The sequence below is a fragment of the Echiichthys vipera genome (genome assembly GCF_963691815.1).
Source record: "Echiichthys vipera genome assembly, chromosome: 4".
Lineage (NCBI taxonomy): Eukaryota > Metazoa > Chordata > Actinopteri > Perciformes > Trachinidae > Echiichthys > Echiichthys vipera.
This window is the reverse complement of record NC_139829.1, coordinates 13,146,753-13,270,089: the sequence shown is the minus strand read 5'-3', so window position 1 is coordinate 13,270,089 and position 123,337 is coordinate 13,146,753. Positions and strand designations below refer to the sequence as shown.

At 40.2% G+C, this 123,337-nt stretch overlaps 4 protein-coding genes across 4 annotated transcripts in view; 1 reads left to right on the top strand and 3 right to left on the bottom strand.

Moving 5' to 3' along the window:
- LOC310946286 (ADP-ribosylation factor-like protein 15) overlaps positions 1–34,713 on the bottom strand; it is a 96,700-nt gene extending 61,987 nt beyond the window's left edge. Inside the window, exon 1 of the mRNA XM_083912725.1 lies at positions 34,432–34,713. Within this exon, the coding sequence (XP_083768851.1) occupies positions 34,432–34,443 (12 nt within the window). The 5' untranslated portion in view covers positions 34,444–34,713. The remainder of the gene's footprint in view (positions 1–34,431) is intronic.
- Positions 34,714–41,075: 6,362 nt separating this feature from the next.
- snx18a (sorting nexin 18a) lies at positions 41,076–54,758 on the top strand. Its single transcript, XM_083912917.1, has 2 exons — positions 41,076–42,915; positions 52,974–54,758. The coding sequence occupies exons 1-2, from the start codon at positions 41,379–41,381 to the stop codon at positions 53,225–53,227; spliced, it is 1,791 nt and encodes a 596-aa protein (XP_083769043.1). The 5' UTR covers positions 41,076–41,378; the 3' UTR covers positions 53,228–54,758.
- Positions 54,759–72,596: 17,838 nt separating this feature from the next.
- cspg4ba (chondroitin sulfate proteoglycan 4ba) lies at positions 72,597–99,856 on the bottom strand. The gene is made up of 10 exons (XM_083911666.1): positions 99,703–99,856; positions 95,080–95,243; positions 88,761–92,333; positions 87,634–88,107; positions 87,068–87,244; positions 82,384–82,582; positions 80,782–80,913; positions 77,590–77,762; positions 76,928–77,111; positions 72,597–76,378 (listed from the first exon to the last, which is right to left on the bottom strand). The coding sequence occupies exons 1-10, from the start codon at positions 99,788–99,790 to the stop codon at positions 74,319–74,321; spliced, it is 7,224 nt and encodes a 2,407-aa protein (XP_083767792.1). The 5' UTR covers positions 99,791–99,856; the 3' UTR covers positions 72,597–74,318.
- A 1,906-nt stretch (positions 99,857–101,762) lies between these two features.
- On the bottom strand, positions 101,763–105,272 carry LOC310946533 (uncharacterized protein). Its single transcript, XM_083913019.1, has 8 exons — positions 105,246–105,272; positions 105,004–105,153; positions 104,786–104,906; positions 104,380–104,592; positions 104,095–104,178; positions 102,855–102,996; positions 102,602–102,764; positions 101,763–102,496 (listed from the first exon to the last, which is right to left on the bottom strand). Coding segments are annotated over exons 1-8 (1,110 nt in total). The 5' UTR covers positions 105,248–105,272; the 3' UTR covers positions 101,763–102,261.
- Positions 105,273–123,337: the final 18,065 nt, after the last annotated feature.

Below are 123,337 nucleotides of genomic sequence, written 5' to 3'. Positions count from 1 at the left end.
ATAGCCAGGCTGCATTTTTGATGCATTTCAGATGAACGTCTCCTTAAAAAGATAGATGACAGAAAGAAGTAATAAAACAGCCCCCCAGACATTTAGTTTGAAAAAGACATCAAGACATTTAATGGGTGACATAACTGGACCTCCTGGCACCGGGCCAGCAGAACAGAAGTTTAAGGCACTACTGCTGGTCTACCAATAATTGTGTAAAGAGGATAGGTCAGGGCAGGTCCATACTTCTACAGATACTGAACTTAATAGCATTTAGCCTCATGTAAATGACAGGGAAGCCCATATTCAGAGTTCAAAAGGACAACAGGGAATGAAAGGAAAATAATTACCACAGTTCCTTTTTTCTAATGTTTTCCTTCAAACACTGCTCAAAGTCATACCACATGCAGCCTAACCAACACCACCATGGAGCCTGCTGACCTCTGTTGACCGTCTGTTGATTTGCATACTGTTAACACACACACACCATCTTTTTTGTACCAATCATTTTCCAATTACATTTTCAAAAACCAAATTCATACTTTCAAAAACCAAGAGTATAAAATGTGAACAATGTATTAGTTGGTGGTGAGGAGAGAGAGAGAGAGAGAGACAGAGAGTGACAGAGACAGAGACAGAGAGAGACAGAGAGAGAGAGAGAGACAGAGAGAGAGAGAGAGAGAGAGATGAGAGAGAGAGAGAGAGAGAGAGAGAGGAGAGAGAGAGAGAGAGAGAGAGAGAGAGAGAGAGAGAGAGAGAGAGAGAGAGAGAGAGAGAGAGGAGAGAGAGAGAGAGAGAGAGAGAGATTAGATTCAATTTCAGTTCCCAGGTTGCCATGATGTTAAATTCCTGTCACACTTTCATTACTTGTACATTTTGTCAAACTAAATGGAACAGAATACAAATTAAAAGGAGTTTTGATAGGGAACTGAAGAGCAACACTTACATTTACACCTCGCCCGCTAAATTATTCACATTAGTTGGATCGAAATTCTCTCCACATGTTTTCACAAAGTGATTGTTTTTTTTTTGTTTTCAGAGGTATATGGACAGTTATTTAACCCGCTAATGAACTTTGGTTTACTCATCTTGTTCCAAGAGAGTGAGATAACTCTTTTTGCAAGCGGTAAACAAAGATTTAGAGTAATTTCTTTCTTAGGTGCATGATATTTATTGATGTAGACCTGGAATGAATCGCATGACATATCAATGAATATCTGGCCAATACATAAATGAGAAAAAAAAGATGAAGGAAGGCACAGGGTTCAGCCAGTACAAACTGAGGGGTTCAGTTGGAGTTGAAAAATGTCAAGGAAAACAGTTTTGTCAATGAGTTGCAAATTCACCTGACGTAGTTGGACAGAACAGGAGCCAGGCTCTTTTTAGAAAACCACTTTGTATTTTTAGAGGTAATAAATGTGGGTTAGAGGGAAGCCTCTACCACCGCAGCAGACTAGTTCGTGTTTCACTCGTACTTTCTGGCTACTGGCGAGACACCACAGGATAGGAAAATGGGCAGTGACATGACAACATGTTCCAAATTGAGGTACCCAAACAAGCTTCCAGTTTCTATGGTGTGGTTTTCTCCCTGCTTCAGTTGTGAAATTGCTCCTAACATCGGGGTCGTCAAAGGATACTTTATAGGATATTTTTGATTTAACAGCCTTAACTGCAATCTGATGCATGTAGGTGCATTTTGATTTTCTACTTAGTAACATATAAATACTAATATTATTCAGGAATAGAACAAGTACTGTTTCTGCACCGTATTAAAACCTTAACAGATGTGCAGCATCAACTCTGTGCTCAATGCTTGAGCTCAAATACTAGGATCACTAGGATCATTACAAATTCAACAGATATAATCATAACGATTCTTGAGTCTTGAATCTTAACACTACATTACAAAGTATTAAGTAAAACATTATCCAAACTTAACCAACTGTTCACACTTATTAAACACAACTGCTTTGGAAGATGAGTTTAGATGCAACAGTGACATTTCCTTCATTTCATTACCTGGAACTAATTACACAACTGAAACTCTCACTGGATGATTGTAAAGATTTTTTAAATAACTTGGAGGCAGACACACCTGGCTGTAGATATTCTGCATGATATATTCATGATTATGCTCGATTTTGATGTATATTTGCTTTTTTTAACTTATTTGATATATTTGAATTGTATTATAGTCATGTATTTTATATTGACTGCTCATTATGTTTGTCAGAAACGTTGTCAGTCGTGCTGCTGTCTGTCTCAGGGCACTCTGAAAAAAGAGATGTTTAATGTCAGCGAGCTCTTTCTTTGAAATACATTAAAAAAAATCCTCAAGCCTCTCAAACGCAGTGTAATGGTTAAAGCTAATAATGCAGTAACATTAACGTTATGTGGTCAACAATAAACCTGTAACGTAAACTTGCCTTTAGTTGACATTAATAATTCACATGTATTTCTCCCAGTTTAACAACAGAAAACATTTTTTTAAAATATGTTGTAACATAATGGTTATTAATTATGTTGAATGAAGTTATTCAGTCGCTGAGGCTATACTGGGGGGGGGGGGTACACACACACATACATATATATACACACATATATATATATATATATATATATATATATATATACACATATATAAATATAGACATATATATATATACATATACACATATATACACATATATACACACACACACACACATATATATATATATTTCTTTCTATATATATATTTTATATATATATTATATGCAACGATTAGTCGACTAATCACTCTGAAGGACCAGTGGTCAACCAAGAAAATCCATGGTCGGGGGCAGCCCTAATGGTGTGGTAGGTCAAAAAGTACTGGAAATGATTGACCTACAAAGGTACTCTGAAAGAAACAGTTAATGGAAATATTAAGTACATGGTCAGTGATGATACATCAGTGATGATCAATGATTAACCTCTCTCATCAGTATCATTACTGCCAACGAAAAATGCCAATGGCACGGTAGATGATTCACTTGCAAACAAATAAATTAGGGATGTGTTCAGTGTGTGGAAATCAAGCATCAGATCATCATCTTATTGAAAGCAATCTAATCTGGGAGTTCAACAAAAATGCCCATGACTGTGTGAAAAAAATAATAATTATAGTGGTCTGGTTTATAGGGAGTAAGTGCGAGATTTCTGAGGCACGTGAACTGGGTTTATACAGGATACCCACAGCCAACTTAATTCTGAAGCACAGTTTGTCTAACATAAGCCCTAAACACAAGCAATGTGCACAAGTACAATAAAAAACAACAGAAAGGGTTGTGTCCTTGTTTGACATGCTGATGGCGCAGCACACTTCCTCAAGAAAGGTAGATTACACATCAACTGATATGCTTGAACTGAACTTGAATGGCTCAGTGATGGTGCTAATGAGTGTAATAATGCCTGTTAAAAACTGTAGTATCACATTTACCTCCTGGTATTTCCAATAGCTGGACGCACCAAAAAGCAAACCATGACTTCCTCCTAGGTTGCCAATTTACACAAGCTCTTCTTGACCAAAGGAAAGAAGAGAGGAGGTGGAAGAAAGGGAAAGGACATTCAAGACACTTGCCTCTGGGAGTCATTGTCACCGTAGACAGACATGGGACATGGACGGACAAGGAGGCCGTTTTTATTTTTCCAGACCAAGTGTCGGGACAACACTTGTGTGCAGGGCTCACTTCTGACCTTTGAAAATGACAGTCCTTTATATGGTCGTCCCGACGGAGGAGTGGCGCTAACAGATATGTGTGTAATACACACCGGCCACAGTCATAACACAGGCCTGCAAAACCAGGGGTAAGCAGAGGGTGGGAGCCAGGAAGGGCATGCAGGAAGGCAGTCAGGGATGGAAGGAAAGGTAGAGGGAAGCAGGGGAGGTGGAGGGGGTTTGCGGGCAAAGGGGGGGGGGGGGGGGTGGAAGGGGCACATTCATTCATCCTCATTCATCTTCTCCCCCCTTCAGTTGTTGTTGTTATTTGCCGCTTTGAAGCTGGATGGGGGGTGCACGGTGGGACACACTGTGGGACACACTGTGGTTCGGTACAGTGAGGGAAGGGGGTGTGTGGGGCGCACTGCATGCCATTCTCGTTAAGGGGTGAGAGAGACATGCTAGACACACAAGGCTGCTCGCTGGTCTCTTCCCATGCTTAGTTGTTACCGCGCCAACCACAGACAGCTTCAGGCCTGGGTCCCCGCCACACCTCACCAAACCACCCACCAGTCTTTAATCTGGCTCATAACACCACACATATTTCAGACCAAGACCTGTGGTTACTGAAATCCTCCTGATGTTTTGATAACACCTCCTCCGCTAGTCTTCTAACCACCACCGCTGCCACCACTCGCCTCTCCTGACAGTATTTTACTCCCCGAGGGTGCAGGCGAGATGATACCGGAGGCATGATGCTTGTCACTACAGGCATGATTAACTGGTTTCTTAAAACCTTAATTGCAAGATAAAGCAAACAAAATACGGATTTGGCAGTGAGTACCGTGACACGCTTTCAACTGTGGCCGCGGGTGATGAAATACAAGATTTACTGCACTTCAAAAATGATGGCCAACTAAGGACACTAAACAGGTGCCATTCATTACCCCCGCATCAGAAATAGATCCCTGTACAAACACAGACACCTACGCACACACGTGCAGACACACATGCACTGAAAGAGTACACTGAAACATTTGGGGGATACGCATCACTCCCATTCCGTACCTCGACAATGCACATCCAGTTGTGTGGAATGTTTTTGATGCTGTGAATGTTGAATATGTCTACTGGTTACTTAAACATCTTAAAACACGATATCACACATAACTACTGGACTGAAATGACAGACATACAGCAATAATAAGGTGACCCTGTCTGCACCAGCTCAACATCCCGCCTGGTGAAGTAGACCGCGTCTTACTTAAGTCGACAAAACAACCCACAACCCATTATGCCTGCGTGTCTGTACGGGGAGGCCCTGTTTCAAGCTGATTTGCTTGTCACAGTTTTGCAGGCATATCATCCCTTTATTCTGAACTCTCTCTCTGGCCCTCGTTTCAGAGCTCAAACATTATTGCCCTGACGCTAAGGTGTCTGGACAAGGAGACAAGCTGGAACGGACACACACACGGAGACACACACACACACACACACACACACAAACGGAGACACACGGAGACACACACACACACACACGGAGACAGGCACACACGGAGACACAGACACACACACAACAGACAGACAGACAGACAGACAGACGGACAGAGAAAGCCATAGAGTGAAGTTAGAGCGCCCCCGGCTTTCTGCTGGAACACACTGCATCTAATGCACTGCAAAGGAAGAAGCAATGCTTTGCGGTTACTTAGTTACTTCTGCGTTTACATCTCCTGATCTTCTAAAAAAATCTTAAAAGGATTATGAAAAGGAACAAAAAACAATAAAAAATGACCAAAAGACAATGAGCTTAATACCAGATAGCATATTATGCCTCTGGTATATCATTGCTATTTCTTTCATTTGAAACACAGGACAGAGGAAGGAGGACATTGAACACAGTGTTCCAAACCACCTGTAATTTAGGAACAGAGGTGCAAGGCAGAGTTTATACTGTCTGAGGTGGCGTGACCAGCAGACCGTCTGGAGCGTAAAGTCCACTTTTTAAGACACAACCAAGACAGGTCTAGACTAATGACAAGATTTTTGAGCAACAAACTGGAGCGACCCCCCTGCTTCCCCCGCTCCCCTTCTCTTCCCCTCTTCAGTAAGCAGCTCCAGTGTTGGCCTTCTCCTATTTGGCCTGACATGGTAGCTTGTGACCCTGCGTGGTTGAGGAGGAGGCCAGATCAAAGGCAGAGGAGCAGCCTTGGAAAACATTTGGGCTGAGAATGGACGGGATATCTGTCAGGAAGCCTTTCCCACTGGGCTCACTAGTGCTAGGGCCCAGGGATCGGGTTACCACCCAAAAAAACGCCGACATGAAAGAGGGGCGACGCTAATCCGCATACATGGGGCTCTCTGTCTGCCCTCCACTCGCACTCCACCACCAATAATGTATCCCTTCTTTCCCTCTATTCCTCACCCTCTAAACTCGACCACGCAGTATCTCCATGTCACCCCCAAACTAAACCAACCTAACACGCCCCTACCCCCCCAAGCTTCTATGCACCACCACCTCACTCTCATCCTCAACCCTTCACCCCAAAAACACTCAAGCTTCATCACAGAGGATTAACAGGAAACCCTGACACAACCCATTGTTAGGGAGGCAGAAGGGGCCTGGGTGGTTTTGCCACCCCGAGTGGGTCTTTTTTTCCACTGGGGTTGTGACGCATTTAGAGAAGGAGACTGGGGCACTTCATGGCCTCAGCCTTTTTACAAACCTCCCAGACATACAAACACAACCTCTTCCACAACTTCTCCTCCCGGTTGCAAAGACAAGGCCTGGTGGCAAGCAAGAGTTAATCAATATCAATGAGCAGTGGCTATGAAATGAAGGATGGAAAGAAAAAGAACATGGAGCAGGGGAGGGTGCATTTGCAGGAGTGGAGAAAAGGGAGTGTTCAGAATCAGGGTGGTGTATATGTGTGTATCTGTGAGGCAGGGGGTGGGGATGGAGTGTCAGTGCTGTAAATCTTGATGTCACTGACAGGAAGACTGTTGCGGACCATTACCATAAATCTGACAAACACTAATTTGATGGGAGGCTGTAGCTGTCTGGTCAGGGACCAGTCTAGACGGTCCTATTGAGGGGTCCTAGAGTGTAGCCCTGTTTGTTTCCAGCACCATCTGGATGTGGCAGTAAGGGCCCGCTGCTATGGTTCACATGCACACACACATACAGACACACAAACAAAGTGTACAAAGTGCACCATTCCTAAAGCTATTTAAAAGGCTTTGACCTTTATATGACTGAACAATAACATTAATTTATATTTTGTAATGTCCTGCAGTTATACAGGACACAAAAGCCCTGTATAGCTGCAGGCAGATCATAGAACAGGTTACCCATAATATATGTAGGTGCTGTGGTCAACGTTCCGTACAATGAAAACTTCTATTCTATTGGATTTTGCATCTTGTCAGACAAACAATCGTATCCCTGAACAGAGGTGTAACACTGAAATCTGCCCTTTTGAGTGGTTTACCGCATCAAGCTTGTATCAGAAATTATGTTTTGCTCAAATCCAAAAATGCTGTTTAAGTGTCATAGCTGAGCTTGTTTCAATAACAGTTGTACACAGTGTATATTTACAGTAGATGAACAGAAATAGATGTTCTTTTGAGTTACTTCCCTTTTATTGAAAAGAAAAAGGTCCCCTCTCTTGACAAGCTAGACCAGAGTTCACCTGAGGAGAACCTTGGACAGATACATGAGCTCTGGAGGGTTCAACCAATACTGAACATGCTCTATGTTTGTCCCATTCAGAGGGGCCAGGAGTGGGCCACAGTACAGACTGGGATTGAACAATGTTTTTCTATAGCTTACTGCTTACACTTTGTTTTCAACTTACAAATGTCCCCTCATCAACAAAGTTCATTAGCTCTGTGTCCCCACATAAACCATTCAAATTCACATTTTATTCTGAATGGAAGCAAAAATAGGGAAGGCTAAATGGATGTGTTTCCAAAGTATGAAATCAGTACACCGAGGGATCTCACTCACATGATGGGTAGGAGTTAAAACGGCTTCGATGGGTAAAATATTGATATAGAAATATAATCCAAGCAGTAGGTTCACTAGACAACCCCTCCCCCCCAAACACATTTATCTGTCTGGAGCCTACTTTGGAGCTCATGTGTGTTTCACGACATTTACTGGAAAAGTACATTAGGTGGAGAATGAGGGGGGACAGCATTATGGGGCCCACCCACAAGACTGTTTTCATGTTACCCTCTTTTTGTAGAAGAAAGCAAGAGGCTGAGGTGGTGGCAAGGCAGCTGCATTCACAGACAGAAGACACCTTTACTCCATGGGACATCCAGAGGGTTGATAAGGGGGCCACAGAATTGAGGGGTTGAGGGGGTACCACTGGGCGCCATTATGGTATATAAATCTTGCAACGGGGAAGGGTGATTAGCTTGGCTCCATTAGCATACGGCGGCTGCAAAACTTTGGTTTCCTGGGCACAGTGTAGGGCAAAAAGATGTTTTTCCGCACCCATGTAGAGGATCAAAGCTTGAGGGGCCCCCTTTTGAAGGCCCTGAAACCAGTGTGCAAGAACCAAGGGGGGTGGGGGGCGCCCCATCTCATAGACATAGAAAGGGTGGGTGGATGGGGAGGGCACTTGTCCCACTTACATCAGTTATGGCACATTTTCATAGAGCATCTATCTATCTATCGACGACTAACTCAATTTTTGATAAAAACAAATCATAGGGCCCCCGTACTCCGTGAAACAAGTGTGGGAAAGTTTCAAGCTTAAGGACATTGTCATTAAATGTGAAAGACCTCTCCCCATCAACTATTTCTAGGCCCCATTGAGACAAAAAAAACCTGATGGGGACCGACCGAACAATAAATCTGTTTTTATACATTGTGCGGTAGCTGAGAATTAGGTTGATAAGTGTGTGTGTGTGGGGGGGACCTTTTCAATGCAAATAGATTCTCAAAGGATATGGAAAATCCCTGATGCTTTAGTAGAGTGAACTATTGCTCACATCACATCATACAAACAAGGCCAGGCCACAGTAATCACTGATAAAAACCTCATTGACCTTGTTGAACACATCAAAGTGTGCAGATGAAGGGGAGAAAAAGGAAAAAAGCTTTTTTTTTTGGTTACACAAACTAAAGACATGGAGGGAGAATCCCTGTGTTCTATAAAACCTGAATGGTATGGTAGATAGGCCTCTTGAGGCTTTTAAGAGCAACAAAATGGAAAAAACATTAATAGGAAGTACAAACAATGATGCCAAAAAAAGACCCGAGGGACATTTGCAGGAAGCGAAGTGTCATGAACCTTGACTATTGTTACACATTAAGGGAGCATCAAGTGGTTTTAGCAGCTTAAGAAAGAAATTGTCATAACACATCAAAGACTGTGATTCTGGAGTGCTGTGACATTTGACAACTTTTTGTAATGGATGACTACATTTTTCACTTTGTGAATATCCTTTCCGTAATATTTCCCAAGTGCTACAGAGCCCTACAGCTTTACAGTGAGGTTAATTTCAAGATATGTGCAACGGCTACAGTATGTCTCTCAGGTCAGGAAAACCTTTTCAGTTTCTCGTATCCAGATGGATCATGACTGTGTTCAGTTGTGACAGGATGGCATGGATTACAAAGTAGAGGAAGAGAGAGAAAAGAATAGCGAGAGCCGATGAGGAGAGACCAGGCCAGAGAATAAAACAGAAAGTGACATTAAGAACGTAACGACACCTCTGTGACTTTCACTGGCTCTGCCTCCCTACAGCTGGGCAGCATATGCCGATTATACGGCACCCGCAGAATTCCACTCACCAAAAGTCCGACTTACATGCGGCACTTGTATATTGCTTGAATGTGGCACTTAAATGCAAAGTGGGTTTAGTTTTGACAATATAGTTGTATGCAATTTAAGCAATATATTTGTTGATTTTTTTCTCAAAAGGAAACCAAGAAGAGCCGTCTTATTTTCTCTTTTGCAAATGTACTATTATTCTTTTATTAAGCAAACGTATTTCTAATTGGTAAAATACTTGTTTATTAACATAAGTGATTGCTGCAGCACTGCACCATACTATGTAGTTACATGCATCCCTGACCACATCAGAACGTCTGTGTTCAGGGTATGCTTTGGTGTGAACAGGTGTGTGAGGTCTGAAACATTATGGGGACACATTTGACCTCATTTGTTAGGACTTTTTACATTTAACCACAAGTATTGAATAATATAAAACACAGATCAGTCCAACCCTTCCTTGTCTACCGACTTGAGCTAAATGGAGAAACGTACTAAACATTATATTGTTATCTTTACAGTGATTATTATTACCTGTATAACTATACATAAGAAGTTAATACTTACAGAAAACGTAATACTCGAACTTTCATGAAATAGTTTCATTTCAGTTTAAAAACATGAGAACAAATCAGTCAATCAATCTTCCATGAAATTCATGAAATGTAGTGTAAATGTAGATTTTACTACGTTTTTAACAGAATAATAAGCAGTGAATGAGCCTATTTACAAGGCTGTATAAAGGGATCACGGCCATATGCTAAGTGGTCTGTTGGTGTTAAAAGTGTGTTTTCCACAACAGACCACAGCCCTCTCCAAACCACACACACCTCTAGTTTACACACTGTTGGCTTTCACTTGATTTCTGGCATTTTAATGGCCAGAAAGTGACTGGTGCCACCCTTCTTTAATAACAGACTTCTACATGCAACCCAAACACAACATGCTCCCCACAAACGACACTATCTTTAATATAAAAATTCAAGTGTAATTGCAGAATTCCTGTTATTTAGTTACATGCTAAAATATGCGATAGACTTACATTTATAACATAGTGAGGGTCAAAAAAATATTCACAATGGTCAGGCATTGTCTTTAAATGTTACATGCTTTAAAAATGCTATAAATACTGCACCATGTCGCATGCGTTTAGTCTAAACAATAGCTACATAAAGAACAATGACACAATTAAGACTACTGTGGGACCTCTTACTGTACTGGAAACATTTTTCAACAAAAAAAACAGACTGACAGAAATCAAACTGACAATCTTTTGTGTAACCATGGCCATAAAATTGAAAACAATGTGTGCAATGTTCTTTGGAACGGAGAACTGGGCTTGAATTACAGACTTCGAATTTGCTTGCGTATTACAGAAAATTGGTGATTGAGCAAATTCTGTAGAGCATAAAAAATAATAAGGGTAAGACACCAATGCCAAACATCTGGTGGATTTCAGGTCTGGGAAATCCCATGTCAATCTGTGCCATAACCTCTTCCATGGTAAATGAATCTTTGAGGCTTTAGGGCGTTTCGGCGCGTTTGTCGGAAGTTAACCAGACACATTGTTTTAACCTTTGCTGGAGGAGCTTGTGTCTCATTCCCAGGGGCTGGCTGTGTAAAAGGGTCAATGACTTCAATAGGCCTTCATTAAGCACAGTTAGTGTCAACAGTTAATTATGCAAATTAGGAGACCCCTCATGTGGTTTGTGGGTCCCTGGCCTCCCCCTTTCATTGCAGCCTCACACACACAAAAAAGTACCACCCTGCAGACACACACACTCCATATAGCAAATGCATTCACTTACACACACTGTATGCCTTTCATACTTCATTCTTCCTCCTCACTCATTTCTTGTCAGGAATCAAAAATGGCGTTATGGTGCAGATACATAAATAGAGGCCCCAGAGGTCTCCAGTGGCTTTTCTTGCCATCAAAGAACCTCCGGAAGGTTCTTGCTGGGTATAGCTGAAAGCCCACCAAGTTCTCCTCATCAAGACTGGAGGGTGAGGGGCATCAGTGCCCCCTCAAAAACAAAATGTTGAAAAAAAAACCTGCATCAAAACAGTCAATTAGGCAAAAATGCATGACAGCCAAATTCGAGCATTGTTTCTGTGATGGTAATGACAGGCCTTTCGCTCCTCTGCCTCTTCCACACATCTGATGTCTGCGGCCCCCTGATTTTCAAAGGCTGGGAAGCCATCAGTAATTAATAATCACACGCTTTGGGCCCCTCAGTTGTGACTGGCGGATTCTTTGTAGGTCCATCCTCAAAAACTTCAAATCCACTTTCACCTACCTCTTCTCACCCTAACGTCGCTAGTTTGGGTCCATCTCCCTGGCAAATGCCTCCTTCACTGCCAGTGTTTGGTTCAGGTACATTGTTAATCCACTATTCGAGGGGGTCCTCTCCATTGTTGCTCCCCCTCAACCCTCCATCTAAACCCGTTCACCTCCCACTAATTGTAGAGAGATAGGGTTGTTGGGGGTTTGAGCGCTGGCTAGATAAAATGGCCTCCGTTGTGAGTGAAAACCAATCGTACAGCACCCCGAGAACTGTTTACACACCACGTTTGCTTTTGGAACCACTCTCTTGTTTGTTATTTTATTTTCCTAAGCCTTTTTTCCCTACAAAGCAAACCTTTCAAAAACAACAGTCTCAAAGTGCTTATATAATAGCAAATGAGAACCAGATTGTAGCCTCCTCTGATCCAAACCCACCCAAGTGAAGCTCTGGGAGCAGGGCTCTATTCCTTCACCATGTGATACAGGTGTCATATGTTCTTTTGATAGAAACAAGAACATCTTGCAGAACCTCTGTGACCATGCAGCAGTTTTTTCCTGAATCATATGGCATTTGCTCTAATGAGTGATGATGCCTGCTTACCGGTTATCACTGAGATCATCGAGTGATGTGCTTTTACAGCCAATTCCAAAATAAATGCTAAACATGTGCTTTTCTTAAATAGAGGTGTTTTACAGTATGGTGCATTTCCATATGCAACTACCGGGGTGAGGACTGAGCATTGGCCAGGAGGCAGAAAGGGTCAGTGTGGTTCAGCTGCACCTAACTGACCTGAATCTGCATAGTGCAGTGCAGTCAGAAAGCATGAGGACCGTGACATGTTTATCATCATTTTGGTAGAGGACTCCAGCATGTTCCATTTAAAATAAAACAATGAGGCTACAGTGCTGACTTTAGTTTTAATGGTTTGTAATGGGGTGAGTTTATACATATACTCCACCAAATTTAGGACAATGCATCGGAGGACTGAACATCAAGATTAGACATTATCACCAGAGAAGATACCGTCTATCTATATCTTGTTTTGTCCACAGCTCAAAGATGTTCAGTATACTTCCATAGAGAAGTTAATCAACCTCAATTATCAAATAGTGAATGAATTCATAGATTATAACGTATTGCTGAATTGTTGCAGCTCTGGTAATCAAATATTTGATGTTAAAATAAACCTAAATTTGTCACATGTCCAAATATTTTACATCCCTTAGAACTGGGGGAGTACATATGAAAAGGGCTATGATTGCTATATTGATGTGTCCGTTAACACACTCAAATTAAAGCTGAAAGTCAGCACTTTAACCTTTTAGACATTGTTTCATTTCAAATCCAATGTGCTGGAGTACAGAGGCAACACCACAAATCATGCATCATTGTCCTAAACTTTCTGGGTGCAGTGTGCATGTGTCTGAGAGATGGAAAAGGCTATGGGCTGAACCAGAGACACGTGTGTGGAGGCTACCACTATACAAACTGTACAACTGAATCCCACACAGGGAGCGTTTGACTAAAGCCAATGGGCTCCACATGTATTTACTACTTCAAAGGGGACAAAAAGTATCACATCATACAAGCCCATCCTCTGTCTTTAGAGAGACAGGCATGAGTCATTTATATGATACTATGATAGTCAGCTAACTTTTTAACTTCCTCACACAAAAGCTCTGCCTTAATTACATACAAAAACTACTTAATAGCAGTATTAACTGTGGTATTAAGAGCTAATATCGTCAATGCATGCTTGCTCTGCGTTATCCTGACACCTACTGGACGACCAGGTGGTAAAGCAGCATCATGAAATCACATTGCAGAGTAAAACCATCATTGACGATCTTCTGACTGTATTTACCTACATTTTGATTCTAGTAACATACAGTAGACAAATATAGTAGTGGCAAAACAACATGGAAGCTCTAACACAGATGACACTCAGATAAATGTAGAGATGACAGAGAGAGAGAGAGAGAGAGAGAGAGAGAGAGAGAGAGAGAGAGAGAGAGAGAGAGAGAGAGAGAGAGAGAGAGAGAGAGAGAGAGAGAGAGAGAGAGAGAGAGCCAAGGCTGATGGATAGATCTGCATATGGCAGTAATGCGGAAAGGAGCTTTCATAAATGACTGAGCACAGAGGGAAACGTTTATTTAGTCAAAGACAGGAAAGAACAGACGGAGGCCAACTGTGCCATGATCCATCACAGGCGTACCTATGACATTACACAGTGCAACCTGAGTCAGAGGTAGTCTTAGCCCTTCCTGAGAGAGAGAGAGAGAGAGAGAGAGAGAGAGAGAGAGAGAGAGAGAGAGAGAGAGAGAGAGAGAGAGAGAGAGAGAGAGAGAGAGAGAGAGAGAGAGAGAGAGAGAGAGAGAGAGTCCAGTCTACAGTCTAATTGAGGATGAATGTAGGGGACTGAGAACATAGCTTTATGTCAGAAAGTACTAGAGAAACCGCCTTGAAAGAAAACCCCTGATGTTATCCTGCTATGAAAAGAAGGGAGAATTATGAGTGCTGGAATTTATTTCAGACTGCAGATCTCAAATAATCTTAAGATGGTGTTGAGCATTGAAGATGACTAGATGCTTATCTACTCAGGGCCTCTCTCTAAAGTGCTAAAGTTAATCTGGCTAAGGAAATTGACTTTATGAAAATTGATCAAGAACAGAAAATGAGATGGATACCGTAAAAAACATCCCCAAGTTACTGGTTTTACCAGAGTCAAATACTTCCAGTGCGTACTCATCAATGAAACAGATAGGGGTTTCAAAACATTTTATATGTTTTTTTATGTATTTGGCCCCTTGCACTCTGGTTTTACAAGAGAGAAGACTATTGCAAACAATAAATGAGCTGAAACAAAAGACACAGATCTTTCATCAGTTGAAACCCTAGATGAAATTTTGAACTTCTTTGATGTGACTTTTGCAAGTTATTACATACTGCCTCATATACCAGAAAATCCCAGCACGTTCTGTTTGCCCTTAACTGCCCAGAGGTTTCACCATGGGTTTAACATATATTCTCTCATGCTTGTAATGTCTCTTAAAACAAACCACAGTTCAGCCATGTGATGTCAAGTTAATATGTATCCAAAGAAAAAATGGAATTTCCTTTACTCAGTAACCTCAGCTGAGGCGTTGGTTTTATTGGTATTACTTTGCTTATTTTTATAATAATACCAAAAATTCATCCAAAAGTCCATACTGACAAAGCTTAATGCATTGCTGTGTGTAGTGCCACTTACAGATGTAGAATGCAGTGTTTTAATGTAATGTATACACAATACTCACAGAAATAGTTTGTTTCAGGAGAAATTATTAGAACCGTCTGAAGTAAATCGGCAGCTGAGCTGATGAGCTGATCAGTGACTACATGGCTCCACCCAGAGGACACATGAGTGAATTTTACAGACTTAGTCTTGTGCCACAAGAGATATTCAACTGAATTTTGTTTACTAAAATCTCAATGTCATTTTTTGCATCATTTCTGGAAAACCCAGTGTTTCAGTGTCTTGTTTTGATACGGGCCTACTTGGAAAAAACAACAGTGAGGCTTCTTTTTAGACAAAACTGTAGAAGCAGGCAATTGTTTCTGATTAAAATTAAGCAAAATACGAAAATTGCCTCGGAGCTCATCAGAAAAGAATGCTCAGGATGTTGCCAGTATGTTCATCTCTAAAGCAATTCCTAGTGGTAACTAGAAGTGAAACATATTGTTTGAGTAATAGGTTGGTTGATCGACAAAAAATATTCCTGGCATTAGAAACTGGATAACTGGGAATTTTTCAACTGTTGATCCAAAAAACATATGCAGCGTTGAAGGCATCACTTTTTCTCTGACATCTAGTAATGGGTATTTGTGATTATTTTTTTCTTAATCAAAAAATAATTGATGTATAAATCAAGGATGAAAGCAATCATTAGTTGCAACCCTAACGGTAGCGACTGACTTTTTGGTAACAGTAGCACAAACTTTAACACATCAATAGAAAAAGGATCGCATGCTGGACAATATCGTAGAAACATCTTCCAATTAATTAAGTCTGTGATGGGATGCTGTCATTCAAGTGCTGTGTCTGTTGGGATATTAGGCTATTCTTCAAGAAAGAAAATGTCAAGCTCTTTGACAGATGAGGGGGATTTGGATGCCAAATGTACACTCTGTGCTTGACTATATCCCATAAGAGTTCTGTGAGTAGCAGATCCAGTGATTATGGTAGACATGGAAGACAAACTGTCTCATAAAAACAGAAACTGAATTTGCCTAGTCACATTGAAAAGGAACTGATCATTCTGGAAAACAGGACTACCATGAGAGAACAACTATTTGCACAGATGAGTCTGCAGAGTCTTGTCTCATATTTCTGGCACTACACAATTACATCCAGCAATTTAATAGATGGCTGCCAATACAACAGATGTTATGGAATTAGGATCTTTTGGCTTTTTCCAAACATGATCTCCAAGTAAAAAGGTAAAAACGTATTCATGTGGGCAGTCATTTTCATGTTACTGTCTGTGGTACAAGTGTTGTCCTCCGTCAGTTTATGCCATCAGCCTGTGATTGCACTGAGGAGTTAAAGCAACCTTAATGTTTAACCACCTCGATGCTCTTTTATTAGCGCTCTACCCAAGTCTTGAATTCCAGTTGCAAACACTTTTCCGCTTTGAAAAGCAGGATAGCATACCTTATAATAACTTCATGATAGACTGTTGTAAACTTGATTTAAGTAAATGTTTCCGTTGTTTAATGTTGTATTTTTGTATGTCCTGTGGCTTGTTTTAAGATCTTGCTGTAAAACGCTGCATTAACTTTGTATACCACCATCCAATATGAAACAACTTGGAAGCATTAGTCTGAAAAACTCAAGTGATTCTGGGATTTGGGATATTTTGACACATAAAATGTGATTGCTGTCGGATGAAACAAAATCTCAAGGCATTACATATGCCTTGTCACTGTTACTAACTATGAAAGACATGCTGGAGGTTTTTACTAGGACACACTAGGTCTTGAGAGTATGCAGTGTGCTGTAAAAACAATCTAGAGGGGTCTGGAGTAAAAGAAACACATCATATAATAGGTGACAATTTCCCTCGGGATAAATAAAGCTTCTTGAATCTTGAATCTTGTGACCTCAATAACTACATCACTTCCCATAATAATGGTAAACCAGTGACAACAATATCTGTTCAAGAACAACAGAGGGCGCCATTACCCTTTCCTCAAATCCGCAGCTCACTCAAACATACCAAGCATGTCCAGAATAAATCCTTTCCTTAGTTCCATGACACTGGTGTGAAGCATTTATAATGAATGCTCAGACATCAGTACTGATCGTGGATGGAACCAGTTTGGGAGGTTTAGATTTCAGTGTGGTCTTTGAACTACATCAGCAACCTTGCAATTGATGGTGTTATTTTACAAGCCCAAAACCATAGAAGATTATGGAAAAAGATTGATGATCTGAGGTCAGTTGACCCATCTTGTGACCCTTATATAGCTTCACAGTGGTACAAAAGACCCACCACTGCACCTCCATGTCTTGGCCAGCAGAGCTGATTTACTGCCTCCACTGTTCTAGAGTGTAAAACATGACTAAAATGATAAGTGAAAATTAGAAAATAAGTTGATTTCACTTGATCTGCATAGTTCAAATTGTGCTCAATTCTGCATTATATTATCAGGTTGTTGTTTTTCTATACTTAAATTGATATTTCTGTTGTTCTGAATGGGAAAAGGAGTTTAAAGGTTTGAGTAGTCGCCCCATGTAAAGAAGCTGAAGGTCCTCGAGGCAGACGCTGCGGGTTCGACTCCGACCTGCGTCACTCTGCTGCATGTCCCCCCCCCCCCCCCCTCTCTCTGTCCTATTATTTAAAAAAAAGGCTTGAAAACTGCCAAATAAATAATTTTTTTTTTTTAAAAAGGTGTGAAAAAATGTAGTTTTACATGTATATATCATCTTTCAAATTGCACTGACCTGTATATGTAATGGGGATGCTGGGAATGGAAATACCACCGATATGGCTGGATAGTGTGTGATACATGACTTTCAGTAATAATGTTACTTTATTCAATACCCAGCTTAAATATATAACTTGCCGAGCACAATTTCTCAATTTTGAGTTGATGTCTAAGCATCCTTACAAGAACTTTGTCTAAAAAAGAAAAAAATACAGTCTACAATTGACTTTTAATGCAAACTTTCTGTAGTTGACAGTTTTTGAAACTCAATGCTACAGACAAATTTGGGCATTGGCTCTAGGCACCAGGACCATAGTTGTCCACATAGGATTGAGTTTGCAGGATGTCTGTGCAGGGTTTATTTTTAACCCTGAGTTACATATAAACAAGAAAGGAAGCAAATGATTAAATGTGGGTGTATGCATTTTGGCATGTCCATACAAGAAACAACATGGCCACCCACATCACTTTTTGTCACACTTCCTCCCCATGAGGCCAAAAATATCTGCAGTCATTGAAAAAAATTGTAAGAGGAACCCCTTTTTTTATGGGATTGGGTCTCGCTCTCATCACTCCTATCAAAGAGGATTACATCTGGGGGCGGGAACAGGCTTCAGTGAGCACAACATTTATGTGGTCACGAAGTGTTGTATAATATTTTAATCAGACAGTTAGCAAATACAAAAGCTCAAAGATTGTGGGGTTCACTGTTGCATTTCTACCATTTATACAGTCTATGATTTCTACAAAATAAAAAAAAGGGTTTAAAAAGTTCATAAGACCTGATTTTGTTCTTGTGCAACAACAGTGACTGATTTCATTGCTTGTACTTATCAAGAAGGGATGTCTATTATATGCTGCTGCAAAATAGAGCTGTCAGAAATAGTAACTGGAGCATGATCTGTACCAGCACCACTGTCTTAATTAAGAGTCCCTCAGAGATTGCATCGACTGCAGTGACTGTCAAATATTAGGTGCAGAATTGTTTCTCTGTGACAGTAGCCGAAATCTCCATTACACTGATTGCTGTTAAAATATATTTCAAACAAACTGCTTCATGTAGCTTCATATTGCTGCAGAGTCTCGTGTTCGGAGTGCCCCAGTTTCCTGAACTACCTTAAGCACCAGGGTCATTTTTCTAGTAGCCAGGTAAGATTTTGTCACCCTAAACCCCATTTCGAATATGTGAAGCATCTTTCAAAAGCGTCTTAACTTAAGTGGGTGAACATGTGCAGAGGTTTGGAGATAATGCATGTGTGTTTTATCATGTCAAAATTTTGCCGTGGAGATACCTAATAGCAGGAACTACCACATAGGCAGTTTTGAGTATTTTGCTAGGTTGTTTAAATGTCTGTCTGTGGCCAGATTTTACTAATACAATATGATGCAAACAAAAAAATGTTACAGGTAGTTAAATTCAAGTGAAGGCTGAGTTTGAAAACCGGTGTGGTCTGACCAAGGGCGCCGGAAAAGGGGTGGACAGAATTTGTAAGACAGAACTGACTTTGGTCTCATGCATCCATTGTGACAGTCATAGCAAAATGCATTGGATATCAAATATATAGATGCGTTGCCTAAAAAAACAACCAAAAATTTGTGATCTTTTAACAGTGAACTGTAAGGTTTCATATGGAGGGAGTAGTTAGACATTAAATATAAAATATTTGTCATAAGAGCTGAAACAAGCTGAAATATTTAACTAGTTTTAATTTTAAAGAGTTGGCCAAGAAACAAATCATGCAACAGAACATTGTAACATTTCAAGGTTAAGTAACACAGCTGAGCCTTGAAAAACAAGTCTGACATATACATATATCTCACAAAATGTTGATGGAAACATCGCAAATCAAAGTAACATATTACATATTTTCCATGTACTGCTCTTGATGTTATCTCTATATAAAAACAAAAAAAATTGACAAGTACTTATCCTGTAGTAAATGTTATTAGAAACTGTCCCCAAGTTCTTGAAAGAAAAAAATCGCACTTTGATTAAATATCTGTTTCTGTAGAATGACTCCTAAGATTAAAATGTGTAGTCAATCAAAGACTCCCTTAAAAAAAGCTATGGCAACAGCAAGTGTGTATCATGTGCCAGTTGTAAGTTTAGATAAAATGACTAACAATAAATGAAAGACTTATTTTCAAGCGTGTAATCATATTCCATTGAAACCTGATGCTACCTTGAAGACTGATGAACACAAATATGGATACCAACATTTATAAAGGGAGAAAGTAAAATGATTATTTCTCTTCAAGACTTGTCAAGTAATATTATTGTTATAGTATATTTTGCATATTTTGTTGTACATATTATTATTGTTTATAGCACACTGTGCACTGTATATATACACTATGTATATATTGGATTCTATTTATGTTATGTACAAAGTGTTTATTTGCTGACCCACTACTGCTGTTACAAAATAATTTCCCAGTCTGGGATCATTAAAGTAATTCTATTCTATTCTATTCATGGCTGAGAAGTATCTATATATTAGGCAGGTTCATAGCAGGGATAATCACTCAATGTGTTTCTTCTTGAAAATTGTATTATTTCAAATACTGTGTTCAGGGATAAGGAAGAATATTTCGAAATGTGAAACTATTTCAAAACTGCCACAGAACAAGTTAAGCCCACAGAACAGTCTCATGTAACATACTGATAATCATTCAGAAAGTGTTAACATTTCATTTCTGTTGAATTCCAAAAGGGATAAGGATCACGAAAAGAAAGAAAGAAAGTAGTCATTAAGAAATGTCAGACATAATGTGATGGTTGCGTAATGATTGCTGTGAAGGTTAGGGCTGTCACTCCGATTCCTCGCAAATTTACTTAGTTTATGTTCTGTACACTCACTGAATAAAATATGAAATGAAAGCAAAAATTGTATATATTGCCTGAGCTAACAAGTTGTGGCTAAATAACACGGGAATTAAACAGTATTAAAATTAGGGCTGCAACTAAGAGATATTTCTTTAACAGTTCATTTGATACAGCTTGATTATTTTTCATGATTTATCCAGTTCATGCCACACTTCTCTAGCACCCAAGGTGACGTATTCAAATTGTTTTTTTGAAGATAATGAAAAGTGCTGATTTACAGAGAAGTTGGAACCGATTAATTTATAAACTTGCTGTCGAGTTTCTAATTATGATAACCAAACTCCTGTATAGGACCATATTTAGCATCTCTTATTACACAGTTACTTACTAAATAAATGAATAACTTCACACAAAATTTTGATTTAGACGATAGGCTGATGTTAAATTTAACTGCAGCAGTCTGTTATAGCAGCAGTGAGCTATTCATAAACAACAGACCATAAACCGTGATTGACCAATCAGAATAGAGTATTTGACAAAGCAGTGTAATAACATAATATATCACTGCTACCAACACAAACTCAATAAGTCATAACCCAAAGGTTGATCCTAATTGTTCCACACAACACAATTTTTAAAAAATTAATTAACTTGGTTTGGACACTAACAATGACTGGCAGTGAAAAGACTGATGGTGCAAAGAAAGAGGTCCTCTGGCTTGGACTGCTTAAGGAATCCGCAGCCCACTTATGTATACAATGTCTTGTGGATAAGCATATTACAATATGTTTTTCAGGCCCTGAGCTCAGTATGAGCTTAGGCCCTTGTCATGTCATGTGGACAAAGACTATTGTATAGCAGAAAGACGCTTTAAGACATCTCACAACGAAAGCCTACAGGCAGAGGTTTCAGATTTAAGGACATTGTAAGGGAAACCTCTGAAAATATGGGCCAGCAGATTTATGCAATGTAAAAAGACCAAATAATTATGTGCCATGCATTCAAGTTTAGCATTCAAACAGCGGGGGATGTTTTGTTGTGACAAAAATTTCAAATTTTCCCTCCACTCAGGATTTATCTGCAGTGTTTGAAAGTAGACTAGTTTAGAGTCAATCTTTGGACTCCAACTTACAGTGGGATGTGGAAACCCAGAACCTCCAGTGCACATACACTGCTGTGTCTCAATGTGTGCACTTCTGTGCTTATACTTGTTATTTTGAGTGCATTCACAGTGGCGAGATGGCAAAAATTCTGTGCACTTTAGTATCCAAAATATCAAAAAGTTGATTGTGGAACGCTGGATACTTCTCACGCTCAATGGTCTCCATCTTGGCTACGTAGATATAGGGAGCGAGTGACCACCAAAGTTGTTCAAATGAGGAAGCTGCAACACTTGTTTTTGTGCCGGGGAACACTGAACTATACGTTTGCAGCTTGATCTCCACCACATGTGAAACAGGGGGCACACACAAGCCAAAATCAGTGGGCTGGTATTTTGGCAGGTGACAACAAAGCGTTCAATTTTGCAATCGTCATTCACATTAAGTGTATAACAGACATGTGCAATTTGAGACAACACTACCCTGTTGTAATTCACACACTGCCTATGTAAATACATATGTACACACAGTATTCTACTTTGTGTACTGGTTTTACGACCTCAATTTTTCCGAATTTATAGTCCAGCCCTAATTATAAATCAAATCTGTTTGGCTCAAATCATCCCTATGGAGATCCCAACCCATACTCTGTCTGCACAGATATAGCTGCAGCTTCCCTGAATTAAACTACGCCTCTGAAAACAATCATTCATCAAGTGCACAAAATGTGCTACGACTTGATGGGCATGACTAGTGCAAAAAGGACGTGGTCCTGAAGAAAAAATCTGCTCCAAGTTCCTGGCATACATGGTGCACAAAATCCAAATGTGGCGTCGCCCTGCGCTGTATGCCAATACATCTCTAACAGGAAGTAATTCCTTGTCATTTCCCAAGCAACAAGAGCCAAATTCCTTCCCAAAATGTCTTTGACGCAAAAAAACAGTAAGGACTGGCTGACGCGTTTTAGGAAACAGTACTCGATAGTGGGTGGGTGACCCTTGCTGATTTCTCAACCATCATCCCACCAGGTCCTGTGGTTATTTTGAAGTGTGGGATATTCATCGACCAGGATGGGGCAATTGCTGCTCCCATCCTGCCTTTCAAAATGACGGAAGCAGGTTGGAAATGCATGCTACTCACACTGTGAGAAAAAAAGGTTCATTTACTGTGCAGTAACTTTTCTATGACATAATAGGCATTACAAAACAATAACTCTTCGGGATTATTTTTAAGTCCAAAGGGCTTAAAAATAACCTTAACTCATTATTGCTTTAGATTCTCAAGGTCCATCTGAGCTCGAGGAAGCTTTATGATTCAGTATGACACAAATACATTTTTTTTAAAGAAAGAAGAAAAACTATCCCAAGTAAATATTTTTGGCCTAAGTATTGTTGTACTAGACACTGTACTAAGTAAACAATATATATGGCTACACAATTCTAACAAAACAAACTCATATGGAACATTTAGAGTTCTAGGTTCATGTTATGTTATAACCAGTGAGATAAAGTCTTAACAAGATGAGTGGATTATACCCAATGTGCCTGGTATCTCAAGATAAGAGACCTAAAAATACTCTCTTCTTGAAAACAGGATGACCAACAATAACAATAACCCAGTTTCAAAGGTGGGTGTTGGGATTTCCTCTAAAAACTGCTACTGGGATTTCTTCATAAATGTGATCTAAAATTTTGAATGAAAATTGTGTTTAGAGCAATCGCTTAAAGAGTCACCACTTTACAAAAAATACAACTGTACTGGGAAAGCAGTGAACCACTGCATCGATTGATTGTTTTTTGGGAAAATGTTATTTATTGAGGTTATTTGTTTAAGAAATCAGCCTTTGGCTTCATATTGGTGCAAATTGATGTAAGATCACTTAGAAAAGGTTAATCTTTTCAACTATATTGGCCGCCATATTGGCTATTTTACCCCTCTAATTTGTATCAGCCTAGAATATCCCGTTTCAGTCAGGCCCTGCTTTTATAAAGCACAATTTTGCTTTTTTTGTTCCCAGAAATCATACATGTGTCTTTTCACTCTCCTCTGTCCCAGAGCGGACAAAGGATAGATTAATCACACTCACACAGTCCTTGCTGCTGGTAAAGACTGTGCCTTGTTCATCGACTTAGTGACATGGGCATCAACAGAGGTGCTTCAAAATGAAGCACCAACTCCCTAATCAATACGCCAACCTGCCACCCTGCTCTTTCTCTAGAAAGTGATAATGGCTGTCAGACATCGGAGCAACTTGGAGAAAGTTATTACCCTACTGTTATTACACAACACCCCTATTTGTAATGAGGTTGCACAGCAGAGTTCACAAAACTGTGTGCTAGGAAAATACTGCTTCACCATTTAAACAGAATGAAGCGTGCCTTGTTTTGGAAATATTGCATTACTAATTAAACTGTTGACAAGAAATCCAACATCACACACAGCTCAAAGAGCACCAGAGTCAATTATTTGTATTTTCCCACTTTTTACACTCACGACGGGGTCTTTTTGAACTTTGAAGCCATTTGGCATGGTCTAGCAGTTACCTATTCAAAGCCAAGCAGGCATGACAACATAGGTTAGAACAGGGTAAGAAAGCTATTCTGTTAAGTTGTGAGCTGGGTTGAACTTTTTATTTAGGCCCCAGGTCAAATAGATGAGTGTGATTTAAAACAAATGTGCTGAGGACAACACAACAGGAAACATTTATTTAACAAATCTTGTTGTCATGCCTTTGCTTGAATCAATGACACCAAAACACATGCCAACTACTACTATGCTGTAGCTGAAGCATGAATGATGTACTGGCTGTCCAAAAACATTAAATGATTGCTATATAGCAGTGTTCTTGTCTCAACCCTGAAAGCAAGCTAAAAAAAAGAAAAAGAAAAACAGAAAGGAGACTAAGAATTGTAAAAATCAAAACTCTCATCCAATATATTATGAGTGAAGCGGTAAAAGGAGGAGGAAAGTGGAGACAAACATTTATCAAGTCTGTGGTAATGGGGAAAAGGGTAAGCCCTGCCCTATGCAATGACGCCTCACAGAAGCCTGGAGACGAAGGTTCGAAATGAAGGAACAAAACATTCTCACTACTCGCTGCCTACTCAGGTGTCAAATACAGCCTTCAGCAAGACACTGATAAATGGATCAAGTAAAATTATACAGACACTGGTATTCTGCACCATTTCAAAATTCACAGTATTCACAACATTTACAGCGGTCTGTTATATTGTGGACAGCAATGCTCTAGTGCATAACAGTACACTGTACAGCTGCTACTTTTTGTAATTAAAAACCAATATTGTTCATTTTTATCTTCCACCGTCCATAACATGAGTTCTTTAAATAAAAAATAAAATAATTAAATCCAATGTCATGACAATTACTTCTGGGCGGTATACTAGATGAACCGGTACACCAGTATTACTTTTCCCATACATTATGAATTTTTCATATACCGCCACCCGATTGCTATAAAGCTAAAGTGACGATACTTCAATACTTTTCAATACCGGGTTTCAAAACAATACAATATCCACATTTGGTGATATCGAAGGAACTGTGACTTTTTCTGTACCAGCTCGGTGTATGATGTACTTAGTTTTTTGCTTTTTGTCGAGGTGTCTTAAGAAGTATCAAGTGTTGCTTTTTATACTAGTATCAAAGTTTAAAATTTGGTGTTTTGACAACCTTACGGTGCATAGCGACCAAAAATGCGACAGTGAAAACTTTAAGTGTATTGAGAGTGCACCCCAATTAACTTTGTACACTTCATTCATGGTTGTAACTTTATAACAACAATGTATAAACCACAACTAACTCTCTAACAGATTATAACACAAAAAAAACATTTGTAATATTTATAATTGTACATTTACAAATTTACACTATCTAAAGGCATGCTGGGTAGTGATAAAGTCTGTTCACAGCTGGGAGAGGTTCCATCACTTCTGCACACTGAAGAACAGAAAAGAGAGGATGAAGAAAGAGACCAAGGCTAATTATTGAAAGAAAACTCGAGAATTTCTTTGGAACAGAAGAGTCAATCTAGTCCGTCCTGCATGGTGGCTTCAGCGTCCGTGCTGTTACCGTTTTTTAAGTGGTATGCAATCGGGTTTCTTTCCAAATTAAGCTAAGCATGAACCGGCCTTGAGACTCTTGGTCTGAATGTTGTGGCCTGAGCCTGGGGGTCCGAGCCAACAAATCAGTGGAGCAGTGATTTTACACTCCATTAAAAACATAATGAGGTGACCACAAAATGTCTAATACGATCACTTAGACCCTTAATGGAGAATGCACCCTGCAAATACAGGCTTCAAAGAGCAGTAACTATGGTTCCCACAGCACACAGTCACTTATACTAATGTCCCATCATGGCACCTGCTGTTTCCACGAACTTACAAAACAAAATCTAACTGCAGTCTTGCATTAAAACATTTTTTTTTATTTAAGGCTATAGGTAGGGTATGGTATTGGATGGGACAAGCATTCACTATAATATACTATACTATACAGCAAGTTCTGCAGGTTTTTGGCATCATCGATGCTGCAACATCCTTTCTTACGGTTTTATAGACTTATTGAACATAGTGTGTAACACTGGCCAAAGTTAAACAGGCTGTCACTTCTGCTATTTTTAGTGTGCACAGCTTGGGTGGGTGACTTTACAGAGAACAATTAGTGGGAACATGGAAGAGTCCAAAGCGTCAAAAACAGAGAGTATATCCAGTCAGTACAAGTGTGGTGAAGTGTGAGACATTCAGAGCTAGAGACAATACACTAAAACTGCAAAGCATACTGTAAATCTGGTGTGAAATGACTGGAGTAAATTACTAGGCCAGTGTTAGGGTGTACAATATGATCTAAATCTTCTATCCCAATACATGTTATTAGATCAGATCTTGAAAACAATATCACAATATAGCATGTTTTCTGCTATTTCAATAATATTTGGAATAACCACATGGTAAGCCTTAAAAATCTTCGATTTCTTGAGAATTAAAGAAAAGTGTATATGATAAAGTGGGGTCTATTGGCAGAAATGGAATATAATATCATCATTAGTAAATCACCTGAAGCTAAGAATCCTAGTGAGTTGTTAGCTTAGAATAAGCCCTTCATATCTATGTAGAGAATGGCTCCTCTTCCATGGAGGTTCTCCTTGACGTTTGGAAAGGGCGAGGTGATGTACTATGTACCGCCATGTACTATAGCTGTGCACACACACTTATGGAGTGTCAAATACATCTGCCTTCATGATCTGCAAAAAGACTCCAAAAGAAAAGAGACACTAGCTTCTGTTACCTTCAGTTCCATTAAATAATACCCATCTTCTCATTTTATTCATATGCAGCTTAAAAGATGAGTTGTGGACAATTTACAATTTAAAGTGTGCATAACGAAATAGCTTTTACTGTTAAACATTTCCATTCAAAATAAGCCTTTCTGTTGATGTTCATTGAGAAAGCTTCACCAGCTAGTCAGCGAATAACAGGGGACCTGACAATACGCAACATGAGTCATCACCTGTGGTGGTTAATAAACAGCTATTTAAAAACATGGCTAGAAAATCATAAAGGAAGCGATTTGCCTTAAATCTAAATTCTTTCTTACTCAAAATGATTACAGTGCAGTAGCAGGCACACTGATCAACAAGTGTATATTTTAAAAGGTAATTACCCCAAATGCACCCTAAATACCACAATGTTATTAAACATTCATTTTTAACCACTCTCTCAAGTTTAACTGCAATAACAAAACAAAAATTACTTCAACAATATATCTAACATGGCCTCTGTGGCATAATATTCCAGGATCCATTCATAACTGCTTTGTATGTAAGAGTGCCTGAACCAAGCCAGTTGCTAGGAGCTGTAAAAGAGCCCTAATCTATTTTAGAGTAAAATACTTTCTCTGAGAATAGAAACAAAGACAACATATTCACTGGGGGTTTAATTCTTTCAGTACTGAAGTCCACCTGTTCCACCTTAATATAACGTTAACACCCACTCGAATGAAACGGAGCGCGCTCTCCATTCAGTGGCCGAGCAACGGTGAAGCCGCAGCCACTGTTCCTTGGCCAGTATCTGATTCGAAACACAACAAGTACAAATTAAACCACGGTGAAACTGACAGCATTCAATCCAGCACACACAAAATGCCACACTACTGCCGTTCTCTAACAAATAGATAGCAGCATGTATGCATTTTCTTACCGTGTAAAGCCCAATCCTGCACAAGGCAAGGGAGAGCTGCATGTGCTCCGACATTGTGCTCAGCAACAAGCGTAACCCACGGCAACAAACAAGCCAAGCCTCTGGAGTAAATGAATGGATGGAGGAGGATCAGGAGCTGAGCACAACATTGTCAGGTCAACAACATGAGTCTAGCCCTTAAATGTCTCACTGTCAGCAGCCTATATCCACAAGCCATTTTCTTTTAAATATGAGCTTTACAGAGGGGTTTTGTAAGCGTGTAGATGAGCATGATTGAAGGTTGTCTTGTGTTTACTCCCCGTATTCATTCATAGAAAAATAAAACACTTTTGCCACAAGGATCAGCACACAGACACAAGCTTGAGATTAGTTTGTGGGGATCTTTCTCTCCATACAGATTAAGGGCTCAGTGACAACTTGGGATCCAGAATGAGACTGCAAATTGGATTAGTCACCATTACCCACCCACACAGTATGCCCATACTGTACGCATGGATTCATGAAGTAAAACAATCGTTTTCTGTGCATTGAGGAGGATGAAAGGATCAACCACTGGAGCTTACAGCAGTCCGGGAGATTTCGATAACTGTTGTGGGACACTTTGTCGGAAGTTTGTCTATTCAGAGAGAACTGTGAGTCATTTTCAAGTCAATAGCTTGTTTTGGTCAGGTCAGCTGTCTAGTAATAGTTGCTGCAACCACCTGCTGACATACAGCAGTTACAAAAGAGTACTCAGCTGTCTGTAGCACAATAAGTCTATGTGACAACTAATTACACCAGCAACAGGTAGCCTTGAATTATTTTTGAAAGAAAACCACATCATAACACTGCATGCAACATAGAATTAAATTCCATCTGTGCCTATAAGCACACTATTTCATGTTTGGATCCACTCAATAGGATGTTTAAGTAATTCAAAGTTTGAAGCATCATGAGTGTTTGTAAGTCATCTGCTGAAGAATTCAAGATTTATGACAACATATTACACCATGTAGAATCCGTATCTGTACACACGACAACTATTGCATGTCTGTTTGTTCAGGGAGAGGGATCCCTCCTCAGGACCTACGGACAGAAGCTGACATATATTGTACAGATTTAAAAGTAGTGCTGCAACGATTAGCCAACACATCGATCAACAGAAACATACACATACAGACAACTGTTCTGCAAAATGATGTTTTCAGCCTTTCTTGATATTCTACAAAGTTTATATCATATTAAACTGAATATTTTTCGGTTTTGGACTGACAAAACAAGAAATTCAAAGACATTTCCTTAGACTTTGGCGTAATTGGGACGTAGGGCTAGGCTATATGGCCAAATGTTTTATTCCAACATAATAGCTTTGGGGTGGTATTAGAAATCCAGACAGTATGATTTACAATACAGTCAAAAATACAGACATTCCGCCCTTCCGGCTGTCCCTTACACACAATGAGATCAAGAGCTATACAATTATGAACGCATGATAAGATAACAGAAATCCTTTTATTCGTAATGGTGGCTACACCTCCTGTAGCAGTTTTTTGGGCCATGCAATTTAAGTTTCAGTTTGAATGACTTGCGCAGCCCCAGTCCGCAGTCTGAATAATAGCTTAATTAATAACGAATCTGAACACTTCATTCTCAGTAATATGGGGGTTTTCATTATGCGTTTCTATAAAAGGCAAACTGCAATTGTTTATAGCTTTTAGGAACTGTACACATCCCACAACTCTTCAAATAAAATAAGAGCAGAATAATAAACCAGTGGGAACGAGGCCTTATTCATGACCTTCATATTTGTTTTTACTATTAAGGAGAAACAATAACAGAAGTTATTGCCTGAGAGAAAGTAAAGGAAATGATATTTAAAAAAAAAAACATGACAACAGATCACCAATGCTTCTTTAGAGCAATGCTCCATCAACTAATATGGATGCAAATACAAAATGAACTCAAAGTGCCTGATCATAAATATTCCCTTATCTCCAACAGCAACATTGATGTTGCAGCCCAAGATGCTGACTCACTAGCACTCTCCATAGACACAACAAGGCAATCACTGCAATGAGCTAGCCAGCAGGCACAAAAACCTGGCTGACACGCTACTGGCTGGTTAAAATCAGAAATGAGGCTTCAGGAATGCTGTTGAGCTCACAAAAGGTATTTAACATTACAACTGGAGGCTATGCACTTTAAATAAAAAGGCAGGTTTGAGGAACCGTGGCCAGCTTGACCAAAACTTTAAATCATCAATTCACATCAATTAAAACTGAACCTGAGTATACCTGCTCTCATCGTAAATGATTAGCCTGATATCCATCCACAAAAAGAACAATTGTTTAAATATTTTTTTGAGACTGTTGCTGCTCTTATCTGCATACAATAGGTCATTTTTGTTTGCCTCTGAGAAAGGGCTTGGCTGAGAAAGCGCCAGCAAGGTGTGGGACACGGTCAGATAGGGGACAAAACTGAGCAGAAAAGTAACACCAGCCTTGTATCCCATAAGCTGCCAAAAACCTCACATCAGCTCTCGTTCCTCTGTGCCATGGTGGTGAGATGTCAGTCTGCTATAGCCTGCTGTGTGCCCTTGGACAGGGGATCTGCTCTGAAAATACAGTTGGTCAGCCAAAAACACATGCAGGCTTCTACTAAGATCATTTATTTTCATCGAGGTGTGATCTTAGTGCTGACTGGATAAACTAAATGGTTGAGGCGCATACCACATAAAGGCCCCAGGTCGGTTCTGATCCAGGGCCTTTGTTGCATCACACTCTCTCTTTTTCAGGAAACTGTCTGCTTCTGTGCTGCTTGCTATCAGATAAATAAAGCCAAAAAAGTCAGCATTTTAATGTTTTATTGCTTTTAAACGCAGGCTCAAGACTCATCTTTTTAATTCAGCTTTTAACTGAGTCCTCTTTGACTCTTTTAGTATTACTCATTTATCCTGTATTGTCATTTTTCCTTGTCTTTTAATTTTCTCTTAAAGGTTTTATTATTCATTTACTTATTTATTTTGGTTTTGCTCTCAGTCATTCATATTAACATTAATTTATGTTGTTTTAAGAGGCTTTCATTTCTTTTATTACCTATCTTATTTATTGTCTCTTAGTTTCCTGCTCCATTGTTCTCCTCATGGGGACCCTCCACGCCGAGAGCTCCATCTGGCCTGGCTGCGGGGGTGCCGTCCAGGCCTTGATCCAGGGCTTTATGGCCGTGGTATGGGTCCATATCTGTCTGGGTCGGGGTAGTCTCTGAGTCTGCGTCCCCTGTAGTCGTGGGCTTGGACGGCTCTCGGTGGGGATGACCCCTTACGATGGCGTCTCCTCATTCAGTTTATCAGTGCTCAGCCAGGTATGTGTTACACGATTGAAGGAGTTTGGATGTTAAGGTTTGTTTTATTTTATTTTAATGTAAAGCACTTTGGGCTGCATTTTTATATGTATGAAAGGTGCTATATAAATAAAGCTGATTTGATTTGATTAATGACAGCAATCGTCAGAGGAGATCTCACATTTAAAATTATGGTTCTTCAATAAAACTCATTTTATTCTTCACTGCAAAACTGCAAGTTACGGTTTTGAGGCCTGATGCTACGTACAAATTACAGATTTTTTTTTTTTTTAATGATTCAGCGTATACAGAAACATATAAATGCTCTAAATCAGCATCCAATCAGCCAAACCAGGTCACACTTAAAAGAAAAAGCTTTAATGCTGCTCCATTCTACATCACCTACACAAAATGAAAATAAGCGAAAGCAAACAAGTGACTGTAGTTAGTGTAAAACCAGCTGAGAACAGATGAATTACTGCCTTCTCAGTTGAGTCCTGTGGTATAACCCCGGTCTAAAATGTGTTCATTCCATATAGAGTTTGCCATCTTTACGTAATAATGAATTATTAGCCAGCTAGTAATGTTCAAACTCTGCTTTTTCCTAAGGGAACCGCAACTGAAATTGAATTGCCAGGTGTAGTCTTAGCATAATTTGGCTAAATTATATTATCCAGAAAAGAAAAAGCTTTAACTTTTAGCCTGTATTTCCCCCTGTCACTAGAAATAGTTAAACAAAAACTATTCATTCAATTGCATGTGTTCAAATCGCAGGATGGAATGCCAAATGTTTTAGTTTTTGACATATATTGTAATTTAAAGTATAATGCCAATACATGGTGAAATATGTCAAACGTTAAGCAACAAAACTGCACCCAAGGCCATCAAAATAAAATGCTCAGTGCAACTGTTGAATTAAAATGAAGAGAATAATACAAGTACAATTCTTACACCACTTTTTTGCTAAAAAACGACCCTCTCGCTCCTTTTCCTTAAATTTCCCTCCTGTTTAATATTTCTGAACATGAGCTTGATGAGTAGAGGTGTAGGCCGGCCTGTGAGCTCTGTTGAGTTAGCTGCCACACCCATCATTACCATATGGTTTAAGCTCGATGCCTGGGAGTTGCTGTCGCATAATATAAATTCCACAAAAAACATACTGGTTGCTCTTCATCAGACGAAATTAATGTTTTTATTTTTTTTAACTGAATTTGGTTTCATAGGATGGCTTTCTTTAGGACAGAGCGAGGGTTTAGTCGCTCATGTTCAGCTGGTAATCTCTTCAAAAAGGCAAATGGTGAAGCGGCCTACAGGCTGTAAATGCTGAGCACAAATAATGCAATGGATAGTTAAATATGACCATGCACATCTAACAGTTTGCAAAGTAATATCTCAGGTATTGTATGTGTTTTAGAAATGAACAGTACAGCCCATAGTTTCATTCTCACATACACAGTGCCCTCTCTTTGATGTCACAAGTCTCAACTGGTGGTGAAGTCTACATGCAACAAGTTAGGGTCCAAGAGTCAGCCACATGGTGCACTTGTAATTTGGTAAGGCTGTGCCATAGCAACAGCTAGCACCAAATTCCTCTGTCAGTGCTGCTGTTTTGTGTGACTTTTTTAACACTATGCTGACCATGCAGGAGTACCATCCTAACATGCTCCAGCTCTCCGTTGAAACAGAATCCACCATGATCCAGATCTCTGCCACAGTCATAACTCAAACCACCGTAATTACCCATCAATGTGCAATAATTGTGTGCTTCCACTCCTCTTTATCCCAAATACTCTTTTAGGTCTAACCTGATCCAAAAACCTTACCTAAAAGCATGAGCAGGACATAAGGCTAGCATAATTTATCAAGGGTTAAGTGACACGTTTCAATTTCGATTTATAGCTAAGAGAGAGACATAGTTTTGGCCTGGGTTTTGTGCCAGGTCTCCAGTGTTGCACAGCAGGAAAGGAGGCCCTGCGCCTATTGAGTGCCTGACCTCAGAGAACAGCCAAGCACTTGGTTACAACAGTCCACAGAGTTACAGCTGTGCTTTCCACAGAAAAGTGTTTATCGCAGAAAATATTTAAACCTCAAGCAAGTAAGCTAGAAAATGCATTTTTCATTTTCCTAGGCAATGATAGCAATTGTAGCTTATTCCACAGGGCTATGGGTGAAATCAATATAATTTCCTGTCACGAGTGTGATCCTCTTGACAGCAATGCCTCTTGTGTTTACCTTCGGTATCAACAACTTTCCATTAGCATGTAACTGACATTACAGAACAACTCATGTAAACTTTGAATTAGCCACTTTGGTTTGCTTTTATTCCTCACAAGATTTGTTACACCAAAGCCAGAACCCACAGAAACATTAGACATATCAGTCGGTATTAACTTTAGAATAACTGTTATGGTGCCATTTGTCTGGTAGGACTTTGTAATCCTAATTTAAGAAACGTCTCAATGAAGCAGAAGTTGAAAGTTTCTTTCCTGCCCCACATCTTGGGAGGCCCATTATAAACAAGCTGATAACACTGGGTGGGCAAGTTCCTCTCCATTTCACTGTCCTCTGTCCCCCTTGTGAGATGACAGCACAGTGACTGTATAGTCTTTTTTCCTTGATAAATACCCAGGGAAAGCCTTCAATTACAGCTTCCTCTCTATTGTTGCACTTGTTCAGCAGCAGCACCTTTCTCACCCCTACAGTGTGGGGGAAAGGCCCCCTAAACCATAATCTCACAGGCTAAAGATGTCACAGTGGCCTGGACTGTAACACTTATTTTGGTCACAGGTTTTACAAATATGCAAAGGGCTAATGTCTCAAAACTAGTGACGTTTATAGACAGTCTCAACTCCAATAACCTTCTGAAGTAGCCTTATCCAGCACACAGTGCAGCTTTGTCCTCACCAGCAACAGTGAGCATTGTGGAAAATAACAGCTTCATGCAACATAACGTTACAGACATACAGAACTTAAGTTACAGGACTTCAGGGGTGTTGCTGGTTAGCTAGGAATCGTGTTTCACATGTAAACAGAGTCTGGGTCGACCAGTTAGACCTTGTTCACACAAAACTGGTGGGCAAAAAGCTACAGGCTAGACCTGACACACTAGCATACATCAACAACTCGTGCTATACCTAAATGTTGAGGGGTCGCACACCTGAGGGACTCCTCTTTGTGATTATAGGGCAAGAAAACCAGACGTTAGAGACACTTTTTGATTGAAATACGCAATACCACAGCACGTAGATGAATTTACTTACCAGATAATCCATGTACTATCGCTGACCAGTCACAGCAGCACGAACTGGTTTTGTAGTAGTCCCGTTTTTGCTTCAATGAGTCCCAGAATGTTATGGATTTGACCACACGTCGCTTTGTATTCCCCGCCTTTCGACAGCCACAGCGAAATAAAAGCAGCCTTTGGTGGGTTTAAAGGCAAGTATTTCCGCCGTCTTCTTCGCTAATAAGTCACGTTTCAGCACAGAAACGACTGAGTGTGTTTACAATGACGAGGGCCGCCGGGTTCGTGTGCTTTTTCTGACTAAAACAGCCCCTCGTCCACAGGCTGACTTCCAGTTTTTATCACACACAATATCAGTTGAGGAAACTAGCGAAGCCTACAACGCGACGTCACGTCACGCACGTCGTTTTGCGCACGTAGCGTGGTCACATGACCAAAACACATGGTGGCTATTTTCATTCTGAGGAGGAACCGCTGCTAGAAGTGGCTTTGTTGAGATTCAGGTCAACTTTAATTCATCAAAAGAATGTATTTCAGAGCAGCGGACATTTTATTTGGATTTCAGGAGGCGGATGTGTGTCTAATTTGTTAATTGTGATTATTATTATTATTATTATTATTATTATTATTTATAGTAATAATAGCCTATATAATCTCTCTCACATTGCTCAGTAGAGGACACACCCCTTATCAGTGATGTAACACCAATGTACATGTCATAGACTGTACCATAGATTGTAGGTATAATATATTTACAGGGTTAAATCATAAAACATTGCAGAGGCAGACATTCTGGTAACCTGGCAACAATTCCCCCTGGGATTATTAAAGTATTTCTGATTCTGATCTCTAATACATATACTAAGGCCTATATATCAACGTATATATCTGAATATATACAATATAAGACGATCCTTTATTTGTCCCACGGTGGGGGGATTTGCAGTGGCAGCAAAGCAGATGCAAGGAGTGCCATACCCAGAGGCATCAGTAAAAAATGCAAGATATTATGAATAAGTAAACAGTTAAAAAAACAAAAAAAAAACAAGTAACCAGTAAAGAGCAAAATACATTGCCTATTATTTGACCTGCAGAACTTGAGCACCTTATATGTATAAAATATGGCATTATAAAAATAAACCTTTCACACTTGCTATGACATTAAAATTGCTATACATCAAATTGTATAAAACATTTAGTCACACTAAAAGGCAGCAAGTGAAAACATTAAAATACAGGCAATGATACTAAAGCAAGATTAAGTTTTGTCCTCAAGGGATTGACGCAAGTAATGTTATCACTAAAAAAAACATTATCCCAAAATGTATTGCACCACTAGGTGGCTCTGTATTGAATCACACTTTGAATTTCCATTTTGAAGTAAACCAACACCAAACTATAGACTGTGACCTTGTGCCTACACTTGCAGAGCAGTTTTCCACAGTAAAATGCAACCGCCTGTGACATAATACATTGCACAATACATAATGAATGAAAGGGGATGACACAGTAAGTACAATCACAGTTCAAAGTCAAACACTGGTTCTTCCGAAGCACGTAGGCCTGTGTTCAGATGTCACAGACAGAGGATGGTGGATAAAGGAGAGGATGTGTGTTTGTCAGATGATTGCAAAACCTTGTGATGCGTATCAAGTATCATAAGTGTCATCCTAGAGTTGCGTATTGTAAGCGTTTTTTCTCTCAAAAGAGCCTTGCCAAAGAAATCTAACTTAAACTGAAGAGGTGTGACAGTAGCCTAGCTCCCACTTAGAGACTGCACAGAAATCCATCTTTAAACTTGGAAAGCCATCACACCAGATAGGACCAAATTAACAGGGTACAAATTTGCATGAATTATCTAGTGGGAAGCAAACACAGAGCCCAGACAAAGCAATTATGTTCTATCATCCTGATTAGAGGAACAGTATAAATCACAAGTCTGCTAATGTGATGCAGGCTGCACATGAAGTAATTCCTGTTCCCTAGAGACCACACTCCTCTTCAATATTTCATGAGCCGTCCTATAAAGGAAATCTCCCTGAACAGAGTTAAGTGGAAGGTGACCATGGTGAACATCCTCGTCACAGGCAGATGTTGAGAAGACACAAGAAGAGAATACACAAAAACAATAATTGCATTTAACTTTAGTATGTTGTAAATTGAATATAGAAGTCTTCTTCAGGTTATCTGACACCGTTAAATGTGAGAGGAGAGACCTCTGGTGGCCTTCAGTAAAATGTAAAACAATGGTATACATTACATTCATTTTTGAAGAGGCTTTTCTGTGATTTTTTTCACATACCGGTACACACACATATGCAGCTATTCGAAGTTCAGTGTCAAAGACTGCTCCAGGACATTTTGTGAAATGAACAGAAGGAGATATAGGGACCCCCTTAATATTGATGGCCAATCTGATCCTAGGCTACAGGGGCCCCCAATGATTCCCCATGATTATAAGGCCATATACAGTCATATCATAGCATATTAGAGTTGAAATTGAATGCATTATAATTTATTACATTAGGTCAAAATGTGACTGCAATTAGGTATGATGCATCTTTGAAAGCATTGAGCACTTTAAGAAACATTACATTAGCATTTTCAATAATGATTTGAACCAAACTGTCTTAATTCTGATTTTAATTGTTATCAATAATATCATTTTTAACCCTAATGTTCAGAATTTAGTCTTTCTGAAGAAAAACAACACAACAACAACAAAACAGCCACAAGAGGGCAATATGTACCAGAGTAAAGGGTTTCCTTGTCATTAAAGGCCTTGATGTGTCGTCACAATACAGCTTTCCCAAAGGAAATGGTCTGTTCATGTAACAGAATGTCAACAAAACACATAATGGGTGGTTTAGGTTATGCATATCTTTCTCTGAGTAAATAAAAACGAGTCATAATATACAAGTGCGGATTCAGGTGATGTAACTTTCAGATTTTATTAACCTATAATAAAAGAAAACAACTTCCGTTTAGGTTTAGTTTCAGTTAAGTGCAAAAGCCCATGAAATGCATATGGGACATTAAAGTAATAGTATTAGTTAGGCGCTCCATAAGGCAGGTCTCACTGCAGGTTTTATAGACATCCAGCCCTGAAGCTCTTGAAGAAAGCTGTGTCCTTATCGCACTATTAGACCATTAAAATGAATGTCTAAACTAGTCAACCTAAATGATACAATTACACTTTATCAGTTTTAAAAGAAATGTGCTTTTATTGCTTTGAAAAGGATCCTGGCCAATGTCAGAGTCACCTTCACCCTGGAATCACCAGTTTATGTTCTTTGAAGCATCACAGATGAATTGATGGGATAACTTTAACATAATTATACAGTGGCCATCTCATCAATAAAGCATTCCACCCAAAAACAAACTCCCCCACCGGAAAAAGTGTTTAAATATTTAGATGGCTGGAAGACCTCTCTTGTCTTATTGTTTTTTTGATTGGGTTCGTGTTGTAAGTTGTTAATGTTTTTAAACTGAACTACATTCTTATAAAATAATCATTATTTGCTGGGTACAACAAACTCTATTATTGATTGAGTGTCCTTTGTAGCTTCACATATTTCTTTTGAGAGCTTTGTTGAGTCATTAAGGAATAGTGGTTGGAGACTGAGAGACGAAAACAGAATAGAGACATTTAGCTATTTGTGTCTAGGCTAGGACAGAATAATGGCCTACTTCCATGATCAATAGATGTATTTGTGTATTTTTAGAGTGGTGATTTATATATCATTGAATACATGACATTGGACTGGTAGAGAGAGATAGCCTATAGCAAGGGAGTGCTGCTTGAGCTAATAATGATGAGTGTTGAGCCATTGCCCTTGGAACCAGTCAATATGGTGACAATGTTTTTTCAGATGACATTCCTTTCAGTGATGGAAGATGATAAGGATTGGCAACCTGACAGCCTACCATCTGCATCAGTTGCATTATTATCCTTAATTGCTAAACTAGACGGGGCCTCTGGCTTCATGACAAGAAGGGCCTCAACTGTAAAATCCACGAGGAAAGGTTTTGCAAAATAAGTTATGATTGGTTTGATGAGTTTGTGATGAATACTATACAGCAGACATCTAAACAAGGACTTCAGAGCTGACTGCTTTTCCATACTTCAGTACAAATTAGAGCCACAACATTGGTCATGGATCGCAGATTCACAACAAGGCTAGCTACTGAAGACACTTGGGGTCATGTCTCTGTCTTTTCTGGGATTTTTTTTTGTTTATCAGCCTAATGAGCACTTACATTCTATAATTAGGGTTTTTTTGGACTGATTCCATCAAAATGATATTAAATAAACGTTTAAAAGATTTTCCCACTAGAGTTTTGTTTTGGAAAAGGCTTTGGCACAAAGCACTTAAACATTAAAGGTTGAATAGAAAATGAGCAGAACACCGCCATCAAGTGTCTCAAGATCGTAGTCGCAACAACAACAAATAATTCCAGCAGTCACGTTTCCAGGTTTGTCGCCAAGTGTGTCAAGCGATCAGCCTGCGCCATGTCAAGTGATGAATACAGGGTGACGACTAATTTCGACAAATCTATTAATTTTAGAACAGTATTTAACGTTAGTCAGTCTTCAACTGGAAGTCTTTCTTTGAGTGGTGTGTAATCGATTAAGCTAGCTCTCAACTCAAAATGCACCCTTGTTTCTGTAGCCTGATGGCCGTGAGCAGACCGGCAGCACACAGCAGTGACAGGGAGGCTGAAGGCAGATGGAGAGATGGAGAGACTGAGGTTTGCACAAAGATAGCTGTCAGGCAGTGGTGTAGTGAGAATGAATATAGAGATGGGTAAACTGACAAATACACAGTTGAACCACCTTGTTTCCCTACATTAGCTTACTGTAGCTAACTTAACAACAACCCTGGCAACCTGCAATGCCGGCTGCTATTGGCTGGAACAATGTAAACAGAACGTGACATAAAGTCATTTTAAAAGCCTTCAAAAAAAATTAATTCTGTACCCCTCATAACGCCCCCCTTAAATATAGCTTTAATAAGAATTCTACATATTCAACCTTTAATGTGTGGAAATAAAATATAGGTATAATTTACAGGAAATTTAATTAAATAATATATGAACTTGGACTCTTAAGCTCGCTTTTTTAAATGTAGAAACAGCCCTGTGTTACCACATGAGTTTTAAGGAGCTGAATTCTAGTATGTTCAGGGCTTTAGTTGCCATTGAGGACACTCAGGTCACAGTATTATGGGAAATGCACAGATCTGAGCAATGTTGCTATGTGCAACTTGCAGTTTTGTTGGAAATCAGATATGAAAATAGTCCCACTAATAAAAAAAAAACACCTTTTCATCACGTGGTGGAATGTAACTTAGTACATTTACTTAAGTACTGTATTTCAGTACAAATTTGAGGAACTGAACTCCACTTTTAATAATAATAAATAATAAACACATGCATGCATCAATAATTACAATGCAATAATACATACTATAATATGACTACATATTGTATATTATTCTGAAATGGGCCATTCTGGTAGTGGTAAATATATTTTGATGCTCACACTTTTGTACTAAGTAAAACTGTGTTTGCAGGCCTTTTATTTGTAGCAGAGAAGAGTCTTTCTGTGCTATTTTTGAACTACATTCTTATACAATAATTATTATTAGCTGGGTAAACAAGCTCTGTTATTGATTGCGTGTCCTTTGTAGCTACACATATTTCTTTGAAGAGCTTTGTTGAGTCATTAAGGGATGCTGATGAGCGGAGACTGAGAGACGAAAACAGGTAAAACAATAGGTAATTAACACACAAATGCATCAATTATAATCCAATAATACGTAGTATAATATGCCTATGTATTATATATTATTCTGAGATGGGCACGTCTGCATGAGTACTTTTAGTTTTGGTACTTTTCTTTTGGTAGTGGTAAGTATATTTTGATGCTCACATTTGTGTACACATATAGTAAAATTGTGAATGCAGGACTTTTATTTGTAGCAGAGAAGAGTCTGTCTGGGCTACTTTTAAAAAAAATGCATTCTTATAAAAGTATCATTCTTTGCTGGGTATAATAACTGTGTTGAGTCATTAAGGCATACTGGTGGAGACTAAACAGGTAAAACAATAGCTAATTAAAACATGAATGCATCAATTAATCCAATAATACGTATGCTATGCCTTTATATATATTAGCAATATTATTTTGAAATGGCCTATTCTACATAAGGAGTCCTTCTGGTAGTGATAAGTAGCCTATAGTATGTTGATACTATACTTTTACTTAAAGTAAAAATGTGATTATAGGACTTTTACTTGTAACTGAGTCTGAGCTGCACTTCAGTAAAAGATCTGAGCACTTGTTCCACCACTGTTTTTATTAAGGGCTCTTGTCCATAAAATCCACATACATGTGAGAAACCTTTCTCGCAGGCTGCTGAGGTTACACTGTGTACGTGTTTGGGGGTGTATCAGTCACTCACCGCGTCTGGAAAATCTTTGTTGTCGCACTCGCAGGCGGTTGATTTGTGTTGTCTGGGTGGATCATGGGGGATTGCAGCATCTTGTAGCTCCGCCCTCGATTATTCAGCCTGCTCGACGTGCGGCTGCTGCTGTGTGAAGGCAGAAGCACCCGAGTCGGATCGGAGGGAGACTGACTGACTGGGGGGAGCAGCTCATATTAATGTTGTTGTGGCGGAAAATACCTTCGCTGCACTTTCACACGCTGCAACCTCTGGATTTAAAAGACTACACCGCCGTTTCCTCTCAGGTTTGACCGAGAGGAAGTGCCGCGCAGACAGGGATATACACTGTTTTGTTCCGTCACAGTGCGAGAAGTTTGTCCGCGGAGTTTGGAGAGTGGTTTCGGTGTGGGCTGACTGAGCCGAGCCTGGCTGCCCGCTGCGCTCCCCTCCTGCCCCGGCCAGCGAGCCATTAGTTAGCCCGCTGTCCTGCTCTTCCTCCAGCTGTTTGGTGTGAATCATGGCGCTCAGAGCCAAGGCGCTGTACGACTTCAACTCTGAAAACCCCGGGGAGGTGTCGGTGAGGGAGAACGAGATCCTAACATTGTACAGTGAGCAGGACATCGATGGCTGGTTTGAGGGGGCGAACAGCAAAGGCGAGAGGGGACTGTTCCCCGCTTCCTACGTGGAGATCCTGAGGAACGACGCCGCCTCACCGCTCAACAACAACAGCTGCAGCAGCACCACATCTGGGGGCACTTACCCGGACTCCCGATACGCCAACATCCCACCCGGAGGTTTTGATGGCTCTTATAAGCCCCAGAATAAAGTTGAGAACTTTTCAAAAGCGTCTGCGCCTAGTTTCGGCTCTTTCTCAGCCCCCACACAACCACCACCACCGCAGCAGCAGCAGCAGCACACTTATCAGCAGGCCAGCCAAGGGAGCGATGATGACTGGGATGATGACTGGGATGACAGCTCTACTGTTGCAGACGAGCCAGGGACTGTGGGAGGAAGGTATCATGACTTTGAAGGCAACGGACCGTCCACTTACAGAGTGTCAACATCCTCAATGTCAAGAGGTAATGCACAGCAGGCAAAGAGCTCCGCCACAGTCAGCAGAAACCTCAACAGGTTTTCAACCTTTGTGAAGTCAGGAGGAGAGGCGTTTGTGCTCGGGGAGGCTTCGGGCTTCGTCAAGGATGGAGATAAGATCTGCGTGATCATGGGTCAGTATGGCCCCGAGTGGCAGGAGAACCCGTACCCGTTCGCGTGCACAATCGACGACCCAACTAAACAGACCAAGTTCAAGGGCATGAAAAGCTACATCTCCTATAAGCTGACCCCCACCCACACGCAGACCCAGGTGAACAGGAGGTATAAGCACTTTGACTGGCTGTACGCTCGGCTGGTGGAGAAGTTCCCTGTCATCTCGGTTCCGCACATCCCGGAGAAGCAGGCCACGGGGCGCTTTGAGGAGGACTTCATCTCTAAGCGGAGGAAAGGCCTCATATGGTGGATGAACCACATGACCAGCCACCCTGTCCTGGCCAGGTGTGATGTCTTCCAGCACTTCCTCACCTGCAACAGCACGGACGAGAAGGCCTGGAAGCAGGGTAAGAGGAAGGCGGAGAAGGACGAGATGGTCGGAGCCAACTTTTTCCTCACCATCAGCACCCCCGCAGCTCCGCTCGACTTCCAGGAGGTCGAGAGCAAAATAGACGGATTCAAGACTTTCACCAAAAGGATGGACGACAGCGCCTTGCAGCTCAACGCCACCGTCAATGAGTTTGCACGTAAGCAGATCACTGGCTTTAAGAAGGAGTATCAGAAAGTGGGGCTGTCGTTCAAGGTCCTCAGCCAAGCCTTTGAAATGGACCAGCAGGCGTACTCAGCTGGACTCAACCAGGCTATCTCCTTCACCGGGGAGGCCTATGAAGCCATCGGAGAGTATTTTGCAGAGCAGCCCAGCAGGGATCTGGACCCGATCATGGATTTGTTAGCTCTATACCAAGGACACCTGGCAAACTACCCAGACATCATCCATGTCCAGAAAGGTAAAATAACAACGCAGTCCATGCTCATTTTTGTACTTTCCTCACTGACTTTGCTTCCACAGGATTCATCCGGACACAGATTGTTTCATTTCATATCTCCTGGACTATGAAAAACTATATTAACTGAAAGATTAGACTAAAAACAAGTAAATTACAAATTAAAGCTAAGGTCAGAATAAACCCCCAAAACTAAACTCAACAACAAAGGTGAAAAAGGTAACAATTCAAATCCAAGAACAACACTACTGAAATATTTCATAATCTCTGCAAATCAAATTAAAATTCACCACATATATATATATAAAATAAAACATGGTACCTGTGGGATCATAAATCTGGTTTCCAAACGTTACTTTCTACCACAAGTTTGGCTGAGGTTCAATCAGCATGTTTTAAAGTAAAGAAATAAGTGTGATTGTGGCCCTATAGCCTTAAACAACGTCATATGTTTCAGGCAGTTTTAAATGTTAGATTTAGTAAACACAGGCAGCAGCCATGTTCCACTTTGCAAAACAAATAGGCAGTGTTTGCATATGGGAATCGGTATACGTGCTGCTGCTCCTATTTGTCCCACCCGCTGAATCAAATGGGCGGCATCCATTTGTGACTGATTTTCCATTACGGGGTGTAACATACATAGTAAAACACGTTAGCTCTCTGGAGACAGAGAATGTCCTACCTGGTTTTTCGATCACAAAACAGCAGAAAAATAACATTTGAAGCTTAATAAATGAATGTCCACATGCTTTGTTTTCTTTGCACAGAAAGTCAATGTTAGACTAGTCTAGGCCTCCCTCCTACATGACCCTAACCAGATGATTGTCCTCATTGTGTGGCAAAATGTCACTCTCGTGAGAGGCAGCACTGTTATGCAAGAGGCACAGCATTGTAACATTTGTGTTTAGAGGGAAGCTCTCGCTGCTGTTTATCATATGTGGGAGGTGGCACAATTGTTTCCTTCTGATGGGGACGATAACTCTAAAGAAACTTGCAGCTCAAATCAAACGGCTCCTTACCCATGTAGGTTATACCTGGTTGACTGCCAGCTCTCTGAACATTTGAATATGGGTCTTTTGTGCTTATATATAGTAGATAACTCTCTTTTAAATCACATGACACGTAAATGTGAGAACCCTACTTTAAACAGTGCCATGTAGGACGCAATGTGTAGAAGAGATGGGCCTATAGAGAGGATGATGTGAACTAATCCTTCTCGTTCCATGCATTATGTTCAGTCCCAGTGCTCTAACTTACTGAAATCACATGGCTCCCAAATCAGGGTAAGGAAATCATTTCATCCACCAGTCAGAGTCCCTGTGGTGTCCAGTATTTAATTTACCACATACATGGATCCTTGCCCGATGACATCTTGGTTTATCATTTGGGCCCCCCCCCCCAATACAAAAACTGGGCCCATTCAGTCCACAATAGACAACAGCATTGTAACAGGACAGATTGTGTTTAGGCTGCAGTGGGACACAAACTTCCCAGTCAGCTCAAATCAAGTTTGCAATGTAGGCCGCACACAGCCCAAATAAGGCAACACAGACGTTTAAACAGTCTGTTTTGACTGATAACCCCAGCCGATAATACCACAGATAAGGAACTACTGATTCGATACCACACGTGGAAGAGCTTGCTGCGAGAAGATGCCAGAGTGCAGTGAAACAGGGCCTCATCAAACACAGCTGACAGGGCATGCAGCAGATGAAAAGAGAAGCATATTGAATCCCAAATTACTTTGATCTCATCTTTAGTTCCTCTATTTATTTTGAGCCTGGTTGGTTTTTTTTAATGCATGCATGCCTTTCTACCTGACTCACTATGCAAGTGAAGGATACATTCCTAATTTATTTCTATTTATAGGAAAACTAAAAGACTAAAAGTGCAAGTGCAAGCCAAATCTTTGTGTAGCCACTCACGCTATGAGGCCTGTTGGTCTATATTGGGCCAGTATCTGCAAGGGGCTATAAACCTTTATTATGCCACATGGCAATGACGGCGTTCTATCAGAACAGTTAATGTGCATTATATTAAATACTTTTAAAAGCTCCCTCGTTCATAAGAGGTGAATGGCTGCTTGTTAATCAAATTGCCTACCTGTTTCCTGGGAGTGTTAAATGCAAAAACCGTTTGCAAGGTAACTGGATATTTACACTCTTAAAGTCTACTCCCCTCAAAGGTTTTGTAGAATCATCCAGTGCTTGACATACTGCAATGAATTGACTGTAATGAGTAAGAATAAGTGTTTTTAATGAAGCCAATAAACACTGAATTTCACTGGCATATCATTATGTGAAGACAGTGGGAGCTCAAACATATACCAGTCATGGACATGCTCTGAATCTTCTCCCTTTGTCTCTGTTTTTCTTTCTCTCAGTCTCTCAAATATTTAATAAATCACTTCCTTATTCCGTCCCCCTGTATGTCTGTCCCATCTGTCTCACGGTTTTAATACCCCTTTGCTGATGAACGTGTGCAGGAAATCCACAAGTGCCATTCTTCTGTTATGAAGTGAGGTTTACTGCAGTCCTCTCCCAGTTAGACACCTGTAGAGAGGCTAGGCCACATCCTCTGTTGTCTTAGACCAGAGTACACATTTCCGCAACAGAAGTGGTCGCACAGAAACTCAGTGGCCAAAGTAGGTCAGCTGGACTCAGTAATGCTGTATTCTTTCATGCATTGCTACCGATAATCAAGATTTGAGGTCAGTCAGCAAGTCAAATGATCACCGTAGCAGCTTTAAAGGGGTCATATTATGCTTATTTTTAAGTTCATACTTGGATTTCTACTAGAACATATTTACATGCTTTAATATTTAAAGGAAATTATTTTTCTCATACTGTCCATCTAAGTTTACCTGTATTCACCCTGTGTGTAAGCATTTTAGGTTCTTCCGCATCTGCACTCTCAGGGTCTCTTCACTATCATTGCAGCTGGGGAATTAATGTAACAGCACTGTGGCAGCACTTTCTACCTATAAATATACTATACTTTAGTTACGACATCTCAACCGTACAGAGGTCCTTTTACAGCTCGTTTAGAGGCACAGTTTCTAAATATTGTCCGTGTGAATTTCTTTGTGGATGAATGTCTTGATACTTTCAAGTTTTTATAGAACACCTCCTCAACCTTCTTTATAATCTAAAAAGACATGGAAATGTCACTTTTTATAATATGGGACTTTTAAAGGTGTAGGTATAGGGCTAATAAGCTTGGTCATTACCAATATTTAAGAGGTTATCTCTTCTAGTCATATCACTATTGATCTCTTTAGGAGAAACCTGTGAAAGCATTGCTTGTCAATCTTATCAACAACTCAGTTCCATTTATAGCTTCCTATATCTGTCTCATTAGGACTGCAGACACTAGGCAGGTTTTATTTGGCCCCTTGGAAGTGACCAGTGAAACATATGCTGTCCCACAGAGGGAGACTGAACATCAACGTATTGATCGCCACCTCTTCAGGGTCCGCATTGGCCATTAGTGTGGAGCTTCACTGGGACAATGTTAGCTCATGATATCAATGACATATCTGGTGTTGCTTTCAGAAACTTATTGAGCTTCACCTCCTTTATTTTTGTACCTTTTTATTTTTGTCCTAAAATAATACTATGGTCACACAATATTGCATTAGGACAGGGTTTTATGTTGGTTTTTTTTCTTATTTCAGGCTCTTGAGAAAACAGATGGGTTTCATAAATGCTCAGTGTTTACAATCCAAAGATAGGGTGGTTTGGCTGATTATCAAAGAAACTATTTGTTTTTATAAGTGAAGAATCAAGAGGAACAAAGTCAAGCGGAGGTGGTTATTGAATGTTAAAGGTCGCATTTTGTCGAAAGCGAGATTTCCATTTCTTTTTGATTATAAAGCAGGTTGAGGTGTAACTTAATTACTGTGAAAGTAACAAAATGTTCAATCCTAAGAGAAATATACTCAGCTTGTCAGAAACTGCCTTTAAATGAGTCGTCAGGATTTCTGTACCCTTGTGATGTCACAACTATACTATATATAGGTACAAAGTGCTGCTACAGTGCTGTTACAGTAATTCCCTGGCTGCATTTAGGTTCAGAGACGCCAAGAGCGTAGATACTGACCAATCAGAACAGACTGAAATTTTTCTGTAGGGGGTCTTACAGAGACAGGTGCTAAAACGGAGCGTTTCACACAGAGGGTGAATACAGGTATGTCCAGACAGACACTATGAGAAAAATAATGCAGTTTTAAGAAGAGGAAGAAGAAGAAGAATTCCTTTATTAATCCCGCAAGGGATTTATTATTTAGGTTACACACACACACAGGCCCAAAATACACACACATGCACAATCAGGACCAATATACATGCAATTAATGGAGAGATGTCAGAGCGGGGAGGCTGCCAAATGGATCGGCGCCCCGATTTTAAACATTAAAGCATGTAAATATGTTCTAGTAGAAAACAAAAATACAAGTATGATATATAATATAATAATGAGCATTAGTTGGACCTTTAAAACTTTTGACAGCATTCATTGTGGTCTAAAAAATGGTCTGTCATCTTCTGTAGAGGTGAAATCTCATGTGCCTTTTTGTTATTACAGTGCAGACAGTCTGTTTGTCAAGGTGAATATTGAAATGCAAACAACTATGCTGCTGTAAGTTCTTGTTCAAACATTTACTCAGTGTCGTAGTGATCTTGCCTGCAGTGTTTCTATGAGGAAAATATGTATTTGACCAGGTCATATCAGTTTAGATAGAATAATAGAGCACTTGCTAATAACGTTTTTATTCCGTAACTAAAAACACCCAGATATCAAGTCTTCATCAGGCTAACAAAATAGACTATTTTCAAGGAAGAGCCCTGACAAACTTTATTGCAAAGAGAAATGTTTACACACTGTAGTTCACACTTGACTATTTCTGTAATTAAATAAGTTTGCTACAAAGTATAGACTGCATTGAGACTACAAAGGAAAGTAAGCAGAATCCTGTCTGTGATGAATTGAGATTAAGTTAATAATTGAGTTAGTGAAAAGCTTTTTGGCTTGGCCTATTTTTACCCTTTTTACTGTATTTATGTGTTCTCTTTCCCTCGTTAATTTTATCTATTGAGCACATCAGTAAGAACTACATTGTTTCTGATGTAATCACAGTTGTATCACCTCATGAGGTAATAAAACAATGGCAGGCAGGGAAGGGAAAGCACCGATTAACATGTCATGTTGAGTCAGCCTTTCAGCTGACATTCCTGCTCTGTTCAAACGCTGCAGCTCTGTCTGATATATTGTTACAGGCTATTTAAATGTCCTCTGATGCACGGATGCATGACCGAGGTGGCGGAGTGATGGGGTGGGGTTTTGCCGCTGGTTGTTCAGGTCACAGGCTCGCAGTAGCTCAGTGTTGTGTAACCAGGGATTACATAAGAGCTGAAGCGGCTGCCTCCAGTGAGTCCAGGAGGGCTCGATGCCACCTCCGTACACCCAGGGAGCATTTCTTCACTCATCACTGTGTTTTCTTATTCATAGTGTGACACTGCAGTGTGCTACATAGTGTCTCATCAATCATAGTAGGGGATGGTGGAGTTGGTCAGTAATCAGTAGCTCGATACTGTATCTCCATATATTAACACAGCAGCATTATGTATCTAAAAAACTGGCGGTGTCCAGTATTTTTCTCTCACTCAGTTGCATTAAAAAGAGAAGATAGCAGAAGCAGAGGGTTGTGCAACAAGACATCAGATGCAACATCGCATGACTCAATAACCTAAAAGGTAGAGCTGGTCCGATATGAGAATTAAGATTATGAGATCAATACAGATTTTAGAGGGGGGAGAATTCACAGATTACTGATGTGGCCGCCGATAGAGTGAATTAATTCAATTTAATTTTATTTTATTTATAGTGCCAAATCATAACAAAAGTTATCTCAGGACACTTTACAAACTAGGTAAAGACCACACTCTATGACTTATTTATGATACACAACATACAACATAGACCCAACAATTCCCCCGTAGAGTACGGTGGCAACGAAAACCTTCCCTATCACAGGCAGGAACGTCGGACAGACCCAGCTCTGTGGAGGACGGACATCTGTCTTGACTGGTTGGGGAGGTAGAAAAGGAGAGAGAAAGAGAGAAGAGACGGACAGATGGACAGAGAGAGACAAAGACAGACACAAAGACAGACACACTTCCAGTAACTATAATAATATCTATAGTAATGTAAATATGACTTATATGTTATGGCAGTTAATACAGCAGAATTGCAGAAACAAGCACAGCTAAGGTTATAGATTATAATAGTAGCAGGGAGCGTCATGCAGGACCACGGCAGCAGGCACCACCAGGATCAGCAGAGACCTGCCAGACGACAAAGCACAAACAACTCCGGGGAAGAAGTTGAATTAGTAATTATTGAGCTGGAATTAAAACTCAACCTTTCCTATGTGGATTGTGCACCGATATGACTCTGCAAACATACAACAAATAACTTTATTAAAGAAAATTAATACAATTATACATTATACATAAAATGTTTTACATTGTCAACCAACGCTGAAAGAAAATAGAGTAAAAAAGAACAAGTAAAATAAATGGCTGTGTGACACATTTCTGCATCATGTTATGCATGCCATTACATATAATCAATATTAGCTGATATTGTGATAAAATGTGGTTTTCTCATAATTTATTACGACGTATTTGTAAACACTTAAACTTAAAAAAAACTAGAAAGATCCTGCACTCCTGAAAGTTGCACAGAAAATTGTGTAGGATCATACAGTAGACTGTGACTGTAAAAGAACACTCCCACACACAGTCGATTACTTCTGACAGTAAAGTAAATATATTTAGTTTTTAGCTTTAAAACAAGCAATTTGAAGAGTTCACCTTGGTCTGTGGGAAAACTGAGATGCACATCTTCCACTATCTTGGACATTTCATAGGCTAAACAACTGATTAAGTGAGAAAATACTCATGAGATTAATCTATGATGGAAATCATCTGTATTTGCAGCCCAGCTTGACAGACCCAGTATATTATTAGCGGGCCTGCAAAAATGACTTGTAGCAGCTGTGAAAATGATGTGGCACCCTGTATGTTACACTTTGCTGACACCATCGTCCGTGACTGAACTCTTGCCTTTCTCATAAAGTCTCCATGGTAACAATTATTCCTCCTTAGTCCATTAGTTGACCTTTAAAACGCAGGAAGCCAGAGACCTTTAAGATACAGTAAACACCTTTGGGATTTTCATGTAAGTCTTTGGACAGCTGTGTTTGTTCCTGTCTCTCTCTTTTCCACCCCCGTGTCTCTGCTCCTTGTGTTATCTTTGCCTCTCTGGTTGTCTGTCATGTCCAATCTGTTGTGCATTAAAGGAATTTCAAAGATTTGGGTTAAACTGCAGCAGAGGGAGCTACAGCTAGAAGGCAAAGTGGGCAGGCTTTGTAGGGAAGGAAGGGCAACATTTATTTTCTCTGTGTGCTATAATATATAGCCTTAGAGAGAGAGAATGAATGTAGGGGACTGGAAACCTATCTGTATGTCAGAGACCGCCTTGAAAGAAAACACCTGATGTTATCCTGCTATGAAAAGAAGGGGCATTTCTGTGTACGTTAAGGGTAGACAGAAGAGTCGTCTGTGGTCTCACATTTCAGGAAACAACCTGAATCAGACTTTCAACAACCACTGAGTGCCGGTGACTAAGCTCACATAGTGACTAGAATATCCCATGATAGGTCCATACAGGAAGTTTTACTGCATGTCTAAGGGCTTCTTCACTCACCGTCCTAAAGCTAATGCTCGGAGATGACGTTGTCTGTCAGCTGGTTATTCCATGCGTGGAGTTGCACTTGTCTCTCTGCATGTTGTCTGTGGCGTTTTGAAAGATGACAACATGTCATTGTGAACAGTCTATAAGGTCACACCTGCATCAGCGTTTCTGTGTGTCAGAGTGTTGAGTCAACTAACGTGTCTGCCACATTAACAAGGAACAAGGATGGATGAAGGGCTACAGCTATGATTATTTTCATCGGTTCATCTGCTAATTATTTTCTCACTTAACTGTTTGGTCTGTCAGAGGCTTCTGGCTTTACCACAAGTTTCTACGTAGAACATCACAAGGGCTGCAAAGTTAATTTAAAAAGAATCATCAGCAAAATAAAAACAAATCACAAATCTTAAAATCTTTTTGGACAAGCACAAATTCAAGAAAAACACAAATAAATAATGATTGTAAGCACACATGCATTAGGATTCATGTCACAGCCCGAGGAAACGTTTCTCTCTTGGACTCCAGCTGTGACATGTAAACATTTTTATGTAGTTAGATCAGACAGAATGTCATGTCCTGTCACTTTCACTTGCATTTCAATTCACTACTTATTGTTCACGACATTTCTTCCTTTACTCGATCAGAAAATGTCAGCGGTTTGATAGGTCATCGGCTCCTGGTGTTATGACCCTGCCTTCTGCTCCCATCCAACCATCTGTCAGGAAAATTGAAGGCTAATTTCTTGTTTTGGGACCAGTATGGCTGAAGGCTTATTCTCGGGTTGTTTTTTTTTGGTTTTTTTTAAAAAGAGGGGAGCGGCAGTGGCAGTTGACATATGTGTGAAAATGGGAAGTTCGTAAACCATCATGTCTCGATCATCTTATGACACTTATGACCACAGTGACGACAGCTGGCAGCTCTTCCTGTCACAGTGGAAACTCTCAGTATAAGCGAAGGTATAGGAAGGTATAGTTTCCTTTCAGATGCATAGTATCTAAACTTGTCATGGTTTAATCAAATTAGTGATCAAATCCATGTCCAACAGCTGAACCCAAATGTAATTGAAACTCAGGAACCACCAAATGACAGTGATGGGAAATAACAAGTAAATGGAGTTTTGAAATCTAACTTCCTTAAAGAGTGTAAACTTTTTAGTTGGGTTTGTGATGAAATAGTTAGCATGAGAAAATTTGAAAATGTCAAACTACAATTTAATAATTGCCAAGTTCCCTAGTTACTGTTACTAAGCGAGTTTAAACATATGTTCTAGCACTGATGCACTGATGATGTCCGATTAACCACTCAAAACTACACTTTTAAACAATAAAGCCCTGATTTCTGACACAATTTTACATAGGCTTTCATTTCTAGAAATAACAGTACACATAATGCTAACGCTTACACATAATGTCAGCCGTAGCCAGCTAGCTAAAGTCAAGTTAACTTCATCTTCAGGAAAATACTGTCCAGTAGTCCACACTTACACAGGTATTTTTGATTCAATCTAAAAAAAAGTTTTGTCCACAAATCTGCACTCCACTGACTTATTTTAAACTGAGAATCCCTGAAGAGAGGTCTTAAATATGCTCTTGATGGCTGTCTTCATGATATTGTGCTAAACAACTGAAGCTAAAGCTGAAGAAAGTCAGCATCCACACTAGTTCAAGATCCATGGAGAAGACATGGAAATAAAGAAACTAATGTCAGATCAGACTCATATTTCATTCCTAGCAAACAGTGAATTGCTCAACTGTGACATCAGCACTAACGAATAGTTAAGTCTTACAAATTTGACGCGTTTACATTTGGTTGTTTTCATATTACGTCCATCACATTGCCAACAGTCATTGGTAGAGGGTATCAAACTGCCCTTAAATGGTTGTTTAGAAAAGGCCTTTGAAGTGACATAATGTTATAGATATTTTTTGAGCTGGGCCCCCTCACATTCCCTAACTACACACACTGATGTGGCTCTGGTTCCCAGGGAGTTTGGAACAAACTATTTTTGGCCAGTTTGTTGAAGGTCTACATTTACTGTCAAGCTGTTCTCCTGAGTCTTAGTAGCAAATAATGTTGAGATCACTAATTAACTTTCCTATGAAAGAATCTAAGGGTCTGACAAATTGATAAATGTGTAAGGAAATTATTACTTACGTTACTTTCCCACACTGGTTAAAATAGTATCCAGATGATGGAAAATCAATAAATGCCGTGGGTGCAGAACATGCACTCTCATTAAGCACTTATAATGTGATCATGTCACAAAAAATAAACAATTTTTGCTCTCTCGTCCCCCCAAACAGGAGCCCTGACGAAGGTGAAAGAGAGCCAGAAGCATGTGGAGGAGGGCAAGATGGACCGGGCGCAGGCGGAGGGCATCGACGAACGCTGCAACATCATCTCCGTCGCAACGCTGGCTGAGATCCAGCACTTCCACCAGATCCGCGTGCGTGACTTCAAGGCACAGATGCAGCACTACCTACAGCAGCAGATCGCCTTCTTCCAAAAAATCACTGGCAAGCTAGAAGAGGCGCTGCAGAAATATGACAACGCGTAATGGATCGCTTGTCTGAGCCCATTGGTTTAGACCTTGGTGATCAATGACACGTGCACCTCCTTCGTCCAGTCAGTGGAGTTTTGGCAAACGGCAGCCAGCACCACATACTGGTGAATGCTGTTAAACCAGCAGGAAGGGGCATTCAAGGAGATGAGGCTCCAGTAAGAGTGACATTTCAATCAAATCGAGGTTTCTGTGTGTGTTGGCCACATTTTTTCGGGACTGAATGTTCTTGTTTAAGAGAGGATGTAACATTTAATGAAGTTAGGCCAACTCGTACTTGTAGATTTAATGAGGATCAATGATGACGTGCACCACTTGGTCTGGTGGGTGGGTGAATTAAATCAAATCAATGTTATGACCCGCAGAAAGAGAACCTTGTATCTGCTGCTGTTGCTGCTGCTGCTGCTGTTGCTGCTGCTGCTGCTGCTGCTGCTGTTGCTGTTGCTGCTGTTGCTGCTGCTGCGTACACAACCGGTTCAAGATTTCATATATCAAGTCTTCGCCTTACAACACTGTTTTAAACGGACTGTTTACCAGTGACTGTCACTCCCGGAGCAGCAATGCTCCAGTGGCTAACACACTGCCTTCTGGAAACACTTGAGCCCATGCTGGTAGCTCTCTCCTTGGACAAACAGGACAAAATGTTTACAGTCTTCTCGCTGAGCAGCCACTGTCACCACTATCTCGCTGTGCCTTCTGATAATGTTTCTTTGATCATTTTTTTTTAGTAACTAAAAATCTTTATATTCTGTATATGTAGAAATATATTCTATTTGTTTTTACAAAGCTGCAAAGTCTTTGGAGAAAAAAACAGATCACTGAGCTTTGACAGCCCATTCTCATTCCCAGGGCGTCAAATACTCGCCGTTTTGTCACGGCCCTCTGTGTTTGACGTGTCAAATGCACCGAGCGTTCAACTGTAAACCCCTCTGTGCTGATATTAGACACTATGTTACAAATGCACTTATTTTAACCTCATCCACGATCTTTTCCTAAACCTAACCAAGTGGTTTTGTTGCCTAAACCTCACCACCTAGTTTATGTGAGTTCACAACATAAACAGCGTGTTCCCCTTGTTTAAAACAGCGTCTGGAAGCGTCATGCAAGGCCACCCAGGGCATTGACAAGTGACACCAAAGGGTCCTGACAAAACGGCTGTATGTGACGAGTTGGGATGAGAATAGCTTGGCTTTGAACGAGGACAGTGTCTTTCACGGGATATGATATTGTTGGATTGTGCTGGGTTTATTCCCCCAGTACTCCCAGGATTGATTTTCTAAACAAACACAGCGCGACAAAATCAGGATCAAGAGAGGATTACCTGCTTTGACAATAGGAACCAATGCCTTACACAGGGGCACAGCCAGAATATAAGGGATGAGTAGGATGGGCACTTGCTATGCCAGATACCTGAATTTGTGTCAGCAAAAACGTTGGTTTTCTGGCATAGTGTTGGGGTAGTGTTGGGAGGCAGGCTGTTAGAAGGTAGAGGGTTCCTCACCTGTTTTAATAATACTGTCTTTTTTAATAGCACACTTCTAGACAGTTCAACTGTACTGCTGTTTTTAACCTTCCTGATGTTGCTTGCATCATGAAGAGATTAATATAGAAGCAGAGACGCAAAATAAATTCCTCCTTCACAGAACGCTCTTGGTCGGTCCTGTGTGTTTTGTCAAGTACTTGATGGATATGTCTATCTCTATGTATAGATCTAAATAAAATGAACAACTGGGTAAGACAATAAAAAACGGGATATGTGCTGACAGGTTAATTTGCATTTTAACAGTCCTTCAAAGTGCCTCAGAAACTTACACTATAGTATACGACCCATGTAATGTAGCCACCTTCCCATTTTATAATGACAGAAAGTCAAAGAAAGCAAACTGTGCAGCTCTGCAGGTTTCCTTGGCTGCATCCCCGGAGGACTGGTGTGCCATGTCAGGGTTTCATGCTAAGCTCATGCTCGGTTTCGTAGATCTGCTGACAGAGAGGATCCCGGCCAGCCATCTGGGACATCTGGCCTCTGTTAAAAGTGCCGGAGCGTATGACAATGAACACGTAGTCAACAGGAAAAGGTCAAAAATAGTTTTTCATGATCTGTCATCTCCACCACCTATAACCAAGACAACCAATTTGCAGAGCATGGCTTATTGGAGATAACATGTTTTTATTGCACAGATGGTCTGGTTCTCCCGGTGCATGTCAACAGTTTTTCCCTATGCTGGCTCTTTGTTTACTGTCTTGAGGGCGAACATACTGTGCAGCAGTACGGTGCCTTTTTCTTTTTGCCAAATAGGAATCCAGTTTGACGGATGTGAGACGGATGTGATGGTGAGCAGAAGAAAACAGATAACATTTGCTTTCATCGCCACTGGGTATTAAGAAGCAACCATCCAGCTCTGTAAATATGTTTATATGTTAATATGTTCCCACCAGCAGACTATCTATCAAGACCTGTGCTCTGTCCTCTCCTGCTACTGCTTGAAACCAGAATCCAGAAATACTGACAGAAAAGGTTGCCAAGTGCATATTCTCCTGCCAAGGTATCTAACTGATGGCACATTTAAAAATGTATTAATGAGATGTACTCTGATACTATTCAGTGCTCTCAGACATCTCTCAAACGTTATGTGTAATTAATGAAGCCATTTCCTCAGAGATGAGCAGATGTCTTTTAATTCCAACATGACCCTGCTTCTAAAACCCATATTATCGTACCATTTAGTATGCCAGAAAAAGAATTATTATATCCTAATACATAGTATGTAGAATGCAGTATGCCAAAAATACCAGGATATACTCCTGCATTTGGTCAGATTTTGCAGTATGTAAGCCAGTATGCTTTTCTAGCTATTCTCACCCACAATCCTCAAAGTGCAAAGTGTATGAGGAAGTAGTATGTATGAATACTGCATGCAACAGTACGTACTTGGTAAGGGCAGCTGCAGTACATACTAAAATTGAAATGATCACAAAGTGATTTGTAACGTTGCTCAAGCCTATAGAAACATTTTCTTTAAACTACAAATGTCGCCCCCCACAACGTATTCTCATCAACGTGACAGTTCATACGCTATCTTACGGAATATGACGGGAATGGATTTGTATGCTATCTTACGAAATATGTAAATATTTAAAGGTTGAATATGTATAATCTTTATTAAAAGCTATATTTAAAAAAGAATAATACACCACCACCATAACCCACGGGGCATTTTTAAGAGTACAGAATGAAAGTATTGCTTTTCCATAAAAAAAACATATTAGTCTGAATTATTATTTTAACATTTTTTCTTGCTAGTTTGGTAATGAATTTCTGTCAAGTTCTGTTTACATTGTACCAGCCAATAGCGGCCGGCATTGCGGGTTGCCAGGGTTGTCTGTTGTTAGATGCAGCTACTGTAGGCTGGCACTGGGTGAAATGGAGTTTGCCAATCCTGCAGCTGCTTTGGAGCCTCAGTGAAGGGGGCGTTATTTGTCTCATGTGGACTGAGATAAAGGAGTTCAACGGCATTAAAACGCACGCCGACAGGGTTATGTTTCTCCTTGATCAGTAAGCTAACTTGTTATTGTACGCTAATGGCAACGGTCAGTCAAACTCCTCTGAAATACTTGTTTTTATGGTGCGATTTGCCGGAGGGGATGGGTTCAAACAGGCTCAAACTGACTCCGGTCTCCTGTAGGCTACTGGGCCGGGTCTGATGAACCTGACAACCTGAGTGCTGGAATTATTTTTTGTTGTAGCGACTAGGATCTTGAGACACTAGATGGCGATGTTCTGCTCATTCTCCATATTCAACCTTTAATGCTGTGAAATAGTGACCAGTACGTGACCGCAAGAGTTAAGTTTAGGCACCAAGATGACTTGTATGAGATAAGAAAACATGTTCTGGTTTAGCTTAGTACCTCCAATACACAAACAACAGTCCACCCGAATGAAAGTCCACCACCCTGACCGTCCTGCCCATGCAGATTCTGGCGCTCTTGTACTACGTCACTTGATTTCAAGCTTTGCTCAAGAGGTCATTTTGACATTAACAAATACATGGATAACATATGAACAGTACATTACCTTTCTTAGTTATATGTACGAACAGTGAATGAGGACAGCCTGACCCCTATGTTGGCGGTAGAGTGAGTCTTCAGGATACATAATCTGGGAACCATGAATATCTGCCAATTCATCAGAAACTAGTGTAAATAAGGGAAAACTTTGACCTACTGGTGGCACTATATAAGAAGTCAAAGGATCGCCAAAGCCATTCAGATTAATTCTCTGGACACCATGAATATCTGATACACATTGCATTGCGTTCCATCCAATAGTTGTCAAGACATGTCACTTAAACCAAAATTGCCAATGTGCTGGTGACGCTCAAGGAAAAGTCTGGGATTCACCATAGTCAGTCATTTCCCCCTCTGGGCATCATGAAAGCCTGTTTAAAATTCACAACAATCTCTGTAGTAGATGGTGTGATAATTCTGGGTTCAAGAGGCCGACCAGCCGGCAGACAGATAGGCAGAACGACATTGCCACCTGTACAGCTACACAGCTAGCATGGCTAATAATATATAGTCATGTAGGAACTAGGTCCACTTGGAAACTTCTCTTTCTTTTTGCTTGTAGTAATCCCATCCCTCAGGCCTCAGCACTGCCAATGCCTGGGGAAATGGGTGCTCCTGTTTTTACATTCTTGCACTTCTTGGCCATAAGCCTTGGTTGTTCTGAATTAGTAAAACTGATAAATGTTAGGCACATACAGCTCAGAAATTTTTTTTTTGGTTGAGGACATTTTGAAAGTAACGATATTAGACCTGCATATGATAAGGACAATTATTGTTTAAATGTTTATGTTAAATGTTGTGCAAAAACATGCCGACTGCAAATGTTTTGAGTGAGATCATTATCCATTCAGTGCAGTTATTCTAAGAAAAACAGGGGCTTCTTACTCACCACAGTCTAGCATGCAGGAAGCAACAGCTCTCAATTCAGACTTGGATTTTTCTCGAGACAGAACAATGTCAGAAGCTCACCACATTCCACAGACACATACGTCAAGTGGGTGAAGCTGATGACCGCAGGAGCAGAGCCGAACGTACCTTCCAGATGCTTCAGGGGAGCATGACAGAGCATGACACAAGCATCATCGCTGAAGGGTGAAAACATGGAGGATACAAGAGATTGAATGTAATTTTCTGGAGGGTTTGTTCAGGGAGAGTCTGTTTTTGAGGCAGTCGTAGCATTTCAGCCCTTAAAACCATCATCATATCCAAAATAAGTGGTCATCGCCGCTCTTGTGAGACTCCTGAGAGGCTCCTGAGAGGCTCTCTTCCTTTTGTCGTCAGCATGGTGTGACCCAAAAATGAGAAAATCTGGCTGAACCCCTTGCCAGCTCCTCATTTACTGCCCTCACACAGGAAACACATAATAATTTGACTGCATATTTTCACCTATATCATAGCTGAATAGCAGTTTTTCACTAGACTTGTTTAAACATTCCCCAGTCTAGATTTGGGTTTGTTTTCTATCAGCTTCAATAGCTGGCACTGAGAAGCAGAACAGTAGTTGAGAGAACAGGGTTTCCCCCCTCTAATGACCAGGGCACTGACGCCGCATTTTAACCACATTGCTTTCATAAGGACTAAATCAGTTTCTCGAGATGCTTGAGTAGATTACGCCCAATTCCTGTTGCACCCTCCCTGTGCAACACTCAAGTCTGATTCCTCAGTGAAAACCTCTAAAATTGGTGAATCTGCTTGTCAAACACATCCTCCAAATCACTCAACTGCTTCCATCCTACCATGACACGTGTGCATCAATTTACATCTGCTTACTAATACGTCCTCTGCTCCTCACCTCCCTCTTGATTGCTTTACATTCCCATGACATCATGTCACACCCGCACAGTTTGACCCTGACTTCCTCTCATTGCTTCAGCTGATTAAAGCCTTCCAAATGTTACATTATAATGCCAGGAAATGCCCTGAGGCAAACCACTAAGATTTAATCCTCATATTTCTTCTTGTAATATTACTATATTAATGACACAGGATTTTTGTTTCAAGGAAATGGGTTGTTTTAGATCACCATACCATAGTCCCCATCATGACAAGGATTGACAATGAAAAAACAGGATGTGTCTTTTCTGCATGGCGTGTTGCTGTCTGGTGCTCCCTGTTGCATCAGTACTGTAGTAAAGGACTCGTGCTGGTCAAATGGAGATTCAGGGTTTTACGTTTGTTGTTCTTCCTTCAGCTTTGACTCGTCAATTTGAGCTTTAATATATGATTTAATCACAGAAAAAGAAATACAGTATTCACATATTTGACTGGCTACCGCAGCGCCTTTCCAGATGACGCTGCATTGTGGTCTGGTAAAAGTTGTGTCAGCTTCAACTTGAAGAATGAAAGGGGAAAGTCTGAACGTGGCGCTTAAAACAATAGTTCAACATTTTGGAAACTGTGTTTATTTGCTTTCCTTGCCAAGAGTGAGATAAAAAGGCTGCTACCACTGTCATGTCTGTATGCTAATTGTGAAGCTAGAGCCAGTAGTCCATTAGCTTTGCTTAGCCTAGCATACAGATTGGAAGCAGGAAACAGCTAGTCCGACACTCAACATTTTAAAATTTGCCTACTAACAACTCTAAACAGCACAAATTAACACATAGTTTGTTTAACGGAAATGTAAAAATGTGGATTTCAGGGCGTCACATCTAGGCGCAGTGGCTTGTCTGCAATGTGCAATGGTACTACATGACCCATGGTGTAAAGCAGGTGGGGAGGGAGGTTGTGTGTGTGTGTGTGTGTGTGTGTGTGTGTGTGTGTGTGTGTGTGTGTGTGTGTGTGTGTGTGTGTGTGTGTGTGTGTGTGTGTGCGTGCGTGCGTGCGTGCGTGTGTGCGTGCGTGCGTGCGTTCGTGTGCGTGTGTGTGTGTGTTTGTGTGTGTGAATTGCACTGTTTCCTGTATGCTGTTTAATATACTGTATGTGGCCTGTGGCCTATATGCATAGTCTGTATTTGTATTGTTATTTATTTTATGTAAAGCAGCTTTATGTGACACCACTGGAGTCCAAGACAAATTTCTCTCCAAGGGAATTAAAGTCTATCTTATCTTATTTACATTATATTATATTAAATTGTCCTGGTGAACTTGTGAGTTGCCTTCTCAAGCCTCCAGCAGATACAGAGCATCACTAGTATTAGCATTTATAGCATTAAACTGTGATTTAAAGGAGTGTTCAACATATTGCGCAGCTGTGGTTAAGACAAATGGACATGAACCAGAAGCGAGAATCAATGTGTCAAACTGTGTAAACCTGTTAAACCCCATATTCATTACTTCAAGTGTGCGTCTTGAAAAAACACCTGCGCATTTAAAAATTGACTAGAGCAGCACCTCATGGCGTGTTGCTTCAGGCCTAATTCTTGCTCTTGGGTGTCATGCAGTTCCTTTTTCTCACATGGAAGACCAAAAAGGGCAAAGACTATGATCGCATTTCAGGAATTTTAATGATCTATTCTTTAGTTTTTACAATGCTGGCACTGAACAATAAGATGCAGGCTGATTGTGTGCAGTTGTTGAGACAGATAAAATCATGCAACCCCCCACCCCCCCTGGTCTGCACATGTAAGGCAGAAGCAGACTTTAACTGCTGTTTCTGTTCTATCTCTCTCTCTCTCTTTTTTTTTTTTTGCAGAGTTCATGCTTTTGGAATGTGAGGCGTTTGCCTGTACTCAGCATATTCCTGCTGGAGGAGCACTCTGGCTGGACCTGTTTTCAATTACAGCCAGGTCTGCACAGGTCTTTGATCAGAGTCTGGGCCGACTGAGGCAGAGGGGAGACCCTGTCCTAACAGCTGCCAGGACTGTTAGGAGCACCACACTCAGGAGCAGGGGGAAGCTGAGCACTGAGGCTCTGAGCTGAAAAGATTCTTGTTCTCTGGGGAAGAAACAAAGAACCACTCCCTCCAATCGCCTGCTTCATGTGATAATCCCAATGGTACAATCCCTTCATTAAAAACAGTGTGTAGTTTATGCGCGTGTGTGTGTGTGTGTGTGTGTGTGTGTGTGTCTGTCTGCCTGTGTGTGTGGGTAGGTAGGTGAGAGGAAGCATGTGTAAAGACCCCCTGAGACTTGTTTATAGTCGGTCCCTGTGAATTTTTCATCATAGTTTCACTTCTTCTTAATCTTCTTAACATTATTAAACATTTGAGCTGATAATCTTCACTTCAACGTGTGTGATGATTTACTAAAAAAAATCACTTTTGACATTTTGATTCATATACTGTCTGAGGACATTATTCCCTTTCACACGAGACCTGTGTTCACGTGACTGTTTAACTGGAAAGTTTGGTCGGTGTGGTTATCTGCGGAAAAAGATGATCTGATGGTGGCTGGTTCTATTGTTAAGCCAAGCCCGCAACATGCCTAAAGAGATGCAACCATCATTTGTTTTAAAAGCAGTGTGGAAGGTGCAGTTTGTGCTGAAATTTAATTAAGTCAAATAAATGACTTGTGTCACTCTCAAGGGGTTACACTGCTCAGCCAGTTAACTACACTCTAACCTCTGTGGATATCAGTCAGTGGGTTAAAGTCCAAAATATTTTGTTGATTTTGATTTCCGTAACCTAAACAACAGAAAACCTGAATTTATACCTGAGTCAGCGGTAGAAAATGATTTTCTTACTTGATTTTCCGGTTAATTCTTGTTAAATATAGAAAAATAAACTGTACTGTATGATGCGATAGATATGATTTTTCTGTTACACATTGGCATAACATGTACTTCTTGGTTTTGCTGATGCGTGATGAGACAAACACGTGGGCCTGGTCAGCCGCCCCCATGAGATCATCCAATGACCTCAGCACCGCAGTACCCTGCCCACTCGGGGACGAGTCTCTTATTGCTGGAAACATCTCAGACCTGCTACACCCTCCTATTAAAACATTATTTTAGGCTAAAATCACATTTGCCGTGTCTAAAATTTTTATACTGGGCTTAAATTTAACTGCCAAAGATGTTGCCTTTGTGTTTGTATGGTACTGACCTGATAAAATCAACATCCTGCCACAGCCACAGCCCTTGTCAGTGTTACTGGAAACGGCAGAATAAGAGTATAAATGCTTAATCTCTTTTTTTTATTGCCTGCTATAAACAGTTTTTATTGCCTCATTTCTTTACTTCATTGCTGAATGACTTTCTTGTAAAAAGAGCAGCTACTAATAATGTTTTCTTTTAATAATAGACAAAAACAGATTTCCAATTAATTTGATATTCATATTCATATAGATTTTTGATGACATACCAGACCTGAAGGAAAGGGAAAATTCCTGACCAATGGCGAGTGGCAGAAGGGGTCTGGATCCCAAAGGAGGAAAATTCCACCCAGCTAGACCAGTTCCGCATCATCTCTTTGTCGTGCATCCAGGCAAAGATCTTCTTCAGTGCCATTTCCAGACGACTGTGCACCTACCTGACAATGAACACCTACATTGACACATCGGCCCAGAAGGGCGGCAGTTCTGGATCGTCGGGCTGTCTGGAACATACAGGTGTGGTGACACAGTTAATCCGGGAGGCCAGAGAGAACAATGGCAACCTGGCAGTGCTCTGGCTTGACCTGGCCAACGCATTTGTCTCCATCCAACTAGTCCAGCTCACTCTGTTAAAACACCATGTCCACAGCAGATGTAGAGACCCCATCGCTGACAATTACAGCAACTTCAACCTCTATGGGCGCAGCAACAAACTGCAGCTGCCCTTTAAATCCATGGCGGAGGAGTTCAAGGTATCGAGAGCTAGAGAGGTGGTGCAGTATAGGGACTCAAGTGACCCGATGGTGGCCCAAGCAGGGATCCAAGTTAGAACTCGCAGAAAGTGGAGGGCGATGGACGCTGTCCAAGAGGCAGAGGCAAGGGTGCAACACAGGAACCTTGTGGGAATGGTCACTCGAGGACGTGCAGGGCTGGGATCTTTTCCATCCCCACAGCTGAACACCAGTGGGAGAGCGAGAAGACAGAAGGTTCAAGAGGAGGTGAGAGCTGCAGTGGAGGAGACAAGAACCACTAAGGCTGTTTGGATGAAACAACAGGGGGCTTGGACAAGGTGGGAGAATGCCGCTGAGAGGAAGGTGACCTGGGCTGAGATCTGGAGAGCTGAGCCTCTGTGCATTAAATTCCTTATCCAAACAGTCTATGATGTGCTCCCAAGCCCACCTAATCTGCACACATGGGGCCTAGCAGAGTCACCAGCATGCCCAATGTGTTTGAAGTGAGGAACCCTTGAACACATCCTCAGCTGCTGCACTGTGGCACTTGGACAAGGACGGTACCGCTGGAGGCATGACCAGGTCCTTAAGGCCATTGCTGAAGCCATCAGCACTGGACTAGAGTGGGCCAAGCAGTTCCGTCCCTCCAGGGAAATGATTGCCTTTGTCAGAGGGGGGGAGCGAGTGACCCCAGCTAGAAGATCTCCCACAGGCATCCTGACTTCCGCAAGGGACTGGGAACTGCTCGTGGATCTTGAGCAGCAGCTGAAGTTTCCCAGCCACATCACTGCTACCACCCTACAGCCAGACTTGGTTCTGATGTCTGAGTCCACAAAGCAGGTCGTGCTGCTGGAGCTGACAGTCCTGTGGGAAGGCCGCCTGGAAGACGCCTTTGAGAGGAAGCTTTCCAAGTATGCAGGACTGGTCAGTGACTGCCAGCAGGCAGGATGGAAGACTAGGTGCCTCCCAATAGAGGTGGGGTGCAGAGGTTTTGCGGCCCGTTCTCTTACTAGAGCCTTCAGCATTCTAGGCATCGAAGGAGAGAGAAGGAAGAGAGCCATCCGCAGAGCAACCGAAGCGGCAGAGAGAGCCTCAAGATGGCTATGGCTTAAGAGAGGAGAACCATGGAGGCATGGTAGCTAGTTTGCCATCTGGACACAAGCCGGGGACTGATCAACCCCGGCTGGGTCACCTGGATGAGGGGCATGATGTTGAAAGACCCGAAACATCCAATGACTCGAGGAACATCAATGAGGATGTGACCAGAGGCATCAGTAGATGTATTTTAACACTTCCTCTATTGCCACTATCAGTCTGAAATTTCCTCTTGCATAAAATACATTTATAAATCTAATGAGCAGACATTTTGTGTGTATGATCATGCTCCCCAGATGATGGACCTTTTCAATTTTCAAAATTTGTCTCTTCCCTCTTGCAACCCCCGCATGTAAAAAGGAAACCCTTACACACGATGTATTGAACGATCTAATGAAATATATTGGAGCAATGAAGCATGCATGGTGTGACATTTGAAATAATAGTAAAAATTGAAAATGCAAAACATAAAATGGAAAATAATACTGCTAACACTACTATTAACAATACCACCGATATGCACATATACACCAATAAACACATCAGCAGCAGAATCAGAAGGTCCCCATTGTGTGCTACTTTTTTTCTGGAGATTTGAATGCATTTTGAAAGACTTTTGCCTGGAGTGCACTCTCTATCAATGGGATGTAATGAACAACCTACCAGGACCACCAGCAGGGCTCTAAACATTTAGTTTTAGATTAAAAAAAATGAAAAATACTTCACTAGAGCAGCTTCTATCTTTAGAGATGTCAATTGTTTTCAATTAATGACAATGCTTAATTTGTATTGTTGTATTTTTTTATGTATTCAAGGAAAGAGGAGGACATGCTTTGTGTCCTGTACCTGGCAGAATGTTCAGGAATGTGGGAGCACTCTGCATTCTTTAGCCCCGGTTTTGTTTTTATAGCCCTCACACAGGAAGCTCGCTCCGGTGGGGCCTCTGAAAAACGCTGACTGCCCTCCCACCCCCACCTCTCTGGCTGCTCTCCAAGATAGACACAGACACACACACACACACACACACACACACACACACACACACACACACACACACACACACACACACACACACACACACACACACACACACACACACACACACACTTTTTGTCTTTGTGGGCCAATGTGCATTCTCCCCTCCCCCTTCCCCATCAGAGAGTTTCATTTATAGCTCTAATTACAATAAACAAGCAAGAACAACTAGAGAAGAGGCCACTTCCCCGCACTCACACAGTTATTTTCTCACTCCGGAATCGAACCACTTGGATGTCTGTCAATCATATACACCAAGCTATGTATGTTCATTTAAAAAATAAACTGTGTTAGAATTCTTGCAGTAAAGGGCAGGTTACTTGTCAAAGCCAACAGATGAGGAGTCCTGCTGAAAATATCAGTTTTCCATTCTGTATGCGCTAAAATGAAATCATAATTGTGAGATATTTAATTGTGTTCTAAAGCCAGAATGAGTAGTTGAGTCATCTGCACCGGAAAGACTTGCTCAAGTCATGCAAAACATAAAAAACGTTAACATCAACGTTTCATCATCCTCAACTGGAAGAGCAAAGACTGACCAGAACCTCCGTCCACTTTGAGCACTTGTTTTGTGTCTTTAAAGCTACATTTTCAAAAGTAACCCAAAGCTACAGGATCGTTTCGGTGTGTTTTTGTCATAAAACCATGAATTCAAGGTGTCTGTGTTCTTTTGAAGTCACTTTTTAACCTCACCACCAGCCTGTTAGAGAAAGTGAGACCAGTGAAATGTCACTAATTTCAAAGGATTCCTTTCATTTTTCTTGTCCTCATGTGTATCCCAGACCCACACTGACTCGCTCATGCAACATGTAGTCAAGCACACTCTCATTCTTTCTCTTCAACACACACACACACACAAACACACACACACACACACACACACACACACACACACACACACACACACACACACGGCTGACCAGCTAACCGCCCTCTTTGTCCACTGCCCGCCACAAACCGCAGTCGATTTCAGTCATCAAATATACCAGCTGACATGGACGCTGCCGGTGGTCTGACCTCGCTTACAGTTTCACTTCCTACTGTACGAGTTCATTGTTCATAAGCTCCGTGCAGGGCTTCAGGAAGAGCAAAACATCAGGCTGAACGTCTGATGCATGACGTCTGTTAGTTTATGATCCCACTGTGAATGAATCTATTTACCGCCTTTGACAGGGAGACCAGATCAATGGACAGAGGGACACGTGGGAGTTGACTACACGTGTGTTCGTGTGTTGGTGCTTTGTGTGAACGAGTGTGTAAGGTAACTCAGATGTGTCTTTATGTTCCAGGTGTCATTTATTGGGAAACGTTAAAGGTTTCAAAATCAGGTTAAGTGAGACCAAATGATTAAAATATTGCCTTCAGTGTGCAGCTGGAAAAAACGATTTGGATTGTATCAAAAAATGTAGTTAGTTTATTTTAATTTTCCAGTCATTTATGCACAATAGAACTGACTGACATACAGCTACGAAAATGAAACAGTACTAAATCATTATGTCAAAAATAAAACAATAAAATCACACATGATGAAGCCAACGCTTACCCCTTAATACTTAACAGAGCCTTACCCTAACTACCCAAAATAACACTGCAACAGAACAACTTAATTAAAAACAATTCCAATCTTTTACTTAAAGGTTCGATATTATACTCAATTTCTGGTTCATACTTGTATATTCTGAATGTACCTGTATTCACCCTCTATCTGAAACACTTTATAAGCCCCTGTCCCAAAAAAGCCCTGTCTGCTCTGACTGGTCAGTGTTTCCGAGGTCTTCTACATCTGCTCTCTGTGCCCTGCACCGTCATTGCAGCCGGTTAATGACTGCAACGGCACTTGAGCGGCACTTTCTATCTATATATAGTATAGCCGTGACATCTCAACAAGAAGTCCTGATGCCTTGTTTAAAGGCACAGTTTCTGAATACAGGCTGTGTGTGTTTATACAGCACATTGATCTGCTTTATAATAATAAAACACCCTACAAAAACTCTCTCCAAACTAACAGATTCTGCAAAACCATCCTGAGACACAGTTAGATGATAGAATATGATAGTTTCCCAGCCATACATTACTCTCTATATGTGCATGATCGGTATCTCTTTGGTGCTTCTTCAGATCAGCCATGTGAAAAGCAGCAGCCAAGAATCAGAGAAAAGGCTGTCTATGAATCACGCAGCTAATCCTTTCCCCAGCAGATGCACAAAGACCCAGTTTAGTAGCAGATAAAACAGCACCTGATCCTGATGCCACCTGGGTAAAGAGCTCAGGGAGGAAAGGAAAATAACCTAGGTTGCAGCGTGGCTCTCACAACAGTGCAAATGCCGTGGCTTGCGACACCAGCACGCTACATTCGGAAAGCCTTTGCAGTATTTTACGTGCCTCGATTAGCTTTTATGAATAATCTAAATGACACATGCACAGACGTTATTCTTGCAATGGTTTATACGATAAAAGGAAGAAAATGGAGACTTTTTAGAAGTCTTTGTAAATTACAATTGGCGGTTGAAGTGATTCAATTAACCATCTGGGTTAGTCTCTGTGGAACCTTATTAAACTAAATGAGCCAAGAGTGCTTTGTCTCTCTTAGACTTGTCTTGCACGGTGCCATTGTTCTGTAACCCTCCATGTAACCTTCTGCCCCACAATTACCAACCCTTAAATTACAATGATCACTCTGAGATCCCATACCTACCTGGGGGCAAGAACTCATCTAGACTAATTATTATCTATCTCCACACACACACACACACACGCACACACACACACACACACACACACACACACACACACACACACACACACACACACACACACACACACACACACACACACACACACACACACACACACACACACACACACACACACACACACACACACACACAGGGGAAAATGCATCATTTGCATTGTAACAGTTTTAAAAAGCCCAGGGCTAATACTGGATGTGTGTAACATTGCAGACAGCTGTGGCGAAATGCTAATTTAAGCCCTGACTGCTCTGAGTGTCCAACATGTGACTGCTTCCTGCCAGACGTCCACACGTTTTGTAACTCCATCTACCATGATGTCAGCTTTTTCTATACTCTAGTTTCCTCTTTTTGAGACTATAATTTGACTTTTGTTCATGGAAGTAAAGATCACTCATTCTGCCAATGTGGAGTTGTAGTATAATTTATAGTATACTGTAGTTATAAATTGAAGACTTATTCTGTGAAAAAATTCAACATTAACTAGATGGATTAGCACACGATTACTGTATGTACAGGCATTCATGGTTCCCATAGGATAAATTCTAATGACTTTGGTGACCCTTCTCACCCTATCTCTAAGGTAGACTTCAGCCACCCTCCTGAGAAAACGAATTTCGGCCGTTTGTACCCGCGACCTCGTTGTTTGGGTCATGACCCAGCTTTCATGATCATAGGTGATCATGAGAACCGGCCAAACTCACGCTCCATCTCCCCTCACTCGTGAACATGATCACTTGTGAACATGATCCCGATGTACTTGAACTCCTTCACTTACTCCTACCTGGAGTAAGCAATCCACCGGTTTCCTGCCGAGAGCCGTGGCCTCAGATTTAGAGGTGCTGATCCTTACCCCAGCCATTTCACACTTGGCTGTGAATCCTGAAATTTTGACGTCATTATTTGACAATCTATTTGTTAGTAGCCTTAAAATCATGACGTTACATCAATAACACAAATCCATTTGATTCCTGTCAATGATCTAATTGTAAAGTCACCATTTAGCTTAATATTACAGTGAAAAGATCATTAAAGGCTGGATTAGTAGCTCATCTCTTTCACCTTCCCCTTTGGGTCTACCCTTTTTTATAGCCTGTTGTGTTCCGCCAAACAAAAGAATGTGAATCTGACATAACATGCAAAACAAACCATGCATCTCTGCAAAGGATTTCAGGCAATAAATAGTGTGAGCCGGCTTGTTGTAGTCTCTGGATAATCTCAGTCTTTCAGATCACCAGCATTGCTAAACACAAACAGGCAATCTCGCCATGTACAACAGTTGTAAGGACATGCATGTATAATTTCACTGCTGCTCTTCTGATGATGAAAGAACTCGAGAAAAATGTGGTTTTGCCACAAAATAACAACGTGGGTTTGACAGTTTGAGGATGAGGTTGGAGCTCAGTTTTTGGGGAAGTACAGGAGACCACAATGACAAGCCTGTCTGTATTTTTGTGTGTGTGTTTATGTGAAGGAGGGAGAGGGTGATCCTGCCTCACTTTGAGATAACACACCTCTCCCTTGTGTCAGATAAAAATCTGCTCCTTAACACCTCCTTCACATACTGTAGTTGAAGTTTGAGCCATATCAATATTGTGTTTTTTTTGAGAGCTTGTGATTGAGGAAAAACACCAGTTTGCTTATCAAACTGAATTTCTTTTTTGTTTTAACCCGGTGCCAACAAAGCTCTAATTGGCTTTGTTGTTTCTCTAACAAACAGGTGTCATTAAACACAACAGGGTCTGAAACTAGGATAGCAAGACGCCACACAAGCACTGCCTTAACTGTAAAAGTAGCAAAACCACAGTGTTACAAGTAAAAGTCCTGCAAATGTTAATTTAAAAGGATGAACATTAAACTATACTTAAAGTTCTAATGTAATATAAATAAATAATAATGTGCATTATAATACTGAGTTACAGGGCTTGACATGAACACCCGCCCACCCGCGAAATGCAGGTGAATTTCAGCCGTGGTGGGTAACACAGTTGCTCCTACTAGCCACTTTGGTTAGTTGAATTTAATTGTAGTCTATAAATAAACTTGTGAGGGACGACACATACGTGTTTGATGGACACCAAAAACAGTTTAGGAAACACAGCTTAAACTAAAGAAGTAGATCCAGACGTGATTATCAACCATCGATATGAAGTTGAAGGGAGGTAGAGAGTGTCTAACGTATGATGCCATTAAAAACACAAAGTACCGCCCAGATTGTATTTTTTTTTCGCCGTGGGGAAAAAGCAAAAGGGGTTTCGTTTGTGTTTTGCGATACAAACTTGATGATGTTTTGAGATGCACCTGTACGTGATTGCTGCTTAGATATCCTGTATATAATTACTAAGGCTTTCAATTAAAAATCTTAAAATGTTCTATGTTTTATGAATTGTATGTATTTGAATAGCATTAGACTTCAGTGTTTATGGTTATAGATAAATAACAATGTGTTTAATAAATGCTGTATTTAAACAGAAAGTATTCCTCTTGCCAGGTTTTTTTCAGTAGAGTTATCTCTCTAATCTTCTACATCCCTGCACCATTTTTTTCGATAGCGATAAGAAGCTGCCCTTTATATAGGGTATTTTTTATCTTAATATACTATATATACAAATTTGTGGCTAGTAACGTTTGAAAACCACTAGCCACAGTGGCTGGTGAGCAAAAAAAGTTAGTGTCAAGCCCTGTTGAGTTATGATTATTGAGTTAATTAATATGTACTTTACTTTAGTTTGGCAGCTGATAATAGTGAGGCCTTTTTAATTTTACTATAAATACTGCCAGGTAGCTGGAGAATTCCCCCCAGGATCAATAAAGTTTTGTCTCAACTGATAATAAAACATTATAATTTATTGATTGATCATATTATGTATTATTAATCTGAATCTGCAAACCAGCTAGTGGGGCAGCTTTGGATCAGAGGTAGAGCGGGTCATCTTCCAGTCGAGAGATCGGTGATTCGATCCCTGGCTCCTCTGGTCCGCATGTCGAAGTGTCCTTGGGCAAGACATTGAACGCCAAATTGCTCCCCGTGCTGCGCATGGGTGTGTGAATGTGGTGTGAATGTGACAAGTAGTGTGAAAACGCCTTGAGTAGTCAGAAGACTAGAACTGAGCTGTGTAAGTACAAGTCCATTTAACAAAAAAAATATATACAGTATACTTAATGTAGTGGGCTTCACTCTGAATTGTGGTGAAGTAGATGAAACTTTTAGCATCACATCATGAGTCTCATTCTGTCACAAGCAGTTAGTTTCAGTTGAACATTCTGTTGTAGTAGCAACCACCACTGGCAGCGTTCCAACTGTCATTGTTACATCCACCATTTTGTCAGATATGTGACTGAGCAAGTATTTACAGAGATCTTGGACTTTCTGGCCACAGACGGACCTAAATGTTGATGTTTGCTTGTCTTTGTTTAGCTGTGTGTCCGTGCGTACAATTGTTCTTAGCGCTGGCGGGGTAACAACTGGAGTCAAATTATTTTTTTGTGTCAATACTTGATTAGGATCGTGATTACGAATTGAGAAATTGGGACTAAACATAATATTTGTTTTTAGTGAAGATGGGAATGGTGCGGAAGTTCATTGTATCAATGGAGAGCTTCCATGCTCATGTTAAGAAGAACATTTTCTTTTTTGGTGTGTTTCACTTGATCTTTTCCGATGCGTCAGTGTGTCAGACTGAAAACTCCTGATTAATTTGATGCTGTTTGTGCTGGAATTTCCTCTTAATAAATGAGCATATGTTTAACAACAGTATCACAGAGCAGTTCCTGTTGGTGGACTCTGTGGCTTTACACCATTGTGCTAAGTTTACAACTCACATGTGATGCCATTGCTCACCGCTCCCATTAGCTCATTTACTGTCAACAAGACCATTTAGCCCATCAGCACTGATTGTGTACGAATCCTGAGTGTGGTGCATTTTTGGTGAAACATTTTGCATTCTTTGTGAGCCCGCTGTAATCTTTAATTAACACCTGTGCACATGTGACAGACATATTGTACCCAATAAACCCTAGGCATTTAGTATATTTGGGGTCAGAAAAAACAAGAAATTGCTTTCTTGGCATGATACTATCAGTCATGTGGACTGACTCACAGCAGCTTCAGCTGCAGAAAAAGATCCTTGTGCTTTTCCAAATCACATTATATGTTTAACTTCTGGGTATCCACTGAGTTTCCTGGCAGACATTTCGAAAACACACAGCACCTTACTGCAGATCACGTGACAAAGTCCTGCTGACTTTAACACTCTCAGATGTGAGAAAACCACAATTAAAGTAATTGCGGAACACTGAGAGAAATAAATGATGATAATTAATCTTTTTCTTACTGGTCCTCTGGTGCAGTTTATCTTTTGTTGCAATGAGTGAAGTACAATTAAGTGGAGGGCAATGGGCTGAATGTACAGTTTAAATTATAGAGATAGAGGAAACTGTCAAAAAATAATATAAGTGGAAGAAATATGGCGACAATTTGAACACTAATGAATCTTGTTAGAGAAGAGATGGACACACCCACACACATGCACACAATTGCTATGCTACTGTTTGATAGCAGAAAGTGATTCCTTGCAAACCTTTCAAAATGGTTTATTAAAAATATGGTAAAAATAAATATGACACTTCTGATACCTAGTAGGTTACATCATTTAGATGAGACTGGAATACACAGGATAGACACTTCTCTTCAGTACAAAATGATTTCACAAAATATTACAGTGGTTTTCTGTGACAGCAATTTCTCATCTCCCATAGCTATCATAGCATCATGTGCAGTATGTTTCATTTACAGCAGATACATCATTACAGTGTCAAAACTACCAAGGCCTACTAGCTAAAGTCAGGAAACAGGCTCATATTATCTTAAAGCAATAATATAAATACCAGCACTGATTTCAGTCAAAGACATTTTCAGTTTCTGTTCATTTCTCTACAAAAGACCTGAGTCTGACAACTTTTCCCAATGACAGATATTCACTGCCTCACGCCAGAAGGTCTTTCCAAGTCTCAGACGAATGAGATTTTTTTAGGTTAATCTTCTTAAAAGTAGATATGCCTACTATTTGAACTTTAATATCTGATGCGAATGCGGGTAGAATACAGTGTAGATTCATGTCCTCTTTAAGATCAGTGCCTTGATTTTTCATATATGCATCTTGAAAATATATTAATAGTGTGAATAGTAAAATAATAACAAAAATTACATATAAAAACAGTGCTAACATTTCAATCAGTGAGATTTTATCAGGCCTATAAATAAATGTTTTAATACTGGTACAAAACCAGCCAGTCCCATTTCGATAGACAGCCATGCTGGAAAGTATTTGTGACAACTGTCAATTTTCGAATATTCAACCCTGTAATGTTAACCAAAGACCTCAATTATTGACAATACATGCAACCCTCATTAAAGGTAACGTGAAGTAAATGACTGTTAACAAAATACCTGAGTTACAAAAAGTAAATATACTATAATATATAATACATAATAGCAATATAAAATCTGCACAATCAATTGAAATGCTTAGACTATACATCTTTGTGCCAGTGTCAGTCTTAGTAATTCACAGTTTCAAGCTGTTATTAGCGTTACCTTCCCCTCTGATCATAACCCATAATGGAAAAGACTTCAACGTGCATGAGGACCAGATAACAACGTGAGTGATTAAACATACGTTAGGCACCAAACACAGGTTATAATTTACCACAATGATGATCTTTGTACTTGTAAATGCTCAAGTGAACAAAGTATGTCCCACCGACTCAATATACAGCAGTGGTTGTAAACCAGAGTTTCACTGGATTGTGTGATTCAAAGAAAACCTAAAGCTGTCCTGGCGCTGATTACTGTACGGCAAAGGACTTTTGCTATAGTGATTTCTATTTTTATCCATCCTTAAAGCTGCATCAATCAAGTTTTGGCCACTAGGAGGCAGAAGAACTCAAAAACAAACAAACACAGCCTTGACATACAGTATTATGACTTTTATAAAGTTATTCCAAAAGCTGCAAGCAAACAATGGTCTAATTATTCATACAGCAGCGACAGAGCAACAGTATCCAGTTGGAGCTGTCTCTCTGGCCATATGGTGATATAGGAACTATGGTTTTAGTTCTGGTTTAGCTTTTGCCAACTCTTGACAAGAAATTTTGGTGTTTAGTTGGCCAAATGTTTGTTGTTATACAGTAACACGCAGTAAAAAACAAAACAAAGAGCTAAAAAAGTTTTGATAAAGCACCATAAAGCTACAGGGTTGGGTCACTTCAAGAGGAAACTTAGAAACAAGATTGCAATTTGATTCAGTATTATTGCAAAAATATTGATTAATGCAGCTTTAAGCTAAGTTTGCAACCTCATTTAAGTACACAACCACATCGGTTATCAAAACCTGTAACAGCATTCTACAACACATGTAGCTACAAGTTGGTTTGTGGAAGATCATACCCAGTACTGATTGGTCTGCAGAGTAGGAGTGGCGGTTCTAATAATTTGGGAAGATGAAGCAGGGGAACCACTACTCCAAGAACTTACCAACATGTTTGAATCAATAGTGTTATAAACTGAGCCCTGATATGGTGTCAATAGTCGATCAAAAACAGGGCTGCCTGGGCAGCTGGGACTTAACGGAGTGACAGTCACTGTGGGAACTGTTGTGCACGTCTGTGGTTGGCCATGATAGGACTGATTGCTTGTAAGACCAGTGGAAGGTGGCTCCTTTGGTGCAGCAGCACTCTGCTTTCTTTGCCTGTGGTGTCGAAGAAAGACGACCAGGACCACAAAGATGATTATAAGTAGCAGCAGGGCGAGCAGTGGTAAGATAACCAGGAGCGGACTGGAGGTTTTTTGAGGGTAGGACTCAACACGTACTGGTGTGTTCCTAAAGGGAAAATCCTCTGTTCCCCGCGTTGGTTTGCCAAGAGTTGTACTGAAAATGCTAGTTCTGTTGGAGTTTCCCCAGCGGTTGCGTGCCTTAAACTTTTGCTGATTTTTGCTTGGTTGCTGGGTGGAAAGGAAAGTTGTAGACGGGACTGGTGAAGCAGTTTCATTTCTGGAAGTCTGGATTGGCATCTGAGGAACAGATGATGTGGTTGGGACAGGACTCTTTGTGGTTGGAAAAAGCGCTGGATCATACGGTACAACTGTAAAGTGGAACTCCCCTTTAGCAGGTTGCATGTCATCAGCTTTCAGCACAAACACCAGTGAGTCATCTAACTCTTGAACTCCAGTCATGTTGGCATTCAGCTCCAAGGCAACCTTCTCTTGCATTACTTCCTGAAAGGTGAAGGACTCAACTGGTACAGCTTTCCTGGACATTTTAGATTTTGTCCAAACCAGCTTCCCATACTTAGGATGGGAGATCATTTCAAATATAGGGTCACTGCCACTGATATTAGCTAATTCAGAGGCATTAAGAAAGCTAGCATTGAGTTTCACAGCAATCCCATTGGGAACCCTCAAGCCTTTCCCAAGCTGGATAAAAGGTCTGACTGTTATGTTGAACACTTGGCAAGTCAAATTTACCTCTGAAGTGAAGGCAGTGAACTCAAAGCTGTCTTCTGCTGAGGAAAGGGAGATCATGTGGTAGGACAACCTTCCAGCCTGCAGATCTTCCTGCTCAAACTGTGTAACCTCTTGGTTGTCCTTCAAGAGTTTGCCAAAGTTTGGAGGCCTTGTAATCTGGTAGTGAATGGTGATGTTTTTCCCATTGGTCTCAGCAGCAAGGTTGTCTTGGGTCAGTGATACTGACAACTTGCCTTGCTCCAGTGTCAATCCAGTGTAGTTGACCAGAGAAATGGTGATTTCTGTCACTTCTAGGTTAAAGAGTTTATATATTGGTTTATGATGGCCATCTGTGACACTGAAGTAAAACACCCCAGAGACAGAGCTTCCATCATGGATGAAATAGACGCTTCCGTTATTGATTTGGGCTTGAGTGAAGGCCACTATCGACTCATTCAAACTTCCTCCAAGAGCTAGGTAACCATTGTTTGGCTTGCTAATCACAGAGAACTTAATATCATCAGGAGGATTGTCCAAGTCTTCAACCTTGAGATTTTCAGGCCTGAGGGCTACTGTATCCCCTTGTACCACCCTGAGACTTGGAGCTTTGGTTTTTAGCAAAGGTGGTTGATCATTCACAGGTGTGACTGTAATGTTAAAACTCTCCTCAACAACATCAATGTCATCTTTGGGGCGTTGCGCAGTTTTGCCCTTAGGATTTAGCCATGCACTGAATGCAAAAGAATCACGAGTTGTCTCTGAGTTGTCGTGCTTGTAGGTAATACCGTATTTGTTAACAATGAACTGGGAGAAGTTGGGTTTCTCTTTGGTGAGGTTTCTCTCACCTACCACTATAACACCATGCTGAGGCAGTGATGTCACCTGGAACCAGACCTCATGGGAGCTCCTCTGAGGTGTCGGCAGCTTGGACATCAGGTTGGTGGCATCCAGCTTGGATTCATCAATGATGACAATCTCCCCTTCTGTTACCTCAGCACCTAGCACCAAGGAAAGGGTACGTTAATCACTAAGGACAACATTTTTAGAGAATTTTAAGTAATAAAACAAATACAAGATCAAAGTCTGGTTTTTAGCCATGCTTGTGGCATGACTCTAGGGATGGCAATGTAAATCCGTTGGTCGTTGGTCCACTTCTTTGGTCTAGACAGAAATATCCCAACAATTTATTGGATGGATTACCGTAAAGTTACAAATTTTATGGTCCCAGGAAAAAGCCTAATGACTTTGGGAATCTTATTACTTTACCTTTTAGCACCATCATAAGGGTGATTTGTAGTTTTGAGTGAGATGTCTCAACAACTATTGCCATGACACATTACCATGACACTTCATGCTCCCTAAGCATGAGTTATAATAACCATGAGCAACCTTTCATGTATCATAAAATCTAATTTTCCATATGATCAAATACTCCCATCAGCCTCATTTTTACTTTGTGTTTAGTGCTTGAAATATTAGAATGCAAACTTGCTAAACTTAGATGGTTAACATAGTAAAAATCATACAGTCTTTACTCATGGTCATACCTGTGTTTGCAAGAAGGACTGTGTTGTGTTTAGGTCCAGTATTCTCATAAGAAATATCAATTCTGAAGGTCTGGCTGTCCAGAGAAGCAGGCGGTGAAGCCACAGAGAAGGTCATAGAGTCCATGGCTTCCCAGCCCACTGACTCGATTGGGGTTTGAATATACACAACCTCTTTCCTGTCCACCTGAGGTAGAAAAACACCACAAAGCCTCAAGCAACCCATGATCCAAAATAAATTCACATCAACAAATTTGCACAAAATGCAGATCAGCGATCCCTAAAGTGGTTTAGTCAACTGTATAAACAGTTCAGTGGCCTAAATAATTCTTCACCGTTCTGACAGACATTACTGCGTATAAGACTTCATCATTAATTTAAATCAGCTTTGATCAGCAGTAAATAAAGTGCACAGGACAACACAGCTTTAACTGTGTCAAATCACAATCCATCAGAAATAATTGATTACATAAAAGCCTTACATGTTCCATGAAGCAACAGAAGAGCAAAGTCAATTTCCTGAGTGAGGATGCAGAATATCTATTATTCATACCGTGGATATCTGGCAACTTTCCACATTAATGGAGGGACACTGATGTTTAATCTTGAAAACCTTATGTGAAATGAGAGAAAAGTGCGGAAATGAGCTCCGGTTCATCACTCACCATGTCTTGTGTGAAAGTGGAGATGTCTACTGTTGAATTATCCTGCTGCCTCATCACCAGACGCCCCAGTTTAGGATGCCGAATCACACTGAATGTAATAATACGGTTTGTGGTGTTGCTGATGTCATTGGTCGCTGCTTGTAAATTCTCATTTGTGATCGGAGTAGAAGAGCCTGGAGGAAAGATGTGAAATTAAGAGAAGAATAAAGAGAATTACTGGTGAAGTGGCTTGGATAATTGATCATGAAACTATAACTGTCAAGGAACTGTTTTTCTTGTCTGGTGTTCAGTTTATCTGTCAACACACTGTTAAACCTCTTGTGTGACTGCATCAACTGCTTCAAGCTTTCCCCCAAGCATTTCACATCTTTTTGACACCAAATTATGCAAAACAAGCTCTGGAATAGACCAAGTCCTTTGATGTGTCAAATTAAAGCTGCACTGCAGACATCACAGGATTTTTACAGCACTGTCCAACTGCAGTGCGGGGTGTTACATAAAATCCAAACAAGAAATTAAAAGTGGATCAGCTCCTTGCAGGCGCAGAAATCTTGCACTTGGGGAAAATGGAAAGAGATCTCCTGTGCATGATGACAGAGACTGACTACTGAAAGCTTCTTTTCTTCTTAAGATGGATTACATGGACTTTCATAGCTCTGCCACCACTGTGAAGATAGTTAGAATCCTAAAAAAAGACTGCTGATAAATGATGAAAGGCAATGATAGAGGGGAAGAGGGGTCGAAGCACAGTGAAATTCATTCATCACTTGACAAGAGCACTCCCGTCATCCCTGGATGTCTCTCATGGGAAATTTCTGTCTTAGAGGAAGAGGGAGAGACAGCATTTCTTGTCTTCTCACAAAGAAAACCTAACTTGCTCCAAATCTACACAAGATGGGGTTTGCTATATTGTCAGATATTTGTGCAGCATAGGTAGTATATAGACAATGCTGTATCCCTGTGTTCTACAAAAAGCCGAACCCAGGAATATAATCAAAATACATAACACGATCAAAATACTTTCCAAAACTCCTGTGAGTTGTTTAGTCTATGCCTGTGAATTGACAAAGATGTGTGCCACTTTGGTAAATTGAGACTGATGTGTGAATAAACATTGAGTGAAACATGATAACCATTGCACAAACGCAGCAGAAACATGCACTCTGCGTATACAATAAATATACATATACGGTACAATGATAATGATGACAAGGAATTGAAAGAATACAGCGACAAGTAACTAAGAGAATCCATATTAGACTATCATTAAGGTGCTACTATACTGGAGATGGATGGAGATTACATGTCCTTATCATTTTTCAAAATCCTACCTTTACCCCTCTCACTTTTGATATTTCATTTTTCCTACTAAAATATCTCTGGACACTGTTTTCACACTGTTCAGCCACCACAGTCCAAGTGAGAGAAGATCTAAGTTGATAAAAATGGTGATATTTTCATCTGAGGTGCTTTTAGTTTAATAATGTGTGCTCAGAGAAGGAGCATTAGCACAGGGGCGAGTGCTTAGCAGACCTTTTTCTTTGCCTCTTGGCTACATACAGGCTGTCCACCTTATTGGGAAGGTTGTTGCAGACACATCTCTTCAGAGTGGCTTCAAAGTGGTCCTGCCCACTACATTTTTAGAGTTATAAAAGAAATCATATATACAGATGTATGAACATTGTGTCCACCACACTTCTGAAAACAAACCAACGTCCTTGGTTATCCCCATATTTAAATTATATCACATCTCCCCCGCCTCCATGATGGACAGCTTTTTACTCCACCTTCAAATGTGGCCATTCAGAATAAATAAATATATAACACTATATTACGACGTGGTTAGACAACTTGTTGTTCAAACTTCTTTTCAAGCATAATGCTGTCGTTATATTCCCACTGTGACCATGTAACAGTAAAAATACATTGTGTACTCAAAGGAGCCTGACCGAATTACAGTACAAGTAAATGTCTTCATATCGAAAAGTCCAAAGGTTTTTGTAGGCAACCCCACAATGACTTTCTGGCAGAATGCTTTCAGGTAAATGCTGTTTTCTTAATGAGGCATTTGCAACCATTTAGTGAGGAGTATTTGCACAGTGTTACAGAAAGCACCCAGACAATTGAGGGCTTTGCACGGAGGAAGAAGGCCCCACCTCCCCTCCCCTCCCTCTGCCCCGCCTGGCACCAAGCACAAACAGGGCTGCCTCAGACAGACAGTGGCACAGCCTTTCAAGTAGCCACTCACCCTGTGGCTGGGAAGCTCAGCAGACCGTGCCAGTTGGCAGTTTGCTGCCCTCACAATATCTTTTCCCTTCTAACTCACAAGCCAGACCACTGGAAGTCTCAGTGTTTGCAGACACAGATGACAGGCAGCATCGTAAAAGTAGCATACTGCATATCAAAACATTGAGCAATGTCAGCAGGTATTTGGGTAGTAATTACTGTTGGAAAGCTTTGGTATTTAACCAAAGGAATTGTGAGCAGAGACTGTAATAGGTTAAATCTTACAAAATACAGCAAATGAGAAGGCACAGGTGTCACAAACACACACACTCAAATCTTCGACTGAGCCCTAACAATAGAAAATAACAAAAAAGAGGAAATCAATACTTCGCTTATGGATATTAATAGCACAACTAAAAGCTTCTATGTGAGTGGATGACTGAAACGGACAAAAATATGTTGTTTCAGTTTCTGGCAGCAGCTTTGTGGTTTTAACATGACACAAAAGCCTATAAAAGAGAACTTGAAATTCTTGCGATCACATATTGAAGAGAGGACAAGAAAACAGCTAAAAAATGATAATAAGCACAGTTAGAAGGTGAAGGGCCACAGAGTAGGGAAGAGAAAAATCTAAAGAGACATTAACACATTATTGGCTTGGTTTCATACCGCTTGGAAATATAGATTAATTCTACTTGCTCTTGCTCACGCCGACGATGTTCTCCGTATCTAACCTGTCTCACGCCGACGATGTTCTCCGTATCTACATCACACTAACATCCTGACACTTATTCTTCTTTTACACTTTATTCTTGTTGTTAGGTTAAAATGTTTTTGTATAGTTGCACTGTCGTTATTTGCTGCTCTGTGTGCCCTTAATTGCCCCCCCCCGGGGACAAATAAAGTTTTTTGAATTGAATTGAATTGAATTATCATTTAATTATAAGCCTCTAGAGAGAGATTCACCTGGAAACACCTTGAGTGGAGGGTTTTGCTCTAAACTGAGAACTAAGGCCCTGGCAGTGATGCTGTAGATCTGCCTGGGAGTGAAGTTCACACCATCGTTGACCTGGAAGTTGAATCCTCCAGACATGGCACCTAGAAATGCAATGAAATAAAACAAAAATGAAAAACTTTCAAGAAGACTCTGAGCGGAAGTTGTTAGATTCTGTCTGCTGCAGCGGTTAAACTAAATCTTAGGTTTGTGAGTACATGTTTTCACTTTGTTCTTGGCAAATAAGCTGCATCTGGTTTCTGCAATTTACACAAAAAGAAAGTACTGAATTAGCATTATGGATGCTGGACTCAAGAAAAACTGCAAAGCAAGATAAAAGTCCTTATTCTCAGTCATTAAGGGAATACTCAATCAAAATCCACCATTATTCTTGTGTAGGTGTGTATAAAACAAACATACAGGGTGGGGCGAGTTCCTTGCACACTGTTATTACAACCTTTACTGGTACAAGTGCAGGCAAAGAAAAAAGTAGATAAGAATCAGAACAGTAAGCAGAAACCTGATCTGACACAATCTAATGATGATAGACCGTATCTACCATTTCACATCAGCGTTCCCAGACTACAAGTATTTTCACCTCCAACCAGTCTGTCTGTATCAGTGTTACAAGTAATTTAATGACCAATAAACAACGTATCACATTGTTCCTGGAGATTATTTCAATGTGAGTTGACCCAAGTATAAAGCCAAAGTCAAACCGTCAACAGCGTCTTCTAGTGGACGCAAAATTAACAACAACACTAAGTGATCTTAAACCTAAAAATTACAGATGATTTATTTGTGGCATTACTGCATTATGATCAAAGCATGCGGGTGAATAACAATATGCTGATCACATTTGGAGCGATTGATTTTCCAAATGTATTAAGGTCTGGGTAATATGATCAAAATCAATGTCACAATATTAGAAATAATCCTTTTTATTTATTAATATGTAATACAATACACCTGCTTTCAACTGTTAATCATTACATCAGGAAAAAACTGTTTGGTTTTTTCAATACTTCAAAAGTAAAATAAACCCATCAAATACCTCTTGTCGATCTGGCAATATATGGTGACGTGCTTCCTGTTGATACGCGTATAGATGCAGATACAACTGAATTGGTACAGCAGGAATATTTGATTTTACTTTTCAGATTCCTGTGAGTTGAGTATTCAAAATCAACGTGTATCGTGATGCATGTCGTATCGTTGTAGGCACAGATCCCGAATATGAGCCCTGTTGATATAGCAATAGTCTTCCTTTTCAAGACCCAACTCTGGAGAAAAAGAGGAATGTTTAAAAATAAATATTGTTTGAGTCACATTTCTGTTTTTCTGGGTTTTTGGGGGTCTGTTGTTGTTATTTACACTAATCACTAATCCTTTTACCAATAGTTTTTATAAAGGTTTTGTAGTCTGTTATGCGGGGGGAGATCCACTGAATGAGTCTACTGACCCTCCCCTGTTTTACTTCTGTTGTCTGTTTTTAAGCTGTTTGTATAAATGCAAAATGAATAGCCATATTGAGTGTTTACACCATAGCAGGCGATAGAAGAAAAACAACTTACCTTTGTGAACAAACAGCACCTGTCCCTGGTCTATGTGTTCCTGGGTGAAGTTGAGCACTGCCTTCATGGGGGCACTCTTCAGGGCCAGGTGTCCGTTGCTGGGTGGGGTCACCATGAAGTGCAGCTCCGCTGGGGGGGTGTCCAGGTCCTGCGCTCTAAGATCCTCCGGCCTGATCTCCGTCACTGAGGACACCCAAACCTGGACACAAGATGGACAGGGACACAACATCATCTGTAACTGCCAGAGAAATATAGAGCTCCAGGAACACGAGGTAACAGAAATGTTTTGTTTCACATTTACATGATTTGACAGCCAAATGACAATTTGACATTCATTTTTGATAGATGGAATGAAGTCCTGTCATATTTTGTAATACAATGGAGCAAAAATACCTGCTACACCTGCCATTTGTGGATGCCACTCTTTGAAGAAATCCCCCTAATTTAAAATATTACACAAGATTGTCTGTAGAGTAAAACACAGTTATGTCTAATAATAATATTAAGTTAAATGCACTAGTTGAGCAGCTATGTAACACCTACTTTCTGCTCAGATATAATCAAATTAAAAAGGAAGGAAGACACATTACACAGCAGTGGAAACAGCTGACGTGTCCTTGTCATTCATCACCTCATACAATGGACATGGGATGCTGTGGGTGTGAGTCCAGCTCCAAGGCTATTTCACATTTTTCTCTCTCCCCCTTTGTGTGTGCAGTATATAAGCAAGCAGAAAGGGGAATAATTTCGAACTGAGGCACCTAAAGATGGTAAGACAATAACAGCCCATGGAAAGATGTCACTCTGAGTAACAATCAAGTCCTGTTTAACAACCTAATTCAAATGAAGGACATCTCTAAGGACTAAATATATCCATGCAGGGTGTAACGCAGTTAGGAGTACTGCAGAGTGTCGGTGAGACACAGTTAAAGTCCTGCTTCTATGTAAATTTCGAAAGCCTCAAGCTAACACGAAGGAACAGAGGAACTCATTGACACACAGAGCAGAAAACTACTGAACCGCACAGATACTTGACAACAAAGGATGAAGCTCTTTACTCCAGGCTGGAAAAAACTATTGCATAACTCTGTCACTGTTCCCCACACAGGTTATGATTTCACAGTAATTACTGAGAGGAGAAAAATCCTGCGAGCATGCAGCTTCTGAAATCTGATCACTTGAATCGGCTTTTTTCACTGCAGACATTTTAACTTGTCATAGCAGGTACCGTCAACTCCAACCAGTCTGTCTGTATCAGTGTTAGAAGTCATTTAATGACCAATAAAGAACTTTTCACATTGCTCCTGCAGATTATTTCAATGTGAGTTGACCTAAGTAGAAAAGATAAACGGAATCCAGCCCTTGTTTTATTAATAAAACAAAGTTTAAGTGGTTATAACCAGTAAATATGCAAACAGTGACAAGGGGCCGCAAGTAGACATTGTTTTGATTTCCTATGTTTTCTGTGATTGTGATCTTTTCTTAGAATGTGAAGCTCTCTCTGTGTTTTTAAAAAGAAATTAAAGACTATCATTTTTTTAAATATTATTTTTTAACCCCTGGTGTTTTCTTAATTTTATTTTATTCTATTTTATTCGACTGTTGTATTCATTTATTGTCTTTTTTCTGTCATTTTTAGTCTTGCATAACTGTATCCATGTTGTGTTTGTTTTTTGTATGTTTGTATGAAAGGTGCTGCTATATAAATATAGTTGAGTTTTGTGAGGCCTGATAGTATCAATGCCCGCTGTTGAAAAATATATAGTAATGTAAAGAAATAAAGAGACAAGTTGCAAACACTAATGTATAAAGCTGATCGGAAATTTAGCAAAAACTTGGTTATTTAGACAATTAGCATGTACGTATGTCATGTTTCCACCCATCTTGCTAATTAAGTTCAGAATTCACTCAATATTTTGCTCTTTAGCTGCTAAATGCTCCACTATGTTCACCTGCTAGCTGCTAACTGTGTCTGTCTGACTGCTGCTGAGTTTTTAGAGCTGCCTGTTGCAGCTGGAAATGGCGCTGAATAGAGCCGTAAAAGTGAACCAAAACAGTAAAGTTGTAGGCGGGAAAACCCAACAAAATGAGCTGAAAGATGCTCTCTAGGGCTGAGGGGAACTGCAGGGCAGAAATTTGACCCATCTTCTCAATAAAAAATATTGATTATAGCGGGTTATGAAAAGTATTGTTAAGTTTGCTCACAAAATCAACTTTGAGTTGAGTTTCCTGTCAGGGCAAGTGCAATGCAGCCACAAGATATACATCGTTTTATATAAAGGGTGTGATCACAGTAACATCTACACCACATTTTCACTGGCAAGTTCCTATGGCTGTTCTATGACAGTTGGTTAATGTGAGAAAAGTCTGCAGAAGTGAGCATCACATGGTGGTATGAGTGTGAGAGTAGCTGTGGGAGGGTTTTACCTTTTAAAACAACTACATAAGCCTTAAATTACTCTAAAATTACTAACTTAAAGGCTTGGGTGCAACTGACAGTGAGCTGGCCTCTCACTTGGCTGCGTTATTTTTTGGAGCAGAAGCATGGGATACTTTTTCAATTAGCACCTGCAAACCCCACATCCACCCGAGACATGGGGGCACTGCACACACCACATCAGTCCCACATCATAACTTCTACACACATGAGACGATTTGTGTGAGTGTGTGTGTTCATCGAGCGGGACATGACTAACTCTAATAATCCCCCATTTGAGAGGAAGTCACAGCAGGATCCGTCTGCAGAACAACATCAGTGTGACTCACTAAATTCAAAGAGAAGACACATGAGATCAATTTGGACTAACAGGCCCTTGGAGTCGGCATCAATCCCTCAAACTTGATGGGGTGTCTGCTGTTCAACAGGACGCAGCTTTACTGGTGGAGATGGCAGGTTAAAACATGCACACCTTTGTTCTGCTTTCATTTATTTCTTGTTAGTCTCGACTGCCAAACCTCAACTGTTTTGATCTTTATTTGTTGAGGTGTTTTGATAGACATGTTTTTTTTTATCTCACTGGCACAAAATTAAAGAAAATCTCTGGTTAAAAATGATTTAAAAAACAGATTTCAATCACATGTCGCTTGGTCTGAAGCTTCACTGCTGTTGTCAGGAGGTCACAGGTCACATAAAATAAATACCAAGTTCGACCCTGACAGTTAAACAATCCTTAATTAAATCTCATAAATTCACAACAGACTGCTGACGTGTGTTATAATGATTGCATTATTTCTAGATGTCTGTACAGACTTTGAAACAGGTCAAATGTTTGTCATAAATGCAAGTACTGCCAAAACTACAATCAAGACATTTCTAGTGGGAAATAGTTAACTGGTTTGGGATTAAAACACGTCACTACATCTGACATGTAAATCTCTAAACCATTTTGCACATTGTGAATCGTTGATCTCTTTCAACTTATTGTTGTTCTCTTTCAACTTATTGTTTTTCTCATTTAACTTATTGTTAATATACTGCCACTTGATCATGTAATGCTGCTATGACGTGTGCTAACACTATGATTGTAAGAAGACATATCTCTCAAAACCTTCCACAGTATACATTTTATTAAGTGCAGTGGCAGAGAGCCCCCTTGTGGACAAAACCCAGACGTTCCATTTAACATCTAGAAAAGACCTATAATCGCGTTAGAATGAAACCAATCATCAATATGGGCAGACTTAATGTCAGTGACTATCCCCAAAAATCATACAGCTCCTTTTTTTAAAATACTCTCTGCATTTCTTATTAACTACTCTAATTCAACTGGCTTCCTGATCAGTGCAATGGATTGAAAAGTTGCTTTTCTCTCAGTCTGTCTGCAGGATCGCAAAGGAATTTGAGGCAATTGGTGGAGCAAAGCTGCACAGACAATAGAGACCTTTACTTCAGCCTCTCTTTCCAGCTGGACCTCCCCCAACTCTAGCAACTAAAAATGAGAGAGTACAAGTCAGCACTGCTCAGCACATGGACATACACGACGACTCCCATCTAATTGACATTTTTAAAATGTGTGTGAGAAGATGTGCTTCAAAGAAGGCCTTTAAATACCCAGCAGGGTTTCTTAAGATGAGCAGATAGTGAAGAGATATGTGAAGTAGAGGAACATGGACTAAACTGAGGACATGTGGTCACAGTGTTTGCCATCTCCGGGCAATGTCATCATGCCACTCAACACTAGGAGACCTGAAACTAAATTCAAGCAACATATTTTCAGCAGCCAGTCTCTATCCTGCCTGTGGGTTATTTCCTATCTGACTAAAACTGTTTTGTATTCATAAGAAGCCTTTGAAATGATTTGCAGCCAACCCAAAATATGTAAAAAGCAGCTCCCTCTTCAATTCACTAAAGCAGCCTCACTGGCAACAGACCCTCCAAAAAGCAGTGCTTTAATTTTAATACTAGAACAAAAGAGGCGGAACACCTTAGCACCATAACAGGCCTTCCTTCAAATCCCAGGCACTTTCAAATGTATGTCAATGTCTGTTCTATGCTGCCAGCCCCCCTGGACCCTCCTCCACATAGCACACATATTTTCCCTCATCCAGCCAGCCAGCCAGCCATGGCAACTTGAAACACTGCCCACATGAAAATTGTTTGACAGTAAGTTATGGTGCCAGACTGGCTAGTAAAAAAAAAAAAACATATCCAGATTTTAAATATAGAGCAGCAGTGCCGACTCACCCTGAGGACCCTGTTGGCTGTAATAACAGGAGGTTCATCGTTGACAGCTAAAACCTGGATGTGCACCGTCTGGGCTGCACTCTGCTTCCTCAGGCCTGTGTCATTGGCCACCACAGTGAAGTTGTCAGCTCGGGTTTCGCTGCTGTCATGGACGTAGTAAATGAATTCATGTTCCACCTAATTAAAGATAATGAAAATTATTAGAGAGAAAAAAGGGGGTCAACTGAGGGTAATGCTATTTTTTTCTCTACTTTCATGCTGTGATTTAATTAAGGAGCCTTAATATTGTATAAACAGGACACAAATCACTACACACTAATTTAAATGCATTTTTGGTTTCAAAATGTCTGTCAATTTGGGTCAAACTTGAGAAAACATATTTTTCTCAAAATTACTCTATGCCTGTAAAATGGCAATATGCATGACCTTTCTAAATTCTGTATAGGTCATGAGCACGAAAAATATTACCACTGCACTAAATCAAATTGTTTATCCATCAATCCAACTGCTGGTATGTAGCGGCTTTTCTGTGGCAACTATAAAGAGCGTCTGTCAGAATATCTCACCTGCCTCCTGGTGAAAGACGTTATGGCCACACCGGGATGTCGTGAGTGCTCAATGTGACCGTGCTGCGGGGGCTCAGTCAAACTATACAGGAAGTTGATTCCAGAAAAGTGTCGGTTGGTGACTTTGAGTACATCCTGGGTTAGTGCCTTGGAGGCACCCTCGTTCAGCGTGAAATTGTAGACCTGAAGTGGGATGAGGCGTGGGATGATGTCAACAGACATCCTAATGTCGCTGACGTCAGTCACACCGTTAGTGGTGTCGAGGATGAAAGTGTCGTTGACTTTGTTAGCCTCCACCTGCATGTACTGGATGTTCCCACTGTTAATGTCTTCTTGGGTAAACGTCTTGACAGGGGATTGTTTGGTTCCGATGTAGCGCTCCTCCGCCTCGACAAAACGCCGGAGAACGCCATGAGATGGGGCTACCTTGACATTGAATACAATCTCTGATGGCAGGTTGTCCTCGTGAGTGACCTGCAGCAATCACAAAACATATTCACTGGTTAAATTTGAAATGTTCCATCTGTCATTGTAGTTCAGTTTTCATTTTGCTCTCAATGTAACATGGCATCGTTGTAAAAACAAACACTGGTCAGCATACAGTTTTTACCTTTTCAAAAGCCTTAAAACCAAAGCAGTAAAAACTGCTCTTTCATTGTAGCATTGTGTGATGTTGTCCTTTTGTTAAAGATTTATATTATCTGACAAACGTTCCCTTCAGACAACATAACTACACAACATGCCGATTGTAAAAGAAGTATTTTTAGAATCAGATTTTAATCAGGTCTTAACATAACATATTGAGAACATTGTGCTCGGATTGCACAATTATGCATATTATTGTAATTAACTAACTATATTATTAACTATAATTCTTATCATTATTATTGTCTGTAAACGAGCGGTTTAGTGACCACTGATCAAATAATAAAGAAAAAAAGACACTCTGAAAATCAACTCTAAACAAAACTAACAATTTTGTAATCATGGCTTTATAATGATATTTAAAACATAAATTGCAATATGACAAAAAAGAATGGTATTGGCCTTCAAAAATGGCCATCGTATTTGAACCAAAATAAAAATTGCATAACCATTGGTTAAAGAGTCTCTTCTGAAACACTCACCTCTAGTTTAGTTTCGCTGATCTTCACTGGTTTCCCCTCTTCCACCAGTAAGATGTTGTGATGCAGCACAATGGGTGGCCTCTGATGACTTTCCAGGTAAACCTTCACATTGATCATCACAGCAAGTTGGAGACCTTTAGCTTTCACTGTTAAGTTAAAATGGTCTGCAAGATGATTGTTGTCATTGTGCCGATAGGAGATCATCCCTTTCTTAAGGTCAGACTGTGAGAAGGACTCCACCTTTGTATCATTATGATAAAGTCGTCCATACTTGGGAGCCTCATCCAACTTGAAAATGACCTCCTGGTCATCTCTGATGTCCAAATTTGATAAGACACTAAAATTACTTGTGGAAAAGGTTACTGACTGGCCCTTCTGAACCAGTAGGCCAGTGTTGTTGCCCACCTTCAAGAACGGGTCATTTGCATTGATGTCTAAAAGGCTTGATACAAAATGTTTTCCATCTGAGACAAAGAGCACAAACCTGCCATTGCTCACACCTTTGTGAATGAACAACACTCGCTTTTCTTCCAAATCCTTCTGTCGAAACTGGAACAGCCGACGAGTAGTATCATTAACCAGCACTAGGTCTCCCATTGGGATTCCACGTCGAGTGTAAATCAGCTGGCCATCATCAAAATCAGAGTCTTCATCGTGATAACGCAAATCCTCTATAGTGAGTAACTTCTGTCCATCCCTAACTACATGGAAAACTTTATCAATAACACGTACTGGCTTTTGGTCATTGGATAGCTGAATGGATATGTTGAACACTCCCTCTTTGGAGCCAATTTCATCTTCTACGATGGCGGATTTGAAACCTTGGCTTGTGGAGGCGATGAAAGTGAACTCGTCTTGAGTTGTTTCACTGTCATCATGGATGTACATGATCCGTTCCTCTAATATATCCTGATTGGTAAAGGTTAAGATGTTGACATAGCTAGCATTGGAATTTGACTGAGTAATACGGGCCAGCTTCCCATGTTTGGGGCTGCTTATGACTGTGTAGTACATATCCTTTGTACTCAAAGTCTCTGAAAACAGGGCATCTTTAGTGATAACTTTACTCTCTCCCTCCAGAAGTGAGACGCCGTCATTTATCATAAACACGCTGTTGACATCAGCTTTAATGGAAAACCGGAAATCATAGTTTTGTGACTGAGCATGTTTGGAAACCAGCTGAAATTTGAACCTGTCACTTGTATCTTCATAAGGCCTGTCGACTAGCTCGTAATGAACTTTTAAATCGGTTACATCTCTTTGGTTAAAGGTTGAGTTCTTTGTCAAGACTGCGGTGTCGAGCAGGAGTTTCCCTTTCTTTGGCGTGGTGAGAACCCGAAAATAAAGGTCTTCCTCGGAGAGGGCCACACCTTCAGCTGTGGCATAAAGATACTCAGAGTTCAGTGTCACTTTTCTAACTTTATCCATGTCTATCATAACATTCCTCACCAGGTGGTACTTCACCCACTTCACAGTGATTGGGAAGAGTATTTCAGTGGTTGCCCTTGCAGCTACATTAACTTTGCTCTTAAAGTAATCAGTGGCATTTGATGTCTGGATTTCTTGAAAAGTGCTAACATACCTCAGGCGCTCTTTTTCTAGAAGCCTTTGAGAAAATGAGTCAGTGGGCCTCCATTCACCGCTTGAGTGAAGTCGCTGGAGTTCTCCATACTGAGGGGCTTCAATGATATCGTACCGGATTTCTACAACTTGTTTTACAGCATTGGTTTGCAGTGCTAGCTGCTTTGAGCCAAGTATAGCTGACTCTCCTTGTATGATCTCAAGGCCTGTGTTGTTTGCAATCTTATACTCCAGTGCTACAGCCATGACCCTTAGAACCACAGTATTGCTGACCTTTTCCCCATCGCTAACTCTAAGAACTATCCTTGAGTTTCGAACCCCTGTGTGAACATAGTACACTCTCATTTCCTCCAAGTCTAAATATGAGAATGAGGTCACTGCCTTGCCAGGATTGTTTTCAATTTCTAAATATCCTGCATCCGCATTCAGGTTCCCAAGCACAGAAAAGACAAGGTCGCTGTCGCTGCTGTCAATGTCTGTGGCCTTCAGAACATCAGTGGTAAGGCGTTTTTTTGAGTTCTCCAACAGGACAAAGAGATTTCCTTCAGGGAGACTCAATTCAGGTGCATCGTTGGTGGGTGTCATAGTAATATTGTAGCGGTATAATTTGTTGCCCTTCAGATAATCAGGTACTTGCTTTCTACTGCTAGAATAAATTGAAAACATGAAGAAGTCATCTGGTTCCTCAGAGCCTCCATGGATATACATCACTCGTCCGTGCCAAAGGTCCAACATACTGAAGGTGTTTTCCACTTGGTCCTGATCAACATCGAGCCTTATCTGACCACGAATCGGTTGCTCTTGAATTCGGAACATGATCTGAGATTGTCGAATGCCAAGCTTCTTGAAGTCCAAGAGGACCTTGATGTGTTTTGCCTCGAGAGATGCTCGACCACCTTCTTGGACCACAAGGTTTTTGAGCTGCACAAAATTCGAGCCATATTTTCTGTCCAAGCCCCGCGCGAGGGTGGACATGTGAAGTGATGGTGTTGGTGTCACCAAGTGAAAGAGGGATCCTGGAGCACTTGTTGGACTCACAGTGGTCGAAGGTTCTGGTTCTTTCTCTGGCTCACAGCCAACTGAGATATCCTTGGTGACTACAGCATTGGTGAGACCTGTTTTCACTCCATTGACTTCAATGTTATTCAAACATCCTTTAAAGGAACCTCCTCTAACACGCTTTCCAGACACAGAGACAAGCCCCACCTTTCTGACTTCTGATCTGGTGCTGTCATCAATACCTCCAACAAAAAGATAACCTTTAAGCTGAAACCCCTTTGAACGAGAGCTAATGCTGCTCTTTACTGCCTCTCCATCAACAATTAATTCAAGACTTTTAGAACTGAAATGCAACTTGATAGAATGCCATTTCCTGTCATTGATGAATGTGAGGGATCGAAGCTCAGTTTTGGTTCCACCTTTCCCAACAATGGCCACTGGCAAACCTTCCTGAATCTCCACAGCCACAAAGTCCCCCTCTCTGGCAGAATTGTACAAGATAATTCCCTCTTTGGCTGAAGTGTGCACAACACACTTGAATATCGCTTCCTGCTGGAAGTTCCAGGTTGGAAGAGAAATGTAAGCCCTGGAACTGAAGAAGCTGATAGGGTCCTCCTCTGTGGCAAAGAATTGGGGACTACAGCCCAAAGACACCTCATGGACATTCTTGAATCCAGTAAATGGCCTCAGTGATGACAGCAAGTCGTGTTCATTGAAGACAACCTCATCCATGCAGCCTCTGAAGCCGATCGGGTCTCTGGGGAGGTAAATTGTGTCCAGGCCTCCTGAGCCTCCAACATAGAGACCATCCAATATATGGAGATTCTGGTGGGAGCCTGGCATCTTTATACCTGTATGAGAGTTCTTATCCACAGTCAGAGTGATGTTGTGCTGCACATGGCGGACCTCCACAGAATGCCAGGCCAGGTCGTTGAGCTGGTTGCCTGTCTCTGACTGTAACACTAGCTCACCCGATCCCAGGTCCAGTTTCAGCTAAGAGAAGAAAAAAAAATGGATTACGAAATATTTTATATAACAGGAATGCAAGGCAAATACATAACTGATCTAAGCAGACATTTAATTTAAATGTAGGTTCATCGGTTAAAAATATATCCTTTTTGAGATGTCCTTCGGTTATGCTATCGACAAGCCTCTAGGAATGGCAGTGTTGGTCCACCACTTTGGGTCACTCTGAAATACCTGAAGAACTATTGGACAATTGCCATGAAATCTTGCAACATGCATTCATTGTGCCAAGAGAGAGGCAGATGGGTTACCATTAAATTTGGATTTTAGAAGTTCATGAAACCCTCAGGTAAAATTGTGATGACTTGGGTGATCCTTTAACTTGTAATCTAGTGTCATTATCAGGTCCCACCAAACTAACATGGTTAACATTGTAAACATTATAACCACTAAACATTAGCATGTTAGCATTGTGTCTGTAAAAAATGTTAGGATATTGACATTAGGGCTTGAGCTCAAAACACAGTACAGCCTCACAATGCCACCACCACCGCTGAACTCTTGTTTAAACGTGCATATACAGGTACATACAGGTTACATACAGGTTGCAATCATTTGGTGTGTATCCGATTAAGTAAGATTTTCTATATTCTATGACAATATGACTTAACAATGACAACGAAATTATTAGCAGTAGACACTGACACCTGGAAAGGGAAACACAAGATTTAGACTGATTATATTCCATGATGTCACCGGTTGTTATAACAGTGAGCTTTGCCTGTGGTTTAAAGCAGGAAGAGAACTATTATCTCTTTGCCTTCAGCTATGTCCGCAGAGCATCATGTCACCATCTCAAAGTAATGCTGCATTTAGATGACGTGCTTGTCAAGGCTTGCTGATGAGTCCCTGCTATTCATGCATGGGTTTCCAGGGAGCCACACTCATGTCTGACTTGCATGGAATGAGACCCCAAGCCTGAGGATAACTTGTGCAAGGGAACAAAAAATTATTTTGTGCCAGTTTGAGGAACAGGGACGAGCAGTTCACTCCTCGTGCTCACTGAAGTATGACAATGCAACACAGTCGTCAGTGTGATTCATTCCCGGTAGCGCAGGTCTGACACAAATAGAAGCTTAGCCACAAGGATTTCTCGAGTTGGATGCACAAAAGCTATAATGCATATCTCAGGACTTCCTGTGTTTCTTATGAATGTGTCTACATATTAAAAAGGCTTCCTACAGTACGTCTATACATTCTGTATGCTGATTTAGCCTGGCAGAGCTGCTTACAGGATGCTTTAGAAGCAGTCTTGGGGTGACAAATGTATTTCACCCTTAAATCCTCCAAGCAAGGTTTGTGTTGTGGGATTAAAAAAAAGTGCACCAGACTTGAGGTTAAATCTCTTAACTGTGTCCAAAGTAAATATATTTTGTCATTAAATCAGTCATAAGTAAATTGCAAGAGGTGTGAAATACATATCATTATATTTAGAGCCAGATGAATAATTGTGGTAACATTAGTCATTACTGCTGGCACACAGTTTTAGCTAAATTTAATTAAAATAATAATTTTAATAAAGTTTTTTCTGACCTGGTAATTTAAGTTTATTCTACTAATTCAGTATCTTAAGATATAGTGAGACACTCTTTGTGGGATAATCATTATTAAATATTATCACATTATTTTCAAATATTTCAATTATCCAAATAAACTTTTTAAGTAACATTGTATAAAGAGAATAATACATTATATCAGATTTCTAAATTGTATACAGTTGGGGGCCTGGACTGTTGGTCAGACATAACAAGACATTTGAATACGTCACCTTTCACAATTTTTGACATTTCAAGGACTAATTAAATAGTAATAACAATTATTAATATAAAATGAATCATTAGTTGCAGCCCTATATTACATTATATTTTAAAAATGGATATTGTAGAGTGATTGGGTCATTGAGAATTGAATCCTGACAGGCTGTTGCAGGACCTGAATAAGCCTGAAGGGGTGTAATTGCATTAGTAACCCGCTTGCTTCGTCAGTTGTTCTCAAACTTAATCTTCTCTCTAAATGTAACATTCCAGATGTTTAGAATAAATCACATAATCTGTGCATTATTACAGTATAATTATTTTAGAAATAAGGCATGACTGATATCTTATTTAATTTAAAAAGATCTCAAGTACCCCCTGCTGTGCCCATAGCAGCGGTCTGCTATTCAGAAATCACAGACTGTAGAATGCCATAATTGACCAATCAGAATAGAGTACTCAACAAAGCTGTGAAGTAAAGAGTGACTGTAGTACCTGAAAGCAAGTACATGCAAGTAGTGCTGCTAAATCAAGAAAATGAATAAATGGTTGGGAGAGGCTGAATGAGGCACACATGTGATCAAGTCACAACTCATATTGCTAACATATAATCATCACAATGATCACTCAATTACTATTAACTACAGTAAACACAAAGATCTGCTGCTTTTAGTTCCCACTGTGACAAGTGACTGGTATGTGGTTAACACTCAGCATACACCACGCAGGCTTGTCTGCTTGTGTTACTGTGTTGAGCGGCTGACACTGTCAACTGCGATGGAGCCATAGCTTACGGTGATCAGTGTGCGTGTGTGTCATGTCTTTCTATACGCGTGCATTTGGTCAAGCACAAAGATCTGTGTGTATTGTATGCCTATACATATATGCACGTGTGCATGTGTGTGCTCATGTATGCTTGAACACATATGCTCCTGTGCTGAGGCCATGGATGTACCCACCTGCAGGCGACCAGCGAGGAGCTCTAGTAGAAAGTAGTCGGTCTGGCCGGCGGCAAGAAACAGCAGGCCGTTGGTGCTGGAGGTTCGGAAGCGAATACGGAGTGTGTTATGGTCGGACAACTCTGCTGCTTTGAGCTGTACAAAGCCGTCGCCAAAAAAGGAGGCTGGAGAAAGAGACATAAGAGATTAAAAAATAAATAAAAACCAGGACAAGAGGGAGAATTACAACAGAAAGTACAGTAGGAGCAAATATAGCACAGAGCAAGTCCAGTCAAGCTTTGTGGTCTTAATATAGCCAACATGTGACATTTAGATATAAAAGTCAGGCTAATTATCATCCTGGTTGTTCTTTACAAGTGGAGCAGAGTCTGGGAACGTGGGAACACACATAAACTCACATTAACACACACACACATACACAAGACAAATTATAGCTCACCTGATTTAAAAGAATGCTTGTAAGACTCTCTACTGAGTTTAGCCTTCTTGGTGGGCCTGTTGTATTTGTACTCAACCATAATTATTTACATGCATTCAAGTACGTCAAGAGTACAATTATGAAGCACTAAAGCTTTACATATAGAATAATAACCACCTTTAGGACGAAACAAACTCCAGCCTGTGTATTGCGACAGAATTGCAGGTTGATGTCTCTGCTCGTTACTAGTTTTAAGAGAAAGTTGTTCACAGACTGTCCAAAATCATAGGGATGACATAACTGAATTTTAAAGGTATTCGACTTTTATGCCACAACAGGAGTATACAAACTGAGGCAGAGGATGTGGAGGTGAGCTCAGAGGGAGTCAAACATGTTTGGGCCTGCCCTGCCCTGACAGGAACCTTCAACCTGAACATGAAAGGCTCTGACGTCCCCACATTGTCCGTGGCCTCATATTCTAGAAACAACGTGGTGGAAGGATCCAGCTGTTTCTTCTACCTCCCCTCCCAGCCATCTCACATCACCCTGTAATCTGGCCTAACATGCTCTGAAGCTTTCTCATCCAAGACTTCATGCCTGGGCACCACCAGTTCAGTTTTTAATGAGCTCCAGAGCTCCCACGCACTGTCAAAGGTTAACAACAGAGCACTGCTATTGGGCCAGAGTGACTCACTGGGGAAGCTAGATAAAGTCAATGTGAGTTAATGCAGTGTTGTTACTCCTAAAAAGGGTTAATGCACTAATGGGTAGTTTGCTTGACCAATTTCTATCTGTATGGACTGTGCGGTATAAATTAACACAATTAGACCAGTAAAGCATGCAAATTAGCCCTTCAGCCACATCAATATACAATCAGCATTCAGCCCCTGTTGTTTGCAGAGAGACAAAAAACAATATAAATCAACCTTAGTATTTCAAACATAACGTGCACCCTAATGTGACAAACATAAAGGAAACACGTCACTTACAACATACTTACAACATTCAATGTACTTATACTTATATATTAAAGTGAAAAACAAGAACAAACAAACATTGTAATGAAAAGCAGAACAAAGAAAATAAAAGCAACAGGCCAAAAGTTTTCTTCCTCCCAGGCTTTCCCAAAATGACTGGCTAATAAATGTTTCAAACTGTATGTCAACAGCAGATTCTTTTTTTCATTTTTGAGATGTCACGCTGAACAAATCTGTTTTTTCAAGACTGAAATGCGTTCTCAACACTGAATGGTAAATACCACATCTCAACTGGGAACATATACCTGTAGAACTTTGCCTCTGGGAAAAATTATACACAAGTTTTACTTTTGTCATAATTTGTTATCCCGCTGTTATTTATATCTGTTATAGTTTATCTTAAACAAGTATTTAACTTATGTAATACTGCAACTGACAATTACTTTCATCGATCAATATTCCGTTTGTTTTCTCGATTAATCATTTGGTCTATAAAATGCTAGAAAATAATGAAAAATTAAAATTTCTCACAATCATAAGTTCCTAAATCCCGGTTTTCAAATATCTTGTTTTGACCTACCAACAGTCCAAAACCCAAAGATATTCAGTTTCCTGTCACATACACACACAGCAGCGCAGCAGATTCTCACAACTGATTTTGCTTCAGAAGGGAATAGGTGATATATCTAATGAATTTTCCTTCAATCGACTAACTAATTACACCTATTGTAGGCAGTTCATGTGTGGTGTTGTTGGTCAAAAGATCCAAAATAATCTTTTCATCACATTGTTATTCAAGTGTTCTGAGAGAAATCTAGACTTCTTCAGCGGTTCTTGGCTCAGTTTTCAAGCTTTGGAAAATCTTGCCCGTGACAGAAGACTTTGGCCAATCACAGATCATTGGAGAGGGAGAGAGTGTTCCTATTGGCTCAGGACAGAAAGAGCTGCAGGAAGAGGTCTCACCTTTCTTTTTATCTACTGCAGCTTTAAGCGACTAATCCTTGCATCCTCTAAACCTGAATCCTCTAATCGTATTATTAAAAAAAACACAATACCAAAAACATAGCTGTGCGTTTCATTATTTCATTTATCACAGTTAAATATATTTTTTAGTCAGACAGCTTTCTTTCCCCTCAAGTAGCTGAATGTGTTTCCCAGTGAACTTCACATGGTTGTCTCCATCTCTGTCAAGTAAAGATCAGACACAAGCTTAAATTTATTTTTAAATATGTTTCAAAACTTACCCTTCAGGGTCTTAGCTTGACCAAAGATTCCTCTCAAAGCTCTACCTGCTGATATGCAAAGTCAGACCTAGGTGATTCTCTTTTTATATATTTATTTATTGAAAGAAATACTGCCGTTTTTGTAATAAGTCATTATCTAATTAGTCAGGTGCTATTTCCCTTTAGCAACTGCTAAACACAGATGGAAATTAAGTAATTGATTGGCCCAGAGGCACACAGCACCCAGCATTACTTATGGTTACTCTGACCTGGAGTCAGACTGGCTGAATGTAGTGTCCTTTCTCATTTGTCTGGCTCCGTGTACATAACAAAAATGTAGCCAAGAGGAATGCAATGACATTTTCCTCTTAAATTCACAAGGATGGACATGCATGCTCAACTGCATTGTGGCGTTGTCACTGTGACGTCAAAGTCAAATCATGTTTGGTTAAAGCAAAAGGGTCTTCCCCACAAATTGTTCTCTTGGAAAGCTGTAAAAAAAAAAAAAGGAAGGGGGGGGAGAGATTTTGTTGTTGTTTAAGCTTTTTTTACTCATGCTGGAACGTGGACATATTTTGGGGTGGGAGGGGTACGTAAATGAAAGAGCACAGTACACTACCAGAAAACAATACCCACACATAAACATACCTTTGTGCCTTAAGAAGCAAAAACAGGAGGCGTTTGGAGGTTGTTCTGTAATCTACATGTCTGTAGGGGCATTTGGTGTGCGTCAGGGACATTTTTTTGGGTGAGATTTCACAAACTGCTCTTTTAGCAACAAAGCCAGTGACCTTTCAGCAAACACCCGCTTACAGTTAGTAATTTGAGAGGTGAGACCAGTGCTTGTCATTGCCTGAGTGCTCAGTTTATACAAGAGATCAGAGATGCAACTTGACTGAAGTGCCTCTTTGGGTTTTTGTTGACTCTCATGCATGCCACTCTGTCCCTGATGCATTGTCAAAGCCCGGGACGTGGATGTTTTTAAGCAAAGGCTTGCTTCATAATACTGACACACATTCTGAAAGGCACTGAAGTAAAACAAATGTCTATACTGTAGTTATTTTCAATGAAGGATGTAGTGAGAGTGAGTCACGGTGAAATGATTCCTGATTATTCCTAGAGGCAAAAGCCTGCATGAACACTGACTGTAGATGACACATGCATGGGATCAAATCAACCACAGAGGCTAATGAATGCCCGCATGGATGTTAATAATGTACATGTGAAGCTGTGACTCACGAAAAAAAAAAACACATTTCCCTTTTTGGATTTCTCAACACAGCGATGACTGTTCATTTGATTGAGTTGGTTGTGCCAATGTCACAGTCAGATTGCTCTTTTAATGCAGTGGGCATCACGCTGCTGCATGGGCACCATTTCTGCTGCTTCCCATGCTAAGATAAGAGCAGTTTGTATCCTGTATGTGCACAGATCATTCAGAATGATTTATCTGATAAATACTGATGTTTGTAAGCCTCATTCATTTGAGAAAATCCTGTAATTATGCTTCTTAAAAAGCTAAAAAAAAATTACTTTCTGTTGTTGCTGGGAAAAAAAAATCATTGATGAATATTGTAGGCAAACACACACCAGCCAGACCTCATTCACAATGTATTCAATTGTGCTGAGATTTCTAAGACCACCACAGCAACTCAATATCACGCGCAGACAACATGTAATCCTCTGCAAGGTGATACTACAGTAAACCAGCTTTTGGAGGCACGCTCATCACGACACAAAAATAGTACTGTAGCCTAGATGTGGAGGAAATCACAGCCAGTACACAAAATAATAATAAATAAATCATTAGTTATGACTATTCAGTGGTAGTTATAACCTCAAGTGCCTCAGTAAACTACATACACATGAAAGAAACACGTCAAAGTTAGGCCACATAATGATATGGTCGCAGTATTAACAGTTGGACATTGAACGCACCATGAAATGAGTTTAAGTCTCGTTTGTTTTCATTGAAAAGAAAAAGAAGAAGTGTTAAAGTTGTTACCTCCCGACGCCACCTCGACCAGGAGCGACCACCAAAGCAGTCCGCGGAGCCACAACTTCTTCTGGGTGTTTTTCACAACAGAGTCCATGTTTTCTTCTCCCGGTTGGAAACACGAATGTTACCGGACATGTACGGTTACATATTTACAGACCTGTTCCTCACTTCTTTCACGCTTCGGTACCGTCAAACACAACAGTTTTGTGAGTGTGGAGCTGTGCAGCACACTGACTGGACTGAGGCACCGATGTAGGTCCTCGCGAAACTCCGCCTCGTGTGCGCGCGCGCGTGTGTGCGTGCGTGAGTGTGTGTGTGTGTCTGAGAGAGTGTGAGTGTGCGTGCGTCTGAGTTCGTGTGTGTGTGTGTGTGTGTGTGTGTGTGTGTGTGTGTGTGTGTGTGTGTGTGTGTGTGTTTGTTCTTCTGAAAGAAAAAAAAGCGTGTCAACTTTCAAAATAAAAGCCCGGAGATGAAGAAGAAGGGAATTACTTCAGTGCAATTCAACCAATAAAACCACGTGTGGGAAAAATAATATGTGAACAGACATTTCAAGAGTTTTTAATGCAATCTTTTTATTAAATGTCATAAGTGCCCACAAAGTACGTCAACTTGAAAGCACTGTTTGTTGATCCGATTACAGGTTAATTCAGTCACAATAACAATGTATTTAAAGGTTTTAATTGGTTTTCATCTCTTGTTGTTTTTTTTTTTTTTTAACGAATCCTGCCTTCCCTGTGGGTATTTAATGGAATATAACAGCTTAAGTGCTTTATAAAGGGCAACAATCCCTTAAAGGACCCATATAGTTATTATTATGAAGCAGGCCAAGGTGCTGTACTGTGAAAGTATCAAAACACAGAAAGTATGAGAAAATAATGTTTTTTTTTAACATTAAAGCATGTAAACATGTTGTAGAAATATTATTCTGCTTTTTGTCCAAAACATCTTTTAATAAGTTTAATATCATTAAGTGTTCCTCAGTGCGACAAGCAGCTGCTGACAGGTTAAAACTCCTCTGCAGCTCGGATACTTTTCATAATTGCCAAAGTGCATTTACTCTTTGTCCTAAAAGAAGCGAACATGTCAACTTTTGTCCAGTTCTGACTGGTTTCCTCCTACATTTTGATGAATTCAGGCTCCGATCAGCTCTGACTGTCCTTATAATTCTGGTCCAGTTAGTTAGCCTCATTCAATACGAGCCTTTCACAATAAGAGACACTTTTAAGAAACATCCCTCTGACGGTGGCTTGTTCCCTGTTCACTCATTTGGTGGCTGTAATAACATTTCTTTAGCACATTTTTAATTCTTTTGACTTTGCTATATTTCCAAGTCAAAAGAAAATATAAATAAAGTGGGGGAGTGTTTAGTTTTTGTGTTCTTATATACAAAATAAATAAATAAGTATAAGATTATGCCTCTCTCCCTACACCAATAAACTTCATACAAGCCATAAAAGGTGGCGCGGCACAAACATTTGAGACAAATACATTAATATGTGTTAAGGTATAGTACAAACGAGATGTAGTAGATTTAGCTCGGTATTACCTGGGCAAAAACACATTCTAATCGCTAAAGGAAAATTATGAATATTTAATTTAAATATATGCCCAGTCCCTGCAGTAAAGCGTAGTCATAGAAACATTTGTTGTAAAATGTATAATTAAATGCTCACATGCTCGGACTGCATATATATGAATGTTTTCTTATGCTCGACATTGCCTGCTTTAATAGGTTTTTATACATCGTAACTATGTGACTATATATGTGTTTTCTACCAGATCATTGCCCACCTGACACTATGTTTACTATATTACAGATATTTATATATTATGTACAACACATCCCATATAGAAGTCTTAGAGTTCAAGCACATGGTAAAAACAAACACTGTACTTTCATATGTAAAGTATAAAATTGTGAAATTCACCAAATACTTTTATAATTGTTTATATAAGTACCTGCTGTAAATGCTGCTGCTTGGCAGAAATACATATTGTGAGAGATCTGTAGTCAGTTAATGAAGAACAAAATAAACTATTCATCAGTTCCTTCATGTTGATTTAATGTGTCTGAGATCAATAAATAGTAAAGAAAAGAAACAAGTTGGATTTTAAAAAAAAACATGCAAGTTAATAAATAAAAATGTAATGTTAGTATGACATAGTTGGCCTAAAAACAGAGGTATAGACTGTAACATGGCTCCCGTTTCAGTACTATGCATTAGTGTGCTTTACTGTGTTTTGCCTTAACACCGTTATTTCCCTCTCGTTTACGTACTTCACTTTACTGCAAACTGTGAAAAATATCTCCTAGACCACAGAATGATGTTATCCTGCATTCAGTCCAACAATGTAGATCATAAATCAATCAGATGCAACTCCTGGAGTGATTCAGTTGTGATCTGTTAAAAAGATAATAATATTATGGAATAGAATCAAGTCAAAATCAAGGCTAAATAATGTTTGTTTTGAGGTATTAGAGCAGATACTGTAAACAAAGTGAGTGTATGGCACGATGAGTCAAATATTAGCGGTGGACAGATGTTTGGGTGATGTGACGGGTCGTCAGCAGCTTCCCAAAAGTTTTCTGTACTCCTGTTTGATGCAGCTGTAGATGGGATGGTAGAAGTGCCTGTCTGAAACCATGAGGTCGGTGACGATCTCAGTGTGGTCGACTCTGGGCAGCAGGTAGAGCGACACCTTTATGGACAGCGAGGTGAGGAGATCAGAAAACTTTGTGGAGGACTCGAAAGGAACGATGATGTCACTGGTCCCGTGGAGCAAAGCGAAGGGAGGCACTCTGGCAGAAATGAAAAGAAGAGACGATTGAATCGGGGGTGAAAAATGTTAAAATGAAGAACAGATGCAACCGATTTCATAAAGATCGTTTGGTTCTTGCTCTCACTTGTTCAGTTTGTCTCGGCTCAACTTCTTCAGTATGTGTGTCGGTGAGTAGTACGGGAAGTTCTCCACCCCATTCATGGCTTTATGCATCGTGGAGACATATTCGACTGCTCGCTTCTGCTCGTGCTCATAATGGTCCATGATGTTGTACACGCCACTCAGGCCTGTCCGGGAAATATGGCAGATTAACTAATAAATATCCTGGGAATGGGTTTTTGGAAAATATTAAAGAGGTAGATGTGACTAATCCGTACCAATAACTCCTCTTAGTGCCAGAGTGACGTCCCTCTGCTTGCTGGCCTCTATGAAAAGCTCCTCTCTTGCATCAATGAGAAACAGTGTGGTCAGTGCACACAGATGTGCACCCGCTGAGTGGCCGATTAATACTATGTTGTCCTATACGACAGAAAAACAAGACCACATGGGTAATGATGACATATCCACAGTAAACACTGGGTCAAAAACATTATCTTAGTTTCTTAACTGTTACATTTTTAAAAAAATGTATTTGTGATGTAAATTTATGAGCTTCAAAGGTCCCATGAAATTGATTTTTGGTCAACATCTTCAGCTTGGGCAACTTCTTTTTTTTCTTCATGAAAAGGGATTTTGGTCCATTTGAGAGGATGCAGGAAATGTTAAGCTACCCGCAGGTTTTATATCATTTCATGGACCCTTAAATGTTTTCGAACTTTGGGGGGTTTATAATAAATGGTCAATGGAACCATTATAATCTGAAATCTCAATGTGCAATACTTTTATTTTTCTTCTTTAAATTTAAAAATAATACATTGGCAAAAACTCTTAGATTATTTAGGCATTTCAGATTTACTCCCTTAGTTTAGCAGCAGACCCCATATGTTTTTATTTTTGTTATTCTTCATTCCTTATTCTACTTTTCAGCGTCTTTGTACATTTTAACTTATGTTATTTTTATTTCTACATTACATTTAGAAATACATTTTTGGTGTTGTATATAACTCTGGAACATGTAAGAAAAGTAATGTTTACACTGAATCTTTTCAATAAAAAAACAAAACAAAATCAAACTACTGTTGATACTAGGCACCATGTTGGATTGCAAAGTCGGCGCTCCACAGATAAATGTCACTCTGTTGATCTAAACTAAGGTTATTGTCTCATGTTACAGGAGTTCCCTTAAGACCTCCTTGCCGGCACTGGCACTGGAACATAAATATCAATATAAACGTAAACATAAACATATACCAATGAACACTTTTATTTTCTTCTGTGCCTTAGGGTGAATTTAAAAATATTGTATGTATTCTTCATGTTGTTCTTATTTTCTATATTTCCCTGTGTTTATATTGTTCATTATTTTTCTATATTTTCAACAATTCTCCTTCTTCAATGATTGCTATCCACTTGCTGCTGTATAGAGGAAATGTCCCCTTTGTGGGACGAATAAAGGAACAACTTATCTTATCTTAAAGTTCTACCTAAATTTCTAAAGAATACTTTCAGATTTCTTACTTTGTCAAAGTTGAACTTCTGTCCGCTCGCCTGGGCCCAAACCAAGCAGTCAGCAATGTCTTGGATCATCCCTAAAACGTTGCTCTGGCAATCAGGTGAAACCAGCAGTCAGTTCAGATACCACAGGAACATTTATAATTCAATTTCTTATCTGCCGTTTTACATTCTTACCTTTAGTTCACAGAGTTATGAGAGGTGCCGTTTTTTTATCCAGTCATTCATTCTCATTTGCTCTACAAACCTTGAGTCCAAAAAGACTACAGTGTGTCGTTCTAAGACTCTTACCTTTGGATAGGTGAAGTAATCAGGACAAATGACAGTTGCACTCAGTTCTTCTGCCATCTGCCTCGCCAGCAGACAGTAAATGGATCTATCTCCAGAGCCCCATGCACCCCCGTAGATGAAAACCACCAGCGGTGCAGGCACATCTTTAGACTTGCCCACGTTTGGAGGGTGGTACAAGTCCAGCTTGTTGCTTCGGCGGCCAAATGTGATCCCCTTTGAAGTATCCGGACACACAAAAGTATCAACTATGACACCATTTTTAGATATGAAATAGCAAAGTTTCCATTGAATCAACAGACGAATGCTGAGACAAATTTAGCAGTATGATTAAATCATTTTAGATATTTACTAAAACGTCCACCACGCAGAGACACAAACACTTCCTTCTTATGTATTGTCTACAAACCTTTTCGTAGTGCTTATGGTTTTCGGCATTCTTGTACCAAGACTTCCACTGAAAGTAAAGTCTCCCATACTGCAGATATTTGAGGGTTTCCAGGACAGCTCTGGTCAGACAGTATATTCGCCTGATGAAGAGGCCAAACGTGAAAAAGGGGATTAAAAACTGACTCTTTTAATGAGTAAGAAACAAAAACGAACAGATCTACAGCATTTCACATTTACCTTGGTTTTAAAGCTTCAATGTACTTCTTATATCCAGGCTTGTTGGGCCAGCCATAAAGCCACTGTGCAGCTAGAGAGATGGAGTACGGGAGGCCCACCAACATGACACCCACCGACACAGGCAGTGACACGTGATACTTTAACCCTGACCTTCAAAAGCAAAACATTAAATATATGAATATAATATATAAACTCTTTCAAAAGTAATAATACTCAATATTGTTACAAAAAATGGAGCTTACATTTTTTTGTTTCAGTCTGTCTTACCTACAAAGAAGAGAGAGAGTTATTTGTTATATTGTGTAAGTGTAAAATATTAAATAGAAAATATTCACTTGTACTGGCTTAATAAAGGTTTAGTAAATCTGTTCGCTAATACTTTAAAGATCAGATTTAAGTTATTAATTTAAAAAATTGTTTTAAAAACGCTCCAATAGACCGTTTAACCTCTGACCTTTGAGAAAAATGCTGCAAAAGCATCTGCACCATAAATAATTTCTTGTTTACTAATATTTATGTTTATGTACAATTATGGTTTCTTGTTGCCATATTAGAAAGTGAGACACCTCATTATAGACTTATCAACATGTGTAAATACTTGACCAGTGGCATATTGAGGTTTTTCACAACCTGGCAACCCAAAAGTTGTTTAGAAATCATCAATAACGCCATTATTTATAAAACCTAATAATGGGAGACTTAGAAAGTGGGACCCAATTGTATGTACAGGTGTACCAGGGGGTCCTCTAGTGGGACCCCCTGGTACACCTGTACACAGTGTGGACACAATGACACTGCTGCGGGTTAAAGGCAGCATCAGTGCTGCTTCTGCTCGGTTAAAGAACACAAGACCCCTCTGATAAGGTCTACAGACCTTTTCTACGGTATCCCATTGCTAGGCAACAGCCTTGGTCCTTGTTAACATCCTGTCAGTCGATACCATTCACATACATTGTAACAGGAAATAAACTAGGGCACATTTTGAATGTTTATGTGTAAATCTTTGATAAGGTCTATATTGGTTACATGATGATTTGATATTAGAGAGCTATGAGCCACAGCGAGGCTAGACATGTATCCATTTGTATCTTACTGTACCGCTAGCTTAAATTATTGTTTGCTTTGGTGAAACAAAGGATAGGTCAGGAAAACACCGGAAGCCAGTGTGAAATGTGCCAAAATATAACCACATGAAGCCGCAGACCATTTGCCGGGTTAATGGTAACTTGGTTTGGCATTAAATTGGTTGACTCGGACGCACCTGATTCCCTGGATGACCTCAGTGCACTAACGTTACCTGACTGTCCTCCAGAAAGGAGCCGGCCTCACCGTCACACTTACAAAGATGAACGCGACGGCGAGAGGGAGAGCCTCCTTAACTTCCGGTTTCGTTCACTGAAAACTAGAGAGCTTCCGGTGTGGCGCAGCGGTTGGACTGTACTGTGTGTGGTTACTTTAATAACACAAATGAGAATAATGTGTTGTCCTACAGCTATAACTCCTGCTGATGTAACTGTGAAGAATTGAGGGGGAGGCTATTGAACAGGTTTTTGTGGATTGTTTTCATGTTACCTCTTTTTGGGTTTGATTTACAGAAGACGCTTCAAAAATGTAATACTTACAAAGACGGAATTATTTCTAATTCTTAACAATCCTCAAATATTCGCTAAATGAAACTTACATAATTAATTTGATCATTATCTTAGCACAATACCATATCCATTAAAAGGACTTGGCTTAACAAACTGCCCTCTTTTTATATTTTTAAAGATTTTAAATCATAATTGACCACTGTGGAAAACAAAAATAAAAATAATAAATTGGCAGAAACTATTAGATTATTTAGGCATTTCAGATTTACTCCCTTAGTTTAGCAGCAGAACCCATATGTTTCTATTTTTGTTATTCTTCATTCCTTATTCTACTTTTCATCGTCTTTGTACATTTTAACTTATGTTATTTTCATTTCTACATTACATTTAGAAATACATTTTTGGTGTTATATATAACTCTGGAACATGTAAGAAAAGTAATGTTTACACTGAATCTTTTCAATAAAAAAACAAAACAAAAAACAAAATCAAACTACTGTTGATACTGGGCACCATGTTGGATTGCAAAGTCGGCGCTCCACAGATAAAAGTCACTCTGTTGATCTAAACTAAGGTTATTGTTTAATGTAACATTAGAGAGAGACCTCCTTGCTGGAACTGGCACTGGAACATAAATATCAATATAAACATAAACATAAACATAGACCAATGAACACGAATGGATCCCCTATTAAGATATGGTCATCATTAATCAGAATCAGTAACACTTTAATTACCCCAGGGGGAAATTATTTTTGCTACAAGACTCCAGATATACAAACAACAACTATTACACAGGCAACATATATTAGAAAAACTCAAATTTAAATTGACAGAAATGAATATTTACAGTAGCGAAATATATACAAGATCAAATATACCAGTCTGAATCACAGAGAGGAGCTGACACACTGTCCTAGGGATGCGTTTTATAATTGAATTGAATGACCACAGGCAGGAAAGATTTCCTGTGGCACCCTGTGGTGCACCTGGGTGCGAAGGGTCTTCTGCTGAAGGTGCTCCTCTGCTGGGCTGGTGTGTCCGTATGAAAGGACCCACCTTTTACGTCGACCTACGCTCATAGACAATAAAGATAATGTAATATTTTGGTGTACAGTACATATTCAAATGTGTTTTATGAAATAAATCCACAGTGAAAAGTTCTGTAAGTTTGTAAAAAGATACCTGAGGTCATCCAGAATGTACCTGAAGTGAAATTAGTCTTTGGAAACAGAGGGTTTAATTTTAATAATTTCTTAAGATAATGTAATATTTTACTGCACAGGAAATACTGATTCTGATATTGCACAGTGAAAAGTTATGCAATTAATCTTATTTCCGTGTTTATCCCGTATATGAGCCTGGTTGTGTCACACTTTATTCTGAAAACTGAAAACCGGAAGTCACTCTGAGCAGTTTCAATGAATTGACCATAAATATCACAATACAGGCGCACTACAAATATACGTGCGGCCGGCTTGACTTCGGAGAAACAAATGACGGCTCACTTGACCGCAGTGAATAATCGGACTGGTGAACGAGAAAGGAAACAGTAAGCAATTTATTACTACATACCGGAAGTGCATGACCAATCAGAGGGGAGTGGAGACGGGCCTCCCCGCAAGGCATACTGGGTAGGCGCGTTTCTCTCTCCCTGGTGTCTGTAACAGCAGGAAATCACGGATTTCTATCTTGTGTCACTCAACCTCTTTGTTCTGATACCCCGGAAATGGAGTGGGTAACGGCTGCGGCCTGCTGCAATACAATCGTCTGCAGCGGGGCTGGACCTCTGCAGACGATCAAGCAGGTCCCGCCTCAAGCAGGTCCCGCCTCCCGCCAGCAGCCCCGCCTCCCGCTAGAAGGTGAAGCCCCGCCTCCCGCTCGACAGCCAAGCCCCGCACCCGCAGCCGCTGCAGCCATTACACACTCTCTCTCTCTGCAGGTAGTCGATTAGAAGATTTCATCAAGGAGAAATTATGTCGGTGAGTGAAATTACGTTGCTACAATAAATGCATTAAATGAAAAACTTTATTCACATCTCTGGACTCGTGAACAACCTCTAATTTTTAATTTGAAACTTCTGACATGCAGTGAAATGTCTTTCGTTGGATGTTTTGCACTAGTTGGAATTATGTTAATTACAATGTATTGGACTGGGGGAGGTGCACCATTTTCTGTATTTGTTTTCTTTCTGGTCCCACTGCGCCTGCACAACAGGGGGCAAGTTTCCTTTAAAGGAAACATTCATGGTGTGTTTTCTTCATATTGCATTGCAATAGCCTGTTTAAAGTGATTATATATGCAACAAACAACTAATCAGTACTGATACTATATGCTAATAGATAAAGGAGTGACAATAACACAGTAAATGCCATGAATTGCTTAGATATAGCTGTGTAGTATTCTTAGGAAAAAAGTGCATATGAGAGAAGGCTCATTACAACTAGAAGAGACATATGACTTTTCTTTTTTAAAGACTTGAGACTTGAGCCAGTTTTTCCCTCAGGGGAATCTTATAACTGTCTTTGTTGTCCTTTTAAGACAAGCCAGCATGACAGTATAGTGCACCATATGAAAAAACATTTGGATGCAGCAGTCCGCCATGGAGGTATTGTCACTCTTTATGTGGTCTACAGAAGCAAATACTGTACTTGTGTTAGGCTGTCAATAACTCTAATGTAATAAATATTTTGTTTTGCAGAATACCGAATCTGCAAATGCAGCTTTAAATGCAGAGACGCTCACCATTTTCACTGCCTCACCTGTGACACAACTATTATAATAAGGAACCATTTCATTTCTCACTTAAAAGTCTGTGCTGTAAGATCTGTTCCCAAGAGCCAAAAAACAGCCACCGAGAGCCCCGAAGCAGCCACTGTCACCGAGAGCCCCGAAGCAGCCACTGTCACCGAGAGCCCCGAAGCAGCCACTGTCACCGAGAGCCCCGAAGCAGCCACTGTCACCGCTGCTCAACCACAAATGAATGTGCAGGTTAAGATCAAGTGTGTACACTGTGGTCTTCAACTATATATATATATATATATATATATACATATATATATTTTTGCTGCTAACATTCACTTCAAACAGCTGTGTAACTTTCTGTCTCTTAGATGCTATATTTTATTTTATTTTGTTGTAGATATGTCTAAATCTTGCCTCCTTTTATATTTTATATTTTATATTTTACCTTTTACTTTTTATCCATTTATATTTATATTGTATATTTTTTTTGGTGGTTCTGGAGCCTTGCAACGTAATTTCGTTCATGTATATGCAAATGTGCTTGAATGACAATAAAGTTTGTCTAAGTCTAAGAATAAGTCTTCTTACGATTCACATCGCTTCTCTCCACCCAACACCCACAAGCACCCTCTCGCCCCTTCTCACACCTTCTCACACACCCCAGCTGACCAACCCCCCACCCAAATTAAGCCCCCACATGCAGCCACACACACACACACACACTCACACCATCTACACACTACACGCACTAAGCTGCGCTTTCGTAGTTTTGTTATTTTGTATATTTATATCTCATTGCACACACCTTCTATTGCACATACTTTAGTGTCATATCTTGTTGTTAGTCTATAAGTTGTTGTTAGTCATTTATTTTGTTGTGTTTTACATTGTTGTGTCTGCTTCTAGTGTTTAGGTCTTTTGTTGTGTTTACATTTTGTTGTGTCCTTTTAAGTGTTAAGTCCTTCGTCTTACTTGTTATTTTTTCGTCATACGTTATTTTATTGTGTGCTTTATTTATCGTGTATTTTTAAGCCGGGAGTCGATGAAAAATGTCATTATGACAATAAAAATTCTTGATTCTTGATACATGATAATTTATGTAGCCTATAAAATAATCCCTCACTTTTCTGCATTTTGCTGTTCTCGGGTTTCCATTAATGACATAAACAATGACAAACCTATTTATTAATAGCGCAAAGACCGTTTTTATGACTAGCGTAGTAGTAGGAGAAAATCCTCCATCCAGGCGCTGTTTCTACCGAGTAGGCAGAGCTCATGGGCGGGGCTGTGTGTGTCATGGGCGGGGGCTGGACCTGCTGGACCTGCTGGACATCTGCAGCAGCAGGCCGCAGCCGGCTCTGCAGCAGGCCGCAGCCGTTAGTACTTGCGGAAATGCGCACTAATGAATGAGCCCATGTATAAGAACGAGCCCCTTTATGCTTTTACGTAAATGGCAGAAATCCAGAGTGTTTTCTGACATTGGAAACTGTAATTTGACAAACTCGGGGAAAAAAGAAGTTCTGCTCATCATCTTTTTTTTCTGCCTGGAGCTTTCAACTGCATCTCACATTCTCCCCCAGCAGAGGGACTTCTCATAATGTCAGCTTTGCAAACTCCTTCTGCTGAGGAAGTCCATGATATGTGTCTGAAAGCTTTAAAACAAACAAACAAACCACAGTAAGTGTACCTCAAATCGGGATTTTATTTGATTTTTTTGACAGTTTATTGAAGCCTTGAGTTGAAACTACAGCTGCTAAATTGCATTTATGCTAAATTAAAATTAGCAAGTGGACCTTAATTTTTTGTTGTCAGACTTTATTGTTTTATTTCTATATGGTTTTATTTAAGGCTCCTCATCTTATTACAAGCTGTCCATTTCTGTAGGTGTTAAAATCAAAAGCATTGTCACTGTAAACTGTCTTAATTGGAATAATGAATACATGGGAAATGATATTATTCTAAAGGACCACTAATATGTCTAACATGATCAACTAATTATGTTGGCATGCAGTAGCAACTTGACGCTGGAGCCCAGTTTGTTTTTTTCCACACACAACTGTGGTCAATTATTTACCCCTCCGACTTATTGCTTTACCAACGTCTGAAACAGTCAATTATCCTGGGATTTTCCACATAGCTCTCTGTCCCACTGCCGACGTCACAGTTGGTTTGGTTCATTTCCATACATGAATTCAGGTCAACATCTGACAAATGTTTATCTAAGAGAGTCCGAAAGGCCTTCATCACATTATGGCTCTATTTGATTGAATCTAATAAATGTATTTCAGTTTCTAGGTCCACTGATGAAACTAATAAAGATATATATATTTTTTTACAAGGTCAGCTATGTTATGTTGTTAGATCGTGGTTTACCTTCTCTTACCTTTAACACTTTTGTGGATTACAACAATATATTTAACCCATGATCAGGATGTTGTGCAACACACAAAGCCTAGTCTTAGACTGTAGACTTGTAACTGATCTATATGGTCTAACTATCACTATCGCTGGATTTGTTGTCTTTCATCCAATGCTGTTTTTATAATTACCTCCATTAAAAACACCAAAAAACACCTGATTTCAACCTTTTATTGAAAGTGTGTTTAGCTTGCTGCATATCAAAGTGATCAGACTAAATCGACTTTTGTAAATATTGAGATTACAAAAATGAGCGTAGAGAGGCTTGTACTATTATAACTTGACTGATCCATTACTGTATGTCATACTTAAATAATCACATTTAATTGGTGTAAGAGTTGAAGAGGTGATTACTTACTGCCACTGCCCCAAGGAAGGGTGCATCAGTAGGTGCATAAAAAGCAGCACTGCCGGCATATGGTCAGCAGAGGGAGGAAGAATGCTGTCTCTTGCTCCTTGAATCGCAGTTAAATCCACGTCATAGAGTCTTGCCTGCAATAATTCAGCCAGATGATATTTACCCTTTTTAACACAAGATAAACAGTCATTTAAGATGTAATATAAAACAGTTAATGTTTGTTTCAGACTGAAGCACACACTGGACTTGCAGAAATTGTTCTGAAATTGTTCTGTAAGTTAAGGCTTCAACACAGTTATGTCATATGTAAGCTCCTCATACTGTAATGACAGTGGCTGCTGTTTTATGATATTCTTGAAAAAATGCAGTTTTTGTGATGTGTAAAAAAATTGGAAAACCACTCCTGTTTATGGGATCATCATGGCAGTGAATCTGTACACAATTTAATTCAATAGAGGTACTGTGTTGTTCACTATTAGGTCTCTGTGCTCTATTAATGCCCACCTTAGACTAAATAATTATCTATAAGTTCACAGAGGGTAGTGTGTATTCTACAGACGTTTCATTGGCCATGACCATGGAAAATCTTGGATTCAACATTGTGCATTGATGGAAAGTAAAGCAGCGTACGTGCGCTGACCAGTCGAAGGGTTATTGTTATGTTTGGCCCCACAGAGCGAAGCCTCCAGTCCTGAGTGGGTGTGTGGTTGCTCCTCCATCTGCCACGATGTGGGGAGGCCCAGGTGCTTTTTCAGAAGCCACAGTGGAAACAGAGCCGTTGAGTGAGTGCAAAGTCAGGTATTCAGCCGGCGGTATGAGCGGAGTCAGCCTGTTTTGGACGCTGTGGTAAAAATTCACAGCATTTTCCTGTGCCTGTTTAATAATTATATTATCCTTAAGAGAAATATTGTATGCATAGTGGTATTAAGATAATAGCAATGTATTCTGTGTAGGCGTAGAGGAGTGTTAGGAACCTTTTCATCGTGAAAAACTGTGTGCTTTGTGGAAAAAGTTTTAAAAGTCATTTTTATTGTGTAGTCAAATGAAATAATGAGAATACACAGATCCAGCATCTGCCTTTAGGACCATGTTAAAGAAAAGTGCACAAATGCTGAAAATCAGTGACAACGTGTTAAAATAATCACATTTTTTGCTCTTTGAGCCGTTCAGATCAAATCAGAAGTCATTCCTCAGATGCTGCAGGGAAGCACGGTGACCCTTCACACTGCATGCCCTTCAACAGGGAAACCCAGCCTCGGGGTACCATGGCATCAAACAACTGTCCTTCTGACATCTCCTCTCCTGGAGCTGAGCTGAATCACTACCAGCTGCAGTGATGCTGCTCTGATCTCACTGTATAGAGGATACCATCTGTTCCTTATTCATTTGACTTCAAAAGATAAGTAAGTAAGATAAGATACTCCTTTATTAGTCCCACAGCGGAGAAACTTGGCTCTAATCTTAAAACATTTCTGGTTCAGATATTTCGTTTTTCTGGACTCCAATTTAAACACAGTAACAGACAAATAACAAATTCACCTCTGAATACTGTCAGTGGCACAGTGGCTCAAAGCCCAGTAGGTAACAGGGAGACAGCCTATGACACAGTTCTCAGAGGTGATTATATTCAGCGCTGATTGCTCGTAACTGAGTTAGCGAACCAAGACAGGAGGGTAAAGACAAAAAAAGATAACCACAACAGATTTCCTGCACGTCTATCAGTGCTACCACCATGTGCCTGAGGTTTGATTACATATTTTTTGAGTGAGTCACACATGATATTATGTAGTCTGTTATTTAAGCAGAACTTAACATAACCTAAAGTACACTTTTAACTAATATGCAAACACTTGCCTTAAGTCTTAGAAAAGGGAAAGTTGAATTTCAAGAATATCAAGAAACGTATTGTCCCTGACAAATTAGAAGGTGTGAGCAAATTACTGGTTTAACTAACAGGTGACAAAACCAGCGCTCAGTGAAAGGGTTTTGTGCACAATTCTAACTGGAAAGGCTGGTGCTACTGGTTGTCCCTTTGAAATCTTATTGTTCCCTTCTTTTCCTGTGACAATTGTGCCTTTGTAGACTGCTGCTATTCAAAACCAGGAATTAAAACCTGAAAAATCACATAACCTATTTCCTATTAGGTACCAGAGAACGGATGTCCAACATGCAGTCATTTTCTGATATCCTGTTTTGTAATTTTGTGAGAAAATAGTCCATGTTATGGTATCTATAATTTCTTTAGGGTGTGCTTATCCTTTAGTGACGTGAGTCATTGTGGGTGTTATACATCAAACAGAAGCTTCCTACTGTACACAGTCCTTCACCTGCAAGAAAACAGAGGGAGTGCCCAGAGCATTGCCAACAAATGAGTCATATGTAAACTACACTGCAAAAAATACACATCCTTCAATGAAAAATGAATTTAAAATATTTGTTTTGAAGTGTGAAATTACTGACATTTGAGATCATGTAAGAAGTTTGTTCAACTTCATTCAAAATTTGAATCATTGATGATAAATGGAACCTATAAATGGCCATATTGCATGCATGCATTTTTCAAAGTTTTTGGGCATACAGATGTCTTCTTGTGTCGGCCTGTGTCTTCGCAGTTGGACCGTGTTTGCTGATGTAAATGTGTATACACTGGCCTGTTTACTTCCCTCCCCTGTGACCCAGTCCCCCTGAGCCCCTAACTGATGCATGGCGCTGAGCCAGGACTCAAACATGTTGCTTCTGTGTTTCCCCCCCACCCACCATCACTTTCCCCTTCCATCCGCTGCGCTGCACAACCCCGACGCAGCCAGAGTCATAGGAGGAGTTCTGCTCCCGGTGGGCCCGGGTCCTCAGGACACAGAGCCATCTTTTCACGGGGACTTCACAAACACACCAGGCCCAGAGAGAAGCTCCCTTTGACAGGGAGGGGGAACCATGGAAACTGGCACTGACCACAAGGCCCAGTTTCTAGGTATCCCTGTGCCCGGAATCACACCCGAGTCCTGCAGACGCCAGAGGAGCAGCGAAGACAGAGGTGTTGGCGTTCAGAGGGCGATGCGGTTTTTCAGGGGGCCCTCTGAGTGATTGGAGGGAAACAGAGTGGCCATTCTTGTAAGATGCACCGGATGAATGCTAACAAGCCTGTGAGGATGCTCGAGAGTGCATTCTTAAAAAATAAGTGGAGAGGGTTTGGCAAGATAAGGTAGTTGATGGGGAAACTGCCTAAGCAAATAAATGATAAGAAGGTGTGCGCATGTGTATGAAGAGGTTAAGGGGGTTCAGAAGTACATTGCTGCAACAGTTTCTTCTTCTTTATATAGTCCAAGCTTTTTGCAGAGAGCAAGGGGTCAAGTTTCAGTGCATAGTGTGTCTTTCCAGGACAGACTGAGTCAACAGAAGGTAAGAGCTTCCCTTCAATGTACAGACCTAAAAAACCCTTGAATATTCAAAACCCAACACGACTGATCACCTTAAAGAGCAGTGAGAGTAAAAAAGCATACACGCCTGCAGGGAGAACGTTATAATATGCTCCCTAACAGCCATGTACCACAATCTGTCATTATAACAAGGGAACATCTCGTCTCAACATGAGCAATCACGTATAATGACGACATCTTGTTTTGAATAAGAGTTGACTGAGTCTGAGAAGGAAAAACACACTCAACTATTATTACAAGTACTGATTATTATCAGTGTGCGATGTGACAGATGGCTGGCCTTGAAATCTGTTTCATTTCTCTTTAGCTAGTTAAATCACTCGTGATCTCACAGCCTTCAAAGGCTCGAGCTGCTTCAACTCAAAAGGTGAAGGTACAGTAACTGCATATAAATAGACACTGACAGTTCAGCTGTGTGTGTGTTACGTGTTCACGGCTGTGCTTCTTTCTCAAACTGCAGCATGTTTCGCGGCTGCTTTACATTGTGTTCCACTGGAGTCCTCTGTACATGCAGAATATCCGCCTCTTCTACGAGTTTGACTTTGTATTCAGGGTCTGAGACCGAGATGTGATGTTCACTGCTGATCACATTTGTTAATATCAGACTTTATTTTAGCTGCACTACGTATATAAGTATATTATTGTGTGATCTACAAGAATTATGTAAAATACATCAACTGATGTTTAGTAACCACCTCTGAGCCAAAGCTGTGATCATCCAGTTGTCACTGCGCGCCCCAAAAGCTCCAAGAAGAACTGTGCGTCAACTGGCTTTTTTAATTTAAACTTTGCTTGGGAATCTGTAGCATAGCTGATATGATAAGGGCCTTAAATTAAGTTCTACTTTATTATCTTGTGGTCCTTAATCTCTAAAATCTAAATGTATGTGGCACATTCCTGAATTAGTGTATTTAAATTACCACAAAGCAACACAGAAGCTATAATAGTATTAAAGCAACATTATGCAGATTTGATTTTATTGCGATTTGGCCCGCCTACAGAGTTGCAGAGTGCAATTACCTTACACACTGCTGTCCTAAATATGGACAGCTGTGCAAGTGCATTTTTTTAGACTACATTACTCATGATCACAAACTAGCGAGTCAACAACTTTGCTAAAATGGGCAAGTGCAAGACACAACATCCTGGCAGCATGGCTAACTGAGCTAAGTAGCTGATGACAGCTAATGTTAGCAGTGCAGTTCATGTTAGCATTACTTTAGCAACAAGTAAGTCTTTCTGTCCATCAGGAAACTCCATAAATCACCAAGGGTAAAGGGAAAGCAGCCAGAGGACATCAGAGGGAAAACCAGAAAACATTTTCTCAAAATCTGTGGTAGTGCTGCCAAAGTTACATATATGACAGTCGTTCGGGCACTAAGTGGGAATGAAAGATGCACCTTTCTCCCTATAAGGCCTACAAGTCCGTGTAGTGTTCAGAGTTTTATTTTAGGGTAAAATATTTGCTCAAAATTGCTTCAAAGCATGCAAATAGTGTACAAATGTTGGAGTTAGTAAGTATTTAGCGTAGCATTTTTGCCCCAGGACCCTCTCTAGTAAGTTAATCTCTCTAGTTGGAGGCTGATAACCTCCTGAGGCATTTCTCTGTGGAGTTTACCACAGGTTAGCAGGTTAGGTGAGAGGCTTTGGAAAATCTTCTATTTGTTCTCCGTGTGAATGGGACTGAGACTACTTGTCTGTCTGCACGTGTTTGATTGGTGGCCTGTCCAGTGTGTCCTATCTCTTTTAGATTGGGCCCTGCTTCCTATGTTGAATCCAAGAAGAATCATTCGATCGCAGTCACATGGTTTTAATTCAGCCCCATTTTTTGTTTGCTTTTCAGATCTTTGCGTGCAGCGTCCACAGCTAGGATTTACAACATTCTTTCCACAGCCTGTACCAGTATCATATGCTGTGAAACTGGAATACAAAAACACTATTTTTTCAACTTTAGGTAAGGTATTTTATAGATTTATTTTACACAAAAAAGTCAGTGTATGATTCCAGAATAAACACTGGTGTTACTTTCACCAAACCATTCCGGCTTGGCCTTCAAACTGCCTCGTGCGTAATTACTTTCAAACTGGACATTGCTCTTAGATTGTCCAGCGACTAGATTCTTCACAAAACCCCATGGGAACAAAAACCTCAGCGGAGTGTACAGTGGGGGGTCGGTTAATGACTCCTACACTGTTCTCTTTGATCTGCATCGTCATGGAGCGCTCGCTGTAAAGGCTAACAATGAGAGACAGCGCCGACACTTCAGAAGCTGAGCTCTGCCTCAGGCATGCTGACATTTACGCGTGAAATCCCCCCGAAGCAAACGGAGAGGAGCCTCACTTTGTTTCAACATTTAATTAGCAAATTATGAACAGAATAGTCAATCAGAGACTATTAATGTCCCAATTAAAACTAATTACAACCAAATAACGAGCAAATAACTAAGTATGCTATGTTTCACACAGTTTATTAGTTGGGATCATTTGGCCACAAGAAATGGAAAGAAAAAGCAAAACCTGCTTGCAACACACTTTAATATGGAGCATACAGCATACAATACAATGTCAGGAGTTCAATGTAGCTCACAGCCTTTATTAAACGGTCTGTTTGCACTAAAAGGATGCAATTAATCAGAGTGATACAATTTCTCTTTGCCCCTTGGAGGCTGTTATGATGCATTACATCCTGTCACTTACACTAAACCAATATAGAGCCAAAACACAATACAAAACGTTTAAAAGTAAAGCAACATGAATGGCATTGAGCATGCACTTTAGTTTCAGGAAGTTTGGAGTTTGCTCAGATGTCAAGGAGATGTGTCTCAGTTCACATGACCTAATTATGAAATGTTAGTTAAGTAACAAGGCAAAGAGATACGTTTGTAAAGGGGAAAGAAGGGAGATTCCAACTTTAGATGGATTCTTCAATCAAAATGATTAAAAATGTATATTATAAAATACCAACACATGCAAAAACAGGATCTATGCACATGCATTGATGGAGGGATGTCAGAGCGAGGGGGTGCTCATGGATAGGCACCACAAACAGTTGGGGTTCGGTGCTTGGCTCAACGGCACCTCTGCAGTGCATTGTAAATATGGTGCAGGAAGAGAAAGGAACAAGGGGTTAATAGAGGCCAGACAGCTTATTTTTGCCTCAGGGATATTGTTTACCTTCTTCATGTTAGAGTGTTTGCAAAGCAACAACACGCAAAGTACAGCTGATGGAAATGTCATTCATTTTGCAGGCATTTTGACTTGATGATCATGCAAACGGCCCCACCATCTTTAAAAGCAAGACTTTGTGATGGTTTTTCGCCTTTTTTGCATCTCTTCATGGTCAGTGTGTATTTCTTTTTGTATAGTGGAAAAGTAAGGTGATCATCAAAGTCAGTCACATTCATCCTGTGGGAAACATGATTATCTACAAAGTTTCTTTGAAATGTATGGTACAAACAACAGACTAAAAACAGTATGTTAGTACAATAAACAATATGGCCATAGATAGTGTTTGTATATAACCTTGGTTGGGTTCACAAGAGACAAGCGTGGCTTGATATGGAAATGAGGAGGAAGAGTTTCAGTTGAAATGGACATCAAGTGGCTTTGGTAGATGTTTGGAGAATGGGAGGGACAGAGAGACAAAAGTACTGAGATAGAAGAAGCTTTGTGAACTTTTCCAGCAGGAGACAAGTGCTGCCTCCTGCACCTACGGCCACATTTGAATTGAAATGCCAGAACAGATTTATCGTGTGCACTGGCTCGATTCACTTAGTTTATCCAAAGAATTGTGTCCTTGTAATAGACACAGACTTACTTCTATGATCACAATCTGTTTTGCAAATGCTGGATTTCTCACTTGGACAGAGATTAACACCCAACCCAGTCCTGCATAAGAACATTGCAAAACCTTAAAGCACACCTAATTTAATCTGGAAATAAACCCATCGTGACCTTTTAAAGGTTTCTCATGCCTTTGGAATTTCATCTGAGCAAAGAAACACGTTTACACAAGGCCACACATTGTATCATTGTGCATATTCATAATCTCACTCTGACGTTGTACACAGAGTCCTTCTTCGAGTACTTCAAACTGTTACAGTCTGGACCACATTGCAGCTGTACTGAGACGACATGTTATAAAACCATTTGTTTTCCACAGTGTGTCCAAGTACGAGATGCTTTGTTATCCAATCACGCATGAACAAATCCTCCCTTTAACCGATCCTTAATACTTTTATTTGTTGATAACATCAGGAATGTGGATTCTCAGGTTTAACAAGTGAGCAGCTTTGTCATAAAATGATGAATAGTTATCATGTGTGTCATTCTAAGTAGTATAGGTGCTGTGAGTGAGAGTATCAGCATTTCCTCAGGTTCCAAAGACCCAGTGCTGAAATATCATATGTGTGCCAAGTTATCTTTTAACATCTTTCAGTCTGTCCAACAGCAGAGTTTCACTTTGTAGAACTCAATCTACTTTCCCCCCCAAAGTTACTGTGACTATCAACACTGGACTCAAATGATTCCAAAGAGATCGTTTCTTATATTCCTAAGGAGCAGAGCATGTCAAAGTTGATACTGAAACATAAATCTGCCTGTTGTTTCCTTGTATCTACCACAGAAACAGAAGCCACTGGTGTCTCATCACATGTTAGTGAGGTGAAGTGACCAAGTGGCCTCATTTCCTCAGAATTTGGACTTTTGATTTCTGTTCCCTGGAAAAAACTGAATGTTTCTTGCTGTAATGTATTCTCTTGTCATTTGTAGCATCTTATCATCATGTTCGTAGGATATCATACGAAAAGTTTTGCACAATAATTTGTATGATATCTTACGATGCTTTTGGTGTCAGTTGAGGCACCAAAAATAATGTTACACGACTGGTTTTGGCCAGGAAATCAAAACGATTTGGTTCGGATTAGAAGTAAGGTGGTGGTTTTGCTCTGTATGTCCAGGACATGACCGCCAGTGGAAATAAAACAAGTTCTCCTGGGTGAAAGTCCTGTGTTTCGGGAGATCGACTGTCTTATCTCCTGCTTTTAATACGGATAATACCCACAAATATATACATGGAATACACAAGCTTATAGTGTATTGATTTCTTCACTAATAAATACATGAAATACATACACAATATAAATATCTGCAAAACGTATGCACATATGTACAAAAAGTGCATGAGAACAGTCTGCTATATATTTAGTAAAGTAAATGTTTCTCTTGTTTCTCTCTTGAACCCTCATACCAAACAGGTTCAATGAGGGGTAATTCATCACCTTGATTTATGTGAAAAAATTAAGTCCAGAAGAAGTAAAATTATCAAGAAATTTACAAGAAAAGGCAAAAATTAGAGGGCAAGCTGAGAAAACACACTTTGTGTAACAAAAATAAAAATGTTTCTGCCTTCTTCTCCTGATAATGATGTGGCAAACCCCTAACTTTATCCTGCAACCTTCCAGGTATAGAATTACTGAATGAGGATGTTCTTTGTTTGAGGTAACTCCTTGTTATTTTATTTTTGCACATGCAAATGCAACACAATGTCGAGATGATGCATGCACACAATACAATTGCAGGTCCCATGAACCACATACTGCAAAATATACTACAATCAAATAGGAAATAGGGTCATATGCCACAGTGACCTTACATGCTTATTAAGTCATTAAGTTGTTCTGGATGTGTCAGCCAAAGGCCTAAAAAGTAAATGTAAAATGAGATGGACTGAATGACTCCATTAATAGCATCACGGTGAGGTGATGTCCTCATGCTGGCTGAGGTGTGTGGCAGAATACGGCCAAGGATGTTTCCTAAAATGTGGCTTGAGTATGTCAGCGCAGACAAATTGCAAAAATCAACAACAATGAGCTGCAGTTAATCTTCTTAGAAACACAGCAAATGCATATTTTAAGACCAAAACCTGTCAGATGAGAGATGGAAACTGAGAGCAGACATGCTGCGGGTGGTGTCACTGGTGTTAAATGTCAGTACAGTCAAGAAAAAAAGGATATCACATACCAAGAGAGTACTTGCAGGGACAGACAAGAGAGCTCGTGGCTCATTTGACATCTTTGAGAGATAAAGAAAGTTTCCATTTCTTTTCAAAAGCTCCGAAGAGGAAGAAGGTATTCAGGGAGATTTCACATCCTTATTGTAAAATGCCAACGGTTTACACATGAAAGGAGGACAATGGCAGCGGAGGCGATATACTGTAGATCGACAGACATGAGCTGTTAACATGTAGACAACATTACAGGCTGTATCCTTTTCCGATGACTGATCTGTTATGTCTCACTCTCTCCTTCCCCCTTCAACATCAGACCCTAAATCCAACTGCTGCCACAATACAATACACAGTGAGGTAGCTGAGCTAAACTCCTGCACGCCGATTGGAAAACTGCACAGGTGATCTTCTCAATATTGTAGCCGTGTTTATAAAAACATATTTTAATGCACATTTTGAAGATTTGCATCAGGAAAGTTTTATGGAAACCGCAAAATGCGATAAAACTTCCTCAAATGCACATAACAGTTTTGACGCTTGCTTACGGTTGTTTTTTGAAATAAGATTGATGTGCTATATGAGATGGAAACACCTCTGTGTGTAATCTGACGTAGCAAACATTTAACCCACATTGATGGACCAGCTGTTTCCAGTGCAGGCATCGTCTCGGATATTCCCATAATGGTTCTTCATCTCCAGACAGCATCAAACATGACCAATATTAGTTGACATGAAAGAACAATTGAAATTGAATTAAACCTTTTCTTTTCTCAGGCAACATTTATTTTTTCCCGTTTAGCATCCTCGCCTTTTTCTACTCCGTTTACTGGTGGATTACAGCCTTGTGTAGCCTATAGCGCCAACTCGTTTTTTTTGCGATTTTTTTCTATAAAAGTTCAACCCTGCCTCATATGATCTTTATATATCATTGAATTGTTTTCCCAGTTACATTGTGACGGCAAATGCGTTGACTTTGTTGTACTTGTTGAAGGACCATGGTGGACATACAAAGCACTAGACCTTTTCTATATTAAACCAAGACCATGATCTTTCCCTAACAGATGCAAGTGCCTAAACATAAGTAAATGCATACATTGCAAGAAATCATATTTTAATGAAACTAAATTATGAATTAAACACTTCTTTAGTGAACATTTTAGGGATTCTATGTCTCGACTGCTTTATTGGCGTCTTCCTCACTTTCTTAACTTTGTAGCGACTTTTTTTTGACGAGTGCACCTGCAGAGATCTAATCAGCCAGAATTGAAAACACATGTGTCAATTTATATTGGTGGTGAGGAGGCACTGCAAACATAGAATGGTGGCTCACGGCACATGCACATATTTAGTCACCTTTTAGTACAAACAGTGAAAGTACACCTCATCCGCCTGGAAGCTCCCTCGGTGTGTTTACGCCTCTGCACATCACCTGATCCTGCTCCTTCCTGTCACCCTCATCAAGACATGTTGCTCATTCTGTCATTATGTGCACCTATATACGCCAGTCATCCACTGTCTGTGTTCACCTGTTACAATATACAAAAAAACACTTCTGACAGTGACTCATTTGTATAATGTATGTTAATTTTAGCCTTATTTTGAATGTATAATATGTTTACACTTATAACAAAATGAAGTAGACGACTAATACTTGAAGGCGCTCACAAAAATGACTTGAATTATTAAGTGGCGTTGATGGCTGTCCCACAATGCAATGCACACTGCAAGAAAAGTTAAATAATTGTCGAAGACAACGTGACAAGTAAAGAAGTTATTCCCTC

Bases quoted from the DNA above. Each gene is read 5' to 3' on its own strand.
- snx18a (XM_083912917.1), top strand. From the start codon at position 41,379: ATGGCGCTCAGAGCCAAGGCGCTGTACGACTTCAACTCTGAAAACCCC. The intron at 42,916-52,973 runs GTAAAATAACAA...CCCCCCAAACAG, and splicing joins CATCATCCATGTCCAGAAAG to GAGCCCTGACGAAGGTGAAA.
- cspg4ba (XM_083911666.1), bottom strand. From the start codon at position 99,790: ATGGACTCTGTTGTGAAAAACACCCAGAAGAAGTTGTGGCTCCGCGGA. The intron at 88,108-88,760 runs GTGAGTGTTTCA...TGATTGCTGCAG, and splicing joins TCAGCGAAACTAAACTAGAG to GTCACTCACGAGGACAACCT. The intron at 82,583-87,067 runs GTGAGTCGGCAC...TCTTGTGTCCAG, and splicing joins CAGCCAACAGGGTCCTCAGG to GTTTGGGTGTCCTCAGTGAC.
- LOC310946533 (XM_083913019.1), bottom strand. The intron at 104,593-104,785 runs GTTTGTAGACAA...GATACTTCAAAG, and splicing joins ACCATAAGCACTACGAAAAG to GGGATCACATTTGGCCGCCG. The intron at 102,997-104,094 runs GTAAGAAATCTG...TCTGTCGTATAG, and splicing joins AGAAGTTCAACTTTGACAAA to GACAACATAGTATTAATCGG.